Source organism: Callithrix jacchus, chromosome 5 (assembly GCF_049354715.1).
Source record: "Callithrix jacchus isolate 240 chromosome 5, calJac240_pri, whole genome shotgun sequence".
NCBI lineage: Eukaryota > Metazoa > Chordata > Mammalia > Primates > Cebidae > Callithrix > Callithrix jacchus.
This window is the reverse complement of record NC_133506.1, coordinates 11,622,437-11,765,338: the sequence shown is the minus strand read 5'-3', so window position 1 is coordinate 11,765,338 and position 142,902 is coordinate 11,622,437. Positions and strand designations below refer to the sequence as shown.

General features: G+C 49.6%; 2 protein-coding genes and 1 long non-coding RNA gene across 6 annotated transcripts; 2 read left to right on the top strand and 1 right to left on the bottom strand.

Moving 5' to 3' along the window:
- The first annotated feature begins 5,960 nt into the window (after positions 1 to 5,960).
- ADRA1D (adrenoceptor alpha 1D) lies at positions 5,961 to 34,284 on the top strand. The gene is made up of 2 exons (XM_002747323.6): positions 5,961 to 7,407; positions 32,780 to 34,284. The coding sequence occupies exons 1-2, from the start codon at positions 6,294 to 6,296 to the stop codon at positions 33,379 to 33,381; spliced, it is 1,716 nt and encodes a 571-aa protein (XP_002747369.1). The 5' UTR covers positions 5,961 to 6,293; the 3' UTR covers positions 33,382 to 34,284.
- Positions 34,285 to 52,506: 18,222 nt separating this feature from the next.
- On the top strand, positions 52,507 to 63,844 carry LOC144582847 (uncharacterized). The gene is made up of 2 exons (XR_013536310.1): positions 52,507 to 52,643; positions 63,802 to 63,844. It is a non-coding gene; the product is annotated as an uncharacterized LOC144582847 (long non-coding RNA).
- On the bottom strand, positions 60,218 to 101,657 carry SMOX (spermine oxidase). Of its 4 annotated transcripts, XM_035298296.3 has the most exons (9): positions 101,508 to 101,657; positions 81,585 to 81,745; positions 74,592 to 74,825; positions 70,383 to 70,609; positions 65,592 to 65,765; positions 64,720 to 65,479; positions 63,931 to 64,091; positions 61,088 to 61,177; positions 60,218 to 60,669 (listed from the first exon to the last, which is right to left on the bottom strand). In XM_035298296.3, exons 3-9 carry the CDS (start codon positions 74,797 to 74,799, stop codon positions 60,532 to 60,534), a joined length of 1,758 nt encoding a protein of 585 aa, XP_035154187.1. In that variant the 5' UTR covers positions 74,800 to 74,825; positions 81,585 to 81,745; positions 101,508 to 101,657; the 3' UTR covers positions 60,218 to 60,531. The 4 variants fall into 4 exon arrangements, with proteins under 4 accessions (XP_035154187.1, XP_078231593.1, XP_035154186.1 ...); XM_078375467.1 differs by lacking the exon at positions 61,088 to 61,177; XM_035298295.3 differs by lacking the exon at positions 81,585 to 81,745.
- Between the last annotated feature and the right edge of the window lie 41,245 nt (positions 101,658 to 142,902).

Here is a 142,902-nt window from a genome sequence, read left to right as displayed (position 1 = left end):
GGTCAGTCAGTATTATGGGTTAGAATGTAGCCAGGGTTAGGATCAGGCATGGTAAGGTAAATGGTCAGGCCAGGGCTAGAGATCAATTTGCAGCTGAAGAATGGAATGGATGTCTATATTCTTCACAGGCGCTGATCCCAGGAATTGGAAGCTTTAATGTGGTCTTCCAATGACACGCATGAATTTGTACTCTTTGGTCTGGCAATCAGCTCCCACTGCTATTCCAGGATGGGAAGGAAGGTCCTGGAAAAGAGTTCTTTTAGATTTGGATTTTCTTTGGCGATTTCATTGCAAAGAGTCTTCAAGACCCAGATATCAAACCCAGAGAAAACTTTTGTCCATGGCAATAGGAAACTCTCCTCCTAACTCTTCTGGGTAGCACTCTCTGCCATTTGAATGCAAGGCCCAGGATGGCAGGGACATTGCTTATTTAACATTATGAGCTGGGCTCAGTGGCTCATGCCTGTAATCCCAGCACCTTGGGAGGCAAAGGCAGGAGGACAGCTTGAGCCCAGGAGTTTGAGACCATCCTGGGCAACATAGCAAGGCCCTGTCTCTACAAGAAACATTTTTTTTAATTAGCTGAGCATGGTGGAACATGCCTGTGGTTCCAGCTACTCAGGAGGCTGAGGCAAGAGGATGGCTTGGGCCTAGGAGGTTGAGTTTGCAGTGAGTTGTGACTATGCCACTGTACACCAGCCTGGATAAACAGAGCGGGGCCCTCTCTCTCTCAAAAAGAAATGTATGTATATATGTGTATGTGTGTGTATATATATATATATCCCTGTGCCCAGAACAGTTCCTTGGCATATAGCTGGTGCTTAGTTAACTTGAGTTGAATGAGTGAATAAAGGCTGCCCAGGCTTGATGGGGTGGGAGGAAACTGGGGGTTGACCAGCTGGTTCTCACAAACAGTATACATCTGTCATGAATTTCTTCTCCACCACCACTGTCTCCCATTTGGCATCCTGACTCTGACAGTGCCAACCAATCTATGGCATCTTCACAAGCAAGGAGGCGGTCCTGAACTCCTTAATGCCTTCATGGCCTCTTGCAGGGTTCCTTCAAGTCTCCTCTTTAGGGGCTAGAGTCCAGAGTTTGTCCATATAGGAGTTAACTTCTCAGTTGTAAGAAAACTTTTTCTTTGCTGTCACTCTAAAGAAGTCTCATAAGGGAGAAGAGATAATGCAGGTGCTTCGTCTTCCATCTAAACTGGGCGCCATACCGCCAAATCACAAAGAACCCACAGACCAACAGGGTCTCCAGGGCTCACTGGTCTAGCAGCTTGCCCACAAGGCTCCTGGACCCACATGCCGAGAGAATGCCTCGGGAACAGGAGGCAGCATGAGAGGGAGCCTTGAGGGTCAGGGCTTTGCCTCTGATCCAACCAAAGTTTCTCCACAAATATCTCCTTGTTTATATCGGGTTTCTTGGGTTTCTTTTTTTTTTTTTTTTTTTTTTTTTGAGACAGGATCTCACTCTGTCATCCAGGCTGAGTACAGTGCCGCCGCCATAACAGCTCACTGCAGCCTCAATCTCCCGAGCACAAGCGATCCTCCCATGTCAGCCTCCAAAGAAGCTAGGACTTCAACCCAGCACCACCACAGTCAGCTTTCTGTTTTTCCTGGTAGGGACAAGGTCTCACTATTGCCCAACTGGTCTCAAACTCCTGGGCTCAAGACGTCCTCCTGCCTTACCTCCTTACTCCTTGGCTACCACACTCCAGCCTATTTTGGGCTTCTATGAAGGCTTCACTTAAAGAATTCCTTTGCTTTAATCTCTGTTCTAGTTCAATCCCATTTGCCCCATTTTATAAAGGAGACAACTGTATAGGTCCAAAAATTTGGCAAAGACCATATAGGGAGGAAGCACAGAGCCAGAATATCAACATTTGGCTTTTACATAAGAGTTCCTACCAAAACCACTGATGACTTCCCTGCTGCCCCAGGAAAGATTCTGCATTTAGAAAACATACTGCCTGCTAGGGACTTGACTCCAGCGGGGACAGCTGAGAGGATAACTGATGGGATAAGGGAGGGGGTTCCTATCATATCACAATTGATGCTACCAGCAGCCCCAACCACTCTTCCTCTACCACCTGTGGCAAATATGTTACCCAAAGGAATAACCCAGCAGTATCCTTCAGCCGAGAACATTGACAGGCCGTACACACGGCGGTTCAGAAAGCCCTCCAACATTTCTTTAGAGAAAGATGGCTCCACTTTCGCAGGCCAAACCAAAGTAAGGAATGATGAAGAATGGAAGATAATTCTTGACCCAAAGAACACTTAAGCTCTCCCTGAAATCCACTTCCTCCTGGAAGCCCTAGGATGATTGGAGGGGACAGACTCCAGATCAAAATGCTTTGGAGGCCAGGTGCCATGGTGGCTCAGGCCTATAATCCCAGCACTTTGGGAGGTCAAGATGGGAGAATTGCTTGAGCCCAGGAGTTTGAGACTAGCCTGGGCAACAGAGTGAAATCCTGTCTCTACAATCAATCAATAAATAAATACATAAATAAATGCTGCAGAGATGAGCCTAAGAGTCTTGGTTCCTGGACCTTGAGCTCCAATAGGAAAGGTTCTAGCCATTTTTGAAGAGGATGTCCCTCTGAACAAAGTTCTACTCATGTATGAGATGCTAGAACATAAATCTCATGTAAGAATCATTTCAGGAATGAAAGGCTTTGACTCACATTCATTCATTTATAATCCAAGTAAATCCCAGAGTCCCATGTGCCTCAGATTCATAGCAGCATTCTTTTTAAAGAAACAACCTCATCATGCTTCCTGCAAGTAGCCTTCCAAACAACTTACTTTGAGCATTCCCCAACCAAAAAAAAAGGTAAGAAACAGGAAAGAGTCCAGTCACACAAGACTAAGTGTGCTATGAACTTAAGGCACCGGTGAGTTGTCAAATAAATACTTTTAAAAGAGTAAAGTGCTCATATTTAGGAAGGTCCATATGGCAACAGACTGGGAGGCATTATTAGAGTATGAATGAAAATCGAAGTGAGGCGTGACCAGGGCCTGACCTTCAGCAGGGACCTTGGAGAGAAGGGGATGTATTCACAAAGTCAAGTAGACAAACACAATCAACGCCACTCTAGGACTGGCTAGATTTGGGGTGGAGAGTAAAACAGAAGGAGTTTAGATTTCTAACTGCAGCAATTGCATGGATGGTGGTTCCATTTTCATAAGTGAATATAGTAAGTTGATTTTAGTGTCAGAGATGGTGAGTAACTTAGGAACATGTTTAATCTGAGATGCTCATGAGGCATCCAAGCGAAGATCTGGCTGTGAATGGTGTGTCTGGGGTGATATTGAGCTTTATCCCAGCCCTCCACTTCTAAGACCTCCCTTCAGAGAGAGACGGCTCTTTCTCTTGTTGCCCCTGCCAGCAGCATGTGCTCTTGACCCCTTCCCAGATTTCAGCATCTGATAAACAGGTACAGGAACCTACGACAATCTCATAACCACTGTCCTTCCATATTCATTTCCCGAGAGCTCCAGAACCTCTGGAATCATCTTGCAGACCTTCTGAGGACCACCAAGACCTGAAATGGGGAAAGACTTCCCCATCTTCCTCCAGGCATTCTATTCCACAACTCTTCCTACCCTGCTGGCAAGGACACCTCCAGCCAGCCTTCCACACCAGAATCAGGCACAGGTGTCTATGTGACACCAGTCCAGTAGCCCCCTAGATCCCAGCCCCAGCCTTAGGTTTAACTGTCTCTTCTTCCCAGTCTTTTTTTTTTTTTTGAGACGGAGTTTCGCTCTTGTTACCCAGGCTGGAGTGCAATGGCGCGATCTCGGCTCACCGCAACCTCCGCCTCCTGGGTTCAGGCAATTCTCCTGCCTCAGCCTCCTGAGTAGCTGGGATTACAGGCACACGCCCCGCCTCCTGGGTTCAGGCAATTCTCCTGCCTCAGTCTCCTGAGTAGCTGGGATTACAGGCACGCGCCACTATGCCCAGCTAATTTTTTGTATTTTTAGTAGAGACGGAATTTCATCATGTTGACCTGGATGGTCTCGATCTTTTGACCTCGTGATCCACCCGCCTCGGCCTCCCAAAGTGCTGGGATTACAGGCTTGAGCCACCGCGCCCGGCCTTCTTCCCAGTCTTCTTTGAAAACTGGTCAATCCCAGAATCGAATGGATTCCACAGGATTGCACCTATCCCACACTATGTGATGGCAGCCAGCCACAGACACTGACCTGCCATGTAACACCCCCTAAAGAGAAGGGGAAACCTTTAGGTTTCCACTGTCCCTCCCCTCTCAGAGAAGAAGTCCAAACCCAAGATTTTGCTTTTGGTCAGCTGCTAGCTAATCCTGAGAAGCCACCTTGCTTTCATTTCAACTCACTATGATAAGTTTCCAAAAATCAAAATAAAAGAAGATGTAATGGGGAAGGCCTTGGAAGAGCTGCTTCCAAGCTGTGATTATAAAAGCCTTAGCTTCCTGGACTGGGTGCTGGGGAGGAGGGAGGCCACCCATCTCTTAACATTTCTCTGGTGTTTTACTTTTTCTCCAAAGCAGCTTCTCATCTAGGACTCAGACGTCCTGCACCTGTGTCATCCCCAGAGTGTGGACACCGAGGCTATGGGCGCTCTGGCCTCTCCTAAACACTTCTCCAAGCAGGCCCTCATCTCCCTGGTAGGGCTCAAGCCCTCCTCATTCTGCAACTATGAGATAGCATTATCCACCTTGCGGTTAGGGTATCCAGCTTGGTGCCTGACACGTGCCACTGCCGGTATTTTTATGTTGGCTACCTGAATGATTTCTGTGTGCCTCTCCCTACCCAGTTCTGCTACGGCTCAAGAGGCTTCTCATACCCTCTCCCACACCTGCATCTGGGGTCCATACCAGCCACATACCTCCTCTGCCTTCCATCCTCCCTATTAAAAGCCTGCCCCGAACAAGCCCTACTCCCTTGACATACCCAGGCACTGCTCTGAGGCCCTCACCCATATTTATTCAGTTACCCCTCAGGCCAGGAGGTAGACATCACTTCTTATTCTCATTTTACAGATGAGGAACTGAGGCACAAAGAGGTCCCACAGTTAATATGGGGCGGAGCCTGGATTCAGATTCGGAGCCAGACTGTCTCACACCCGCCCCACTTAACCATCCTGCCAAGTGCCCTTTCCCACCCTCTGCCACTTAAACCCTCCCTCTTAACAAGGCCAGAACAAGAACAAGTCCCCTTATTTAGGGTAGCTACAGAAAGATTTATTTCCGCATCTGATACAGAGAAAATTAACTGTGGGCAAGTTGGTGTATGTAGACCAGCGCGTCTTGGGCAGGGTCCGAGGTCTGAAGTCACAGCCTCCCGCTCCTGCGCCCATCGTACACAGACTGAGCCCAGCACGGGCTTCCGACCCTTCCTGGGCTTTCTTCACGCTAACGCACTGGGCAGAGGCGTTTGAAATCCTGCCCTGGCCAGTGGCCTGAGAAAAAGAAGGTGCGGCAGATCCATGCGGGCAGTCCCAGGAGGCGACACGCAGCGGCATTGCGCCGTCCGGTCCGCAGTCCGCAGATCCCAGGCGCTTGCTGCTCTCTGGCGGCGGAAGTCGGGATCCCGAAGACCCAGGACTCGCACCTTCTACGCACCGCGCGACCAAGGGCACCAGCGAGTGACCGAGAGACTCGGGGGAGAGGGCGGGAGGAAGAGGAACGCTGTTGAGGGCCAAGAAGGAGAGGGTCCGGGAGAGAAGCGAAAGAGAACGCGAAGGGCACCGCGAGGGGAGAGGGCGGGCTTGGGCACCTGCGGAGTAGCGTGGGTGGCTTCTGCAGGACCCGAGCGCGTGCCAGCGCCGCAGCCCCCCTGAACCCCAGCACACTCGCTTGCCCTGCGCGAAGTGTCCCTTCTCTCCTGGAGTGTGGCGCCCCTCTCTTGGCCCGGGTCGCCCCCTCCTCCTTCCTGGCCGTGCCCCTCCTCGGTCCCGCCCCCCGCGCCGAGTTGGGAGCGCCGCAGCGGCCGCTGCCTGCACCGCCCGGTCCCGGAGCCGCCGCTTTGCCCTCTCGCCGGGCACGCTCAGAGCGCCGCGCGCGTCGCCGGCCGCTGTTCGGTGCGACTCCACCGCTGGTCTCGGGGAGCCCCGGCCGCCGCCCGGGCCAGGCATCTCAGCTCTCGGACAGCCGCGCTACGCGTTACAGGAACTTGGGCAGGACCCGGACGGGACCCGCGCGCGGAGCTGCATCTGGAGCCCAACGGCTATGCCAGGCGCTCCCCTCCCTGCCGGTCGTTCGTACTGCGTCCTGGCCCGGCCCCCGACGGCCGCGCGTTGAGATGACTTTCCGCGATCTCCTGAGCGTCAGTTTCGAGGGACCCCGCCCAGACAGCAGCGCAGGGGGCTCCAGCGCTGGCGGCGGCGGGGGCAGTGCGGGCGGCGCGGCTCCCTCAGAGGGCCCGGCGGTGGGCGGCGTGCCGGGGGCCGCGGGCGGCGGCGGCGGCGGCGTGGTGGGTGCAGGCAGTGGCGAGGACAACCGGAGCTCCGCAGGGGAGCCGGGGAGCGCGGGTGCGGGCGGCGACGTGAATGGCACGGCGGCCGTCGGGGGGCTGGTGGTGAGCGCGCAGGGCGTGGGTGTGGGTGTCTTCCTAGCAGCCTTCATCCTTATGGCCGTGGCGGGTAACCTGCTTGTGATCCTCTCAGTGGCCTGCAACCGCCACCTGCAGACTGTCACCAACTATTTCATCGTGAACCTGGCAGTGGCCGACCTGCTGCTTAGCGCCACGGTGCTGCCCTTCTCGGCCACCATGGAGGTTCTGGGCTTCTGGGCCTTTGGCCGGGCCTTCTGCGACGTGTGGGCAGCCGTGGACGTGCTGTGCTGTACGGCCTCCATCCTCAGCCTGTGCACCATCTCCGTGGACCGGTACGTGGGCGTGCGCCACTCACTGAAGTACCCAGCCATCATGACCGAGCGCAAGGCGGCCGCCATCCTGGCGCTGCTCTGGGTCGTAGCCCTGGTGGTGTCTGTAGGGCCGCTGCTGGGCTGGAAGGAGCCTGTGCCCCCTGACGAGCGCTTCTGCGGCATCACGGAGGAGGCTGGCTACGCTGTCTTCTCCTCCGTGTGCTCCTTCTACCTGCCCATGGCGGTCATCGTGGTGATGTACTGCCGCGTGTACGTGGTCGCGCGCAGCACCACGCGCAGCCTCGAGGCGGGCGTCAAGCGAGAGCGGGGCAAAGCCTCCGAGGTGGTGCTGCGCATCCACTGTCGCGGAGCGGCCACGGGCGCGGACGGGGCGCACGGCACGCGCAGCGCCAAGGGCCACACCTTCCGCAGCTCGCTCTCGGTGCGCCTGCTCAAGTTCTCCCGTGAGAAGAAAGCGGCCAAAACGCTGGCCATCGTCGTGGGCGTCTTCGTGCTCTGCTGGTTCCCTTTCTTCTTTGTCCTGCCGCTCGGTGAGTGACCCCTCTCCCACCAGCCCCTCCTGTTCTCTCTGGGCCTGTGGCGGTGCCCTCCTGGCACCCAGACTTGGGCGACCCCCACCTGAACATGGAAGGTTGACTTAGCAAGTCCTGGGTCTCCTAAGAGGCAGGTGTGCATGTACCACTTTGTGGAGGGCCAAGGAGAGGCTCTTCGTGCTCGCCAGGTTTGTTTCACAGGCTTCCAACTTTTCTGTCCTTCCCTTCTTCTCTTCCGACTCCTGGACTTATGCTACTAGCCCCTCTAAAAATAAAACGTCTGTGAAAATCTGGGCGGGCAGCTGCCCATATGTGGTCGGCAGTGTATGTGTCCCCCTACAGATCCCCCTCCAGGAGGTGGGTGCATAGAGTGGATGGGCCTACATGCGTTCATTCATGGGCCGCAAGCTCTGACCAGTCAGCAGGTACATCAGCAGATGCCAGAAGCCAACAGCTTTTCCCCAGAGCTCATTGGTTTTGGAAGTTGGCCCCATTTTGAGGCTCTCCCCAGCTGGTGTTTCTGAGTGTTCTGGGCCCTCGTTTCTGAAATCTCCTCTTGGAAAGGAGGAGATTTTGCTTCTCTTTTGAGAAGCAAAGGGATAGGGATAAATTGTCAAACAATAAGTTCACATCGTTAATCGTTATTTCTTGAGCTTACCGAGTCCTTGAGCTCTTCTGGGGAGCTTTCCTGCTTCTTTCACAAGCTGCCCTGCAGTCCTGGGATTTGGGCAGCAGTTTTTAGAGGCTTCCTTCTATCTCTTGAGCCCTCTCTTGGAAGCCTTGGGCCTGGGACTGGGGGCTGGACCAGTGCAAGCAGTAGGCAGGGAACAGCATCTCTGGGGACTAATTTGCCTGGAGTCAGATCCACCCATGGCTGCAACCTCCACCGGCCCACGCCGGGCCTTCTCTGGCTTTCCCAGGCCTGGACCCTTCCACACTGCCAAGCTGAGTCAGGAGAGAGACAGTGGCCTCCTTCCTGTGCCCCTGAAAGCCCTCTCCACAATGCAGCCACAGTGACCTTTATACATTATAAATTAGGTGTGTCACTCTCCTATTAAAAGCCCTCAATGCTTTCCCACTGTCCTGAGAACAAAATCCAAACTCTCTATCATCACCTATGAGAAGGTGACCTTCAAATTTATTACTGTCCATACCAAAATAGGACATTATGAATATTTACATTGGGACCACAGGCTGGAACTGGGGCCATACAGACATGTGGTCCCCCTTCCTACAATGGAAAGCCCAAATGAGAGCCACCTCCGCCTCTGCCTTCACAACCTTCCCACTTTTCTCTGCTCATGCTCCATCCCTCTGACCCTCTCCGGGTTTCTTGCCAAATCCCAGGCCTGTCCTCAGGCCTTTGCTCTTGCTGTTTTCTCTGTCTTTACTGCCCTTCCCAATCCCCCCTGGCCAACTCTACCCTTTAGGTCTTGGCCTAAATGTTCCCTCTTCAGAGGGACCTTCTTGGACCGGTGACCCTCAGTCATGTCCTTGTTTTCTCCCTTGAAGCACAAGGTTCTCTTCCTTCACTAGATCACCAGTTGTAATTACATCTGTGTGCTGCTTGGTTTGTGTCCAGGACTCGCCCAGACAGTGTGTGAGGGCAGGGCTGTGTCACCTGTGTCATCACTGAGTCCACAGCACTCAGCATGGTGTCCTGGTATGTGGGGAGCAATAGAGACCACCGCAGTGAGGACCACAGGCTCTGCGCCACCGTGGGAAAATCCCTTAACCCCTCTGTGCTTGCTTTTTTATCTGTAAAACAGAGATGGGGTGATGGTAATAATGCCCATCTAGAGGGCCATCGTGGAGCTGTAGCTTTTGTAGCAGATACTCAATACAGGGTAAGGAATGAATACGTAACCCTTGAAAATCATCCAGCCAAAGGTCGTTGTAGAACTGGGGCAAGCAACAGACCCTAAACAACACACTAGGAGGAGGAGGCAAGTAAGCAGGGAGGATAAGGTTGGTGCCCGCCCCTTTAGACACGCAAGCCCATCCCCCAGGCCCCTCCCCCCAGCTCCTGCTCCAGCCTTGCCCAGCTCTGCTGGGCTCCTGGGTGCCCTCATTCAATCCCTGTCCCTTGGTTCACACTGGGCTCCTGTAGCGAACGCCCAACCTGTGTAGAATGCCAGCTCCCTCTTTTTTTTTCCTTGTAACTGCCTTTAAAATTTTAGTTTAATGCACAAATAAAGAGAAAACAATAAAACAAGCACCCACATACCTGTAATCACCTACATGGAATAGACATTAACATTTTGCCATATTTGCTTTAGATCCCTTCCTCTCCCTTTTCAAAGAAATAGAACAAGCCATACTAGATCCCCTCCTCCTGTCCCTTCCTCTTTCTCTCCCTCCCTCCCCCACCAGAGATAAATCTGGGGTTTATCACTCTCATACAGATGTTTATACTCTAACTACAAACATCTATATCCATAACAATATATTGTTTTGTGTCTTTAAGATTCACACGAATGGCACCATGCCACGCATATCACCATTTTTTAATTTGCCATTTCACCCAACATTATATAGCTGAGGTTTATCCATGCTGGGCCACTTTCACAGCCGTACATTTGAGAGTATTCCACAATGCGTTGATCCAGCCTCCTGCTGAATGTTAGGTTTTTCTAACTCTTCGTTGCTCCAAGCAACATTGCAAAAGGCTACTGCTTTCTTTGAGGTCCACACCACATGACTCCCTCTTCCAGGAAGTCATCCCTTAATTTCCATGACCCTTGCTCCTTTCTGGCACGCACAGCTCCTTCTCAGTCTTTACATTTCTGCTGCGCCTCACATGTGGTGTAGGGAACTGGGGGGTGAAGGAGGCCTTGCACCCTCCTTCCTAATGGTCTGTGATGCACCAGGCTTCTTGAGTGCCTCTCTGAGTGTCCCAGGGCAGAGCTCTGGAGTTGAATTGAGTTGAATCTGGCAAAGATGAGCAAACAGGACAGAGGCCAAACAAGGAAACAGGGAAACAAAATATTCTGATCCGCCCCAGTACAGCTTGGAGGGCAGAAGCAGCAGACAGGGAGGGCAAAGCCCATTTGGGAGCAGGAGGGGTCTGAAAGCTGTGCAGGAGGGACAGGGGGCCAGGAAGTCCTGACACTCCCAGCACAGGGCCCAGGGCTGGGAGGAGGGAGATGCCTTTGAAGGAACAGGGAACACTGAGCAGCACTTTTGGGGGGAATGTGTATCCCCAGGTGCTGGCATATGTTGGTATGGAGGTGCTAGGTATGTGGTAGGGGATAGAGGACATTGGGAAGTTGGATTCAGGGATCAAGGATGGGGATGGTTGCAGGAGCATGGGGTGCAGTCTCCCAGAAAGAGAATGGGGAGAAGAGAAGAGAGGACCTCAGAACAGAACTTTGGGAAGCACTGACATTGAAAGACCCAAAGGAAGCAGAAAAAAAGGCAGCCAGGAGGAGCAGGATGGCTGTTCAGGTGGCACCTGCCTCCTCCCAGGTCCTGGTCACCACACCAGCTGTGATAAGCACCAGAGATAGAGGGATTGAGAAAGAGTATGTATGCCAGCAAGAAATGGGCCCACATAGGCCCTGGAACTGAAGGCACCCAGTAGGGCCAGGGGAGACCTGGGGTGCCCTCAGTCACACGTCTGCACACAAAGCCAGGTAGAAGCAGCAGCAGCCTAGAGGGCATCAAGAACCTCAGGGAAGGACCCAGAGTCCCAGAGGAACATTGGCATGGTAAGCCATGGGCTATCACCTGTAAACCTGGAATGCTGTGGTCAGGCCGGAGAGGCAGCACCACAGGCCAGCTGCCCTGAACTGTGGGGGCTTCTAAGGACCCAAGTCACTGCCTGGAAGAGACTGGGACACAGATGAGGGTACCTGAAATCCAGAGAGTCCCAAAGAGTGGCTGGGGATCATCCCCCACACCTCCAGTTGCCCCACTTTCCCTGCAAGGAGCAACTGCAGTGCATGTGCCTGAGGCAGGCAGAGGGTCAATGAGCAGCTTAGACCTTAAATGCCCCAATGCTGCAATTTCAGGCAGCAAGGCCAGGGAGGGCAGCACCAGCTCCTCTGGGACCCCCAGGAAGCTGCTGGTGCTGGAGGTGTGGAGATGCAAGTAGAATGCCCCTCATTCAGAGAGAGGGCACCCTCCTGCCCACGTTCAATGTGACACCCATCTGAGCCATCTGCTCTGTGCATAGTGACCCAGGACAGTCCTGTTCCCTGCCTGTGACCAGTGGGATAGCTAGTAGTACTCCCCTTTCAGTCAGAGGTGCTCCACTTTGGAGAGAGAATGTAGGGACACCAATCCTTGGGGCCTATGGAGGAGAGGCTCTTGGCAGCCCTGCCCATGCCAGGTACAATCCCCTGTCCTCACCGCAGCAAGCTGGTGCAGGGCTGGGTGCCATGGAAAATCACAGGGAATTGTCTAAATCTGCCCTCCTCATAGAGATCTTTCAGCCAGATGCCCAGAGGAGCCCAGACTTGTGTGGGAGGGGCTGCAGTGAGAGCCTGCTGCCTGCGGGACTTTCAGGGAAGACCCGGAGAGAGCAGATGTGGCCAGGGCAGGACTGTGTCATTGGGACAGGTGGGCCGGCTGGAAAAGTTCCTGATAAAAGCCTCTGCACCGAGACGCTTTGTGCAAGAATCCCCTGACCCTAGAGGTCTGGGCCAGTTGTTTGGTGTAGAATGCTATTCACCCTCCCCTTGGGTGTGAGGGGACAGGAGGGGCTGGGGAAACCCCCGCAACCCAAGCAAGCACCCATCAGCAGAAAAGCTTCTTCCTCTCCCAGGGGCCTCCAGAGGCCTTCGTGTTTTTACGGCGGCGGCACCTCCCTGGGTTTGGCTTTGGGCTGCCTGGCAAGTTTTCCAGCCATGCCCAGAGGGGGACAGTCTGCCGAGACCTACATACACACACAAACAGACACACATACACAACAGCACCACCCCTGTCATTCCTAGTGACCACTCAGACCCCAGGCTTTCACTCCCAGCTCTCTCTTTTTGGGCAGATCACCGAGCATCACTGGCCTTGGGCCTCCAAATGTCATCCACTCTAAGCAGCCCAGACACTCAGAGCCCAGGGCCTCTCTCAAATGCACCTCAAGGCATACAAGCTGGACAGAAGCTCTGATATTAGAAGTCCCAGGACCATCCAGCCAGTGTCCCCGCCAGCCATCCATGAGCCACCCCTGAGCATCTCTCCTACCTTGTCAGTCTGTGCTCTGTGATAGTGCCTGCGTCCCAGACCACCCCCAGACTTAGATGTCCCATGTGCTCCTGAAACACTCTGCATGTACTTTTGTCACAAGGCACTGTCACTTTGCATCTGAAGATATATTCAGATATATCTTATGAAGTGTGAGGGCAGAAGGCCCTACACAAATTGACACAGAGAAGTAGCAGTATTGGCGGGTTGCTCTGTGGTTTGGGACACCTAAAATGTGTAGCCTATGAGAAGAGGGGTCAAGAGAGGAGGCCAGATGCCATCTGCAGGAGAATGGAGAAATAAACCATGAATCCATAGACTGTACCGCTGTACAACAGTACAAGCAAAAACAGCAAGCTACTGATTGCACAAGGGTAAATTTCATGGACATTGCACTGGGCAAAATAAGCCAGGTTGAAACTAAAAGTGTATATAGTTTATGATTCTGTGTAGATGAAGTTCAGAAACAGGGGAACTAATCAATGGTGATAAAATCCAGGATAGCGATAACCCATCTGTGTGTGTGCAGTGAGTGGTATTAACTGGCAGAGCATGCTAGAAAACTTTCTGAAGGCCTGGGACAGTTCCACACCTTGACCTGGCCAGTGATGACATTGGTGCATGCATATGCAAAGCCATCGGGCTGTGTGCTTCAGATACACACGTGACTGTCTACATGTTATGCCTTCATTATAGCAAGAGAGAAGGCAGGAGGAGGCAGGAGGGAGGGAGGCTGTGAGCCGTGCTGAGTAATTGGTGTCCAGGCTGGAAGGCATACTTTGGTGGCCCCATGTGGAGAGTAGATTAGGTATATGTGTCTGAGAGTCGGCCAGGTGCTAAAGGACCCACCTTCACAGGCTGCCTGAGGTTGTGCAGGGGTCTGTGGATGAAGGGGAGAGGTGAGGGGTGCTTTGTGGTAGGTTCTCAGTAATAGCATCATTGTCTCCTGGCCCCAAAGCCGAAAGAAAGAGCTGGCTTTACACCTCCTATCTGTGATTTTGTGGCACCTGGCACATAATAGGTGCTCAGTAAATGTGTGCAGAGGAAGGAAACGGCAGAACCCATGTTCTCTTCCCATCCTACCATGCCAAGGGTCTGGGTGGCAAAGCACAGTCCTCCACTTATTTATTATTTTCATTTTATTTTATTGTGGCAAGAGCATGTAGCTGAGATCTACCTTCTTAACACATTTTGAAGTGTAGATATCACATCATTAACCACAGCACACTGTTGTACAGCAGATCCCTAGAACTAGAACTTACGTATCTTGCCAAACCGAAACTTTACACCCATTGACTAGCAATTCCAAATTTTCTGATCTGCTTTCTCCCTGGAAACCACCATCCCAAAAGTCCTGCAGATTCTCTGTGAGCTCTGACTCTTTCTCTCAATCCTTTTTCCTTTCCAAGGAGCCTTACTCTTTCAGTTACTGCTCAACTCTCCTTGTCTCCGACCTCTCCTCTGCCCACACACACAGCACATTGACATGTCCAGAACTTTCTTAAAGAGTATTCTCCCTCAATCCCATGGGGCCCTTTGTCCTCAGCCTTTCCCCACTTAGCACTGAAATCTTTCCTCCCTTTCACCTATTTGTAAGCTTATTCTTTGCTACTTACCATCTTAACTCTTTTTTTAAAAGATTAGTAGCTAGTTTTTTATTTTATTTTTTGAGATGGAGTCTCACTCTGTCTCCCAGGTTGGAGTTCAGTGGCATGATCTTGGCTCACTGCAATCTCCCCCTCCCGGGTTCAGGTGATTCTCCTGCCTCAGCCTCCCGAGTAGCTGGGACTACAGGCCCCCGCCACCACGGCTGGTTAATTTTTGCCTTTTAAGTAGAGGCAGGACTTTACCATGTTGGCCAGGCTAGTCTAGAACTCCTGACCTCAGATGATCCTCCCACCTCAGCCTCTCAAAGTGCTGGGATTACAGGCATGAGCCACCTCACCTGGCCAGGATATTCTTTTTTTTTTTTTTTTTTTTTTTTTTTGAGACAGAGTTTCGCTCTTGTTACCAGGCTGGAGTGCAATGGCGCGATCTCGGCTCACCGCAACCTCTGCCTCCTGGGTTCAGGCAATTCTCCTGCCTCAGCCTCCTGAGTAGCTGGGATTACAGGCACGCGCCACCGTGCCCAGCTAATTTTTTGTAATTTTAGTAGAGACGGGGTTTCATCATGTTGACCAGGATGGTCTCGATCTGTTGACCTCGTGATCCACCTGTCTTGGCCTCCCAAAGTGCTGGGATTACAGGCATGAGCCACTGCGTCCGGCCCAGGATATTCTTTTAAAAGTTAAGAGGGCGGTGGCTCAAGCCTGTAATCCCAGCACTTTGGGAGGCCGAGGCAGGTGGATCACGAGATCAAGAGATCAAGACCATCCTGGTCAACATGGGGAAACCACTAAAAATACAAAAATTAGCTGGGCACAGCGGCGCGTGCCTGTAGTCCCAGCTACTCAGGAGGCTGAGGCAGGAGAATTGCCTGAACCCAGGAGGCAGAGGTTGCGGTGAGCCGAGATTGCACCATTGCACTCCAGCCGGGGTAACGAGAGCGAAACTCCATCTAAAAAAAAAAAAAAAAAAAAAAAGTTAAGAGGGTCGGCCGGGTGCAGTGGCTCACACCTGTAATCCCAGCACTTCGGGAGGCGGAGGTGGGCAGATCACCTGAGGTCAGGAGTGTGAGACCAGCCTGGCCAACATGGAAAAACCCTGTCTCTAAAACAAAAAAAAAAAAAAGAAGAAGAAGAAAATTGAGTATCCTAACCGGCACAGTGGCTCACACCTGTAATCCTAGCACTTTGGGAGGCCAAGGCGGGTGGATTACCTGAGGTCAGGAGTTTAACACTAGCCTGGCCAACGTGGTAAAACCCTGTCTCTACTAAAAATGCAAAAATTAAAATGAGCTGGGTGTGGTGGCAGGTTCCTGTAATCCCAACTACTCAGGAGGCTGAGGCAGGAGACATCGCTTGAACCCAGGAGGCGGAGGTTGCCGTGAGCCAAGATTGCGCCATTGCACTCCAGCCTGAGTGACAGAGTGAAACTCCGTCTAAAAAAAAAAAAGAAGAAGAATATCCTGACAGGCTGGTCCTGGTGGCTCAAGCCTGTAATCCCAGCACTTTGGGAGGCTAAGGAGAGTGGATCGCCTGAGGTCAGGATTTTGAGACCACCCTGGCCAACATGGCAAAACCCCATCTCTACTAAAAAATAATAATACAAAAATTAGCCAGGCATGGTGATACACACCTATAGGTCCAGCTACTTGGGAGGCCGAGGTGGGAGAATTGCTTGAACCCAGGAGGTAGAGGTTGCAGTGACCGAGATCATGCCATTGCCCTCCAGCCTGGGTGACAGAGCAGGACTCTGTCAAAAAAAAAAAAAAAAGAATATCCTGACATTAGCCTTGATTAGAAGGCCTTTTTCCACCTGCCACATGCATCAGCCCCACTCAGGGTAGCTCCTCCCATTCTCACACCCGCACCCAGAGCTAAGGGCACACACTTCTCTAGGTCTGCCTTTGACACTGTCACCTATGGCTGTCAAATCCTCACATTCAGAGGGCTCTTTTTTCTTTTCTTTTTTTTTTTTTCCAAGAGACAGGGTCTCTCAGAGCAGAATAATGGAATGAAATTTTTGTTTAAATTGTTTTTTTTGTTGCTGTTTTTTTTGAGACGGAGTTTCGCTCTTGTTGCCCAGGCTGGAGTGCAATGGCACGATCTCCGCTCACCGTAACCTCTGCCTCCTGGGTTCAGGCAATTCTCCTGCCTCACCCTCCTGAGTAGCTGGGATTACAGGCACGCGCCACCGTGCCCAGCTAATTTTTTGTATTTTTAGTAGAGACGGGGTTTCACCATGTTGACCAAGATGGTCTCGATCTCTTCACCTCATGATCCACCTGCCTCGGCCTCCCAAAGTTGCCCAGAGTCTATTGCAGTCGTGTGATCACAGCTTACTGCAGCCTCAAATTCCTGGATTCAAACAACCCCCGACATTTCAGCCTCCCCAGTAGCTGGGACCACACCTGGCTAGGGATCTTTTTTCCATCCTTTCATTCACTCCTGTATGTCAGTTTGTTCCTCTCCTCTTTCTTCTTATGATCCTTCAATCTCTCTCCCATCCCCCTACTAGTCCTCTGGCTGCTCCTTCTCAGTCATCCTCAGAGACCCCTCTCCCCTTCAGATTCACATTTCCAGACAAGCCCTCTTCAGCTCCAGCCCCAAGTCCAGCTCCAAGGTCCCAGCAGCCCCTCAGATGGCCTGTATTCATTTCCGGTTGCTGCTGTTACAAATTACCATCACTGAGTGGCCTCAAAGAATGTATTACCTCCCAGTCCTGAAGCAAGGAGTCCCAACATCCAGACCTCAGCAGGGCTGCATTTCCTCTGGAGGCTCAAGGAGAATTCTCTGCCTGGCCTCTTCCACCTTCTAGAGGCCACCAGATGCCTCGGCTCGTGGCCCTGCTGCTTTTGTTGCCTCATCTCCCTCTCTGGCTCTGAGCCTCCTGCCTTCCTCCTTCCTATCTGAGGACCCTTGTCATTACTTTGTCCCCATCTGGATTCTCCAGGATAGTCTCCCCATCTCAGGACCCCTGTGCCATGGAAGGTAACACTCACAGGTATGGATGTCTCGAGGGCATTATTCCATCTACCACATTCCCACGCCCCAACCATGCTGTCCTCCTCTCCCAGGCCCACCTTTCTGCTTCACCCCTCAAGCCTGCCACTCCCCACAGCTTCTTCATCTTGGCAAATGGCATGTCTGTGTGTCCTCTGGAGTCCAAGCCAGGAACCTGAGCATCAGCCTCAGTTTCTCCTCATGCCCCACTCAGACACTCTGACCTCCCAAACACCCCTTCAGTCTCATTTTTCCCATTCCCACTCTCCCACCTTAATTAACTAATTAATCACAAGAACAGATATCCTGCGTGCCAGGTGCTATTCAAATCCTTTTATCCCACTGACAGTCCTATGAGGTAGATGCTATTAGCAGCCCCATTTATAGATGAGAAAACTGAGGCACCAGAGAGGTTGAGTAATATGACCAAAGTCCCCCTGCTTATAAGTGGCAGGTGCGGCACTGGAACCCAACCACTTTGGCCCCAGAGTCCATGTTCTTTCTTGCCTGGGACGGAGGTCGGGCTGGGGCCAGGATTGAGTGTTAGTTGGAAGCCATGTTTTCAGCTTCCCATCTCACCGAAGCCCTCAGCCCCTACACACATCCCCCAGGCTCACTTCCATGCCTTGGATGCTGGCCACGAGGGGATTTTGAAGACTTCCATGGGGCACGGCCCCTTCCTGCATGGCTTGATCCTCTCCCAGACCCTGGCAGACCCCCAGAGTCCCTGAGGAAGTCTCTGAATTCCTAAGCCCATCTCTGGCCCCACCATGCACCCTGTGTGCACTCAAGGCTACGACTTCCCTCACTTTGCAAGTGGTCACCTAGGAGAACAGGGTCTTAAGTCCCTGAGAACCAGTGTGGAGCACAGTGGGCAAAGCCCAGGCAGCTGGGTGCTGGGACTCCCGGACAGCACAGTCACTGCCTGGGAACCTTCTCTTCCCTGGTATTAGTGCTGCTCGGCTCACCCCCAGGAGCCATTTGTCAGTGTGGCCCCAGAGCTGAGAGGCTCATGCTTGGATCAGGGTCCAGCCTGGCCATGGGGCAGAACTGCAGCCTTGCTCACTTAGAGCTTGGGGTGTGGTCATTCCAAGACCACAGATCAGGAAATAAGTGAGTTAAGAAGTGACAACAAAGAGGAGAAAGAAGGGGGAGAAAGAGGGAAAGTGGGAAGAGAGAATGGAGAAGAGAAGAGAAAGAGTCAAAGAGAAATGGGTAGGGCCCGGTGTAAGCCTAGAGGAGGCAAGAGGATGTGGGACAGGCCTGTGGCTCATCTCCCCACCTTGAGCTCCACCAGGCGCCTCCATGGCCCTAGGAGTTACCCTCCCTTCACCTGCTCCTCAGCTACAGAAGGGAGTCCGGGGCCAGCCCCAGGTAGCTCAAGGATCCCGAGGATCCTTGGAGCTCAAGGTAAATGTGGGGTCACAGAAGGACTTCTGACCTATACCTGGTGCATCTCAAGTGAGATGCAATTACCTGTCAGTTACTCTCACCACAGAAGACTGGTGATGCAAGGAATGTGAGAGACTTGGCTTGGCACAGCAAGCCCCACAGTGCCTTCAACTCACTCCCTCAGGTCCTCACAATCTATCCAAGATCTGGACAGTATCCAGATCACCCCTTCCTGACAGCCTTCCATGATTGTGTCCCCTTAAAAATGTCCTTATCTCTTACCACTCTCCTCCTCCCCCTCTCCACTTTGGCAGTCCTAACTTCCCAGGTTTCTCTCCAACTTGTCGGGCACCCTGCTGCCTCAGGGCCTTTGCACATGCCCTTCCCTCTGCCTGGAATTTTCTTTCCTCAAATAGATGCATGGCTCACTCCCTCACAGGGTCTTCAGGTCTCGGTTCAAGTGTACTGTATTAGAGAGGCTTGCTGACCCTTTATAATGTAGCAAAGAGGCCTGCGTACGGCAGAGGTCCCAGCCTATCCTGGGGAAGGCTGCTACTGAGCTCCAGGGTCAGGGCCATTGCGTGAGCAGCTCAGAGAACTGGGGGAGAGGAAGGGAGTCCAGGGCTGGGAATTCCTTCTCTCCTAGCCTGCTGGCAGGGCGGGAAGAAACCTGAATGTCTAGAAGGATGGGGTATTTTTACTCCTCTGTATCTCTGTGGCCAGGGGAATGGCTTCCTGTGGACAGAAAAGTCCCAGTGGAGGAGAGGGTAGGAAGATGGGGGAGGCTGGGGTGCAGCATCTGATATTTCATGGTCATCTACAAGTTATGAGCAAGGCTGGCTGTGAATTCTGACAATCTGCCAAGAACAAGTTCCTTCTGGTGATGCCAAAAGGGCGCTATTAATCACACAGTCCGCCCCTTGACTTCAGCGCCGTCTGTCCTCAGCGAGGCTTGGCCAGTTGCTCAGCTCTAGCCATGTCCCTCCCTGCCTTAGTAGCGTCTCAGCAGCTCCTGCAGGCCTGGACAGTCCTGTTCCTTAGGAAAACGGACTGGCTGATGATAATCTGGGCTGTAAACAACCCCCTGCTTCAATTTCCCCAACAATATGTGGGCCAGGCTGAATGTTTGCAGAACGATGGCGAGGTTGGTGTGGACAGAATGCAGTGATTGAGAGCAGAGAGGAAGGAGATGAGGTTAGAACTCAAATATCCACCCCCAGGGACCCCCCTACCCTACTGAGACACCATCGTCACTTGCCTTGCCGAATCCAGCAGCCCCTTCACAGGTATCTTGCTCGTGCCCCTGCCCCCAGAATATTTTCTCAACCTGGCAGCTAGAAAGACTTCAAAGACTGGTCGCATCACTCCTCTGCTCAGTTTCACCAACAATATGTGGGCCAGGCTGGCCCAGCCAACATGCCAGAGAGTGGCTTTTCTTGCTGACACAGGAGAGGCCCCACGTCTTCTGACCAGAGGATGCCCAGCCCCCCAGACGTTAGGTTAGACTCCTGACACAGGCACCCCAATAGAGGGAATGGGGAAGGCAGACAGGAGCAGCATGGCCACCTGGATGGCATCTCGCCACATGGGAGGACAAGAACAAGGAGCAAAAAGGAGCAGGCAGGAGTCTTGTTTTGGGCCTTCTCCTCCATGCGTCCTTACTGCCCCTCTTCAGAGGCAGGTTTATGCGACCACCTCCCACCCCCCACCCCACTATAAGTTGCCTGTTGAATGGGGAGAAATGAACGCAAATGTGCACACTCAGGCCCTGCCTTTCCCAGGAGAGGGCAGAAGAGTTATGATGGGCCCTGAGGACCAATTCCTGGTCCCAAGGTTTTGGGGATCAAGCAAAAACATTTGAAGACATGTCCATGCACTGACAAAGAATGTCTTGGTTCAGGTTCCCTAGAAGCAGAATTTGAGATGGGGGTTCTTCTTGAAGGACTTTTTTTCTAACAGATATCATGGTGCTAGGTGATCTTTTTTCTTTTTGAGACAGGGTCTCAAAAAAAAAAGGCAGTTGCCCAGCCTGGAGTGCAGTGGTGCAATCATGGCTCATTGCAGCCTCAACCTCCCGGGTTCAAGTGATCCTCCCACCTCAATCTCTGTTGCCCAGCCTGGAGTGCAGTGGTGCAATCATGGCTCATTGCAGCCTCAACCTCCCGGGTTCAAGTGATCCTCCCACCTCAATCTCTGTTGCCCAGCCTGGAGTGCAGGGATGCAATCATGGCTCATTGCAGCCTCAACCTCCCGGGTTCAAGTGATCCTCCCACCTCAGTCTCTGTTGCCCAGCCTGGAGTGCAGGGGCACAATCATGGCTCATTGCAGCCTCAACTTCCTGGGTTCAAGTGATCCTCCCACCTCAGTCTCTGTTGCCCAGCCTGGAGTGCAGGGGCATAATCATGGCTCATTGCAGCCTCAACCTCCAGGGTTCAAGTGATCCTGCCACATCAGTCTCTGTTGCCCAGCCTGGAGTGCAGGGGCACAATCATGGCTCATTGCAGCCTCAACCTCCAGGGTTCAAGTGATCCTCCCACCTCAGTCTCCCAAGTAGTTGGGGCTACAGGCATGCACCACCACACCTGTCTAATTTTTATATTTTTTATAGAGATGGGGTTTTACCATGTTTCCCAGGCTAGTCTCAAACTCCTGGGCTCGAAAGATTCACCCACCTCGTCCTCCCAAAGTGCTAGGATTTATATGTGTGAGCCACTGTTAGAAATAGCTGCTCCGTCCCGCAAAGCAAAATTAGCACTGAGAAAAAGGACCTTTTAGCAACACAGTTTTTACTTCCTAGACTGCAGGAAGGGTACCCTCGCTAGCTATTGTGCCACAAGAATACAATGAACAAAGGAAAACACACAAATTTACCCCTTACACATTTGGGGCCATCCTTACTGCTGTGTCTGATCTCCGTTGGCTGGAGCCAGAACTTACAATCTAAACTGAAACCCGATTGAAATTGAAACCGTAACAACTTAAAACTTTTCTAAACAGGTAAAAGCAATGGAGAATTGGCACATGCCTGTGAGCACATCCAGCACAGATATCTTGGTTAAAGTACAAGGACATGGAATGTACTGCATGCCTGTAAGCACAGCATGTCTAACAGCTGCATAGGATAGGGCTTAACAAAGTTATCAGCACACTTATTCTTTAACAAGAAAGAAAACTTTAAAAAGGAACTTTTCTACTTCCCACAGCCACCATACCCAGCCTGTATGATTTTTTAAATAAATATTTTATTTTATTTTTTAGAGTCAGGGTTTCCCTAAATTGCCCAGCCTGGGTTTCAACTCCTGGGCTTAAGCAGTCCTCTTGCCTCAGCCTCCTAAGTAGCTGGGACTACAGACATGCACCACTGTGCCCTGCTAGGAATTTTTTGAAGGAGGGATTTCAGGAGACACCTGTGAGGGAGGTCAGGAAGCCAGAAGGGAAGAGCTAAACCCAGGGTGTGGTTGAGGCAAAGCCTGTCCTTAGCCCGACCCCACAGGGATCCCTGGGGCAAGAAAGGCAAGACTGGGCCACGTTGAGGTAAGGGGGCCAGCCTTCCCTATCACCACATCAGTCTGTCATTGGCTACAGCTGTCCCGTGAGAAGCAGGTGTCATGGCCCCAGTTGAAGCAGCTCCCATTGGCCAAGGGAAGTTGTCCAGAGAAGGGGCAATGGCCACCCTCTGGTAGCCAACACAGCACCTGGGGGGCCCCTAGGCAGGACACCAACAGCATCTGACTTCAAGCCTGAAAGGGACTAAATGATCAAAGACTTTTAGTTGGTGAGAGAGATGGCCAAGCAGCTCTCTGGGGTTCCCCCCAAGAATTTGGGGTCATTCTGACACTCCAGCTAGCAAGCCCCAGCCCAGCCCCTCTGAGCAGTCTGGACAGATGGACATGGAGCTGAACCTGATGTGGCAGGCCCTGCAAAGCGCCCTTGAGGACACGTGGGCCAACAAATGGCACACAGCCTGGTGAAAGCAGAATGAAGTGCACTCTGGGCACGCACACTCCAGAAGCTGCTGTCTCCCCCTTAAACTCCAGCAGAGCAGGCAGCACAGGAACACCCTTGGAGAAGGTTCTAGGCTGAGTCCAGGCTGAGCTCCAGGGGAAATGCCCCCTATGCAGAAAGGAGGAGGACTAGCCTCCTCACCAGACCAGCCTGTGAAAACCCAGAGGCTGCCGGGCACGGTGGCTCATGACTGTAATCCCAGCATTTTAGGAGGCCGAGGTGGGTAGATCACCTGAGGTCAGGAGTTCGAGACCAACCTGGCCAACATGGCGAAACCCTGTCTCTACTAAAAATACAAAAATTACAGGCATGGACCCCTGTAATCCCAGCTACTTGGGAGGCTGAGGCAGGAGAATTGCTTAAACCCAGGAGGCGGAGGGTGCAGTGAGCTGGGATCACGCCATTGCACTCCAGCCGAGGTGAGAGAGATACTCTGTCTCAAAAAGAAAAAGAAAAAAAAAAACCCAGAAGTGAGACGGGCTCACTGCTGGTGGGACAGCTGCCAGGAAGAACTAGGGGAGTGGCTGTGGCTCCTGACCGTAGGGCCCCCAGAAGCCTGGGGGAAGTTCTGTTTCTATGTTTAGGTGATGTCAGGAGAGGACCAGGAGCTTAGATGTTAGTACTAGACCAACTCAGATGCAGGTCCCGACCCTAAGGGCTACTTGCTCTCTGGGTAACTAGAATTATTCTGCAAAGCGGGATGCCATGAGGATTCATTGAGAGCCACATAAAAGGCCCAGCACGGCACCTAGAAAGTACTGAACACTCAGAAAGCATCAGCTCCCTTTTCCTTCCTCTGCACATTAGAGGCCACCTATTCAAGTGCCATTTACTTGTTCGTTCAACAGATATTTCACAGTCCTTGCTTTGAGTCAGGCACTTGTGCTAGAAGCTGGGATAAAAAGAAAAACATATTTATGGACAGTGCAAAAACATACCTTTTAGAAAATTCCTCAGTCCAGACGTGGGGTCTTATGCCTGGAATCCCAGCACTTTCGGAGGCCAAGGCAGGAGGATCACTTGAGGCCAGGAGTTCAAGACCAACCTAGGAAACATAGCAAGACCCTGTCTTTATTAAGTAGCCAAGTGTAGTGGCACCTGCATAGTCCTAGCTAATTGGAATGCTGAGGCAAGAGGATTACTTGAGCCCAGGAGTTCGGTGAGGCATGACTGCACCACTGTACCCCAACCTGGGTAACAGGGAGACCCAGTCTATAAAAACTCTAAAAAAGAAAAAAAAATTAATCCCATCCCTGCCTTCAAGAAACCAAGAGTTGCATAGAGTACATGGAGCAATCACAAATTGTATGAACCTGTAGTTAAATGGGAAAGAAAAGCTAAGCCATGCTGGGTGGGGAGATGCCTGACCTGCGGCTGCAGGGACTGGGGAGGAGGCTCTTGGGAGCAGCAAGATCAGGCAGAAAGGCAGATGGACTGCAGCCTGTGTGGGAGGACCTGCTTGGGGCTTAACATGGCTGAATTTGGAGGAAGGCAAGACCAAGACTGATCTAGAAACCTTGCGTTTCCCTGTGGGCAGCACCATGTTTAAATTGATTCCTCCGAGCCACGGGAAGCCACTGACAGTTTTCAGAAGGGAAAGGAGAGAAACCAGCTTTTAAGGAAAAGTCTCCAAACAGCTGTGTGCAGAGTGGAGAGGACATGGGTGGAGGCCAGAGGCTGTGTGGCCAGGGGCTCTCAGGAGCTGGTGCCATCTAAGCAAAATGAGAGCCTGAGCAAGCCAAGGCTTAGGGAACACAGTGAAGTACGGAGACCTGATAGAAAGGACATGTACTGCACAGGACGTGGTGACCAGTTGGATGTGTAGGATACTGAAGAGGGATTCATTCAGCAAACTCAGCAAGTGTTATGCGCCTGCTGTGTGCTTGGTTTGCCTATGAGGTCTTGTTGGCAATGGGAGTGCAGCACCAATCAAAACAGACCCCAGCACTGCCCCAGGGATGTTCACTGCAGGGAGAAAGACAGTGGACAAATGAATTGTGATTCAAATGGAAGAGTAGAAGGTGACAAGCACCACGGGGCACAACAGAGCCAGCTGAGCCAGGCAGGAAGCACAGGGTTAGGGGATGTTGTGATTGTAAATACGAAGTCAGCGTGATCTCATAAAAAGGTGGGGGTCTGAGCCACATGGATATCAGCGGAAGAAGATTCTGGGGGAAAAGTGCAGAGGCCCAAGGCAGCTGTACATCTGGTATGTCCAAAAAGCAATGGGGAGGGTAGTGTGGCTGGAACAGAGTAGGCAGGGGAAGGAGAGGAGAGGAGAAATTTGGGGGGACATGTTGAGCTGTATAGGTCATAGGCTTTTGCTAGGAGGGGAAAGAGGAGCTGTTGGAGGTTTCAGAGCAGAGGAGTGATGTGACCAGCCTTTGAAGTCTTTCTAGCTGCCAGGTTGAGAAAAGATTCTGGGGCAGGAGCACAAGCAAGAGACCGGTGAGGGGGCTGCTGGATTCATCAAGGCAACTGATGATGATGTCTGACAGGGTGCGAGGGCATATTGGGGTGGGTGGTTGAGTTCTAACCTCATCTCCTTCCTCTCTGCCCTCAATCACTGCATTCTGTCCACACCAGCCTCGTCATCGTTCTGCAAGCATTCCAGGGCCACCTCAGGGCCTTTGCACTTGCTGTTCCCTCTGCTGGAATGTTCCTTCCCAGATGTCCACACACCTCATTCACTCACTTCATTCAATTCTTTACTTAAATGTTACATTCTCATCAGGAATTTCCTGTCCACCTTATCCAGAATTTATACCGCCACCCCAGTCACATATCATATGTGACTCATCCTCCATCTTCCTTCCCGCTTCATTTTTTTTCTCCTTGGTATACTTTTACTCTTTGGTACCTTTATATTTTCCTTATTTGTTCTGTTTATTTCCTGTCTTCCCCAATGAAATGTAAGCTTCATGAGGAGAGGGTAAGTGTGAGATCCACCAGACACCCAAGTGGAGATGTCTAAGAGGCAGCTGGATCTATGAGTCTGGAATTAAGGAGCGAGGTCTGAGCTGTAAAGTCAATATTTAACAAGAGGAGCCTGCATGACACTGGCAGGAGAATCCAAAGACAGAAAACTGCAAGACTAAATGAGGTACTCCTACATTTTAGCAGTGAGGACGTGAAGGAGGAGTAGCAAGGAATTTGACAGGGAGTAGGAAAAACCAAGAGACTGTCATCCTGGAAGCCACAGATGAAATAAGCAGCATCCAGGAGGATGAGGGCAGTGTCCGTGGGTTGGGGGCCTGGGAGGGGTGGGACATGAGAGGCAAAGCAGTGGAGCAAAGAGTGAGGTCAGGTGTGGGAGGGAGAGGTGGAGAGAACAAGATGGTAGCCAGGGAGCCAGCAGAGAGGCAGCAGCTATAACCAAGGCAGGCTAGCGTTGGCTTAAGGATCAAGGGCTCCACTATACAAGTGGGGACACTAACCTTGAGTGAGAGGAGAGACCCCTTCTTTACCAAGGAAGAAGAGAAGTGAGGAAGGCTGGGCGAATGCCTGGCTTCTGTGGCTCTGCTTTCCATGTGAAATAGGGGGTGAGATCAACTGCTCTGGAGAAGAAGGGCCAGACTGCAAGGCTTGGAGAGAGGGGTAAAGGTTTAGTACAGGAAAGGGTAATTATAGGTAACTATCCGTTTCCTCTCTATTTCACCTTTTAAAGCTAAGCTCCCCACACCGTGCTTGGCACATAGTAGGTGCCTCACACATTCTTGGACTCCTCTTTGTATCACACCCTGCACCTCATCCATTACCAACTCCTTTTGGCTGCCAAACCCCCCAACTTTGCACCACTTCCTTGATGCCACCTGGATCAACACTTCTATCACTGTCTACCTGCAATGCAGTAAAGATTGATACAGGAAAAGGGAGATAGCTGGCAGAGGACAGGAGCCTAGATCGCTGGAAACATGGGACATAGAGCTGAGGTCAGAGACCCCAACCATGTTCAGGGAGCAGTTAAATTGCTCCAGAGTCAGGATCTGGCTGGATGAGTCCCCACACATCCAGAAGGATGAGGAGGTGGAGTGGTGGAAAAGAGAACAGTTGAGGAGCTGGTGAGTAGGAGTCTCAGCTAAGCAGAGAAAGAGATGACAGGAGGAATCCAAGTAGCTGGCAGGAGGTCAAAGTACAGATAAGGAAAAGAGAGCGAAGACAGGAAGGTACACTCAGTGGCTAATGGGTTTTAAGTGAAGAAATGAAATGCTCAGGCTTGTATTTTAAAAGGATCCCCAGCTGTGTATAGAGAACAAGCTTGGAGAGGGGAGGGGGAGGATGCAAAGCAGGAGCAGGAAGGCGGCTTAGAAAGGCATTGCAGGGGTCCAGGTGCAGAGACTCATGCCTGTAACCCCAACACTTGGGGAGGATGAGGCAGGCAGATCACTTGAGGTCAGGAGTTCAAGACCAGCCTGGCCAACATGGTGAAACCCCCATCTCTGAAAAAAAAAGAAAGAAAGGCACTGCAGGTAGACACTGATGGTAGCCTGGACCAAGGTAATAACAAGAAGGTGATAGAAAGTTGAGGGGACTTAGGGGCCAACAGGAGTTGGTGATGGATGAGGTGCAATGTGCAATACTCAGAAAAGAGTCCAGGAATGTATCAGGTATTTACTAGATGCCAAGCATGGTATGGGGAGCTTAGCCTTTCAAGGTAAAACAGACAGGAAATTGTTGTCTACAGTGCTCTAGGCACTTAAAAGGGAGTGTGATATGCTGGGGGTGGGAGGGGAGTAAAATAGCTCTGCTGGGTCAGGAGAGGGTGGTGTAAGAGAGGCTTCCAAGAGGAGGTGCCACTGGAGCTGGCACTACCAGATATAGAGGAAGGGCATTCCAGGATAATCATGTGCAAGAACCCAGAGGCAAGACCGGGGAGCCCCTTGTGGCCAGAGTGCAACGTGAGTCAGCATGGCCACTTGGCTGTTGCATGTGAAGACAGAGGACTGCAGAGAGACACTGGAGCCACAAGAGGACAAGGCCTGTGGGCCAAGTGCCCATGCTCAGGGCTCTTGGGGCAGTTCCCCATTTCACACTCATGGTATTCGATGGCAAAGGAAATGCCCAGCTGTCCTTCTGACTCCCAGAGATCCCTGCATGAGGCTCTGGGCTATGAGAGAATGCTGAGGGTTGCAGCCAGGAGAGTGGGCAGGTGCAGGGAGGTGTAGACAGTGGAATGGAGCAATGTGGGCAGAGGCGGGTGTGAAGTGGTAGACCTGCCATCTGTGAGCGGAACAGGAGAAGTCTCTTGAGAGCTGCTGCCTGTGAGCGGAACAGGAGAAGTCTCTTGAGAGCTGCTGCCTGTGGAATCTGGAGCCCAATGCACAGATGTTAGTATTTCCAGGCAACATGTCTGCATGCGGTGGGCAGAGGGCACATAAAACAAAGTTGTGGCAGATGCCACTGGTTCCCCATCCATCTCCCCCAGAGCTTTAGTGCATGAAGGTCAAATTCTGTTGAAGCACCTGCCTGCATTTCTTTGCCCAGGGACTTTCTCTGCACACTCATGTGGCAGGCAGAAAGTTTGGAAAGTTAGCACCTGGAGGGAGCAGCCCAAACAATGACTGATGGGGAGTGGGTGTATAAATACCCCACCTCTCTCACCCTACTGATGTGAGAACACTGAGATTTGTGCTCTTCACAGCCACCCAGAGCTCCCCCATTGCCCACAGTGATCAATAAATTGATAACACGTGATTTATTGGCTTCCTTCTCTTCCCTGTGTCTTTTTCCCACTCCACTCAAGCTGTTTCATTTACCTCCCAAATTAACAACTTATATTTCTATTCTTGTCAATCTGCTCTGGGAGAGCTCAAAGTAAGACAAACCCTCACCAAATGGAAAACCCTCAGCCTCAAGTGGGAAAACCTTAGGGCTGAAAGGCTGAGTTTGCATTCCAGCTTCTTCTTGTGTAAGGGCTTCCCAGCTCACAGCAGACTTCAGGTTGGTTGAGCATAAATTACCACAGTAATGTTTACAGCATACTACAGTACACCATGTTGCCCACCAGTCTGAGTAAAAACCAGGGTAATAACAATGCCCTTTGGCCAACTTCAGGCTCACCACTGAAAAGCATAGTCCACTGATTTGTCATCCTGGGCTAAATATAAAAGAATCGTAGCCTGAGTCAGAAGGCTATTTTCAGCACTCTGTCTTACTTCGAAGCCACTGAGCGATGCTGTTCTTGAGCGCCACCTTCCTGGAGGCTGAGGTCAACACCGGTAGCCCCCACATTCCAGGAATGGCCCACCCCTCTCCCAGGGAAAATAATCTCCTTCACATATCCTGACTGATGCGCCAGTGGCCCCTAAACCCACTAGGTCTCAGCTGCTATTTCTGGCTATTCTCCAGAGCTAGGAACTGGGTCCTTTCCCAGATCTGAGGTCTCTTCACTCAAAAGCCACAGAAATGGGGGTAAGTAATAGACACCAATAGGCCAGGCACAGTGGCTCACATTTGTAATCTCAGCACTTTGGGAGGCTGAGGCAGGCAGATCACTTGAGATCAGGAGTTCAAGACCAGCCTGGCCAACATGGCAAAATACTACTAAAAATACAAAAATTAGCCAAGTGTGGTGCTACATGCCTGTAGTCTCAGCTACTCAGGAGGCCGAAGCAGGAGGGTTGCTTGAGCCCAGGAGGTGGAGTTTAGAGTGAGCCAAGAGCATGCCACTGCAGTCCATCCTGGGCAGCAGGAGAGAAACCCTGTCTCAAAAAAAAAAAAAAAAAAGCACCAACACTTATTAAGAGCCTGCTGAGAGCTGGGACCTGAAATATATGAATCTTCACAAAATTCCTTCTAGAAAAATCATGTTAAAAGGAAAGTAAGACTTAGAAGACCACATAACTTGCTCAGAGCTACATGACCAAGTTTTGAGAAGCCTGTGCCACGTGATGCTATGGGACCTTCCTCCTCCCCTGTGGTGTCTGTCTTAGCACCAGGAACTGTCTCTGTATGGTGGGGCGGGGGGTAATAAGCAAAGTTGGTATTCCCCAGGTCAAAGAGAGGGGAATGGTGCCTCTGCCTCCTCAGTAGGGATTCCTGCTCTTTTTTCTCTGATGGCAAGAGGAACAGAGAGGAGGTCCCATAATTTGTCAAGGACCCCCCACCCCTGGCCTGCTTGGTCTCATAGGCACCTGTAACCTCTATCCAGGACGGAACACCCCTACCCCCACTGCTCTCTTGCCCCTACTGCTGCTGAGGGTAAGTGAGGATGAAGAGTGGCCTCTGCTGCCTAGATTGTGTCTTTGCATTGGGTCATGTGCCTTGCTGGAAAAATGGCCTTTTCTGGGCCCATGGTAGGGATGTCAGGGGAGATGTCTGTGGAAAGGAGGGTCTTCCTGGCACAGCTCAGATCCCAGTGCTCCTGCCCCATCCTGCCTGGCACCCTCCTTTTTCAAAGCCATCCCAGAAGTCTTTCCTGACCACTTCTACTGGAACAGCCACATTGCCTTGTATTTCAACAGCCAATGGGCATTGTATTTATGGAGCTTAATTCCAGGCCCTGTCTCTCACCTGCTTAAAGATACTCATGGCTCCTGAGCATCCACAAAATAAAAACTAAACTTCACAGCATGTAAGCCCCTCCACTATTTGTCTCAAATGAGATTTTTCTGAGTTTATCTTATAGGATATTCCCAGGATCCGAACTTGGCATTTTCTTCCCCACCTGTAATACCCTCTGCCCTGCCTCATCCTGGCTGACTCGTGTACATCACATCCTCTAAGACCCCTAAGCTGTCTCTGAGCCTACGGCACCCACCTTACATGAACACACAGCTGTCAATGGGAAGCTACAATGGAGGTTATGTTCTGTTAAACCTGTTGTAAACTGAAAATATCAGAGGCCAGGTGCGGTGGCTCACGCCTGTAATCGCAGCACTTTGGGAGGCCTAGGAGGGTAGATCACAAGGTCAGGAGATGGAGACCATCTTTGCCAACATGGTGAAACTCCATCTCTACTAAAAATACAAAAATTAGCTGGGTGTGGTGGCTGGGCACCTGTAATCCCAGCTACTCAGGAGGCTGAGGCAGGGGAATCACTTGAACCCTGGAGGCAGAGGTTGCAGTGAGCCAAGATCATGCTACTGCACTCCAGCCTGGTTACAGAGTGAGACTCTGTCTCAAAAAAAAGGTAAGAAAAGAAAATATCATAGGTCAAAATCCATTTAATACACATAACCTACCAAACATCATAGCTGAGCCTAGTCTACCTTAAACATCCTCAGAACACTTATATTCACCTACAGATGGGCAAAATCATCTAGCCCAAAACTTATTTTATAATAAAGTGTTGCATGTCTCACAATTTATATTGAAAGTGAAAAACAGGATGGTTGTTTGGGTACTTAAAGTATGGATTCTACTGAACGCATATCACTTTTGCAGCACTGTAAAGTCAAAAAATTAAGTCGAACCACTGTAAGTCAGGGACCATCTACACTGAGCACCACCATCATCACCCCACCTGCAGCTCAATGATACTCACTCACATTCTAGCTAGGAAATAAGGGCCATGTGTAATGCCTCCTCGTGTGTGTTAGCCCAGCACAGCGCCTGGCACACAGCAAACCTTGGCCAACATTTAATTCCAGGGTTCTTATCCCTTTTTGTTACAGACTACTCAGGCATCTGGGGAAACCTACCTGTCCCTTCTCAAAGTCATGCTTTCAAAAGCATGAAACAAAATACAAAAGATTACAAATGAAACAGATTTTATTGAAAAAGCCATCAAAATATTTTTACAGGAAATGTGTGACTTAGTAATGAATGTGCTTCTGCATTAAGGTGTCACATACCAAGATCGTTCAATTGTTCTGGACCATTTGTTGAAAAGACTCCCTTATCTCTATTGAATTATCTTTGTACCTTTATCAAAAATAAATTGACTCTGTGGGTCTAAAAACAAATAACAAGATCTAGTGGTGCATCCTAATGACTGTCGTTTCCCAAAAATGAAGAGCATGGAGACTATTTCAAAACATCTGCAACAACGGAAAGTCACAGGAAAATATCTATGGGGACTGCTAACATTAGTTTGAATTACATGATCAATTAAAGAAAAAAAAACTTTAAAAAAATATACATTACTTTTATTTAGAAGTCTTAATGAGGACTACAGACTAAGCCCTGTAGGCCAGCCCTTCAGAGAGCTTGTCTCAGACTGCTCCTGCACAGTATTTTAATCTGCCGTTTATAAGTAGTGGGGGTTCCATTTATATTAAACTTGCTAGAAGTTCTATTAAAGCAGAATTATATTGAGTTTTGGGTGTAAGAGTATATTTGTTCATAGCAGCATAATTACTAACCTGTTCAGATGTTATCTTATGTGCAGGAAGAGGCAAGGACTAGTGTCATTTATCATTTCAGGAATATAGTGACTCAGACAAGAGATGTGGCAGGGAGGTCGGGGCATAAGTTCTATCCATTTTATCTTGAAAGCATCTTTCCAGAGAGCTGTACTTTGTCACAGAGTCAGGGACTTTGGGAAATTATGCTGGCGCACAGAAATGAGCAAACAGACCGGGCACAGTGGCTCACAGCTATAATCCCAGCGCTTTGGGAGGCCGAGGTGGGCAGATCACAAGGTCGGCAGTTCGAGACCAGCCTGGCCAACAGGGAGAAACTTCGTCTCTACTGAAAATACAAAAATTAGCCAAGCGTAATGGCAGGAGCCTGTAGTCCCAGCTACTCGGGAGGCTTACGCAGGAGTATTGCTTGAACCCGGGAGGCAGGAGTTGCAATGAGCCGAGATTGCCCCACCGCTCTCCAGCCTTGGCAGCCGTGTGAAACAAAAAAAAAAAAAAAAGAAGAAAGAAAAGAAAAGAATTGAGCAAACATGACTTATGTTTGCTACTTTGTGTCATAATAGGAAACCGCCAATATTGCACCAGTTTTGCGCTGCAAAAACAGCAATTGCACGCGGTTTTGTCTAACTCTACTCTGGTTTGTTGCCTATACTCATTGAAGGAAATCCTCAATATGAGGTAGAGGTGAGCGAAAACAATTATTATTTTTCCCTATCCAAGTTCATAGACCTCCTGATTTACAGCACGGATCCCTTGAGAACTCCCAGTCAGTGACTTAGCCAAGGATACTCAGCCAAAGTATCTCCCCTTTGTGCCCAGGGCCTGCCTGGCCTCCCCCTACCCAAGCAGCTAACCAGTGTCGGCCTCTGCCTCCTACAGGCTCCCTGTTCCCGCAGCTGAAGCCATCGGAGGGCGTCTTTAAGGTCATCTTCTGGCTCGGTTACTTCAACAGCTGTGTGAACCCGCTCATCTACCCCTGTTCCAGCCGCGAGTTCAAGCGCGCCTTCCTCCGCCTCCTGCGCTGCCAATGCCGTCGTCGCCGGCGCCGCCGCCCCCTCTGGCGAGTCTACGGCCACCACTGGCGGGCCTCCACCAGCGGCCTGCGCCAGGATTGCGCCCCGAGCTCGGGCGCCGCGCCCCCCGGAGCGCCGCTGGCCCTCACCGCGCTCCCCGACCCCGACCTCCCAGGCATGCCCGAGATGCAGGCTCCGGTCGCCAGCCGTCGAAAGCCACCCAGCGCCTTCCGCGAGTGGAGGCTGCTGGGGCCGCTCCGGAAACCCACCACCCAGCTGCGCGCCAAAGTCTCCAGCCTGTCGCACAGGATCCGCATCGGGGGCGCGCAGCGCGCAGAGGCAGCGTGCGCCCAACGCTCAGAGGTGGAGGCCGTGTCCCTAGGCGTCCCCCACGATGTGACCGAGGGCGCCACCTGCCAGGCCTACGAATTGGCCGACTACAGCAACCTACGGGAGACTGATATTTAAGGACCCCAGAACTAGGCCGCAGTGTGCTGGGCTTGGGAGTAAGGGGGACTAGAGAGGGAGGCTGGCTTTGTTCAAGAGGCGTCATGCAAATCAGAGACCCGACACCTGATCGGGGTAGCGCTCTGCGGCCTCCCTGAGGAACTGGGCGGAGCTTGAGGCTGGAACCCTTGAAAGGTGAAGAGTAATGGGGCCCCCTGGTGGACTCAGGTGCCCAGAGCTCTTCTCTTAAAAGGGAGGGGCTGCGGGCTCCGTGAGGCCATTTGCTCCCAATCCGTATTTGAGAAGCACTGCCCCATCCCCCATGCCCTGAACCCTGAGTAAACAGCCCCAAGCATGGCCAGGAAGGCCTGCCTCTCCTCTTCTGGGGAACTGGCACAGAAGCTTTGTGGCCAGTTGCCCCAGTGCCTCCCTTAGGGAAAAAGTCAGTGGGGCCAAGGCTCCTCAATGGACAGATTTCTCATTCTTACTGCCGACTGGAGGAACCCAGTAGACCTACCACCGCCGCCCACAAGCTTTGGTGGCAGATTGTATGGCCGTCATGCAAGTCTGTTGTATTTATCCATGGGCCCTCTGTCCACCACCCAGGCTCCTCCGTGCACCCCCATCATCTGGCCCTGCCCCTCATTACTTCCCCTCAAGGGCCTTACTGTTTACACTCTGTACATAGCTCATTGTGCCTGTGCCCATCACTTCTTGCTGGGATTCCGAGCCACCAATTGGAGAGCTTTATTTGTCGTTTTGAAACATATTTATTGGTAAGAGTACTTCTATTTTGTCCACACTGTGTAAACTGTCCCTCTTTAGCCCATAACCCGTAAAATCTACTTTTTTCCCCTAAAGTCTTTCAAGAACTAAAGGCCCACAACAGAATAGATTGGATCTACATTTGCCTTTCTGGTTAACTTAACTGATTCTTTAACTGATGGCTGCTGGGACTTTTAGCATAACCAAAGGACTTGGGGGTTTGTTGGGTTTTAAAACTCAGATGATCAGTCTTGTGAACCAAACAGTAATCCTAAGCACAAATACTCCCTTTGTCAGTCTCCCCAGATGCTTATGTGATGTTCTGAGGGCCTCAGTGAGGAAGGCAGCCATCAGGTAAATGGGTAAAACATAACTTTACATGAGAAAAGATATACAAGGCCGAGTAAGTAGGCGTACATGGCTAGTAAAAGAACCCATACCTAGGAACCATATTTATTAGCTTTGAGTATGTCATATTCCCATTTGTTGTATTCCCATGAGATTGCAGGCATTTTAGCTGGATAGTATCAACCACATATATCCAACCAGCATGGGGGTGACGGCGTGGCCCCATGGACCCTTGGTAGGAAAGTGGGTTAGACAATACACTGGGGTGTCTGGGGGTGCTCTGAACTGGATGACCCAGCTGCTGGGGCCACATAGACCAGTATTTTGAGCCCAAAATTTCCATTCTGTACTAGGTAGGTAGTCTCTCTGAAAGGTCACCAACAATTTCAGGCATCTCACCCAAATTTTACAGAGTTAAAAAGGCAGCCAATATCAGGGCTTGGAAGCAGACATTTCACACCATGAATCTGCAGTAGGTTCTCAGCTTCTCAGCTTTCAGGCCTGCCCCCCCGCCCCCCACCCCCGACTATAGGTGCAGGAAGGGAAGTTTATGGCTAGGAGCATGTTGGGTGCTGACAGAATGTTGCATACTCCAAAGAGGCTCCACTTGGCAGCCCATTGGCTGCCCTAAAGCTGGGGACACCAGGGGACAGCCCTCACTGTCTTCTGGCAGAGGTAGGGGACATCTGTCAAATCAGGGGTCAGTAAGGAGGCAGACCCCAAGTGTCAAAGAATTGAACATTGACCTCCAGGACAGGGGTGAGCCACACCTGTTTCAACAGCAGCCTTGGGTTTGTGGGGGGTCTCTAAGCAGAGCAAAAGTTGGTTCTGTTGCCAGAAAGGGGTCCCTATCGAGACCCCAAGAGAGAGTTCTTGAGTCTTGCACAAGAAAGAATTCAAGACAAGTCCATAAAGTGAAGGCAAGTTTATTAAGAAAGTAAAGGAATAGGCCAGGCATGGTGGCTCACACCTGCAATCCCAGCACTTTGGGAGGCCAAAGTGGGTGGATCACCTGAGGTCAGGAGATTGAGACCAGCCTAGCCAACATGGTGAAACACTGCCTCTACTAAAAATACTAAAAATTAGCCGGGCATGGTGGCAGGCACCTGTAATCCCAGCTACTTGGGAGGCTGAGGCAGAAGAATCACTTGAACCCAGGAGGCAGAGATTGCAGTGAGCCAAGATCACGCCATTGCATTCCATCCTGGGCAACTCCATCTCAAAAACAGAAAAAGTAAAGGAATAAAGATGGCTACTCCATAGGCAGAACAGCAGCGTGTGCTGCTCAGCTGCTTGTACTTATTGTTACTTCTTGATTATAGGCTAAACAAGTGGTGGACTATTCCTGAGTTTTCCAAATAGTCCAGGAAAGGGGTGGGTAATTCCCAGAACTGATGGTTTCTCCCCTTTACAGACCACATAGGGTAACTTCCTGGCATTGCAATAGCATTTATAAGCTGTCATGGTGCTGGTGGGAGTGTATTTAAACATGCTAATGCATTATAATTAGCACGTAAGAAGTGGTGAGGACAATCCGAGGTCACTTTCTTGGCCATCTTGGTTTTGGTGAGTTTTGATCAGATTCTCTCCTGCAGTCTGTTTTATCAGCAAGGTCTTTATGACTTGTATTTTTGTGGACCTCCTGTCTCATGCTGTGACTAAGAACGCCTAATCTCCTGGGAATGCAGCCCAGCAGGTCTCAGCCTCATTTTACCAGCCCCTATTTAAGATGGAGTCACTCTGGTTCCAGTGCCCCGACAGTCCCACAGGGCATGCCAGGGCAGCTGATCCCACAGAAAGTCAACAATGGGGGCAAGAGGGGAGGGTGGGAAGAGAGCCTTCATCAGGAGGATTTGTGGGCCTCCCTGCCCCAGTTAACAGAGTGGGAGTGGAAGCAGGAAGGCCAGCAGCTTGCCCTGTACTTGCTCTAGGCATGGTAATCAATCTGCAAAATACATATGATATTGGAGCCTCGGTTCCCTGTCTCTGGGTGCAGGAGCCCCCTTAATACAGCTACATCCTCTTGTATCCCTGCACCAAGTAGTGAGCCTACAGGAGGGGCAGGAGGGCTTCAGAGCCCCCAGCAAGAGCATGCCATATCAAGGGCATCCAGTTCTAAGCATCAGTAAAGCACTGTGCTGCTAACACTGGTTCTGGAACGTGGCAAAGGGTCATAGTGGTCAAGAGGAAGGGAGAAAATAGCAACAGCCCTTCTGGAGGAGACAGCCTCTTGGAAATGATTTGGGGACCATCTGAAAGAAGTGCACTCACTGTGCCATTTCCTGGGTCCTTAGGTGCTCAGAACCCCAGCCCAGCCCACATATCTGATTACAGAGACTGTCTCTGAGATGCAGGTAAAAAAAAAAAAAAAAATGGGGCCATTGTCTCCAGCTAGTAGGAATTTCTTTACATGATCCTCAGGGGATGGGATGAGGCCTGAGGGAGTTTGTGAATGGGAGAGGGATGGTTCTGTGAGATGTGACCAGGACAGAAGCAAGCCTCTGAGGACACTAGCATTCACCCAAGTGCCCACCCTCCATCCTTAAGGAGCCTCGTTCCCACTTCCCACCCAAGGACCCCAGCTCCAGTCTGCCCTTCCCCTCCAGCTGGGCTCTCACTGCCCACCTTGCTTTCTTCCCACACTCTTCCCGGGACCTCTGTCCCCAGCATCCCCAGGGCTGCTTTTGCAAGTCACCTGGGACCTTCCATTTCCTTGGTCTCCTCCCCGCCTTCTCGGCTGCAGTCCACACTGGTGGCCGCCCCTGCTTCCTGGAATGTTCCCGCCCTGCCTCTGAGCAAGCCCGCTGGGATCTCTTCTGACCTGCTGACCCTCCTCTCTCTCTGCCTCCTCCACAGGCTTCTGGCTCCATTCTTAAATGCTCCCCAGTGTTTTATTCCTCTTTTTCTCAACTCTTCACACAATTTCATCCACTCCATGTCATCTCAATGACCACTTGTACAGAAATGACTCCCAAGAGGTTGTCTCTAGTTCCAGATGTTCAAGTTCACCGTTCCCCTGGGTGACGCCGTACACACCGCAAATACCCAAGGCCACTCGCCTCCTGCAGTATCCCCTATCTCCTCTACTCTCTCGGGCATAATGGCGCCCCTGACCCTGTGGCCCTCTCCACTCGCCATCTTTCAGAGTCCTCACCTTCCCCCTAGATCCCTGCTAAGCCCTGCACTTCTTGCAGCCTCCCTCGTAGCTCACACCTAGTCATCCTGGGTTCCGACAGAATCTGCACCTGCGTCCCTGCAGGGGGGGGGCTCTGTCCCCAGGGCTGCTTGGGGCTGCCCTTAAGTGTTTACTAAATGTTGGATCTGGGGAGTTGGCCCACTGACCCTTCTCTGGGAACTGCCCCATTGCTTGTCTGGCGGCTGACTCGCCATCACCATCCTTGCAAGGCCCTCATCCCCGCTGGTCCCACAAGTCCTCTGAGGGCTAGAGGCTGCAAAGAACCAGCTGTGTCCTGGACTTTGGCAGGAATATGGGCTCCACACGCCCTCCAAGTCACCTGACCCTCCCATCTGGAGCCCTACCCTGCCCCCAAAGGCTCCTCACTGCTATGCTACAAGCCAGCCCCTTAGTTCCTCCTCCTCCAGGTGTTGACAGGTCCTGGAGAAAGTTTTGGGACCTCAGTCACCCTCCCCTCAGTGACCTGTCAGAGCTTTAGCTCCTCAGAGCCCTCCTGACCCTTTTCTATTCCCATCCCACCACACCCCCAGGGGTTACATGTTCACTGTCCACTTGGAAAAAAATCCTTTTTTTTTTCCTTCTTGTGGCTTCAGGGAAGCATAAAACCAGATGCTTGTAAAGGCTAAACTGCTCCTGCAGCCTCTCTGCTCAGAATGGCCCTCTGAGGAGCCCAGTGGTGCTGGGGCCTTTGGGCAGGGGGACATTGCACGGCTGTCAAGGGTCTAGGCAGGACTTTCTTCCGTTCCCCAATCCCCAGCAGTGAAACAAAGGGAATGCGGAAGAGGACGCTGGCTACATTCTAAAATTGCTTTGGGCTGGGGAGGAACTAAGTGGGACTTGCAGGATATGCTTGGAATAAAGAAGAAATCCAGGAGCTAGGGCCACAACAGGCTGAGCTTTCAGGGCTGGGAGTCAGAGGTAAGAGTGCATTAGAAGCATCTGCAGACACCTCAGCCATGACATTCGCAGATGTTTCTTCCAGGATTCACGGGACTCAGCCATATGGTTTTGGTCCACCTCCTTCTGTCCTGCCAGAACCAGAAAAAGGAATCTCAGTTCCTTTTCCTGAGAGAAGGAATCAGCTTGATCCCTCCCATTCATCCACTAAGCCAAGCCACAAAAGTCATTGGTCCCTGGCCAACCTATAGATTGGCTAATTTTGGGTCAGGTCTGAACAGTGAGGGTGGGCACATGGGAGCCAGATGGATCATGTGAGGTAAAACACAGCTGTCTGGGCACCAGCATCTGAGGGTGGGGGCGGGGCAGATAATGATGGCATCTCTAGCACACCTGATCAGCTAAGGGCACAGCTGCAGGCAATAAGGAAGTAGCTCAATAGCTGCTTAAACCTGGGGCATTATTTTTCTCACTTGTTAAGTTATACAGCAGATGGTTGTTGGTATTGCCAGTCAAGGACCCAGGCTCTTTTGTTTTGTTTTGTTTTGTTTTGTTTTTTGAGCCAGAGTCTCACTCTGCTGCCCAGGCTGGAGTGCAGTGGCACTATCTCAGCTCACTGCAACCTCGGCCTCCTGGGTTCAAGCAATTCTCTTGCCTCAGCCTCCCAAATAGCTGGGATTACAGGCACGCACCACCACATCTGGCTAACTTTGTATTTTTAGTAGAGACAAGTTTCACCATGTAGGCCAGACTGGTCTGGAACTCTTGGCCTCAAGGGATCCACCCACCTCCACCTACTAAAGTGCTGGAATTACAGGCATGAGCCACCGTGCCCGGCCAGACCCAAGGTCTTTCTAACTGCTTCTTATTCTGTGGTGTGTTGGCTTCTGACCTCTTTATTGTCCCATCATGACCATCATGTTCTTGTTCAAGGCAGAGAAAGAAGAAGGATCTGGGCTGTCACATCCACCTCTTTTTATCAGCTTGCCCGGAACCGCCTCTCCCCCTGCACACCCTGGGTCTTCTGGGCCAGAACTGGGTGGCATGACCACTCTGCCCAGGAGACTGGTAAAATGAGAAACAGGATGGTGGTTGGCTTAGAGCAGAGGTGCAAAAATTCTACAGGCCAAATTCAGCCCACCACCAACGAAGAATGGGTTTTACATGTTTTATTTTGTTTTGTGACGGAGTCTCACTCTGTCACCCAGGCTGGAGTGCAGTGGCATGATCTCAGCTCACTGCAACCTCTGCCTCCTGGGTTCAAGCAATTCCCCTGTCTCAGCCTCCCAAGTAGCTGGGATTACAGGCGCATACCACCACACCTGGCTAATTTTTGCATTTTTGGTAGAGACAGGGTTTCACGGTGTTGGGTCAGGCTGATCTCGAACTCCTGACCTCAAGTGATCCACCCACCTCAGCCTCCCAAAGTGCTGGGATTACAGGCATGAGCCACCCTACCCAGCCAAAAAAAAAAACAATTTTTTGTTACCCTGAGGAATGGCAGAGTTATACAGATGCTGGTGCTGCCATATCCTAGTGGTGGGCATGTCAATTGGTAAACCTCTTCCCAGGGTGATTTGAGAGTGTCACCACGTGGCTCACACTGATGGCAGGTTGCATTTTATATCTCTGAAGAGTTCATATCTATAATAGGGGTGCAAAAACTGTTTATTAAATGAAAGACAACAGTATAATTGCTGGAAAATACAAGTTTTTTTTTAAAGTAGTATTTAGTGGCACAAATACTCGTAAAAACATTGCTTGGGAGAAAGAAAAAAGCTTTAAGGCTGGAAACTTTAAGGCGGTGGCTCAGGCCTGTAATCCCAGCACTTTGAGAGGACAAGGCAGGCAGATCACTTGAAGTCAGCAGTTCAAGACCAGCCTGGCCAACATGGTGAAACCCTATCTCTACCAAAAATACAAAAATTAGCTGGGCTTGGAGGCACACACCTGTAATCACAGCTACTTAGGAGGCTGAAGCAGGAGAATCGCTTGAACCCAGGAGGTAGCGGTTCATTGTATGACCATACTTTATATAAGTATCCACTGAGTATAATATGGAAAGGAAGGAAAAATAGTAAGTTTACAGGGAAAAACCTGATAAACACTATTTTAGCCAAGTTCAACATCAATAGTCATAAATCACATCAATAGTATGTACCCTTGATATAAGATGAAAATGTCACTTTACCTCTGTGACCTTTCTTCCAAAAACCCTCATTACCCAAGTCTATGAGAAAAACATCAGAAAAGGCCAGCTGTAGTGGCTTATGCCTGTAATCCCAGCGCTTTGGGAGGCCAAGGTGGGTGGACTACCTAAGGTCAGGAGTTTGAGATCAGCCTGGCCAACATGGTGAAACCCCATCTCTACTAAAATACAAGATTGGCCGGGAGTGGTGGTGCATGTCTGTAATCCCAGCTACTCAGGAGGCAGGAGAATCTCATGAACCTGGGAGGTGGAGGCTGCAGTGAGCCGAGATCGCTCCATTGCACTCCAGCCTGGGCAATAAAAGCAAAACTTTGTCTAAAAAAAAAAAAAAAAAATCAGAAAAAAAATCCAGTAGAGGGAGATTCTATAGTATACCTGACTACTAGTCCTCAAAAATTTCCAGGTCATCAAAAACAAGGAAAGCCTAAGGAAATGTCATAGTCAAGAGGAACAAAAACAGTTGGTTCCCCGGGTGCAGGGGCTCACAGTTTGTTTTCTCTCTACTCTCACATCAACACAGAACACTTCTGTGATCAGATGTGGTGGGCTTCCCTCCACACCAAGCAATTCTTCAGCAGACACCAAGTGGTGTGTGTAATTCAGCTCCACTCTGGCACTACCTACCTGAGATGGTGTCAGATCCCACAGGTCCAGGGTTCAGTCCTGCAAGATGCCACCATTTCAGATGCCAAAGGCAAGTCCCAGGCTGAGACCGGTGTTTCTGACTGACCGGCTATAATCAGGGTTCCCACGACCTCCTGCCTCAGGTTCAATGATTTCTCTTTTTATTTTATCTTTTTTAATCATTTATTTATTTATTTATTTTTGAGACAGAGTCTTGCCCTGTTTTGCCAGGCTGGAGTGCATTGGCGAAACCCTGGCTCACTGCAGCCTCCACCACCCGGGTTCAGGCGATTTCCCTGCCTCAGACTCCCGAGTAGCTGGGACTATATGCGCATGCCACCACACCCAGTTAATTTTTGTATTTTTAGTAGAGACGGGGGTTTCACCATTTTGGCCAGGATGGTCTTTATCTCTTGACCTCATAATCCGCCCACCTTAGCCTCCCACAGTGCTGGAACTACAGGCGTGAGCCGCCGTGCCCAAACATCTTTTTTTTTTTTTTTTTTTTTTTGAGATGGACTCTCATTCTGTCTCCCAGGCTGAAATGCAGTGGCATGATCTTAGCTCACTGAAACCTCTGCCTTCCAGGTTCAAGGGATTCTCCTGCCTCAGCCTCCAAAGTAGTTGAGACTACAGGCATGCACCACCACACCCGGCTAATTTTTGTATTTTTAGTAGAGATGGAGTTTCACCAAGTTGATCAAACTGGTCTTGAACTCCTGACCTCAGGTGACCTGCCCACCTTGGCCTCCCATAGTGCTGTGATTACAGGCATGAGCCACCGCGCCTGGCCTCAATAATTTCTTAAAATGGCACACAGGACTCAGGGAAACACTGTACTTAAGTTTATCAGTTTATTATAAAGGATACAGATGAACAGCCAGGTGAAGAGATGGACAGGGCAAAGTGTGGGTGGACTCGGAGCTTCCATGCCTCATCTGGGTGTGCCACCCTCCCAGCATCTCCAGGTGTTCAGCAACCCAGAAGCTCATCAGAGCCTATTGTTCAAGAGGGGTTTTTTGTTTTTGTTTTGTTTTGTTTTGTTTTGTATTGTTTTGTTTTGTTTTGTTTTGAGACAGGGTTTAACTCTATCATCCAGGCTGGAGGGTAATGGCACGAACATGGCTCACTGCATCCTCGACCACCCAGGCTCAGGTGATCTTCCCACCTCAGCTTCAGCCTCCTGGGTAGCCAGGACGACAGGTGCATGCCACCATGCCCAGCTCATTTTTTCTATTTTTGTAGACATGGGGGTCTTGCTATGTTGCCCAGGCTGGTCTTAAACTCCTGGACTCAAGCAATCCTGTAACCTGGGCCTGCCAAAGTACTGGGATGACAGATGCGAGCCATCATGCTCCACCCGGGAGTTGTAATAGAGCTTAATCTCTCGCCACCCTGCCTCCCAGGAATTGGTGGGTGCGGATAAAAATTCCAACTCTCTATTCCTCTAATTACTTGGTCTTTCTGGCGACTGTCCCCATTCTGAGGTTATCTAGGAGCCCAGCCCTAAGTCACCTCGTTAGCATTAACTCAGGTAGGATCAAAAGGGGCTCATTATGAATAACACAGGACACTGAAGTCACTCAAGACATTCCGAGGGTTTAAGGAGCTCTGGGAGAGGAATCAGGGACAAAGACAAAATACTGTGTTTATTTCCTATTATACCACAGAACCCAAGGAGACATGACAACTAAATATAATGTGGTATTCTAGGAGAGAAAAGGGACATTAGGGAAAATATAAGGAAATCTGCATGAACGATGGAGTTTAGTTAACAATGAGGTATCAGTATTGATTCATTCATTTTAACAAATATACTAATGTAAAATGTTCATAATAAGGGAAATTGGGGGTGATGAGAGATGCTATCTTCTCACTTCTTTAAGTCTAAAACTGTTCTAAAAATAAAGTTTATTAATATAAAAACCAGAACTGAAAGACAAAATAAACAAATACACAATTATAGCTGGAGACTTCCACACTATTCTCTCAACAATTGATAGAAGGAAACAGATAACAGGTAAAATATCTCCAAAAGTAGCTATTCCGTGTTCCCCTTATCTTACTGATCTACTGAGCATGAGATGAATACATAATTGATCTTCCCCTACTTGGCTCCTTTCCTCTTGCGACACATGAATGACTGTCACAAGAGGAAAATCAGCAAGGATATAGTAGAATTCAACATCACCTTCAGTCAACGGAATCTAATCAACAACTATAAAACACTCCACCCAACAAAAACGGAAGACATATTCTTCTTTTCAAGCGCCAATGGCTCCTGTACCAAGATAATGTAAAACAAAAAGTATCTCAGACAGGCCTCAATCAATTTAGAAGTTTATTTTGCCAAGGTTAAGGACACGCCCAGAAGTAAACTCCAAATCACAGAAACAGCCTGTGGTCTGTGCCTTTCTCTAAAGAGAATTTGAGGCTGCCCGTATTTAAAGGGCAAAGTGGGCTGGAGGGGAACAGTCATCCACATGCAGCAAGAGGAAAGGAGCCAAGTAGGGGAAGAATCAATTATGTATTTGTCTCATGCTCAGTAAATGGTTAAGATAAGGGGAACAGGGAGTAGCTGCTTTTAGAGATATTTTACCTGTTACCTGTAGCTGCCTGCTTAGAAACAAAACGAAAGGTAACTTCTTGCATGATTCAGCTTTCAGCTTAATTTTTTTTTCTTTGGCCTTGTGAATTGGGGTCCCAAGTTTTTATTTTTCTTTCACAGTCACATGCCATATCCTGGGCTATAAAACAAACCTGAACAAATTTAAAGGAATGGAAATCATACCCAGTGTGTTCCCCAACCCCTGTGGAATCAAACTAGAAATCAATCAGAAAGATTACAAGAAAATCTCTAAAACCTAGGAAACTAAAAAACGCACTTCTAAATAATCCCTGAGTCACATAGAAGTCTCAAGAGAAATCAAAACATAGATTGAACAGAATGAAAATGAAAACACATCAGAATTTGTGAGATGCAACCTAAGCAGTGATGAGAGGGAAATTTACGACACTAAATGCCTACATTAGAAAAGAGGAAACAGCCCAAATCAATAATCCGATCGCGCATCTATGAAACTGATATAGAAGTTAAAAAGGAATCGGCCGGGCGCGGTGGCTCACGCTTGTAATCCCAGCACTTTGGGAGGCCGAGGTGGGTGGATCACGAGGTCAAGAGATCGAGACCATCCTGGTCAACATGGTGAAACCCCGTCTCTACTAAAAATACAAAAAAAGTTAGCTGGGCATGGTGGTGCGTGCCTGTAATCCCAGCTACTCAGGAGGCTGAGGCAGGAGAATTGCCTGAACCCAGGAGGCGGAGGTTTCGGTGAGTGGAGATCGCGCCATTGCACTCCAGCCTGGGTAACAAGAGCGAAACTCCATCTCAAAAAAAAAAAAAAAAAAAAAGAAGTTAAAAAGGAATTATTTAGCAGATAGTGACCATAAGGAAATCCTCCATAAGGTTTCCCTTTTAATACAAAGTAGCCCACAAATCTTTTTTTTTTTTTTTTTTTTTTTTTGAGGCAGAGTTTTGCTCTTGTTGCCCAGGCTGGAGTGCAATGGTGCAAACTCGACTCACTGCAACCTCTGCCTCCTGGGTTTAAGCGATTCTCCTGCTTCAGCCTCCCAAGTAGCTGGAATTACAGGCACCTGCCACCACACCGGGCTGATTTTATATTTTTAGTAGAGGCAGAGTTTCATCGTGTTAGTCAGACTGGTCTCAAATTCCTGACCTCAGGTTATCGTGATCCACCCGCCTGAGCCTCCCAAAGTGCTGGGATTATAGGTGTAAGGCTGAGGCAGCAGGATCAGGAAGTCAGGAGCTTGAGACCATCCTGGCCAACATGGTGAAACCCCATCTCTACTAAAACTACAAAAATTAGCTGGGCATGGTGGCAGGTGCCTGTAATCCCAACTACTCAGGAGGCTGAGGCAGGAGAATTGTTTGAATCCAGGAGGCGGAACTTGCAGTAAGCCAGGATCATGCCACTGCACTCCATCCTGGGCGACAGGGTGAGACTCCATCTCAAAAAAATAAAGAAAGAAAATAAAATAAAAATTGGAAAAAAAAAAAGAAAAGAAGAATGGGTTATATTTTAAAATGTAAAGATTTGGCACTCAGCTTGGAGAAAGGAAGTTAAAGACATAATGGTTTTAAAGCATCTGTTGACATGAAGACCTAAAGAAGACTGAACAAATAATATGAATTAAGATGCATCTGGTGGGGCTCAGTGGCTCACACCTGTAATCCCAGCACTTTGGGAGGCCATCTCTACTAAAAAGATAAAAATTAGCTGGGCATGGTGGTGGGCACCTCTAATCCCAGCTACTCAGGAGGCTGAGGCAGGAGAATTGCTTGAATCCAGGAGACAGAGGTTGCAGCGAGCCAACGCTGTGCCTGGACAAGAGTGAGACTCCATCTCGAAAAAAAAAATGCATCACAGACTTTTTGATTTACATGAAATAACATAATTTGGAGAAGTGCTTATGATGGAAGAAAATAAAAGGATTTTACTATGAATTGAACTTTAAATTTTTAAGTGATTAATCAAATCATGTTTACAATGAATGATTTATATGATATTTTGTTTGACTTAAATCTGTGGCTGAGACAAACACAGTTTATTATAAAAAATAGAAGACAGCAGAAACAATTTCACTGAATCGACTAGATATGGCTAGCTCACATTCTGCAGATACAGAGTAAACTGCATAATTATTCTAATTTTTAGGTACTGAAAGGCAGAGGGATGATTAATTAGGTTGGGGATTTGTCTCTGTAAAAGATTGTCTTGACAATAGACAGAAATAATGGAGTTCCTATTCTAAGAAATATTCTCCCTAAAGCAATCTTACCCTTACTGGAACTAGATAAGAAAATTTTGATGGTATTCCCTTTGGATTCCCAAAGAATAGTGAACTCATATGAAAACCAAGAAATTCCAGTTTTAAACTATTAAATAAGGAAGAGATGATACTAAAGAGCTATAAAGATAAAATCCAAACCCATGAATTGTACCTTAGGTTTTTATTTTACTAAAGTGAGCAGAAAGATGTATTACCTATGTCTTAATAAGAGAATTAAGCAAGTTGAGTCACTTGTTTAAGTCATGCTTATTTATAAGCCCATTTTTAGGCCACAACTTAGCCTCAGCCTCCCAAAATGCTAGGATTACAGGCGTAAGCCACCGCACCCAGCCTGCATTCCCAGCACATTCTACAGTTATTTTGAGAACTATAAGCAAGAAAGGGGGAAGAGCTGGGTTGGTCCAAGGCCAACAGGAGAACCGTCCTGTATTCTGTATGCTGTTTCAGTATAAAAAGTTGAAGAAAGGCCAGGTGCAGTGGCCCGTGCCTATATTCCTAACACTTTGTGAGGCTGAGTCAGGAGGATTGCTTGATCCCAGGAGTTTGATACTAGCCTGGGCAACATAGTGAGACCTTGACTCTACAAATCATTTTTTAAATTAGCTAGATGTGATGGTACATGCCTGTGGTCCCAGCTACTCAGGAGGCTGAGGTGGGAGGATGGCTTGAGCCCAGAAGATTGAGGCTGCAGTGAGCCACGATCACGCCACTGCACTCCAGACTGAGTGACAGAGCTAGATAGAGCCTGTCTAAAAAAAAAAAAAAAAAAGCTGAAGTAAAAAAGGAGGAAGAATCATAGAGCAAAGAGACTTAGAAAGGCTCCTAATCAATCTCTCTTTGGTGACTCAGGCTGGGAGTGGGTGGCACACGCCTCTAATTCCATCACTTCCGGAGGCTGAGGTGGGCCGACCACTTGAGGTCAGGAGTTTGAGACCAGCCTGGCCAACATGGTGAAAGCCCATCCCTACTAAAAATACACACACACACACACACACACACAGCTAGAGGTAGTGCCATGTGCCTGTAATCCCACCTGCTCTTAAGGCTGAGGCAGGAGAATCACTTGAACTCAGGAGATGGAGGTTGTAGTGAACTGAGATCCTGCCACTGCACTCCAGCCTGGGTGACAGAGTGAGACTCCATCTCAAAAAAAAAAAAAAAAATCTCTTTGATGATTCAGAAGGCAATCTTCATGCCTCACAGGCATTGCTAAGCTTTTTTATTGAATCTTGGCAGTGTGAAAATTTGATGGTGGAGAATATATTGTAACATAACTGTCTAAGGATATAAAATGGCAACTTTAAGGAAATAGACATAAGGACAATTTGTCCAAAAAGTTATTTCTGAAATATAGCATACCCAGTGAAATTGATTAATCTGTGGAAGTTCACTGTCCCAGAACCTCTTGAATAAAAGGAAGGCTGGATACACTTGACCCACACGCTTTGTTCTGTAAACATCATCCTTCTACAAACGTATCTGTGTGATTGTTCACTAGGGGGAGAAAAAAATCTTTCAGAGATTAAAAAACATGATCATAGTGGGGGCCATGTAGGTAGTAAGTTAATGGAGCTTTCACCAAAGTCTGTCTTGCAGTAGCCCAAGAAATCTGAACCCCTACAGGGTGAGTTCCCCAGTTCCTGCATGAAGAGCAAACACACAGGTATCCTTGGCAACAGTCAAGCTCATCTCTTTGGCCCCCTGACTTGTGAAATGAAAGCCACAAGATGACCCCTGGTGGACTTAGAGGCAAGTGTTGCTGCCTACACTGAAGAACACAGGGGAAAGGCCAATTCAAACCAAAGTTCTAGGGGTGGCCCTGGGCATCCATGGCTGGTTTTTCTGTGTTTTTTGAAATGGAGTTTGGCTCTTGTCACCCAAGCCAAGTGCAATAGCACGATCTTGGCTCACTGCAACCTCTGCCTCCTGGATTCAAGTGATTCTCCTGCCTCAGCCTCCCAAGTAGCTAAGATTACAGGTGCCTGCCACCACACCCAGCTAATTTTTGTATTTTTAGCAGAGAAGGGGTTTCACTATGTTGGCCAGGCTTGTCTCGAGCTCCTGACCTCAGATGGCCTGCCTTGGCCTCCCAAAGTGCTAGGATTACAGGTGTGAGTCATCACACCCAGCCACCCATGGCTTTTAAAGCTCCCAGGTGATTCAGTGTACAGCCAAGGGCAAGAACCATAACTCTAAGTTAAGCCAGGAACACTGAGTTGTTGGTTGTTTAAATCTCCCCAAATGATCCTAATGCCAAGGTGAGGAATCAGTAATGTAAACGGCACATCTCAGAGTTTACTGTGCAGTCAAATCACCTGGAGCTCGTGTTGAAAAACGTAGGTTCTGATTGAGGTAGGAGATGGGACTTGACAGAGGTGGGGCTAGGACTCCACACCAAATTGAGAAGTAGCTGAAACTGGGAAGAGACAAAAGCATCCCTCCATAAGACATGCCCATCAGTGTGCCATGTCAGTTTACCATTGCCATGGCAACACCTGAAAGTTACCACCCCTTTCCATGGCAACCATGTGACGATCCAGAAGTTACCACCCTTTTCCTAAAAATGTCTGAAAAATCCACCCCTTAATTTGCATGTAATTAAAAGTCAGTATAACCATGACTGCAGAACCACTTCAGAGTTGCTCCTCTAGGCACACTGCCTATGGGTGGCACACTGCCTATGGGTGGCACACTGCCTATGGGTGGCACACTGCCTATGGGGTAGCCCTGCCCCACAGGGAGCAGTGCCTCTGCTGCCGCTGTGCACTGCCGCTTCAGTGAAAGTCACCATCTGACACCACCAGCTCACCCTTGAATTCTTTCCTGGGCAAAGCCAAAACCCATAATGCAGAGAAGCTAAGCCCCTATTTGGGGGCTTAGCTGCCCTGCATTATGACGTAGCAGGTCTGAGGATGGAGCCTGGGATTCTGATGCTTTAACAAGCTCCCAGGTGAGGCCAATGCTGCTGATCCACTGAAGCACTTAGAAGAGCAAGGCTCTACATAGGGAAAAGAAACGGAAGGCCACCCCAGCACTGGAACACTCACAGGCTGTGGGGAAGCCCTAACACCTGCCTGCAAAATAATTTAAAGATGGGCAAACTCTCCCTGGGAGGTGAGCTCTAGAAATGTATGACAAGAGGGATGAGGGAGGGAGGGAGGGATGTAAGGAGATTATTAACCCCTGTGTCTGAAAAGCATGAGGCACAGCTGAGCCTCACTATTAGTGAGGTATTATAGTTAGCACGGATTGACCCAATGTGCACACAAATCACCTGGAGATCTTGTTAAAATGCAGATTCTGATTCAGGTCAGAAGAGAAGCCTGATATTCTACATTTCTACTGAGTTCCCAGGATGATGCTGATGCCGCTGGTCAGGAGACCACTCACAACAGTGTAGACCGAAAGCAGGGAGGACCAGAGTGGAGATGGAAAGTCAATGCAATCCGACTGGGAATAGACAGGGCCTGGCAGCCAGCCCAGGAATGGCTCAGGGCCTCTGCTCACGAGCCTTGGCAACTGAAGCTTGGTCCTGGCGGTCCTGGTGTCTGTGGTGGGCACAAGAACCTTCCAAGGATACTTTGATAGAAATGAGGGCTGCAGAACCCACAGCCACCAGCTGTCATAAGATTAACTAGAAGGAGGCTCAGCTGAATTTTCTCAGGGAGAAGAGAACTAAGATGCATAATGACTCAGAGTCAGTACCCCTGGAGAAGAACCAGGGAATAGTTGATACTTCCTGCTAGGGTGGAATGTGGGAAGATGGAGCGATTATACCTTGAACTTCCAAAGCCTAACCACCCCTACTCTGTGACCCATCCATTCTTCTCCTAGGCATAGTTCCAGTAGAAATATATGCATATTTTTATGTATAAAAAATTACAGGTGGCTCACACCTGTAATCCCAGCACTTTGGGAGGCTGAGGCAGCCGGATCACTTGAGGTCAGGAGTTCTAGACCAGCCTGGCCATCGTGGTGAAACTTGGGCTCTACTAAAACTATAAAAATTAGCTGGACCTGGAGGCAGGCACCTGTAATCCCAGCTACTCAGGAGGCCGAGGCAAGAGAATCACTTGAACCCAGGAAGTGGAGTTTGCAGTGAGCCAAGATCATGCCACTGTACTCCAGCCTGGGTGACAGAGCGAGACTCCATCTCAAAAAAGAAAAGAAAGAAAAGAAAAAGAAATGCTCATATATATATACACATATATATATATACATATATATACACATATATATATATACATATATATATACACATATATACACACATATATGTGCATTCACCAGAAGACTAATACTAGAATGTTGGTAATTACACTGTTTTTTGTTTCATTTTGTTTTTGAGATGGAGTCTCACTCTCACCCAGGCTGGAGTGCAGTGGCTCGATCTCACCTCACTGCAACCTCTCCCTCCTGGGTTCAAGCAATTCTTCTGCCTCAGCCTCCTGAGTAGCTGGGATTACAGGCACATGCCACCATGCCTGGTTAACTTTTGTATTTTTAGTAGAGACAGGCTTTCACCATATTGGCCAGGCTGGTCTCAAACTCCTGACCTCGTGATCCACCCACCTTGGCCTCCCAAAGTGCTGGGATTACAGGCACGAGCCTCTGCGCCCAGCCAGCTGCACTGTTTTTAATAGCCAAAAATTTGAAACAATTCCATCACCAGGCGAAAGGATACACAAATCATGGCACATCACGCGAGGGCATATGATCCAGCAGTAAAGATGAACAAATGCTTGAACAAAACAACATGGATGAACCTCACAGACACAAGCCAAAGAAACCAAATGGGGCGTGTTTACATGAAGTACAAAAATGGGCACAAGTTAAACTAAAGCATTAGAAGTCAAGATAATGGTAACCCTTGGGAGGAGAGGGCTTATGATTGGAAGGGCAAAGGGACACTTCTGCGTCCTGCTCTGGGTGCCAGTTACATAGGTAGGTTCAAAATTTATAAAGCTATACACCTGTGATCCATGTGTATAAAGCATAATGAAGCTTTCCCAGCATATAGCCTGGCATACAAAAGGAATCATTAATTATTTGTGTGTGTTTTAGTAGAGACGGAGTTTCACCATGTTGGCCAGGAAGGTCTCAAACTCCTGACCTCAGGTGATCCACCCGTCTCCACCTCCCAAAGTTCTGGGATTACAGGTGCGAGCCACCACACCTGGCCTCATGATCTGTGTATTATACGTGATTATGCTTCCAATAAACATGTTTATTAACTTTTTTAATGAGACCTTATTTTGTCCCCATGAGGAAGCCAGATTTAACAGGACACTTAAGCTATATCCACACCTAAGACTTACTCCTCACACCCAGATCACTTAATCCACACACACAACTATTCCAAGTACAACCGGAAGTCCAGCTTCCCTTGGGGAACAAACTAAGGACACATTTCTTATTTATTTAGTAAACTTACTTCTTTTCTTTTCTTTCTTTCTTTCTTTTTTAGATGGAGTCTTGCTCTGTTGCCAGGCTGGAGTGCAGTGGCATGATCTCAGCTCACTGCAACCTCCACCTTCTGGGTTCAAGTGATTCCCCTGGCTCAGCCTCCCGAGTAGCTGGGACTACAGGCATGTGCCACCATGCCCTGCTAATTTTTTTTTTTTTTTTTGTATTTTAGTAGAGACAGGATTTCACCATGTTGACCAGGATGGTCTTGATCTCCTGACCTTGTGATTGCATGCCTCAGCCTCCTGAAGTGCTGGGATTCCAGGTGTGAGCCACCAAGCCCAGCCAGTAAACGTATTTCTTAAAGCTTTATTAGCATTTAGCCTGGCATACAATAGGAAACCATTAAAAGTCTGATAGATGAACAAAAAAATGAGTGACATCCTGGCCAACATGATGAAACCCCATCTCTACTAAAAATACAAAAATAAACTGGGTGCGGTGGCACACACCTGTAGTCCCAGCTACTCGGGAGGCTGAAGCAGGAGAATTGCTTGAACCTGGGAGGTGGAGGTTGCGTGAGCCAAGATCGTGCCACTGCACTCCTGCCTGGCTACAGAGTGAGACTCCATCTCAAAAAAAAAAAGAATGAGTGAACGATTGAACAAAAGTAAATGGCTCATCTTGAGGGCCAATAAGCCCTCAACTGTTAAGAATAAACTGTTAAGAATGAAAAATAAATGATACTGTAGAATATTATAATCTTACTTCATTCACTGATTCAACATTAATTAAAGGCACTCCCATGATTTCACGTTGTTTTAATTCAGAAAAGCTCACGGAGAATCCAGAACACACATGTTCTCGGTGCAGCAAGAGGGCTGTGTTTCCGTCTGGGCAGCAGATGGCGCCAGAGGATGTGGATCAGCCCTAGCAGTTGTCCTTCAAGTGATCCTGGAAGCCGAGGTACTCCCTACCCCGTCCAGCCACAGTGAGAAGGGAAGCCAGTCCAGCCCTTCCTGTGCCTCCGTCTGCAGCCTGAAGGGCCTCACCAACAACTGCTAGCGCAGGATAGTGAGGATGCAGCCAGAGCAAGTGTAGAAAATGCTGCTGTGCAGCTTGACTGAAGGAGAGGCCCAGGAAGGTGGTACCAGAGGAAGGTGGGTGATGGGACAGACGTGAGCATATTAAAATGAGGGTAGAAAGGGTGACATAGAGAGACGGCGGACGGAAAAAAGGCGACGTCCCTGCACTTCAGGTATCATAGGAAGCACAGGTGGGGGATCAGCCTAGGAGAGGCTCACCTCCCACTGTCTGCAGGGAGGCCTCAAAGGACAGGCATGAAGGCTGGGGAGCCTGTCGATGGGTGAGGAAGTTGCCACCAGGTGGCTTCTATTTTGACTATGAAGCAAGAGACCAAGTTGTCTGTTGACAAATGATGGTGGAGAGGGGTGTCCTCCGGATTTGCTGATTGGCATCATTTATCTTGGCTTCTTCAATCCCTTGCTCATTCTGCAAATATTTATTGATAACCTATTGTGCTAGGCACTATTTTGGACTCATTGGACATGCAGAAGTGAAATAGAACTTACATTCAGGGGTTGAGGGAAAATAGACAAACACATAAACAAACATCCAAAACAAAAACATGGATGAAAGAGGATTATGAAGAAACAGGGTGAAGGAGCAGAGAGAATGGGAGGCCGTGAAAATTGGGTGCTCAAGGAAGTCTTCCCAAAGAAGTGACATCCGGGTAGAGATCTGAAGGCAGCAGCAAAGAGCCTCCAGGGTGGGGAGCATTTCAGTTAAAGAGGACAGCCAAGGCAAAGGGAAGGGGAGGGTGGAGAGGAGGTGCAACCCAGGGACACCGATCACATAGGATGCTGGGAATCACCTTATGATCTTTAGCACCATGGTTGTTACAAAGAACCAGGGAAATGGTGTGGCTAGATTCATATTGTGAAAGGATTGCGCTGCTGCTGTGTAGAGGACAGGCTAGAAGGGGCAGGCGTGGAAGAAGGGACCCCACTTAGGAGGCTGTTGCAGCCATACACAGCAGAGATGTGAGCAGCAGTGAAGGAGGCTCAAAGGCATCAGATTTAGGATGTGTTTTGTGAGGACAGCCAACAAGATTTGCTGATGGCAAAGCCAATGATCAAATCTGGAATGTGAAAGAAGAGGAGTTGATGATGACCCAGGCTTTTGCCCTGGGCCAAACGGTGGTGCCATTTACCAAGGCTAGGTTAGATTTGGCAAGACGCAGAACTTCTGCTTTAAATATCTTAAGCCCCTGGAAAGATGCTGCAGGCAGTGCTGTTATTTGCTTTGCTTTGCTTTACTTTGGCCAGGAGGTGTGGCTCTGTTTTTTTCCAGCAGCACCTGTTGGTGGCCCAGCCATAGCTGTGGACTGATCCCTGACTGGAATTATGTCAACTGGCTTTAACAAAACAGGAAGTGACACGAGAGTTGAGGGTATTAGAAAGAGGCCCAGTGAAATGATAGACCAAACATAAACTCCAGTCCCTGGGGCCAATTTTAATTAGTCTAAACTGATCACAAGTGACAGAAGTCTAACCCCAACTAATCTAAGCAAAAGAAGGGGAAACAATGGCTCAAGTAGTGGAAAGCACACCCAAGGAGGCTCACAAACGAGAAGAAGGAGCTTCAAGGCATAACAAAGCGGCCACATGACCTTGAACTGGGGATGAAAGACGACTGTGCAATCCCATGTGCCCCACTACATATGGGAATGGGATGGTAGCAGATCTAAGACAAAAGGGAGTGTCTGGGTCTGCAGGGAAACGGAGAGGGAAGGCCCAATCCAACAGATCAAAATTGCACAAACACTGAGTTTGCAGAATAAAACATGTCTAACACTTTGCATTCCCTGAGAGAGATCCAGGCTTTGAACTTTCTGGCAAAATCAGCGTTAAGCAACTACTGCTAGAATCACGGGAAGTAAGAAGACTTTTGTATCTATTGGTCTCAAGCTGAACAGTATGAAACAGGGCAGTGAACAACCCCTTTTTTATGTGAAATAATAAGATCAGATGTCCTGGATGCCACCTTAGTAGAGAACAACTTCCTGCGTGTTGATGGCTTGATTGCCCTACACAAATAAGGAGACTCAACAAACAGCCCAGCCAGTCATTATAAAGAATACAGACTTCTGTAACTACCATTAAGTGTGGCAGACCAGTAATTAGACAGGCAATTCTCAAGAACTGAGCCAGCAGCCCACCTCCCTCTGCACCTTGGGATTACCCTTGAGCTCACCCCGACAGGACCTGGTAAGTGCAGGTGACTCCAACCAGAGGTGCTTCACCCCTACATTTGTTTGCAGGAGGAGCAGACACTCCAGACAGCTCCCAAGAAATAGGAGAAAACATATTACTCACCTGTCACACAGCAGCAAAGGCAGCAAGAGACAGTGTCTGCCAAATACCCCAGGCCCTTGGAGGAAACAGTTCTGAGGTTTGCACAAAGCCACAACTAGATACCTTGACCCTGAAGTCCCTGATGTTCATACCACAGGAAACCATGCAACCAAACCTCCACAGAACCTAGCTCAGGAAAGAACTTTCCTCTCCCATGAAATTCTACCAGGCAATGGGAATTTTATAGGAACCATTGGCATGGGTGTTGGCCTGAGCATGTCACATTTGTCACCCTGATAGATCCCTGTGGGTTTCAATCAATGCCAAGTCTATTTTGAAACTTCATCACAGCATGGAACATATCCTGTGTTCCCTGTATGTCATATCTCCTTGCTTCTGAATGGCTCTTGCTCTTCATCACTCATCTGTCTTGAGTGAGTTTGGTTTTTGAAACTGTCAATAAATGGTACCCACATTATGCAATTATTTGATGTGGAGGCATCGCAGTGGAGGAGGTGCCCCCTCTGGTGCCTGTTCCTGCCTGTGTATCCAAAGGCTCCCCCTAGGCTTCCTCCCAGGGTTACTCCCTTCCCCATGAGGTCACGTCCTCTCCAAGCTGAGTGGCCTTTCGTGGCTTCCCCAAGGTCCCTCCGAGAACCTGGATTTCCTCTGCTGTGGAACAATCCCAACCTCCCTTTCATGGCTGCAGATGCAGAGAGGATAAGGGGGTACAGGCAATGGAGCTGGTAAACAGTGACATCCTATATGAATTTGAGGTCACTCCTTATCACCAGGCAGCCAGTGGGGCCTAAGTGGGCCTCTCCTCCCTTTATCTACTCTCAATGTGTCATCTCTGCAGCTACAAGGAGGAAATTAGCTGGCCCAACACGACCATGCTTTGGAATGGGAGAATGGAGAGAGGGCATTCTCAGACTCTTGAAACTTTCTTCTACGTATAACTTGATGCATTTTTACCAATGTGTATGCCCATGCAACCACCAGCCAGAGCAAGATGTGGAATACTTCTGTAACCCCAGGAAGTGCCCCCATCCCGCTCCTGCCCAGCCACCACCCCAGCCCCTCATTTCTAACACAGTAGATTAGTTTTTCAAGTTCTTGAACTTCATGTAAAAGAAATCATACAGTACATAGCCTTTTCTCTGGTTTCTTTAATTCAACATAATGGTTTTGGGGGGCAGTTGTTGTTGCTGTTGTTTTGAGATGACGCCTTGCTCTGTTGCTCAGGCTGGAGTGTAGTGGCATGATCACAGCTCACTGCAGCCTCAACCTCCTGTGCTCAAGCAATCCTCCCACCTCAGCCTCCCCAGTAGCTGAGACTATAGGCATGCACCACCATGCCCAGCTAATTTCTGTATTTTTTGTGGCAATGGGGTTTTGCCACGTTGCCCAGGCTGGTCTTGAACTCCTGGGCTCAAGCAATCCCCCTGCTTTGGCCTCCCAAAGTGCTGGGAGTACAAAAGCCATCATACCCTGCCAACATGACGTTTCTGAGATTAATCCATGTTGTTGCAAAGTATCCGTTCCTTTTATTTACTGCTATATAGTATTTTACTGTTTGAGTGCACTGCAATTTATCCATTCTACTGTTGATGGACATCTGGGCAGTTTCCAGTTTTTAGCTATTAGGAACTATGTTGCTGTGGATATGCTGGTATATATGTTTGGTGAGTATCTGCATGCCTTTCTCTTGGGTGTATACGTGGGGGTGGGAATGCTGACAAGCACATGGCCAGTTTTAGCTGACTCTGCCACAGTCTCCCAGTGTGGTCATACCACACCCACTCTCTCCAGCAATGACCTTAAGCTTTTTTGGTGGCACCAGCCTCTTCTTTTTATCATACAATAAAAAGAAAGAGCCTACACCACACAGACAGACTTCAGCTCATGTCTCAGCACCACTGAGCAACCTTGGGTAAGTTACTTAACTTCTCTGAGGTTTCATTTGCCCACAGAAATAAACTGCCCTCCCAAGACTGAGCTGGCATCAATGTCAAATCAGTATCACATCCACATGGCTTCATGCCAGGCAATCAGTACTAAGTGAATATTCCCTCCCTCCCTCTTACCCACCCGTGAAATTCCCAGAGTTGCCGTCACCAAGTAAACATTTCCAGCCCTTTCACCCCCATGAGGTCCTTTAAAATTCCTCTGCCTATACACTGAGAATCTATTTATCACTTTCTTCCCTGACACTTATGTGATGGGGCTGCTTGTCTCCATCTCACTGCAGTGGGCGGGGAAGTCCATCAGCTGAGGACTGAGAAGCAGACTGTGAGTCACGGAAGGTTAACAGGTGACAGAAGTCACCTGGGCCAGGAAAGAGATAGACATGCTTTGACCAAAGTGAGGTCCAAATTTACATTGTCTGTTTATGTACTGTTATGGGAAGATGTCCAAATACATATATATAAAGATGTCATATATATATATTTGAGACAAAGTTTTGCTCTTGTTGCCCAGGCTGAAGTGCGATGGTACAATCTTGGCTCACTGGAACCTCTACCTCCTGGGTTCAAGAGATTCTCCTAGCCTCCCAAATAGCTGGGATTACAGGCATACACCACCACACCCAGCTAGTTTTTTATACTTTCAGTAGAGACAGAGTTTCACCATGTTGGCCAGGCTGGTCTTAAACTCCTGACCTCAGATGATCCACCTGCCTCAGCCTCCTGAAGTGCTAGGATTACAGATGTGAGCCACTGCACCTGGCTTACAAGATATATTGTTAACTAAACCAAGCAAAATGCAGGACAGGATGAATACTTTGGCACTTTTGTGTAAAAAGGAGGGAGAAGTGTTTTTATATTGACTTACTTCTAGGAATGGATACTCATAGGGCTGTGGGAGAGGCAACAGTGACTGGGGACAGTGTGAGGGAGAACATTTCAGTGTATCCGTATGTACAGCTTTTGGGCTTAAACCACATGAACAGATCCTCTATTCACAAAATTTTTCATATATAGGCTGGGCGTGGTGGCTCACGCCTGTAATCCCAGCACATTGGGAGTCCAAGGTAGGGGGATCACCTGAGGTCAGGAGTTTGAGACCAGCCTGGCCAATATAGTGAAACCCCATCTCTACTAAAAATAGAAAAATTAGCCAGGCATGGGTGCATGCCTATAATCCCAGCTACTTGGGAGGCTGAGGCAGGAGAATCGCATGAACCTGGGAGGTGGAGGTTGCAGTGAGCTGGGATTGTACCACTGCACTTCAGCCTGGGCAACTGAGACTCCATCTCAAAAAAAAAAAATTGTATATATACTTAGGAATTTTTTAGCTATGCCAGCAGGTGCGTATGAATCCCTTGATTTAAGCTTCATGAAGATTTCTGGCGGATCAACCCTGGCAGAGCAAAATGGCTGTGAGGTATCTGCACATAGGTGTGTGCGTGTAAGTGGATGCAGATAAGCATGTGTGTAGGTGTGTCTGTGTGTTAGACATCTCCATCACAACCTACCAGCCTTAGCAAAATAACAAGACCCTGTCTCTACAGAAAAATAAAAATTAGCCAGGCATGGTGGTACATGCCTGTAGTCCCAGCTACTCCTGAGGAAGGAGGATCATTTAAGCCCAGGAGTCTGAGGCTACAGTGAGCCATGATTGCACCATTGTACTCCAGCCTGGGCAACAGAGTGACAGGCTATGAATCACTTACCTGGGAGGAGGAAGGGGATGTCGTGTCCTATCAAGGACAGGGCCCTAAATGTCCATGGCGGGGACCTGATAGAGTTAGACCAGAGGGACCCACGTGGCTTCTCATAACTTCTCCCCATCATCCCACCCCTTTAACTCTATAGAATTCAAATTTTACCACTAGAATTTTACCAGGATAACAAAATGACTAACTGTTCTTTAAGGTGACTGGGGACAGTTCTTTAAGGTGAATGGGGACATTTCAGTGGATCCTTATGGAGCTTTTAGACTTAAACCACATGGACAGATCCATGGATCTGAATTCAAATTTTGTCACTAGAAATCTGGAGTAACAAGATGCTGTGTGTTTGTGTGTGTGTGTGTCTATGTAGGTGGGCATATGTGTATAGAGATGAGTGTATGTAGGTGTGTGTTCCTGCATATGCTATGTGGGTTATGTGTAAGGTGTAGTGGTGAGTATATGTAGGTATGTGTACCTGTATATTCGGGTGAGTGTACATAAGGGGGTAGGTGTGTCTTTTAACTCAGCAAAAAGAGAAGAAAAATAAAAGTTTATTATTATTATTTTTAAAGATACCTACAGAGATGGGGTCTCACTGTATTGCCCAGGCTGGTCTCAAGCTCCTGGGCTCAAACAATCCTCCTGGCTCAACCTTCCAAAGTGCTGGAGTTACAGACATGAGCCACCATGCCCAGCCCAGGACCTTTTCCTAGATGCCTAGTATGTAAAGTATTGATCACTTTATATTTGGGGTGTGAAATATTCCTGAATACTGAGATGCTTGGCAGCTTACATGTAAAGGATAACAAATACCACCTTCTTTACTTTTTCTGAGACAGGGTCTCATTCTGTCACCCAAGCTGGAGTACAGTGGTGTAGTCATGGCTCACTGCAGCCTCAAACTCCTGGGCTCAAGCGATCCTCCCACGTTGGCCTCCCAAAGTGTTGGCATTACAGGCATGGGGCACTGAACCCAGCTGAAGAGAAGAAAAATCTATCCCCCAATAAACAGCAGGCCTTAGGATATTCCCCCTGCCAAAAAAGTAAAAAATTTTTAAAAAGGCCCAGAATGACCACCTTCCCAGAGGTTCAAAGGGAGCCACCCCAGGGGCCAGACCCACAGCCCAGTGGCCAGGACACTGATTAACAATGAACATACCTAGGCTTGGCATGGAGCCACAGCTGGGGTCCCCTCCCACAGAACTCCCTCACTCCAGGCTTCAACTCAGAGAAGTCCAGCAAAGAAAGGGCCAGCGGGCAGACCCAGGCCAGACCTGAAGGAGCAGGTGGATGGTGAGAGAGGCCCTTATTCCTGAGGGGCCTTACTGGCAGGAAAGTAAATACCCCAACAGATGGGGGGAGGGGACACCCCTTCCAGGAAACACAGCCAGGCCAGGGCTCCCCCGCCTTCTCCCTCTTACTCAAAGGGGATATGATAGAAATAAACACACCCACATACACAGAGGCTGAGAAAACCAGAAAGAAGCTGAGGGGCAGGGGAGGGAGCCTCTTTTATTATCCCAAAATGCAAAGTATTGAAGGCACTTACAATAACAAGGTGGGACAGAGGACAGGAAGAGGGGGCGTGGGATTCAGCACAGAGGTAACTCAACGGCCCACCTGCTCACAGCCCGGAGAAAAGGAAAAGCTACAGGGCCGGGTCTGAAGGCAGTCAGGGCAGCGAGCTCTACAGAAGAGAAAAATCCGTTCTACAGAGGATCAGGAAGGCAGGAACACACGGCAGCAAGGAGCCGGCTGGAGGTCACGAGTTAGTGGCTCTTGTCAGCAGCGAGGACAGCCCTCAGGTCCCCTGCTGGAAGAGGTCTCGGTACATCTCGATGAGGCGGGCGGCCTCCCTCTGGCCAGAGAGCAGAGCACCATGGGTGGTGGAATAGTACTTGCGGTGGGTGGCCTCACCGGAAAATAGCACCTGCATGGGCTGGGGGGCGGGGATGGGGAGGTCAGGGTGGAAGAGCAACAGAGGCCACAAAGCCACCAGTCTTCCCCATCCCGACAACAAATTAGAGAGGCTCTGAGACACGGGTGCTGCTGCTTCCACAGGACGTAGAGCTGCCCGTCCCATCTGCCCACCTTCCCCTGCTTCTAACCTCAGCTCTTTCTGTCCCGAGACCATTAGGAGTCCTGGCTCTGCAGTCTCAAATGCTCTCTGTGCCTCTTACTTGTGAACTTGGGGCAAGTGGTTTAACCTCCCTAAGCTCACTTTTCTCATCTGCCAAATGGGTTTACACCACCTACTTCTGAGGGCATTTATAAGGATTAAGGGAACTCATGTATCTAAAGCACTTAGAACCTGGAAGAACAAAGCACTCAATAAAGTTGGTGGTAATTTAACAAACCTTTACGGAGCCCCTGTTAGCATCCAGGGGCTGTTCTGGGCACTTGGAAGAGAAAAGGTGACCAGGCTGCTGCTTTGTGGAGCTTCCATGCTGGTGAGGAAGCCAGACACGAAACCCAATTACTAAGCTGCGTCATACGTGATGGAATGGATGTTTGTGTAAGGCGCCACAAGCCCAGAAAAGAGGCCCAGTGTCAGGGGATCCCACAAAGCTTCCCAGAGGACAGCATCTTTGGACTGGTTCTCGGAAGATGTTGAGTGAAAGGACAGGCAAAGGGCATTTCAGATGGAGGGAAGCTGGGGGCAAAAATGTACCAAAGCAGGCCGTGCTTGGGGGACAGTGAGAATTTCAGTACAGCCAGGGCTCGGCCTTGAGAAAACAGGCTGTCTAGGTGAGGTCTAGGCAAGGTACAAGTTTTTGGCACCCCAAGTTTGTGTTTGGACTTTATCCTAGTGCCTCTCAAATTCAATATGCAAAGGCACCAGCTGTGGATACTGATAAAATGCCGTTTTTATTTACTATTATTATTATTTGAGACAGCATCTTAGTCTATTGCCCTGGCTACAACACGATCACAGCTCACTGCAGCCTCGACCTCCTGAGCTCAAGCAATCCTCCCACCTAAGCCTCCTAAGTAGCTGGGACTACTACAGGCACACACCACCACACCTGGCTAATTTTTTCTTTTTAATTTTTTTGTAGAGATGGGGGTCTTGCTTTGTTGCCCAAGCTGTTCTTGAATGCCTGAGCTCAAGCCATCCTCCCACTTGGGCCTCCCAAAGTGCTGGGATTACAGGGAGGAGCAAGCATCTCTGGCCAGAATGCAGTTTTTAATCCAGCAGGTCTGAAGTGGGCTGAGAGTCTGCATTTATTTTTATTTATTTATTTGTGTGTGTGTGTCTGTGCATTTGCCAGTGGGGGTGGGGTGGTTGTTGTTTTTTGTTTTGAGACAGGGTCTCACTTTGTCGCCCAGGCTGGTGTGCAGTGGCGTGATCGCAGCTCACTGCAATCTCCGCCTCCCAGGTTCAAGCAATTCTCATGCCTCAGCCTCCAGAGTAGCTGGGACTACAGGTGTGCGCCACCACACCCAGATGATTTTGTATTTTTAGTAGATACAGGGTTTGCCATGTTGGCCAGGCTGAGGGTCTGCACTTCTAACTAGCTGCCAGGTGAGGCTGGTACTTTTTGGTCTACCTACCCTGAGTAGTGAGGCTGTATTCCACCAAGGAGCCCACAGAGGCTGTTACACCCAGAGGGGTGCTGTATACTGTGTCAGGGTGCAAGCTGCCTACTCCCACATCCACCCATTCTCCTCTTTCTCCTCAATAACAAAGTCCTGATTTTTAACTGGGTCCATTGCCATCCAGAATAAAAATTCCATTGCCCAGCCTCTCTAGCGGCTGGGTGCAGTCATGTGACTATGTTCTGGCCAATGAGCTTTAGAGTCCACTGTTGCTTAGAGACACTGCTGACTCAACTCAAAGGGTTTCCCTCTTGCCATTTGCCTTTCCTCCTCCTTCTAGCCTAAGATGCAGATGTGAGAGCAGAGCTTCTGCAGCCCTCTTGGACCACAGGTGGCCTTGAAGATGGGAGCCAGGTGCTGATGATATAGGATCCTGGCCTCCAGATTTCCTTTTGATTTTCCTTGTTTAAGCCACAGTTGTGTTGGCTTGGCTTTGCTTTTTGTTACATGCACTAGTCCTACCTGATGCAGGTGAAAAGAGAAGATGTGCTTTTTAGGAGGATGGCTGTGGTAGCAGAAAGGACCTTTCCTCAGGACTTTGTCTCTTTAAACACCAGCCCTTTCCTCTCTCCCCCTGAGCACAGCTGGGCAGGCACAGTAGACTCTGGTTGACTGAACTCTTCTTTACCAATCATACCAAATAATTGTTTCAAATATAATTCTGTTGAGTTTTAACATTTATTGGGTGTGTCTACTTGGTGGAGGAAACTCAAAATTCACTTTATGGCCGCAAAAGTATATATTTCAGATTTACTATTCTTTTTAGTGGACATTTGCCATAATGGCTGCCAGTATTCTAAACTTTATTTTCTAAAATATATTGGGAAAACATTTCCATTGAATTGGTGCTGTCCAGTAAGACATTCCATGATGCTGGAAACATTCTATCACTATATAATCTGCTATGGTAGCCTCTAGCTACATGTGGCTACTCAACTTGAAATGTGACTAGTGCAACCAAGGAACAAAAACTTCACTACATTGCCCAGGGGTGGTGGCTCATTCCTACAATCCCAGCACTTTAGGAAGTTGAGATGGGAGGATAACTTGAGCCCAGGAGTTCAAGACCAGCCTAGCAATATGATGAAACCCCATCTCTACCCCCAAAAATACAAAAATTAGCTGAGCGTGATGGCGTGCCTGTGGTCCCAGCTACTTGGGAGGCTGAGCTGGGAGGATCACTTGAACCCGGGAGGTGAAGACTGCAGTGAGTGTGATTGCACCACCACACCCCAGCCTGAAGTGTAAACAGAGCAGGACCCTGTCTCAAAAAAAGAAGAAAATACTATATTCATTTAAATTTGTAATTAATTAATTTAAACTGAAAGTGGCTGACAGCTACCATATTGGCCAACACAGCACAGAAAGGCTCAGTTTTCCTAACATCGAGAAAACATTTTAAGCTTCAATTTGATTCCATTTCTTCTTCCAGATATTAAGTGCGCTTTCTCCTTGTGTTCTCTCATTACAGAAGCTACTCCATCCCAGCCTCACCTGAGCACCCTTTAGTGAACAGTGCCCTGGCCCTCCTCACCCTGGACCAGACACACATACAAAATACACCCACAACACCCCTCCTTACGCACACACCCCCGCTTACCGCCGTCTTTGAGCTCTCCGTATACGGCAGGGGCTTAGCCAGCTTCTCCACGTCCGCCCCGCTGGAGCCCACCTGCGTGTATGAATAGGAGCCGCGGAAGTAGGGGTTGCTGCCCCAGGCCGAGCGCAGAATTCGCCGCGGTTTGGGGATGTTGGGGTTTCCTGATGGAGAGTCAGAAAAGCCAAGGGGAGGGAGGATAAGAAATGGCTGTGTACAGAAGATGACCCCAAATGGACAACCCCACCCCACCTCCAGGGCTCCGGGAGGACCAGATTGCCAGGGGTAGACAGAGAGGATAGAGGAGGAAAGAGAGAGGCTGGGATCCGAGCTGTGTACCCACTCAGCACCTCCTGTGACCTCCGGCAAAACACTCCACCTCACTTTTCCTATCTATCTGAAAACACATGACAGATAATCATGCTTCCCCGGCTAATTTCAGGGGTTCTTGTGAGGCCCTCCCGGAAGAGTGGGTGAAAAATGTTCAGCTGAGAGACTCAAAGTAAAATGCAAATCCAGCTCTTAGCAACATAGCACAATGGGCGGTGATGTCTGAGTGTTTTACCATCAGCCCTTAGAAAGAGGGAAGAAACACAGTGCCCAGCATTCTGAGTGTTTCAAGCTCCAAACTGTCAGCAATTGAGGAGTCTTAGGCCGGGTGTGGCGCCCCTCTCCCAGCAGGCACAGCATCTGAGCTTCACAGTCTGGGGAGGAGAAAGCTGCCACAGGTCCAGCAGAGGAGGGCGGGTGAGGAAGGCGGGGCGGGGGGAGTGGGCCACGGGGCACGCACACCTGTGAACTGACGCAGCATCTCTGTGCAGATCTCGGCCACTGCCTCGTCATCACACTTCTCCATGACGAGGGCCTCCTCCCCGCAGATCCAGCCACTCAGCACGTGGCCGTAGCGCTCAGGCGGGTAGAGGACATCGAAACCGCAGATCTTGCGGTACCAGAGCTCGGGTGGGTAGGTGAGGGTGCGGCTCTCTGCCTCATCCTCCCACACAAACTGTAAGCTATTGCACTCGGGGCCCCAGAAGGGCTCCTCGAATTCCAGAAAGATCTTGTCAGTGGTGCCAATGCCCAGGCGGTGGATGGCAGCCACCTTCTCTGTGGGCAGGCCTGGCCGGAAGAAGCTGGTGTACTGCCTCTTCAGCACGCCCAGCGACACAGTCACAATCACGTGGTCCGCTGGGATCAGCTCGCAGTCCTCGCACTCCACCACCACCGGCCACTGCTCTTCCTCATCCCACCTGCTCCCCGGGGGCTCCTCTCCGGCCTGGCCACCCTCCCCGGTGTCCTGATTGTGGTCACCCTCACCCCGGGGCTCAATCTCAGGGCCCCTGGGGCGGGCCGAGGCCTGGTCCCAGTGAACACAGCGGACTGGTTTCCCTAGCTGGATGACGTGGGCGGGGATGCCCTCCGCCAGCAGCTCCACAATCCGCATGAAGCCAGAGGGGATGATGTGGTGAGCACCGGGGATCTCGGTCCACTCCCCGAAGGCGCTCAGGGACACCTCGTCCATGCTGTGTGAGCTGCTCTCACAGCTCTCCACCTGCGGGAAGACCCAGGGAGAAGCCAGGTGACCGCCAGAGTTGGGCAGGGGTAGGAGCAGCGCAGCCCTCCTCAGACCCAGACGCCCCCAAAATCCGTCTTCCTCAAGATACCTTCAGGTACTGCTGGATCATGGCGAGCTTCAGGCGCTTGGTGGCCTCTGGGTCATCAGGGTCATCCCTGATGCGGTTGCGCACCTCCTCTCGGGTGAACACTCCCACACTATTTTGACTTTCAGCATTGACTGGTTTATCATGCCGGAAGAACTCCTGGGTCAAGTTATAGACCTGCCAGAGAGACCCCATGAGACTGAAAACACCTCATCACACCTCCATCTCAAACAGAAGAGCCCCAACTCAAAAGCCTCCAGTTCCCAGGTGTCCCCTGGATGCACTGAGCCCCTGGTCTCTGTCCCTTAGGGAACCAATGTTGCACTCAATGCTGCACCAGGACTGCACCAACAGCCAAGGCCCTGGGCGGCCACCTCCTTGCCTCCGGCCTGTTGGGGAGGTGGGATGGGCCCCAGAGGCTCTCTTGCTGGGCCCTCGCTTAGGGCAGAGTGAAACATTTGGTGCCCATACAGTCTGTGGGAAAGAAGCCACCCCTCATGGACTCTGCATGGGACTCCATGGGCTCTGCCTCCCACTGGAAGATGGGCATTTGCACACATTTACCTGTTCCAAGAACCGTAGGTGTACTTTCCCTACCACCCCTGCCCAAGCAGGTCTGCTTTGCCTGCTCCCAAGAGGGCAGTCTGGAGCTCTGGCCTGGCCAGAAGGGGACCTTCTGCTGAAGACAACCCGCTGGGCCTGTCAGGTCTGTACAAAGCATCCCCTTTGCTTCAGGCCTCAGCCACGAGTTAGGAAGTCGGGAAGCAGAGGGAAGACAGGAACACAAAACCCATGGTCTCAGGAGGCCCCAGTGTGCCAAGGAATGGAGCTGCATTTCACAGGGACGTTTCAGCAAGAACTCCAGCCCACACCTCATCAACAGATAATGATGACCAGTCCCTTGAAACGGGGTCTGACTACCCCCCCACCCCCCAATGTCTGCGTCATATACAGACACTAAGCATCAGGCAGGGCTCCCTGAAGGAAGTAAGCCAGTCCAGGGCAGTCCTGGGACCCCCCAGAAGCAACATTTACTCAACATTTACCAGGCTCTGTGCAGGACACAGCTTGTAATGTGGGCAAAACAGTCCCTGTCCCTGCCATCACTCCAGCTAGGGAGACAGTCTACGATTGGGCTGCCGTGATAGGAAAGTACCCAAGGGCTGTGAGGTCAACGCAGATAACCCTGGGCAGCTGGGAGACAGCCAGGCTGGAGGGAGGAGGGGGAAGAAAAGTATTTCAGGCAGAGGGAACAGCAACCTCAAAGATGGAGATGCAGCCAGGAATCCTGACGGGGTTTGGTTTTGCTGGAGGGGGCAACAAGGAGAGAGGAAGATCTGAGAGCCGACTTTGGAAAGGCAGGCAGGGGCCAGGGCATAAAGGACTGAGAGTTATTCCAAGGACTCTGGACTTGATCCATGGCCCTGGCACCACTGAGGGGCTGTGAGCAGGAAGGCAGCAGAATCACATGCCCACAGCTGTCATGCCCAGGACACTGGCTTATGGAGGCTCCTTGGCTGGGCCTCTGTGGCTGAGCTGATGAATGCTTTGTTTCCCTTCCTAAAGTGAGCATGGTCAGCACACATGCCTGGGAATGGTGTCTGTCCTGTCCCCCCACCCTGGGCTAGGCCCTGGGACCAAAGGGCAAAGGAAGATGGCAAAGCTCAGTGATGTCCGCCACCCGCCACCACCACCACCTCACTCAAGGGGAAGGCCTCCACCTGAGACACAAACATGAATTAAACTTCTCTCTGGAGACTAAATTATAAAGAAGAGTGAAGGAAATTGTTTTGTCTTGCCTCCCTGCAATCACAAGATGCCCAGTGGTTAGCCTTAGCTAGAGTCCTCAGCAAATTCTTTACCCAGGAATTCTTCACTGCCAAGAGTCAGCTTTCAATTTGCCTCCGCCTCCCTGGGTTTTTCCCTTGGGCGATAAGCAACATGGTAGCCAATCCTCAGTTTATGTTAACTACAGGCCAAAATGCCCAGCTGAGGAGTAACACATTTAGTCCATCTATGTGACTCTTTGTATCAGCCACCCACTAGGGCAGCCTTCACTGAACATGGCTGTGTCATATGGCACAGTCTCCTCTCCTGGGTTATCTGACACCTTCCCGGTGTGCCCGAGGAAAATGGGACCTGTCTGTGACAGCTAATCATACCCCAATTCTCATTAAGCACTTACCATTGGGATCTCATTCAATCCTCATAATACTATGAGGTAGGTACCACCATGCCCATTTTACAGAAGAGGAAAGTAGGGCTCAGAGAGGCTCGATAACCTGCTCAAGATTGCACAGCTAATACATGGTAGAACTGGCATTTAATCAAGGCAGTCTTACTCCAGAAACTAAGCTCTAGATGATACCACTGCACAAACTCATTTATTTGTTAATAAATAAAATATATTCAAATGAATGGCTCTTCAAAGTCATCATCTTTGGGGGCTGCATATTTATTACAAAGCCTTGCTGAGGCTTCACATGCTTAGAGTGCACCTCTTCAGAATGGCCTCCAGAATTGGTTAAAAGCCACGCAAAGAAATCTTGACATCATGGTTACACCTTATCCTTTTTTTTTTTTTGAGACGGAGTTTCACTCTTGTTACCCAGGCTGGAGTGCAATGGCGTGATCTCGGCTCACTGCAACCTCCACCTCCTGGGTTCAGGCAATTCTCCTTCCTCAGCCTCCTGAGTAGCTGGGATTACAGGCACGCACCACCATGCCCAGCTAATTTTTGTATTTTTAGTAGAGACGGGGTTTCACCATGTTGACCAGGATGGTCTCAATCTCTTGACCTCGTGATCCAACCACCTCGGCCTCCCAAAGTGCTGGGATTACAGGCGTGAGCCACCACTCCCGGCCACACCTTATCCTTTTAACTCAAAACACCACAATCCAGATGGATAATCCACCATATCCACCCCATTATTAACAATGCACACTCTTGATTTTCAAAAATAAAACCCACCAGCTGAATTTGATGATGATCTACTTTTAAAAACATTTAAAAGAACAAACCATGGGCCCTGAAAGTCATTTTCAAAAGGCATCATGTTTGAATCACTCACAATAACCTGGGAATCAGGCTGGGGCTGATTTCCAGCAGACCAGAAAGGTCTACTTTGAAGAATACTAGTTCTTATCTGACCATTAACAATTCAGTCTCTTTGCTCATGATAACACACAATACAGTGGACTGCACACAACGTACCTTGTTGGTGCACACACACAAGACACTGAGTGTTCCTGTCCTCCATAGAGCAGGGACTACCCAAAGCAAGGGTCATTTCTCCTTTCTTATGCCCAAGAGATTAGAAAATGCACAATAGGTGCTTGTTGGCCAAATTACTGACCGGGAGTGAAGGATCATTACACCATAAATAACAAGCTACCAGATGACAGGGCCTACACATTACCTTGCTTCTTCAGTGCAGTTCACACAGCTAAAGAATATTAATGATATTAATAATTTTTTTAATCTGAATAAAACAAGGATATGTGCCACTGCCACTTCTATCCAATGCTGCACTGAGATACTAACCAGTGAAATAAGGCAAGAAAAAAAACCTGTCTACAGCTGTGCTATCCAATGCAGTAGCTACTAGACACCTGTAGCAATTTAAAATTATTAAATTAGGCCAGGTGCAGTGGCTCACACCTGTAATCCCAGCACTTTTGGAGAGTGAGGCAGGCAGATCACAAGGTCAGGAGTTCGACACCAGCCTAAGATGCTGAAACCCCGTTTCTACTACAAATACAAAAATTAGCTGGGCGTGCTGGTTCTCGCCTGTAAGTAATCCCAGCTACTCAGGAGGCTGAGGCAGGAGAATCACTTGGACCTGGGAGATGCAGGTTGCGGGGAGAATGAACCGAGATCGTGCCACTGCACTCCAGCCTAAGCGACAGAGCAAGACTCCATCTCAATAAAAAAATTAAATATTCAGTTCCTCAGTTTTACTTGCATCACTTCAAGTGCTCAAGAGCCAGACGTGGCCAGTGACAACCCTGCTGCGTAGTGCAGGTCTAACACATCATCAGCACTGTGGAAAGTCCTACTGGGCAAAGGCTGGTCTAAGGATTAGAGAGAAAAAGCCAAAATTCTCATTTTTTGTGTAGAGTTATATATATAAATTCCAAAATATTATTAGAATATAAATTAATATAATTAACAAAATATATATATTATTAGAATTAAAAATAATTAGGTCAGGCTCAGTAGCTCAGGCCTGTAATCCTAGCACTTTGGGAGGCTGAGGTGGGTAGATGATGGGGTCAGGAGTTTGAGACCCGCCTGACCAACGTGGCGAAACCCCGTCTCTACTAAAAATATAAAAATTAGCCAGGCGTGGTGGCACGTGCCTGTAATCCTAGCTACTCAGGAGGCTGAGGCAGGAGAATCACTTGAACCTGGAAGGTGGAGGTTGCAGTGAGCCAAGATCATGCCACTGCACTCCAGCTGGGTGACAGAGCAAGACTCCGTCTCAAATAAAAAACAAAACAAACTACCACTTATAAGAGTATCTAAAAGTAACAACCATCACCACCACCCCCACATACCTAGTAATAAATCTCACAAAAGATGTTTAAGGCCTTTTTAAAGATATATTTAATCACACGTATCAATAATCGCTTGCCTAGTACTTTCCCACTCAACATCTTCATTTTATCCTCACATCATTCTGGTTTTCCAAATGCAGGGTCCAGGGAGTGTGCAGAGACATGACAAGGATCACAGAAGACCTCCCAGGGCTCCCCACGCCCTCAGGACCAGCTGCTCTGCTCACACCTCACCTCGTTGTATAAATCGCTGAATTCCTCAACCACGTCCTTGGGGATCCTGTGGCCGTGGTTGGTAAGGTAGCAGGCCACGCCATTCTTGGAGTAGAGGCTGATGCGGCCCACACTGCGCTCCCCATCAGTTGTCTCTTCCAGGAGGCCATTGGCTTCTGCTAGATGATAGATAGGGTTCCCATGGGAGCCATGGATCCAGGTGGCTCCCAGCTCAAAGGTGGCGTGTCCTGAGGGTAACAACAACAGGCCCTTAGAGGCTTAGGGACTTCTCCAGAGAGGGCCAGCACTGCTTCCCCCTCCTTCCTCCAAGAGGCTCTTTCCACTGCTACAACAGGGCAGGAAGGAGCTTGAACCCCCACTGCTGGCAACCAACGAACGTCCTCAGTGAAAAGTTTCCATTGAAAATCACCTTACAGCTAAGATAACTGCCACCTTGGATGACTCTGTGATTTGTCCCAGAGTCACCTTACTGGACCAGTTAGAAGGCTCTTCTTTTTCAGCCCCACCATTTTCTAAGATAACACCAGATACCACACCCCACTTCTTCACTAGTACCTCCCGAGAGCCGGGAGAAGCACTGTGGACCCCTGAGGGTCTCCACCTGGCCTTTTTTCAATTCTTCAACATCCCCAGTGGCTCCACGGTCTAAAGCATTTCCCAGAAAGAAAATGGTCCCCTCCCAACTCAGCATAGGGCAGAAGAGAAGGCCAAACATACCAGTTTGCAAGATTCCTCCATAAAGCAACCTAAAGCACACTTCCAGGGAAAGTGAAGCAGCCAGGTGCGGTGGCTCATGCCTGTAATCCCAGCACTTTGGGAGGCCAAGGTGGGCAGATCACCCGAGGTGAGGAGTTCGAGACCAGCCTCTACCAGAGGAGAGAAACCCCGCCTCTACCAAAATACAAAAATTAGCCAGGCATGGTGGAATTTGAAACCAGCCTGACCAACATGAAGAAACCCCGTCTCTACTAGAATATAAAAATTAGCCGGGCATGGTAACGCATGCCTGTAATCCCAGCTACTTGGAAGGCTGAGGAAGGAGAATCGCTTGAACCTGGGAGGTGGAGGTTGCAGTGAGCCAAGACGATGCCATTGCACTCCAGCCTGGGCAACAAAAGCAAACTCCATCTCAAAAAAGAAAAAAAAAGTGAAGCCCTCTACATCCTTTGGCACACTACAAAAAACCCTGAGAGCCTGACTGGAGCAGGGAACATCTCCTGGGTCCCAGTTGGGATGGCCGTGGAACTAGGTCTACTACCTCGTCCACAGCCAAGGTCCCAGGTACCCTGAGCCAAGTCGCCTCCCTGCCTGGGCCTCAGTTTCCTCTTCCGATGCTGCAGAAGCTGTCTCCTTCTCCCATTCGTCTCCATCCCTACCTAGCTCCCAGGGAAGTTGAAACAGTGAAAGGAAAAGAGATAGAAACTTTTTGGAGGGTGTTTTGCTGTTTTTGCAGGCCTGCTTCAATACATGTGGTACATTTTTTGCCAAGATAGTCACAGTGATTCCTCCTACCTTTGTACACACACCCCTTTGCAACGTGACTGTCATTCCTCCCATGAGAAGGTGGAGTCCGTTTCCCCAGTTTTTGGATCTGAGCTGGACTTGTGACTTGCTTTGGTTAACAGAATGTAGTGAGAGTGAGGTTTGTGGATTCAGAGCCTCAGCCTCAAGGGGCCTCATGGCTTCCATCCTCGCCCTCCAAGGATGTGACAACCATGGAAAGAAACCGAGGCTTCTCCTGCTGAGGCATGAGGCCGAGACAGAAGCCTGTGCCCACCACCAGACACATAGGTAGGGCTATCATGGGCAAACTGGAGGACACCAAAAGCGGAAAAGCCATTGTCCTATTGGCAGTGGATCTCTGGTGGACATCAAGGGCATTTAATTGCTACCCCTCTGTTACAACCTCAGGATTGGAGCTCCCTGAAGTGTCTTGCCTGGTTTGAGCTCCCAAGAGGAGCAGAAGGGACCAGTACTCTGGGAAGGAATCTGAACCTTTCCCAGGACACAGCAGGGAGCTCCAGGTCATAGAACCATGGGGCAGCCCAGACATGGGGCACCTTTTCTGCCTCCAGATATTCAGCAAAAGCAGGATTTAGGTGAGTGTTCAAGATCAGGAGCAAGGTCAATGCCCACTCTCTCCCCGGGCTCTGTAAGGAGGTAGAGGCCCAGAGCAGACCCCCGCCTGAGAAAGCTTCCTGCCCTCTCCCACATGCACCTCCATCTCTATCATCCTTGCCATACCCCTTGCCATCCCTGCCACACCTTGCTACATCCAAAGGGCACCAGACACTGTCTGCATGCCTACCCATACCGTCCCAGGAGCCCCTGGCCTCGACCCCTGCTCTCACCTTGACAAAGTCATAGCTACCATTTCCCTATGCTGCAGGTCCAGCTATAGCTGGGCTTCCAGTCCTGTGTGACTGCACACACATGACACACTCATGCACACCCTTTCCCTGATGTGTTCTCCCTTCTCCTGGCAGGGTGCTGCCTCGGTTGCCCCCATATACATCCTTCCATGCACATTACTCCTTCTTCCTTCTCACTACATGCCCAACTCCTACCACCACTGAGGCCCACGCTCCCTGCCTCTAGGAAGCCTTCCCACCAAATCGACTAATCGATCAGTTGATCAATCATGGCTCCTCTCCACCTCCTGCAGCACCGTCTCTCCCACCTCGCCACCTTGTACCAACATTCTCCAGCATGGCACGTCCCGGCCATCAGCTACTACTGATACTGGGCCATTTGTCTTCCTGTCTTCCGTTTCTGTGCCAGACCCTGACTGTCTCATCAAGACTGGAGAATCACAAACAGAGCCCACCCTTCCCTAAGGCTTCTAGCCAGCGAATCAGGAGATGAGCAATAGAGTCCCTGGGCTTTCCCGCCGGCTGTCCCAGGTTTACAAGGGCAGCTTTGGATGGCACTTTCACCCTCGTTGCCAGCAGACACTCTTGTGTGTGCCAAGGGAAAAGGGACAACTTTAGTTATGCCTTGCGGGAAATGCTGTAGGGGAGGACACTTAATGTGATCAAGGTTTCTGCAAGAGAGAAGGCCCCCACATGTCCCCAACCTCTGAGATTCTAAGCCTGTGACCTACTTCTCTAAGCAAGCAGCTGCACCATCTCTGCCTGGCCTTGGGAATATACTAGACACAAAAAAAACACAGACACAAAATCCTCTAGAGGAGCTGGGCGCAGTGGCTCACGTCTGTAATCCCAGCACTTTGGGAGGCTGAGGCAGGTGGATCACCTGAGGTAAGAAGTTCGAGACCAGCCTGGCCAACATGGTGAAACCCTGCCTCAACTAAAAATACAAAAACTGGGCATGGTGGTACACACCTGTAGTCCCAGCCACTCGGGAGGCTGAGGCAGGAGAATCACTTGAACCCAGGAAGCGGAGGTTGCAGTGAGCCAAGATAGCACCACTGCACTCCAGCCTGAGCAAGTGTGAGAATCTGTCTCAAAAAAAAAATAAAAATACTCTAGAGGATCAATGTAGCCACACACTGCAGGACAGGTGTGGTCTCACTGGGTCATTTTCATGGTTTCTACCCACTCAACCCCTCATTGGTCAGACTCCCCTCCCCTGATGGGAAGCCCTGACAGGGGAATTTCAGGCAGTTTCCCCATTCTCTGAGACCCCTGGTAAAATGTGCCCACCCCTAGGACAAGTTTCTTACCTGGCTGCTTTCTCTAGGGTCCTCATTGCTCTGCAACCTGGACATATCCACTTCCCAGATAATCCCAAGACCTGCTCATCAGCCATAAGGAGGCCTCAAATCCCCTTTCACCTCTGCTAACCCAGGATCCTACTTCTCCAGGGCTAGCTCTCAGTCACGATATACTAATTCACAATCAAAAGTTAATGACTATGAGGACCTTGCAGGAGAATTTCACTTCTTGTGAAACAGAAACTGGCCCACTCAGTACCAAGGCGGCTTGGGTGTCCACTCCCTCCCAAACACTGTGAACCCTAGGTCAGAGGCAAGCCAGCTTTCTCCAAAAATGGAAGTCAGGGCCCCACCATGCCCGCCTCAGAGGGCTGCCTGGAGGAGCAAAGGAAGCGTCTGGAAAACACCCAGGCAGGATGCATGATGGAACATTTATCCCAGGAGCTAAAATAATGAGATTTCAGGAAGAGCTGGGAGTTAGGGGACTACAGGTGACCTGGGGAGGTGGCTGGGCTGGACTAGGTGGCACTTACCAAGTTTCACACTCTGCACGCGGCCTCCGATGTGGCTGGAAGCCTCGAGCACAGTGACATCCGTGAAGCCCTGCTCAAGAAGTGCTTTGGCTGCAGCCAGGCCAGCCAAGCCGGCGCCGATCACCACCACACGAGGCTGTCCCCTTCTCCGCAGGCCACGACTGAGAGGGTCATCCGCACTGTCGCCACTGGATTCACAACTTTGCATACCGTCCGCACTCACCTTCTAGGAACCTGCAGGGGGCGGGCGAGTCACAGCTTACAGGCTCTGCCTTCACTTCCCATCTGCCCCAAGGGACACTCAGGGCTCCTATCACACTCTGCCCTCTGTTGCAGAGGGAACTGGAGTCTCTCCCTCTCTCTCTGAGGACCTGAACAAGAAAAGCTACCTCCAAAGGGGCAGGGAGGGAGAGAAGAAGAAATAAGGGAAGGTGAGAGGAAGGGAGGAAAAAAGGAAGAAAGGGAGAGAAGGAGAAAGTAAGGGAGGGATGCATTTTGGGTCCCCAGCAGTAGGCAGGAGACCTGGGAGCCCATCTTATGCCCCTGAAATTCTCAATTCCACCCCTAAACTTGTTAGGCACTGCCTCTTCCCTTGACAGGCCCCAAAGTGGAGATGAGAGGCGGCAAGTGAGGAGATAGGCATACTCAGGAGAGACTGAGGCTTGGAGCTGCTGATTCTGGACCAGCTCAGCATGGCACGGCTGCTGTGGTCCACCTGGTGCCAATGCCAGGATGCTCACACAGACCCTGAGATACTTGCCTGGACCCCAAGATACTCACACAGACTCCCCAGGATACTCACACAGAACCCAGGATACTTGCCTGGGCCCCAAAGATACTTGCCTGGACCCCCAAGATACTTGCATGGATCCCAAGATATTCATACAGACCCCAGGATACTCACACAGGCGCCAGGATACTTGCACACTCAGGTCTGGATCCTCTGCTCTCCCTCCTTTGCCTGGCTCTTCCCTGGTGCGCTCTCTCTCTTTCCCTTGCCCCTTCTATTGTCTCTGGCTTTCTGTTGGTCTTTCACAGCCTCAATGAAGTGGCAATTTGGTGGGCAGGACATAGTCCCGCCCTCCCCCGAGAAAGTGCCACGAGGCCTGCATCCAACAAGCCTACTATTCCGGGTAGGTTGTTTTCCCAGCCACCCAGTCCCTCAGCCACCACAAAGCAGCAAGGAGCCCAGGAAACAGTGGACCAAGAGGACCCATGGCACCAGAGGCCAGACATGAAATTGACAGTTACACTAAGCCAGTTTGCTCAGAGATGCCAGACTAGGGGAGCTGATGGCTGGGAGACCAAAGGGGTCCCTGAATCTGGCCCCAGGGATAGGAAAGACTGCGTTTCTTTTCCCAGAATGACCAGGAGTGTTTGGAGGTATCTGGGGGCCACCCTGAGGAACCACTCAGCTCAAATGCTGTCCCTGTTCCTTCCCTGATTCAAGCAATTTAGATTCCAGTTGTCTTTGCTGAGGTTTAAGTGGCACAATTTGCAGAATCTAATAGTATCCAGGACCTAACAAGGAATAAATGTGAGTGGAAGGTGGCTACTGGACATCAGACAAGGGGCACTGTCGCCCATACCTAATAAAGCTGCACATAACTGTTCTCTTGACATAGCAATCCCATTCTTAAGAATACACCGGCCGGGTGCAGTGGCTCACACCTGTAATCTCAGCACTTTGGGAGACCGAGGAAGGCGGATCACGAGGTCAGGAGTTCGAGATCAGCCTGACCAACATAGTGAAAACCCGTCTCTGTTAAAAATGCAAAAAATTAGCTGAGGGTGGTGGCATGTGCCTGTAGTCCTAGCTACTCAGGAGATTGAGGCAGGAGAATTGCTTGAACCCGGGACATGGAGGTTGCAGTGAGCCAAGATCGCACCACTGCACTCCGGCCCGGGCGACAGAGCATGACTCCATCTCAAAAACAAAAAAAATACACCCAACAGAAAGAGGGCATATTCCACCAAAGACACATGCTTCAGAGTGTGTACAGCAGTTATATTTCTAACATCCTGAAAATTAAAACACCCCACACAGGTCCATCAGCAGGAGAACAGACACATATATGGTGCTGTAGGTAGATATTCATACCATGGACTATTCTTCAGCAATAAATAGAACCCCACTACTGATATTCCCAACAACACAGAGGCACCTCAGTCATACACTGAGCAAAAGAAGCCAGAGAGAAAAGGGCACAGACCATATGACTCCATTTACATGAAGGTCAAGAAGTAGCAAACCCAAGCTGTGAACCCAGAGGTCAGAAGAAAGGTTATGAGGCAGGGAGATGACAGAAGGGGGAAGGAGGGGCCTTTCTGAAGTGGAGGGAATAAATATGTTAATCCAAAGGGAAGGTACCCAGTGCACATATGAAGATTCACTGAATTGCACATTTAAAATATGTGTAATATACTCTATGTATCTACATAGATCTTACTAACAAGACAGTCATTCCTGCCTTCCAATCAATCCATCAAAGGCTGCCACACTAACTTTCTTCTCCATGCATTTCAGGGTCTGACCATTGAGGTTTTCGTCCCTCTTGGAACAGCAGTGTCCTTAACATCCTTTTTTTTTTTTTGAGATGGAGTCTCACTCTGTCACCCAGGCTGTAGGGCAGTGGTGCGATCTCGGCTCACTGCAACCTCTGCCTCCTGGGTTCAAGCGATTCTCCTGCCTCAGCCTCCTGAGTAGCTGGCATTACAGGCGCCTGCCACCAGGCCCAGCTAATTTTTGTATTTTTAGTAGAGACAGGGTTTCAACATCTTGGCCAGGCTGGTCTTGAACTCCTGACCTCAAGTTCCACCCGCCTTGGCCTCCCAAAGTGCTGGGATTGCAGGCGTCTGGCACCGCGCCTGGCCAACATCACTTAAATGACATAGGTAAGCAAAGGAAGCTTTTTTTTGAAATACGCTTAGGCTGAGAAGCTGCTCTTTGTGCCTCCCTCGCCCGTTCCACCTGCCCCACGATGCCTGGGCCTAGACGGGAATCCTCCCTCCCTCTCCCGCCCCTAAATGCCCTCCAAGCCCCCTGAGACCCAGGCCCCTCCACTCCACCCAGAACCGGTTCCCAAAAGGGCCAGGAGGTGGCGCCCGAGGCCCAGAGCCCCTTGCCGGGCAGCCTCCACTTCGTAGGCAGGGGCTCCCGCTCCCCTTCCCAGACAGCTCGTGTCGCGCTTCGCTGGGGATGAGGCCACGCCTGGCGCAGGGCAGCGCCGGCCCTTTCCTCCTCCCTGTCTCTGTCCTCTGACTCCCGTCCCTCTCCTCCCTCGCCCCTGCCCCAGGTTCTCCTTCCTGCGGATCTAATTTAGAGGTGAGGATGTGGCCGCCTGCATGGGGCGGGCAGGGAGGTCAGCGGTGATGCCGCCGGATGTCTGCCAGCCGGGCCGGGCCGGGACGCTGCGTCAGGTCGGTAAACACGCGGCGTGCTCCGGAGGAGCCGCGCCAGCTGTGACGGGACGCCGCCGCCCCGGGCACCCCGGACTGACGTGGCGCCGCGCCCCTGCCCCAGGCCACCCCACACACAGTCTCCACTACGGGGAAGGATGGCTGCAGCGGCTCTCACACCTTACTGGTGGAACCCCTCCTTGAAAAGCTGCTATAGCAGGTCCCCCTCACCCCAGTCTCCCTGGACCACCACCTCTGAAAACCAAGGGACCAGATAAGCTCTAGCCTTGGGAAGCCAGGAAAGGGAACGGCACTTGGTGCCAGCAAGCCTCGTGCATGAAAATAATTGGTCAAGCGCCTCAGCTACATCATGAGCAGACTGTCTTTAGAATGCAGGCAGCCATTCTGCCTCCAAGATCAGCACAGAAAGAACCCCCGGCTCTCCGCACGGGGTCTCAGAGACTTTGAACTCAAACAGACGTGGCATATGGAATGTCACACAGGTAAGCAGGGGCCATGTGAGTCCCCTGCACCCCTGACCCTCACAGCTAATCCACAGTCCTGTTTCTCCTCAGGCCCTGTCTCAGATAAGCCCCTCAACGCCCCCGTGCCTCCAGGAAGCCAGAGAAGCACCCTACACAGCCCACAGACGGCAGAGAAATCAGTCTGTCCTGTGGCCCCCATATCATCTCTTGGGGCCAGCACACCCTGGGGTCCAACTGAAAGGGAGAAGAGAGAACATCGCCAGGGCACCTACCGTGTGCTGAATACCCGATGGGGAGTGGGGGAGAGAACTTTGCCAGGACACCTACTGTGTGCTGAAGGCCTGGTGGGGAGTGGGGGCAGTAAGGGGCAACATGTTTACTGTTGGTTCGTGTCATTTCCTTTCCCTTTTGGATTTGCTGATGTTGTTGTTGTTGTTGTTGTTTTAATGTATAAGAAACTGCCTTACTGAGGAAGGAGAATCGCTTAAATGATCCTCAGTGCCTGCCCGTCCTTCCCTCCTTGGGGAAAGAAAGAAAGAAATAACATCCGCTCCTTGATCTGTATGCACAGGAGAAACAGAACACCCTGTACTTTTTGAGCAGATAAAGGAGAGAAGAAAAAAGTGCTGGCTCAGCCAGGCAGGGAAGAGGAGGAGGGCGGGAAACAGACACTTGCCTTCTTGCTCCTGCTTCCATGGCAAAGTGGGGGTGTGAGCCTCTTGCCCAGTGCCTGCACCCGCGCGGGCCTGGTTTATTCTCCCATGTCCCCAAGCAGGCAATGCCTGGGAGCATCAAAAAATCAGGCCAGCCAGGGCATGAGTGCACCCCTCAGTCCCCTGGCAACTTCATCCAAGATGAAGCCAATTTTCCAGCCTGCAGGCCACCACCTCCCCCAGCTGCCCAGAGCCGCCACCACCCTGACTGAAGTGTCCCAAGAAGCCACACTGGACATAGGAAGGCAGCAGGGGACAGAGAAAGAAAAAGAGGGAAGAAAAACCCTGTTCTGTGGCAGGGTCGCAAAAGATGGATGAATAAAGACTCAGAATTCAGGTGACCAGAGTAGGCAAAGCCACCAAGCTTTGTGTGAACTGCCACTTCTTCGTCCCATCCCCAGAACATCCTCCCCAATTTCATTTTGACACCCTCAGAAATTTACACTCTAGTTACAGTGAGCTGAGATCAGACCGCTGTGCTCCAGCCTGGTCACAGGGTGAGACCCTGTCTCAAAAAAAAAAAAGAGTAAAGAAATTTACACTCCAGTAAGCACCTCCTAATGGCCAAATACTAGAGACACGTGTTAGTCCTGGTCTTCAACGTTTGACCCTGCCAATCCCCAACTGGAAATGCCCAGAACTAAACTGGGGGCACTGCCTAACTCCTGGCACTTTCCCCATTGAGGTCAAATCACAGGAGCATCAAGCAGCCCCAAGGCTCAAACTTCGAGGCACCCTTAGTGGGAGACCCTCCTCACTCATCGGGTCAAGCCATGGCAACCCCACAGCCTGAATCACTGTCACCTCCACCCCCAGCTGCCCCAGGAGCACCCCGCACCCTGTGTCCTCTATCTGAGCCTCACCTGTGTGGGTCTCAATCTCCCAGCCCCACTCTCCAAAGACAAGAACAGCTGAGCATCTCACTGACCAGGGAATATAATTTAGCAATTCACTGAGCACCTACCATGTAGCAGGCCTGGGGAAGATCTCTGCATGTCAGCCTTGCCCTCTGGACCCAGCTGCCCTTTCTAGCTTCAGTTCTCACTCACAACTCCCACCAAAACATACAGATAGACCACCAGCTGCACCAAAGTCTGGAACCTCCCCAGCCCCACCCACCTGAAGGCCCACAGGAAACAGCCTTTCTCATACACATCAGAGAAGGTGGTTCTGCCAGACGAGGTGGCTCACACCTATAATCCCAGCACTTTGGGAGGCAGACGCAGGCAGATCACAAGGTCAGGAGTTCCAGACCAGCCTGGCCAGCATGGTGAAACCCTGTCTCTACTGAAAATCCAAAAATTAGCCAGGTGTAGCGGCAGGTGCCTGTAATCCCAGCACTCGGGAGGCTAAGCCAGGAGAATCTCTTGAATCTGGGAGGTAGAGGCTGCAGTGAGCCAAGATAGCACCACTGCACTCCAGCCTGGGTGACAGAGCGAGACTCCATCTCAAAAAAAGAGAGAGAGAGAGAAAACTCCTACTTATCTCTGGCTCCCTCTGAACACAGCCTATTCCCAAGTGTGCCTGAGCCTTGTCTTTTTCTCAAGGTCACCCTAGGATGAATTTCCTAATCTGTTTCCCAGAGAAAAGTGAGGCCCCCAGGAAATTGGCTCACCTGGCTCACTCCCTGGCTCCCTTGGGGCCCAGGACTCCACCAGCTGAAGTGCCTGAAAATAGACCCAGCCCTTCTACCAGCAGTCTCCCCCCTCCTCCAAGCCCCACATCTGCTCATGAGACCAGCCCAGGGCTGTGGTGCCCTGGGCAGCAGGAGACAGCTTACTTGCACCCTCCCCGACCAACCTTGGGGACTTTAAACCTCTCTTCCCAATGGATACTTCTATTTCCTGGGGGCAGCAGCCCCACCTCAGTTTCCCCAGAGGCCTCCTCCCCTTCCCCACCACCACCACCCCCATCCTCTTTCTCAGGCTTCTTACAGGAGAAGGAGTGGGAGGGAGGCTGGGGAGCTGCTCCAGGGGCACATAATTTGGACTGCGTGGAAGTGTGAGGAGGGATTTGGATTCTTGAGGCCCCCAGACAATGCAATTATTCTTCAAATGTAAAAACGCCCAGAAATCCCAGACCAGCTGCTTTGCACAACGGCCCAGACAAAGGGGCTCTGTGTCTGTGGTGAGGCCCCTCCCACCTCTCAACCAGGGAGGGGCTGGGCCCCAACTCCTCCCAGCCAGACCCTCCCCAGCCTCCTCACTCAGGCCAGCCAGGAAGTAAAAGGACTGCGCTGAGCCAGGCTGGGCCTCGACAAGGAGAGAGAAGGGGGAGCAGGTGTGGGGAACAGAGCAGGGGCAGCCCATGAGCCCAGGAGACAGAAGGGGAGGGAGAAAACACAGGCCCTGGAGCCCAGAGACCTGGGTTCAGGTCCAGCTCAATTTCTACCTTACCAGGTGACCACTGGGCCAGTGTCTTCCCTTCTCCAGGCCCCACTTAGCCAAGACTTCTGAACTCACTCCAAGGATGCAGCCTCTGTACCCCACCACCGGGCACGCTTGTCTCGGCCCTATCTGACATTTAAAGGCTTCCTTTGGTCTTCAAGCTTTCCCATCTGCAAAAGGGATAGGTACAGCTGCCTTGTAGGAAGATTAAATTAGCACAGATAAAAGATGTGGCCACTACAAAGGCAAGAGAGGGAAGAAGATCCCCAAAAAGATGAGGACAGAAGTCACCTTTCCTAGGGCCCAGAGCTCTGTCTCACTTATAGAAGAAGCCCAATCTTCATCTGAGCTCAGAACCCAGCCTTCACCTTGGCCCCAACCCTAATAGCAGACTGGACCTTAACCTTGGCATCATGCAGGCACACCACATCTGTATCTGACTGACCCCAACCCAATACTGACTCGGCCTGAGCCCCCCAACCCTGACTCAGCCTGGCCATCCTCCCCAGTGTTGAGGGGAAGTGGGCACCAGGGGGGTGGCCATTAGCCAGCTCCAAGCTCATGAAAGGGAAAAGCTGTGGGGGCCTGTTTCAGCAGGGCCCCCACCCCCAGTAATGTCCTCTGGCCCTCACAGGCCAAAAACAGGGAAGGGCCCCATCACCCTGCCTGGCACCCACACTTCTCTCCAAGCACACTGTCAATGCTACCCACATTTCTTCCCCAAAATCATAAAGTCCCTAAAAGCACAACTTTAAAAAGGCTTTGTAAGCCAATTTCATGTGAGAAGAAGGGGCCCTTGGCAGGCATGTGTTGAAAGGAGAGGCAGCCACTGACTCAGTGCATGGAGGGACACAGCCAAAGACCCGGCCCCCAAAGACACTGGAGCCCGGAGTGGGAGGCCCATCCCCGGGAGAGGTGAGCACTCTGGGCCCGTCTCTGTTTCCCTTGGTGCCCTGCGAGGTGGGATATACCTGCACACCACCCACATTCATTGTTTCGAGACCCTTTTGTCTGGGAGGCATAAGGTGATTTTATAGTACCCTGTAGGGGCAGACCCAGGAGACTACTCAACTAGAAGCCTAATTGGGGGTGGAGGAGGGGAAGAAAGCTCAGAAAGAAGCCAGAGAGGCTAGGCAGACATAGTGACTCACACCTGTAATCCCAGCACTTTGGGAGGCCAAGGTGGGAGGATCACTTGAGTCTAGGAAGTCAAGGCTACAGTGAGCCATGATCACACCACTGCACTCTAGCCTGGGAGACCAAGCAAGACCTTGTCTCAAAAAAGGAAGCCGGAGAAAGGGCAGGGTCTTTCTGATGGGCGGAAAGCTCACTGGGGGCCTTGATGACACTGTCAGTCAGCAAGAGAAACAGGTAAAGATGGGCCAGAACAGAGCCTAATACTACAGTCCCTCCCTCATGCCACACCCCTGCAGCTTTATCCCAAGCCCCACCCTATAGGTCCCACCTTCAGCAAAAATTAGCGAATGGATCACACTGTGACAATAGATTAGATCAGGTGCTGGGCACAATTGCTCTGAACACCTATGAACCTTCCAAGCTCTGGGCCAGCCCCACCAGCCCAGCTTCCACCTCCAGGCTTCTCACACCCACGCCCTGCTTCCCATCCTTGTGTATGTCTATCTGCAGATGTCCCTGGCTTCTGGGTAGACAATCATCTCTCAGCAGGCAGAACCTCCGTTCTTCCCCTCAGGTCCCAGACCTTCCAGAGGTAGGCAAGCTCCATTCCCTCTCAGCAATCAGAGATCTGCGCCAGGAGGACTATGCCACGCCAGGACGCTCCTAGAGAAGATGAAAGTGCCCAGGCAGCAGCCTCTGCCACTACCAGTGTGGCCTTGGGAGAGTCTCTTAGCACTTGAACCTCATTTTCCCCATTTGTCAAATGGGGACAATCACCAGTACCCTGAAAGAGGCCAGCCCTGACTTCCGAACCTATTCACCAGCCTTCTGTGTCCCCAGCGAAGTCTACTGCAGCTCCATTTAATGGCTCTCAGGAGAGCCATTAAATAGTGTGAATTCCCTCCCCCTAACCCTAACCCTAACCCTAACCCTAACCCTAACCCGGACCTGACACCCCACCTCTGAATTCCCCTTCGGGAAGTCCTCAAGGACAAAGGTGTAAGAAAAACCAGGCCTAGCATGGTGGTTCATGCCTGTAATTCCAGTGCTTTAGGAAGCTGAGGCGGGAGAATCGCTTGCGGGTCAGGAGGTTGAGACCAGCCTGGGCAACATAGCAAGACCCTGCCTCTACAAAATAAAAATTTTAAAGTTAGCCAGGGTATGGTGGTGCACACCTGTGGTCCCAGCTACTCCAGGACTGCGGTTGAAGGATCACCTGAGCCCAGCTGTTTAAGGCTGCAATGAGCTATGATCGTGCCACTGTGCTACGGAAGGATGACCTTGTCTAAAAAAAAAAAGACCACAGAGCCAGTCACTGCCCTGGTGATGACGCTGGTGCAAGACTGCTGACAGCAGACCAGGTAACTGGCAGGGGAGGGCCAATAGGAGATGGTGCTCACAGCTGCTCGCTTCCTTAGAAAAAAATCTCCTAGGCCAGGCACGGTAGCTCACACCTGTAATGCCAGCACTTTGGGAGGCTGAGGCAGGCGGATCACCTGAGGTTGGGAGTTCAAGACCAGCCTGACCAACGTGGAGAAACTCCGTCGTACTAAAAATTCAAAATTAGCTGGGCCTGTTGGTGCATGCCTGTAATCCCAGCTACTCAGGAGACTGAAGCAGGAGAATCGCTTGAACCCGGGAGGCAGAGCTTGTGGTGAGCTGAGATGGTGCCATTGCTCTCTGGTCTGGGCAACAAGAGGAAAACTCCATCTCAAAAAAGAAAAAAAAGTCTCCTGACACAGCTGAAACCAAGAGAGAGGGAATACTATCCTCAAGACCAAGGGATCAGCCCTGTTTTTGTTTTTGTTTTGAAATGGAGTCTTGCACTGTCTCCAAGGCTGAAGTGCAGTGGCGTGATCTTGGCTCACTGCAACCTCCCCCTCCTGGGTTCGAGCTATTCTCCTGCCTCAGCCTCCTGAGTGGCCAGGATTACAGGCGCCCGCCACAACACCCAGATAATTTTTTGTATTTTTCAGAGACAAGGTTTCACTATGATGGCCGGCTGGTCTCGAACTCCTGAGCTCAGGAAATCCACCTGCCTCAGCCTCCCAAAGTGCTGGGATTATAGGCATGAGCCACTCCGCCCGGCCTCAGCCCTGTTTTGAGACACCCAAGTCACCACAGCCCTTGAGAAACCCCAGGAGGAGACACTTCTCTTACACACACACACATCATGAGAGCGTATTTCCTTATGTTTCATTTGATGATCCAACTTAGTCCTATCCTTTGGGAACACCTTATAGTACCAGTTTTCACACAGGTCCTGGGGGCTAAATACCAGTCATTTGAATCCCCACAACTTATTAGAGAGTGATCTAAGCCTCAGTTTTCTCATCAGTAAAATGGGGATAAAGTGTGCTGCCACACAGGGGTGTGTGACAATGCATGCAGAGGGCTTAACCCAGAGGCAGCTGTGTGGCAGCAACAGTGCTTATGTTTCCCTACAGTCCCCACACTGCATACCAGTGGGAGTCACTGCAGGGAAGGCTGAGCCAAGTGACAGGCAGGGGTGGGGATGAAGGAAGCCCAGCCAGTAGAGAGGTCACAGAGCCCCCTGCAGAATGATTCCACAGCAGGGCCACCAGGCCTCAGACAGCCACCCTACCCCACGGAGACACTTGTGGACTGACAAAGGGAAGGACAGGGGATCGGGATAGAAGGGTTACGCCACTATCCTACTTGGTAGGGGTGCTTGGAGCTCCCAGGCTAGGATTGTGAGGCTGCAGGTGCAACACCAGGACAATCTGTGTGGCCACCAGCCTCTAAGATGCCCCTCAGTGATCCCTGCCTCCTGGGATTCATGCCTTGCTGCAGTTCTCTCCCAAGCTGACCACTGCAGCTAACAGGCTATTGCAGAAATGTTGGAATGTTACTTCTGAAACTATACATAAAAGACACTGTGGCTTCCACCTGGATCCCTTGGGCAGTTTACTCTGGGAAAAGCCAGTCACCATGTGGGAGGACACTCAAGCCACCCTGGGGAAGCCCACAGGGCAAGGAATGGAGCCCTCCCGTCAGCAGCCAAACCGTCCTGCCAAGCATGTGAGCACGCCATCTCGGAAGCAGATCCTCCTGACCCATTCAGATGACTGCAGCACTGGCTGACACTGTGACTGCACCTCATGACAGACCCCGAGCCAGAACCACCCAACAAAACTGCTCCCAAATTCCCAACCTACAGAAACTGTGAGCATAATAAATGTTTACTGCCATTTTAAGCTACCAGTTTTGGGGTCTAAGAGTCAGCATCTCTCTCTCCCCAGAGACTCCCCAAAGTGGAGGCTGCCAGGTAAATACTCCCTACCCAATCCCACTCAGGGCCTCAGATCCCTCTGTTCTGAAATGCAGAGCTAAGGTGAAGTGGGCAGGGAGCCCAGTCCAGGCCCTACAGCTTACAAGGCCCAAGAGTCAGGAACTTCTCCCCAACCAGTATATTAGACTCATCTGGAGATTTTTACAAATGACCCCTCCTACACCAGGTCATCTAAATTAGACTATCTGGAGTGGGGCCCAAGCATAGACTTTTTTTTTTTTTAGGGGCCTACATGATGCTAATGTATAGCCAAGACTCAACTGCAGCCTCCCGGCCAGCCCAGAGCCACTGGGGTCTGACAGTGCAGGGGAGGAGGAGGCAGAGAGAGCCTCAAGGCCAGGCAGTGCCCAAGGTCCCTCCACTCTGAGCTTAGGCTTGGGTCTCCCTCCACACCACTGCTGCACAGCTTCCAAAGCCCTCTGCACTCCAGGAATATAAAGCACCTCAGGCAGCCAGACACGGTGGCTCATGCCTGTAATAATCCCAGCACATTGGGAGGCCGAGGCAGGTGGATCGCCTGAGGTCAGGAGTTCGAGACCAGCCTGACCAACATGGAGAAACCCCCGTCTCTACTAAAAATACAAAATTAGCCAGGCATGGTGGTGCACACCTGTAATCTCAGCTACTCGGGAGGCTGAGGCAGGAGAATTGCTTGAACCCAGAAGGCAGAGGTTGCAGGGAGCTGAGATCACACCATTGCACTCCAGCCTGGGCAACAAGACTGAAACTCTGTCTCAAAAATAAAATAAAATAAAATAAAGCACCTCAGGCCACACAGATGTCCTTGCCCAGCCTTGCTCACATACTGCCACACACAGCTGCACCCTCCTCGTCTTTCTCTCTGCATCTCCAACACCCTCAGGTCCAACCTCTGCACTGGGGCTCCTCCCTTAGAGGACAGGAGCCAGGAAGCTGGGATGGGGTCTAGCTGTGGGTGATCTTGGAGGGACTCTATTCCCTCATCTGCAAAATGGGAATGACCATCACATCTGTTCTGCTGTCTGCTGGGTCCAGGCTCCTCATCATAAGTCCTTAGAGAGACCTATATTTGCACGCTTTGTCTCCCCCAGGACGCAGCCTTGCCTGGCCCTGCATCAGCCCCTGGGGATTCCGCAGCAATGGATTAAAGAGACAGGGCCCTGCCCTGAGGCTCACACCCAGGGAACTCAAAGATACAGAAATAAGGATCATGGTGAATTCAAGAGGATGGGAAGGAACACCTAAGGGAGGATGGAAGAGGAGGCAGAAATTTCCAGGAGAGAGATGTGAGCTCCACGCAGGGGAACTGCACATGCAAAGGCTCAGAGGTGCTGCTAACAGGATCATCTCCCAACCCAAGATTCCATCGCTTCCCCTTTTCCTTCGCTCCCGAACTCAATGGACAGACTTGGAATCCCCTGGTCCCATGCCATGCAGTCTCCTGAGCTTCCTTCGGGCTCAGGAGAGTGGCAGCCGCTTCACCAGGCCCGGGGATTTGAGCTCGGGAAAGCCTCCAAGCATCAGGTGGAGAGAACACACCTCCCACCTCCACTCAGGGCCTGCCCCAGCCCCACCCGTGCCGCCCTGCGCTTCCTGGGCGAGTCAGCCATGCATGTTGGCTCCCCGAGGCACCCTGGGGAAGGGCAGCAGGCCCAGCTGTCAGGAGGCACACAACCCAAGGCCTAAGGCACCAGGAAGGGGGTAGGGCAGGCACAGACGCTGGAGACACACAGGCCCCGCCACCCGGTGGCTGCTGCTGTGAATGGGAGTCTGGATGGGTACTGGGCAGGCAAGGGGCATGTTCCAGGCAAGGGGCATGTTCCGGGCCCAGGGTGGGGCCAGTGCTAAGGAAACTGGTGAAAAGCATAGACAGGGTTACTGGGTGAGGCCTAACACAGGGAGGGGAGTAGCAGGGGACAGATTTTTCATTCATTCAAAAAGGTTTCTTGAGGGCTACCTGTGCCAGGCACTGTCCGAGGCACTGGAGATACTGCAACACCCAGATGCCTCCCCTCAAGGATCTGTCAGGTCAGGGAAAAGCAAGGCGGGGAGACAGGAAACTAAGTGCTTGCACAGGGGAGTCAGGGAAGGCCTCCTCCAAGGCGACTCTGCAGCAGAGGAGGTACAGCGCTGCGTCAACCTCCTGGGGACTTGCTGAATGGCAGGATGTGGGGTGAGGGCAAGGGCCACGTCAGCATGACCTGGGTGACCAGGCATGACACTGCTGGGACAAACCCAAACCAGTTTTAACTGTGTCCACTGGTCATCATCTTTGCCCTTCACAACAAGCCGGTGGGGTCAGGAAAATGACAGAAGCCAAATACCTCGGTGCAGGACTGCAGGGGAAAGGTCAGTCCAGGTTTCTGATTCCTAAGCCCAGTTCTCTCCTCCAGGCTATCAGCAAGGTTGGGAGAGCTTCTCCAAGCCCCCTGCTATCACAGGGCCACACACAGCCCTAAACACAGCCCCCTGCATCAGGCATCACCTGCAGGCACAGCCAACGGGAGTCAGTGTCCCCAGCGCCACCCAGCACAGAGATCTGCCCATTCTGCAGCCTGGGCACTTGCCGCCTGGGAGGTTTGACCTGGCAGCTGAGGGGGTGGCTTCCCGATGGGGTTTCTCCCCTATCCCTGCCAGGAGCCTCAGCCTCACAATTCTAGGGTGAAGGAGAACAGCCCAGTCAGCACTTTCCACTGACTCTTTCAAAACCACTTACAAGAACTGAGGCCTGTGAGCAGCTCAGCCCGGGCGCAGTTCCCCCTCGGCGGCCCCTCGTGACTCTGCACAAAGCCCAACTGTGCTTCAGCTCCAGCCCCTGGGAGGGGGTGGGTCTCCCACAAGCCCATCCTTTCTCCTGAGCCACAGGGTCCCACTCCGCCCAGCCTGGGACCTGTGCTTTCTGCCCACAAAGAGACACAGAGCTGTCTGAGCTGTGTAGGATCCGGGCAGCCTTCCTCCCAGAAGGTGTGGACGGGCCTTCCTCCACTGCAAACCCTTTTCCAGCACAACTACCTCTCTTATGGTGTCCACACAACATAATTTATCACAGAGCAAAGGTGGCATGTATAATCACAAAATGAGAAAAGGAAAACGTCCAAAGAAAAATCTAGTCACCGGATGAACCTCACAGCAAATGTCTGTTTGCCTCTCCTGTGCCAGGCCCTTTGCTGGGCACTTTCCATTCATTGCATCCTTGAATACTCATCAACTCCCTGCTGCCCATTTTATAGATGAGGAAACAGGTCCCGAGGGGTTCAGAGTCATGACAGAGGCCACCTGGGTGGAGAGAGGGGCAGGGCAACACTGCTCAACCCTTGCTTGACCTCAGGCCCCCTACTCAGCCTCCCCGGGGGTGCGGCAGCCCTGAGGACTTCCCTCACTCAGCAATTCCCCCACCTTGCTCCTCCCCACATCCTGACACTGCACACATTGTGCCAGCCACTTGGAGCTGGCAGGAGTCATCTCAAAGCCCAGAGGCTCACTCCAGCTTCACTGCCAAAGCCTGGGCTGCCACCAGGAAGCTACCTGCTTTCCAGCCTGGGCGCTTAGTGAGGTCCCTGCAGGCCACCCTGGTCTCACTGCCCCATGCAGCTGGATTAGGCTTGCCAGGCACTAAACTAGCCAGGCCCCAGCCCTTCACCCTCAGTCTCCTCCATAAATAGGGCCAGGGATGAGTTCTAATTGCTTTGGCCAGCACAAAGGAAAATTCGAAGAGCAGGTAACTCCTAACCGCCTCTAGACAGTCACTGGCCCGAGACTTTCCCCTCCTAGTGACTTTAGAGTACATTAACTGTGCTCTCCTAACAAGTCCACAGGACTAACCAATAAAGCACTTTCCACAGAGTTCAACCACGAAGCACAGTCCCCAATCCAAGCAAGAGCTGGAACCAGGTCTCAAAAGCCACCAGGGTTTGTTTCAGAACGAACACATGGGCCATGGGCCATGATGTAATCCATCAAACACCTACGCAGTCGAGACGCTGAGTTTGGACAAGAAACGTACTCTTTAGGCCCTTATGTGGAGTTCAAAGAGAGAATAGCTCACTAGCTTTTGAAGCATCAAGAAAAGTCCGTTCTTAAAATCCTGTCATTGCTACCACTCGATTTTTCGCTGAATGCATCTGAGAGACAGAGTGCAGTGCCAAGCATTTTGTGTGGAATATCTCAATCCTCACATCAATATCCCATACTACAGAGGAGCCAACTGAGGTTCAGAGAGGTTGACCAGCCTGCTATTAGCCTGCCTCTAAATTTTATTTAGTAACATATTAAGATCAAGGCCTTGCTCTTTTTAAAGTCTAATAAAGAAACCGAGTGCAGTGGCTCACACCTGTAATCCCAGGACTTTGGGAGGCTGAGACAAGCAGACCACTTGAGGTCAGGAGTTTGAGACCAGCCTGGCCAACATGGTGAAACCCCATCTCAACTGAAAATATAAAAATTAGCTGGGCATGGTGGCAGATGACTGTAATCCCAGCTACTCAGGAGGCTGAGGCAGAATCACTTGAACCCGGGAGGTGGAGGTTGCAGTGAGCTGAGATCACGCCATTGCATACCAGCCTGCTCAACAAGAGTGAAACTCTGTCTCAAAAAAAATAAAAAAAAAAATCTAATGAGGAAGTCAAGTTCATTGTCTTTCCTTGAATTACTTTTAAAACTCTAAACCTGGCCAGGTCCAGTGGCTCATGCCTGTAACCCCAGCACTTTGGGAGGCTGAGGCGGGCAGATCATGAAGTCAAGAGAGCGAGACCATCCTGGCCAACGTGGTGAAACCCCCGTCTGTACTAAAAATACAAAAACATTAGCTGGGCGTGGTGGCGTGAACCTGTAGTCCCAGCTACTCAGGAGGCTGAAGCAGAAAAATCATTTGAACCGGGGAAGTGGAGGTTGCAGTAAGCTGAGATCACACCACTGCACTCCAGCCTGGTGACAGTGCAAGACTCAGTCTCAAAAACAAAACCTCCAAACCTTTTCAGATTAACTCTCAAAGTTTTGCATTGTGTATGATCTTTTTAATTTTCCAAAATAAGACAGTAAAAGGTCCCTGCGTGTTTAACATTTAAAGGCATCATTTAAAAATATTTCCTAAGAATGTGTTTCCCTTGGTGGTCCTGGGTGTCTCCTGCTTGAGTCATCCTAAAATCTAGCCGACTCAGCCTGCAAGGAGTATCACCACCACCCGCCAGGATCAGAGGTATGGTGGCTGAGCTGGGCTGGCCCGGAGGTCTGGTTATGGGTGGGGAGCATAGCTGAAGGTTTGAGGACAGGCTCTGAGAGAGCCATGGGGTGAGGAAAGGGCATCAAGCCAGATGTCCCAGAACCTGAGTGAGACCCAGCATGCCTCACTCAGGCCCCATGGGGAAGACAGGACCACGTATCTGCCAGGACCTGGCACAGAGTTGGCAGGGGTGGCTAGGTTCTTTGTTCTGTTTTCTAATAAATTGCAACTCATTTCCAAGTGCTTGTTCTTCTGACTTTAAGTCACATCTTAATGCCATCCCTCAAGAAGCAGGTGGAGAAGAAGGGAATCTGGACTAAGGGGTGCTGCACTGTCCCCCAGTTAGGCCACTACGCTCCGCCTGAACCCAGATGCTTTTCCTCATCCTCCAACCTCCCAGCCCCGGATTTAGAGAGCACTGGGCTCCTGCATGTTTGAGGAAGGAAGACAATGGGGCAAAGGAGGACAAGGGAGTGGAGCTGGGGCTGGGTAGCAAAATCCACTGAGCATGCCCCACCAGGGCCTCCGGGTCAGGTCGAAGGGCCAGCGTCACCCCATGCTGCACCGAAGCTCCTCCTCCTGGGTACTGCTTAAAATACCATACACTAGCTGGGCTGTGGCTCATGCCCGTAATCCCAGCACTTTGGGAGGCCAAGGCAGGCGGATCACAGGGTCAGAAGTTCGAGACAAGCCTTACCAACATGGAGAAACTCCTTCTCTACTAAAACATACAAAAAATTAGCCGGGTGTGGTGGTACGTGCCTGTAAACTCAGCTACTCAGGAGGCTAAGGCAAGAGAATTGCTTGAACCTAGGAGGCAGAGGTTGCAGTGAGCTGAGATCACACCATTGCACTCCAGTCTGGGCAACAAGAGTGAAACTCCATCTCAAAAAAATAAAATACCATACCCCATCTCCCCTACCTCAGCTGCTAAACAAAGAGCCTCACACCACAGAGGAAAGGAGGTGTGGCAGAGGCAAGGCACAGTAGCCTCACTGACTGCCCTGAGAGTCTGAGAATGAGGGTCATGTCTGCAGCCTGCCCCTTCCCCAAGCTTCGAGTCCATGAAGGGGCACAGCCACTCTGTGGGAGGTCCTGCAGCACTGCCCCCTCCCACAGCCCAGCATCACTCACATCCTGCCTCATTTCTCACTAACAGAGTGCTCTGATCACATCACTGCCCTGCTCAAAAGCCTTCTGTGGCTCCCCACGGCCCAATGAACAAAGGCAGTCCCTGATGCCTCCTTCCTGCCCACAGGCCTACCAGGATCCTCTGACTCTCAGACCCAAATCTGTGACTTTTCTTTCTGTCCAGATCTCCCCCCGACACTGGCCATTCCTCCAGGAAGCCAGTCCTGCTAGCTACCCGCATCCTCACTCTTCTCCTCTACAGACTGCTCTGCGCTGGTCTAACTAGCACCTACCCCAAGCCTCATGCTGCTGGCTTTTGCTTTCTTCCCTCATGTCCACGACAAGTGCCCTCCCCAGGGTCCCTCCTTCAGCTGTGTCTATCACAGTATTAAAAGCAGCCACCAGTATTAGAGTATCACGACAACTCAGCCACCGTCTAGGAGGGAGGTAATATTACCCTCATGGTACAAATGAGGGAACAGAGGCACAGAGAGGCTTTGCTTCTTATCCAGAGTTCACAACCCTGCTGTGTTAACCTCTGAGATGAAAGGCTGGGGAGAACTTGCAGAGCAAGGAGATGGCCAGGAGGTATAAGGAAAAGGCCCTCTCAGAATCCAGAAGATGGGCTGGGCATGGTGGCTCACTTCTGTAATCCTAGCACTTTGGGAAGCCAAGGCAGGCAGATCGCCTGAGGTCAGTAGTTCAAGACCGGCTTGGCCAACATGGTAAAACCCAGCCTCTACTAAAAATACAAAAATTAGCCAGGCATGGTGGTGAGCACCTGTAATACCAGCTACTCGGGATGCTAAGACATGAGAATCGCTTGAACCCAGGAGATAGAAGTTGCAGTGAGCCAAGATTGCACCACTGCACGCCAGCCTGGGTGACAGAGCAAGACTCCACAAGAGAAAAAAAAACAATCCAGAAGACCCAGGCCCAGCTACCCAGAAATCCCAGGCACCAGACAGGTTCTTCCAGATCCTTCCTCATTTATCCAGTGAGGCAGAGCCATTGCCACAAGAACCCAGGGCTGGCTCTCAGCCCAGAAATACCAGGTAGAAAAGGAAGGATGGCGGAGAGCTTCCTGGTAGAGGAAGACTTGGTGGGACGGGCACATCTGAGGGCCCTGGTCAGGAGAGGTCCCCCCAGGCACTGGCAGGGGGGTGGCAGTCACTACACCCAAAAGAAGATAGGGAGGCAAATATGGAGGGCAAAGATTTATAGATGAAGAAACTGAGGCCTCAGAGGGGAGCCTGGCGTCTCTCTCTCTCTGTAGTGCCCTTTTCTTCTACTGATTGTCCAAATGTGCCCATCCCAGCAAGTCCACCTCTACCAGGAAGTCCACCTATACTACCATGTTTGTGGCCTTCCAGTGAGCAGCATCTTTCTACATTAGCTCTTCCCAGCAGGTGTTTTCCTGGTCGGTGGGACATTGGCAGTTAAAAAAAAGATTTCCATGGTCAGATCAGTCTGGGAAGAAACACTTAACAGTTTCTTTTCTACAGGACTTGTCAGGGCCTTTAATTCTCTTAAATGTATTCTGAATATCCCACAAGGTGGTGGAGTGAATTTGCTAGTTTCTACCCTTATTTGTCCCCTGAATACCTGAGATTGCTCAGAACAGCCTTTGAGAAATGTTATCCCCTTCCATCCCGCAGGACGGCCTGGCCCGGGGACAGGGATCAAAGTATGGTGTGACGAGCTCGGCCTTGCTCTCCTCTGAGGAGGTGTGTGGGACATCTGGGGAGCTCAGACTGAGAGTCAGTCAACCCCCACCCTGCCAGCCCCTATTGGCGCTGCCCAGGGCAGCAGAACCTTTGCCCTTAGCGTCTACCGTCTGCACCTTCCTTTGGGTGTGGTAACTGCTATCCCCCTGCCAGCATCTGGGGGGACCTCAACTGACCATTGTCCTCAGATATGAACCCCAGGCCATGTAGGTGCAAGGCAACTTGGGAGACCCCCAAAGAAACCTGGATGGTTTTTCCAAGCAAATTGCTAATTTGACTCCATCATTAACATGTAAGTTTTAATATTGTTTAAATTTAATATTAAACTAAAATATGTTAATCTGCCATTCTGGGAAGGTACAATGTCCCACCCAACACACCCTGTGATAAACCCCCATCAGGGACCTGAACTCCTCAATCCACAGATGAGGAGACAGACATCTCAGAGGGGAGCAGACACTTGCCTGTAGCGGCCCAGCCAGGGCAGAGCAGAGAGAAGCATCCAGGTGCCCCGCCCCCCACTCCCACGTATACCGGGGAGGTGGACAGACTGGGATAAGTCCCCGATGGCAGCTCACGTAACCATCAGTAGCAGCAACAAGGACTTGGGCCAGGGTGAGGGGCACCGCACACACTGGGGTGATGGCCGGGCAGCTGGGGAGACTGCAGCCTTTTATGAGGACACGTCACAGCTGGAGCTAGAGGGCTGGATCAGCTGTTTCCCCAATCTTTCAGCCCCGCCCTGGCTGGAGGAAGGGTGCTCACCCCAGATTGGTTACCCACAGTGCTGGCCTCAGCTGTGGGCAGAGATAAGGTGCCCTCCATGCAGTCTGCATGTCACCCTGCCCCCGGATACAGTCACCCAAGATACCCCGTCATGGTCTTGGGAGCTCCTTACAGTCAGAGGTTCTGGAAATCAGACCTATGTTCCTGGCCTATGACCTAAGCACCCAAAGGCCCTCACACAGCCCCACCTCCCAGCAGAGTGGCCCCTGCAGCTCACACTTCTATAGTCCCCTCTGTCCCCGCTCTGTCCTGCCCCCAGCCCACCTACACCACTCCCTGACCCCTCCATCGGCAGCTCCCTACACATCCCGCAACACTGGAGCCACAGGAGCCAAGGTGGTTCCCTTTACCTGCTCCAGGTCCCACCTGAAATCTACTGATCTCTCAAGACCCCAGTCTAAATCCTTGCTATACAAAGTATGGTTCATGGAGCAGCAGCATTGCACTGCCAAGGAGCTACTAGAAATGCAGTCTCAGACTGGGCACAGTGGCTCACACCTGCAATCCCAGCACTTCGGGAGGCTGAGGCAGGGGTATCACTTGAAGCCAGGAGTTCAATACCAGTCTGACCAATATGGTGAAACCTTGTCTCTACTAAAGATGGTGGCAGGCACCTGTAATCCCAGCTACTCAAAAGGCTAAGGCAGGAGAATTGCTTTAACCAGGGAGGTAAAGACTGCAGTGAGCTGAGATCACGCCACTACACTCTAGCTTGGACAATAGAGCGAGACGCCATCTCAAAAAAAAAAAAGAAAGAAAGAAAGAAATGCAAAGTCACAGGCCTCACCCCAGACCTGCTGATCAGGCAGGACAGACCTGCATTTTAACAAGCTGCCCGGGTGATCTATGTGCGTTAGAGTTTGAAAAGCACTTTTATAGACGACTGCTCTAATCAAGTCATTGTCCCCATGCCCTATAACCTTCCAAGGCTCCCCAGGGCCTACTGAATCAAGGCCAGACTCAGAAGCTTAGCAGCCAGGACCTTTCCCAACCTGGCTTCAACCCACTTCTCCCCCTCCACCTTAGGAATGCCATCCCCTCCTCTGTTGGCCAAAGCCACCCAAGACTTCAGAACCCTCCCAAAGCACCATCTCCTCTGAAAGGAGGACTTCATTATATCACACCAGGCATGGAGAGCAGGAACCATGTCCTGTGTTCGCAAAGGCTCTGAACACCAGGCTGGGGCACAGGAGATGCCAGGTGCTGACCACAGCCAACAAGGCCCAGTGTCTACTTGTCAGGAAGTCCACCCCAGCTCTAGCCTGCCCGCTTCGGGCTCAGCCAAAGCCTTCACTTCAGCTCGGCAGCCAAGGACTTGGGCACCGTGGGCAGGCCTCCTCCATGCTCCCCTGCCAGAGAAGGGAGTCCTTCCTGACAACCCTGAAGGCTGGGGAGCTTCCAACAGCAATGTTTTCCTTGTGCCTCACCTTCCACTAACCCTGCCTCCTTCTCTTCCTAGGAGGCTGGCAGGATCTGTCCAGATAGATGGGCAGATCCCCTCAACTCTGGGGCTCAGAATTTGGAGGAAACAGGCCCCATCCCTGTGTGGTCAGCAAACCCTTCCTCAGCCAGCCCGCCAGGTCCCTAGGAGGACAGGTCACCTGCTTGGAGTCATCCTTATGCCAAACAGGAAAGCCTAGCAGGGCAGAGCTGTCATACCCTCCTCCCTCCTTCCTGGCCCAGTTCCTCAGCCTGGCATCCCCCGGGAAGTCTTTCCTCCTTTCACAGAGTCTACACGGAGAAGGCACTCAAGCATGTGACCTTCAGGGAGCAAAGAAAAAAAGTCCTTCTAATCCCATTTTACAGGCAGATGACAAGAGCAATACTAAATCCAGAAGGGTGACATTCTAATGATGGCGTCTCAGACAGAGAACAATAGCTGAGCCAGAAGCAGTAGACCTTCCCAGCACCCCAAAATCACAGTGTACATGATGCCCAACCCATTGGCCTGGGTCCGGAGCCCCTCCTGGAAGAAAAAGTGGGGCATGAAGCAGAAAAACTCGCTTACCCACTCCAAGCAAGGACCCCTGCTACCTTAAAGGATGCAACTTTTTTTTTTTAGATGGAGTCTTGCTCTGTTACCCAGGCTGGAATGCAGTGGTGTAATCTCAGTTTACTGCAACCTCCGCCTCCAGAGTTCAAGCGATTCTCCTACCTCAACCTCCTGAATAGCTGGGATTACAGGCATGTGCCACTACGCCCAGCTAATTTTTGTATTTTTAGTAGAGACGGGGTTTCACCATGTTGGTCAGGATGGTCTTGAACTCCTGACCTCGTGATCCACCCACCTCGGCCTCCCAAAGTGCTGGGATTACAGGCATGAGCCACTGTGCCCGGCCAAGGGTGTAACGTCTTTCCCATCTCCGCAGCCTCCAGGCCAGGCAACTCTGGGAAGCAGGAAAAGCCTCTTGTTAGGAATCCCTCAGCTGACACATAACTGAGAAGCAGCTGGGCACGGTGGCTCACGCCTATAATCCCAGCACTTTGGGAAGCTGAGGCGGGTGGATCACGAGGTCAAGAGATCGAGACCATCCTGGTCAACAAGGTGAAACCCCGTTCTACTAAAAATACAAAAATTAGCTGGGCATGGTGGTGCGCGCCTGTAGTCCCAGCTACTCGGGAGGCTGAGGCAGGAGAATTGCTTGAACCCAGGAGGTGGAGGTTGCGGTGAGCCGAGATCGTGCCATTGCACTCCAGTCTGGGTAACAACAGCGAAACTCCGTCTCAAAAAAAAAAAACAGAAGCATGAGAGAAGTGACAGAGTGGAGTGGTTTCAAGCATGGATTCCAGAGCCAAGCTGCTGAATTGAATCCTCACTCTGTCATTATTTAGTTGTATGACTGTGCCTTAGTCTTCCCATCTGTAAAATGGGAATAAGACCTACTTTATAGAGCCGTTAAGAGGATTAAAGGAGTTAACATTTGCTGAGTCCTTACAACAATGTGGGGCATCCAGTGAGTATGCCGGGGCCCTGCCCTGCCACTTGGCCTCTGCTTGATTCCTCCCACCCAGGATGCCCTCCTCATCCCCTCCTTTCCCAGCTCAAGGCCTTTCCTAGTCATGCCAGCCTGATCCCAGATCTGAACCACCGCCTCTAGCTCTAACATCCACCCCATGGTGTTACCTCGGTCCGCCCCTGTCCCCCTGTCCGGGGCCCAGCTCCCCTTCCTCCCAGATCTCTGGTCCCCTGGCTCTTGGTCTTTCATCCAGTCACACAATTCAATGCTCAACTGGCTCCTCTGGGCAAACTGAAGAGCTGTGGGTAGAAAGGCAGGGGTCTAAAGAGAGACTGCACCCAGCAGTCACCCAAGAGAGTGGGCTGAAATCAATCCCTGGTTGCCCAGACTGCCCACATCTCCTGAGCTAGAGGATCTGATCTCCCTCCCACCCAACATGCACACATATCCCTCTGCTGACCCAGCCTGGATTTCTACCAAAGAAAGCAAAGGAAATCATTTCTCCCAACCACAGTGACAAACACAGGCTCACAGCCCACCGGCTGCCCTCAGCATACAGGCCTGCCCTCCAACCGCCTGTACCTTCTCCCCTTCCCTTTTTCACATCCCATTACCGCCCTTAGATTCTTGCAGCAATCTGCACAATTGCTTTTGTGGAAAGAAAATAAAGATCCTCAAGGTCACTTGAGGTTTAAAGGGGGCTCCTGTGCTCACTGCAATACCCACCTTTCTGCACAACCCAGCCCCAACCTGCCCACCTGGCTAAAGATTTCCTGGGCATCCACTCTGTGCTAGGCACTGTGCTCGATGCTCCAGATACAGCACTGGTCCATTCAGTCAGGGTTCCAGCCCTTAAGAAGCTAGATACATCAAGCACACAAACAACGGTAACAAATGGTTGCAAACTGTGATAAACATAATAAGGAAAGTAAGTCAGGTGCTGTGATGAATTATGGGGGACTTCCCAAGACTGGGAAGGCATTGAGGAATGGATAATTAAGTGAAGACCTTAAAAATAAGAAAGAGCAAAGCCAGGCCAGTAAAGGGCACTGGAAAAGCACTCCTGGCAGACAAGACAACACAAGCAAAGGTCCTGGGGCAGGAAAAAGCTTAGTGTGTCCAGAGGGCAGAAATGACTCAGATATGTCTGTCAGGGAGAATGCAAAGTGGACAGTGGTCAAGATAAGGCTGGGGAGGTCAGCAGTGGCCAGAATGTGAAGGGTCTGATAGGCTAGGGGAAAGCTTTAAGATTGTATTCAAGTGTGATAGGGAACTATCAAGAATTTTAGAGAAATAAGGTGGTCGCATCAAAAGTTTCTATATCATTCTTGCTGTTCTGCTAAAATAGATCAGAGGAGGGCAAGTGCAGACCTGGGGAGAGGGTTAGGTGGCTTGGCTTGGCTTAGGGCAGGTAGCCTGGGGCATAACAGTGGAGTCAGAGCACAGAGAGCAGGCCTGAGATCAATGTTGTGAAAAGAACCAAAAGGACTTGCTCTTGGTGGAGTTGTGCCCCCTTGTTTCCCATCTTAAAAAGTGAGTAGATGGGCTAGGTGCAGTTGCTCACGCCTGTAATCTCAATACTTTGAGAGGCCTCAGGTGGATTACCTGAGATCAAGAGTTCGAGACGAGTCTGGGCAACATGGTGAAACCTCATCTCTACTAAAAATACAAAAATTAGCCAGGCATAGTAGTGGTTACCTGTAATCCCAGCTACTCAGAAGGCTGAGGCAAGAGAACTTGAACTCAGGAGGCGGAGGTTATAGTGAGCGGAAATCGTGCCATTGCACTCCAGCCTGGGTGACAAGAGTGAAACTGCATCTCAAAAAAAAAAAAAAAAGGTGAGTAGATGATGGGCCATTCACTGAGAAGGGAAGGCCTGGGGAGTGGCGGCAGGGTTCTGTTTCGTCCGCATTAAGTTTTTTGTCATCCAGAACATCATAAACCATCAGATGGAGGGTTAGGTAGAGAGGCTGGGGGTGGAGATAAAATTTGCTCTTTAAAATCATGAGAACGACGAACATTTAAGATTTGTGTGTTTGCAAATTGATGCTTGATTTTTAAAATCATAAGAAAGAATGAAACGGGAGGGGGTTATAAATAGGGAAGAGAAAGGTGCCACAGACAGAGCCCTGGGGTCCTCCAACATTTGGAGCTGAGTGAAGGAGTTGTCTGAAAAGAAATCTAAGAAAAAAGGCAGCCAAGGAGGGAAGAAAACCAGAAGAAGCCAAGGGAGGACACTGGTTCTTGAAGGAGAGTATTGAAGGAGACCAGGAGAGATGGAAGAAGACCTGCTTGTGGGGGCGTGGAGCTCACTGGAGAGCTGGGCTGAGGCCGTTTCAGTGAAGGGGTGGGACCGAAGCAGTCAGGGCAAGCCCGCTAAAGAACCGAAGAGCTGTGCTCTGAACGAGCGAGTGCAGAAGGCTTGCCAGAGAAGTTCTGCGGTGAAGGGAAGAAGGTCCGAAGCTGGAGGGAATGAGGGATTAAGGCAAAAAGGGGGCTCTAAAATTGGGGAGACAGTGTGCCAAAGCATATTTCTTATAGTGCTGTGGACGATTCGGTGGAAAGGAGCTGCTTCTAACACTGGAAAGAGGGGAGGTAACTGCAGAAAGGGGGACGGGGGAGGACCTTGGAGCCCCAGCGGAGGCAGAGCCAGCGGCAAGAATTGGGATGCTTCCTCATCCTAACAAGAGGGAAGGGGGCAGGGGTGGCCGAAAGCAAATGTGGGGCCTTCCCTAAACACACTTTCGGATGCTTGGCACCTCGGCCTGCGCTGCTCCCTGTAACCCTGAAGCACCTGCTGCTGGCTCCAATCACGGCCAAGTTGCCCCTACAGACTGGTATGTGATGTGCCACCAACAGCAGGCTCTGCAAACAACCTGTGGCTACCTCTCACTATGCGTGCCAGCCACCTCGCGTATCTCATCAGGCCAAGCCCCCCTGGCTCAAGCTCCACGGGCCCCTCATCTGCAGTAATGGAGCTCTCGCCCCCACCCCAGGGCAGTGGCTTTCCTCAGCCCCTCCCCCACTGTGAGCCCTCGAACACACCGATCTCTTTGCGAGCCCGGCTCCCGCTAAGCCCGGGGCAACCCATGAGCCCCTAGTTGGCCCTTAGGAGAACGCTGCTCCTCTCCCTGCCCGGGGCTCCCAAGGGGACTACCCGGACGCCCGGAGCCCAGAGGGAGAAATCAGCCCAGCCTCTATCGGCGCTCGGGTCATCACCCGGGAGCCACCTCTCCTCTCCCCGGTGCCCACTCGTCTGGCAGCCCGAGTCGTCGCGGGGCGTCCGCGCCCGGCTTTGTCTGCGCCCACGGAGCGCGCCTGCTGGCGCCCTGGACGCTCCCCTCCCGCACACAGCCTGGGGGTCCGGCCGGCCCTCTACCCACAGCGCCCAGCCCGGGCCGCGCAGCTCTGGCGCCGGGATCGCCACCACCCCGGCCCAAACCACTGCTTTCCCCCGCAGGAGTCAGGGGGGCGCGGCGCCCACCGCTCCTGCGAGCCAACCGGAACGCCCCGCACCCCCGCCCGAGCGCCTGAGCGCCGCGCTGGCCGCCCCAACCCCGGGCCGACCGAGCCCTCGGGGACCGCTCCGGGCCCCTCACCCTCTCGCGGCAGCCGCAGCCCCTGCCTGCGCTGGGGGGGAGGCTGAGAACCCGGGCCCGCGGCCGGAGAGCCGGCGCCCCGTACCTTTCCCTGCTGAGCCGGGGAAGTAAGTCTGCGGCGAGCGGCGCTCCGGCCTCGGCCTCCTCCGTCTCTCCTCCTCCGCCAGCCGCCTGGCTTCCTCCTCCAGCCGCCGCCGGGACCGTAGGGGCCCGAGCCAGCCGCCGCGGCCTGTGTGGGGCCCCGCTCCGCCTCGCGTCCCCTACCCACCCCGCTCGGGCCCGGCCCTCCGCTCCGCCTCTGGGCGGGGACGCGCCGAGCTCCTCCCCCGACCCGACCCGCCGGGAGCCGGGAAGCTGGAGTCCACTGAAGCCCGAGACTGCTCGATCCCTGCCTCGGAAACCCGGGCCCCGCGCCCCCATCTGAGCCCGCATCAAGTCCCTCGCTAGCACGGTCCTCCTCCCGCAGGGGACCCACCGCGGGACAGGCCCCGGCGCGGAGCATGGGGCGGCAGAGGTTCAGAAGCCTGGAGGGTAGAGGTCGCCCTGGAGAAATGAGGTTTGATGCTCCCCCTCCAAGAGAGAACCGTTTGGGGACAGGCTTCAGGACTGGGCAAGTGAATTTCAGGTGAGGTTTTCTCTCAGCAGAAAAGGCCTTGTCATTGACCAGGCTGTTCCATCCCCTGGAAGCCTCTTCTCCGTACTTTTCCCCACAAATCCCTGTGCCCTCTTAGGGTTAAATGTCAGTCTATAGGTGACACCCACTTCTGTGAATCTTCCTGGGTCACCAAGGAGAGCGGAATATTTGTTCGTTAGCCCTCAGAATTTGAATTCTGCCCCTACGTAGCCTTAGGTAAACGACTTAAATCTCTTAGCTTCAGTTTCTTCATTTGTAAAATAGGGTTAATAAATAGTACCTACTCCAAAGAGTTTATTAAATAAAGCTGGGCTCGGTGGCTCATGCCTGTAATCCCAGCACTTTGGGAGGCCAATACAGGCGGATCACCCTGCCTCTACTAAAAATACAAAAAAAAAATTTTTTTTTTTTTTAGATGGGGTTTCACCATGTTGGTCAGGCTGGTCTTGAACTCCCGACCTCAGGTGATCCACCCGCCTTGGCCTCCAAAGTGCTGGGATTACAGGCATGAGCCACTATGCCCCGCCAAATACAAAAATTAACCGAGCATGGTTACATTCGCCTGTAACCCCAGCTTCTGAAGAGGCTGAGACAGGAGAATCGCTTAATCTGGGAGGTGGAGATTGCAGTGAGCCTAGATCGTACCACTGCACTCTAGCCTGGGCGACAGAGCAAGACACTGCCTCAAAAAATAAAAATAAAAATAATTTAAAAGAGTTTATTAAATAAAAATATTAATATGGACTTGATGAATTAGAAATAATGGGAAACTATGCAAATTGGCTTGGTGTAAGCAGACAGGTAATTTATATGCTCACATAAAAGCTGGTGATTCAGGTGCAAAGAAGCACAAAATACATCAGAACTTGGTCTTCCTTCCCCCATCTTTCATCTCTGTTCTTTACAGTAGGAAGTTGGCTTCCAGCAGCTCTAGGCTCCACCCTCACAACCCAAGTCCTCATTTATTTCAGCAAAAAGCCAACGTGACACCTAGTTGGCATGGAATGGTTCACATATCATCCCAAACTAATCACTGAGGTTCTGATGTTCCAATTAGTTGAGTCTGAGTCACACACCCTCCCTGGAGTCAATCCATCCTAACTCATGCGGATGGAGAGTGACGAAAGGTGATTTCAGGGCTCTCTTTACCTTTAGAAGGCGAACAGACCCAGAGCTGTGTGCCAAGAACACATTAAGTTCCCAAAAAGTACTGGCCATGGTTGAAGACCTTCATTTGATTTCAGGGGTGCCAGCACCTTTTGAACATCCTTCTCTTTTTTTTTTTTTTTTTTGAGATGGAGTCTCACTCTTTCACCAGGCTGAAGGGCAGTGGCACAATCTTGGCTCACTGCAACCTCCGCTCACTGCAACCTCCACCTCCCAGGTCCAAGCAATTCTCCTCCCTCAGCCTCCTGAGTAGCTTGGACTACATGTGCATACCACCACGCCCAGCTAATTTTCTTGTATTTTTAGTAGAGACGAGGTTTCACCATGTTGGCCAGGATATCCTGACCTCAGGTGATCTGCTCCCCTCAGCCTTCCAAAGCGCTGGGATTACAGGCATGATCCACCGCACCCGGCCTTGAACATCCTTCTATGTTAGGGGACCTTTCCATGTCATGAATCCCCAACCCCTCACCACATACCAAAGCCAGAAAACATTCTTTCCCAGTCTCCTTTGCAGCTGAAATACTGGCAGCACCCAGGCCCTACCAACAAGATATACCACTGAAAATTAGTGTATAGAAGGAGCAATGCTGGGAACATCAAATAGAATGTACTTAGTTTTTGTTGGTGTTGTTGTTGTCATTTCGTTTTGCTTTGTTTTGTTTTTTTGACAGAGTTTCACTCCTGTTGCCCAGGCTGGAGTGCAATGATATGATCTCGGCTCGCTGCAACCTCCACCTCCCAGGTTCAAGCGATTCTCCTGCCTCAGCCTCCCGAGTAGCTGGGATTACAGGTACCCACTACCATGCCCAGCTAACTTTTTGTATTTTTTAGTAGAGACGGGGTTTCGCTATGTTGGCCAGGCTGATCTTGTACTCCTGACCTCAGGTGATCTACCCACCTCAGCCTCCCAAAGTGCTGGGATTACAGGCATGAGCCACTGCACCAGCCAGAACATATTCTTAAAAAATAAAAAAGAAGAGAAGCAAGCAATGTGAGGAGGCAGGAGTCACCCAGAATCCATCGGGAGGGTGGCAAGGATGGTGCTAGAGGCTTTAAGGGCAACAGTGGCAGAGATGTTGGAGTACTTGCCCCCCAGAAAATGAAGACGTACATCTCAGTTACCCATTGCTATGTAACAAGCTGCCCCCAAAACATAGTGGTTTAAAACAACAATGATTTTTTATTTCTCACAAGCTTGGGGGTTTGCTAGACTCAGCTGGGCAGTTCTGCTGTATGTGACATTGACCGCGGACGTTAGCTGGAAGCTTAGCTGAAGCTGGAACAATCAAAATGACCCCTCTCCATGGGACCGCCCCAGCAGAAGAGCCTAGACTTTCTTAGCACATGGTGGCTTGGCTTCCCAGAGGGTGAATATGGAAACAACCAAACATCTTAAGACCCAGACTCAGAACTGCCAAGCCGTGATTTCTACCACATTCTATGGCTGAAGAAAGTCATAAGGCCAGCCCATATTCAAGGGAAGGATAAATCAACTCCACCTCTTGATGGAAAGAGTGGGGTATTGTACTCATTTGCTAGGGCTTCCATTACAAAATGCCACAGACTAGGGACTTAAACAACTGAAATTTAGTTTCTCACAGTTCTAGAGGGCATTAATCCAAAATCAAAGTGTAGATGGGTTCCCTCTAGAAGGGAGAATCTGTTCCAGGCTCTTTCCCATCTTCTGGTAGTTTTCTGGCACTCCACTGTTCATTGGCTTCACCGCCATGTCTGCCATCATCTTCCATTGAGTTCTTGATCCCTCAAATCTCCTTTTTTTTTTCTTCTTTTTTTTTTTAAGATGGAGTCTCGCTCTGTCACCCAGGCTGGAGTACAGTGGCACAATCTCAGCTTACTGCAACCTCTGCCTCCCAGGTTCAAGCAATTCTTCTGCCTCAGCCTTCTGAGTAGCTGGGACTACAGGTGCCTACCACCATGTCCAGCCAATTTTGTATTTTCAGTAGAGATGAGGTTTCACCATATTGGCCAGGCTGGTCTCAAACTCCTGACCTTGTGATCCCCCCACCTTGGCCTCCTTAGAGGCACGAGCTCCATGCCCGGCTCAAATCTCCTCTTCTTATAAGGACACCACTCACATTGGATTAGGGCCGACCCTAATGACTTCATTTAACTGGATTACCTCTGTAAAAACCTGAGGGGCTGAAAAACAAACTCTTTATCCTCGGCTCTCACACCCCAACAATCAACACAGAACACTTCTGTGACCAAATATGGGAGACTGCTCCCCAACAGGTAAGCAAGCAATTCACCTGCTGAGCATCTTCTAATGCAACTCAATTCCTATGCTATCTATCTAGAGATAGTGTCAGATCCCACAGGTTGAGGGCTCAGTCCCACAAGACTTCCCCTGCTTCACATACCTGTTACAGGTCAAGGCCTCTGGAACTTCTGACCAACCAGCTTCAAGTTAGGGTTTCCATGGTCCCTTCTTTGGGCTTGATTAATTTGCTAGAGTGGCTCACAAAGCTCAGGGAAACATGTTTACCAGTTTATTAAAAAGGATATTTTAGACCAGGCATGGCGGCTTACACCTGTAATCCCATCACTTTGGGAGGACAAGGAGGGTAGATCACCTGACATCTGGAGTTCAAGATCAGCCTGGCCAACATGGCAAAACCCAGTCTCTACTACTAATAAAAAACTGGGCCAAGTGTGGTGGCGGGCACCTGTAATCCCAGCTACTCGGGAGGCTGAAGCATGAGAATCGCTTTAACCCAGATGTGGAAGTTGCAGTGAACCAAGATCAGACGACTGCACTCCAGCCTGGGTAACAGAGTGACGGTTTGTCTCAAAAAAAAAAAAAGGCCAGGCATGGTGGTGAGTGCCTGTATTCCCAGATACTCGGGAGGCTGAGGCAAGAGAATCACTGGAACCTGGGAGGCAGAGGTTGTAATGAGCCAAGATGGTGCCACTGCAGTCCAGCCCGGGCAAGAGAGTGATCATCTCAAAAAAAAAAAAAAAGACTGGGGAGGGTGGCTCACACCTGTAATCCCAGCACTTTGGGAGGCGAAGGTGGGCAGATCATGAGGTCAAGAGATCGAGACTATCCTGGCCAATATGGTGAAACCCCGTCTGTATTAAAATTACAAAACTTAGCTGAACATGGTGGCACAAGCCTGTAGTCCCAGCTACTTGGGAGGCTGAGGCAGGAGAATCACTTGAACCTGGGAGACAGAGGTTGCAGTGAGCCGAGCTCGCGCTACTGCACTGCACTCCAGACTGGTGACAGGGAGACTCTTGTCTCAAAAAAAAAAAAAAAAAGAATATTTATTTTAAAGGATACAAATATTTCTGACAGTGAAAGAAAGAAAACACATTATTTAATTAATTAAATACCTTTATTTAAATAATACAAATAAATAGCCAGATGAAGGGATTATATAGGGTGAGGTCTGGAAAAATCCTGAGAACAGGGGCTTCCATTCTCGTGGAGTTGGGGTGGGCACCTGGATGAGTTCTTGTTTACCTTCTTATGAGTTCAGCTGTCCAGAAACTCCCTGAGCCCCTCTTCTTGGGCCATCTATGGAGACTTCATTGCATAGACATGATTGGTATAAGGACAACTGTGTAGAAATGTGATTAGACAAAAATTGTATGATCTAATACTAATAGACTGAGTAGGGAAACCCAGCAAGGCCTGTCTGTTCAGATTCCTCTTAGCCTCTCCATTGAAGCATTCCTTCCTCCAGGATATGGGGCAAGACCCCTCTGAAATGAGGATTTTATGACCTGCAATTAGATAAATCAGAATTTATTTATGACTGGCTCCAAGCTGGAAAAATGGGGGCAAATTAGAATGTGTCTTTAATTTCTACGGCCTGCCTTAGGGAGAAAAAGAAGCAGGTGAAAGGAGGATGAAGAAGGTCAGATAGAGCAATTCTGTCTTCTGAGGCCTGAAGTCCCCCAGCATTATGACAAAAGACTGCCTTTCACCTTCATGGCTCTGAGGCTGTTCTGAAGATACTTCAGGAACCAAAGACAAAAGGACAAATACTTTTAATAAAAGATATGTTGTGGTCACTTAGGAAATAATAAGGGCTATGGGAGTTATGAACTAAGAACCATGGACAAAAACATACATATGTGTGTGTATATACATACACAATATATATCATGTATGTGTGTGTATATATGTGATATATGTTGTGTGTATACACACACACATACAATATATGGTGTATATATACACACACAATATATCATGCCTTTTTTTTTTTTGAGACGGAGTCTTGCTCTGGTATCCCAGGCTGGAATGCAGTGGCGTGATCTTGGCTCACTGCAATCTCTGCCTCCCGGGTCCCAGTTCAATCAATTTTTCTGCCTCAGCCTCCCAAGTAGCTGAGATTACAGGCACGCGCCACCATGCCCAGCTAATTTTTGTGTTTTTAGTCGAGACAGGGTTTCGCCATGTTTGCCAGACTGGTCTTGAACTCTTGACCTTGTGATCTGCCTGCCTCAGCCTCCCAAAGTGCTGGGATTACAGGCATGAGCCACCACGACCAGCCACTATATCGTGCCTTATCTTCAACTAAGGTCATATCCTATGATACTCAGGGTTATAACCCCAGCATATTTGGGGAACACAATTCAACCTATAACCAATGTGCATCAGTAATTGAAGGACTCCTCGGCAGCCATCTTTGCAAGTAATCTACCACCAAGCAGAAGCCCCCAGGAAGACCTCGCTGTTGTCTTATAGAACAGATTCCCAGGGCAGGCAGGTTCAACTAAAACCTGGGAACTTCAAACTTTCCTTACAAGTCACACCAGTAGCATCAGCAGCCTTGGGTATAATCTGTTTTTCTACCTCACCAAGGAGGCCTTTGGATCCTGATTGGGGTAAAATGGAGTGGAGCTGAGAAGTTTCCTCATTGTTTCCTCCCAGAACAACAAGAGAAAGGAGGTCGGATGCGGGTATCTAATGACAAGCTATGAGGCCTTCAGCAAGTTTGGAAAACTCCATTTTGTCATCTGTAAAATGGGCGTAATGGTAAAAGTCTGTCTTTCAGGGAGGTAGTGGGTATTAAAATGAATAAAGGGTGTGAAAAGGGTGTCTAAGCCGTCAGGTCCTCTCCAAATGTCAGTCATTATTAGCATCAGTCTCTGCCACATTAGTACTTAGATTCCATTTTGTGTTGAAACATTAGATTGATCACAATCAGATTTCTCATGTGTGGTACACTTCACACCCACCATCACAGAGCATTGGGTTACCATGTATGATGAAAGCAGAGTAACAAAGAAGGGCTTTAAGAAATATGTTAGTTATAATAATGTTGGCTAGTGTAACAGAGACCCAAGAATATAATGGCTAAAACATAACAGAAGTTTAGATCATACCGACACCATAAAGGAATATTCCTGTTCATAATAGCCTTCCTCCACACAGTGATTCAGGGATCTAGGCTCATTCTATCTTGTGCCTCCAGCAACCATTAGGGTCTTGTAGTAATCTGCATAAAACCAGCAGCAGAGGAAAGTCTTAGCTTAAAAAATGGCATTACTTCCATTCACATCCCATTGACCAAAACCAGTCACATAGTCACATCTAAGTACAAAGGAGGCTGGGAAATGTGTCCTAGCTGTGTACCCAGGAAGGGTAGGAAAGTGATATTTGGTGAACAGCCAGCAGTCTTTGCCATGAGGGATTTTATAAAGGGATAGGTCATGTATCTCTGAGAAAATGTAGTTTCCAGTTGGAGGATATAGTGGATTGATGTATTGGCCACAGTTCCTCACTTCCCTACATAGTATTTTGCATCCACATTCTTGCCATGGACTCAGAAAGGAGGATTATATTTTCCTACCTACTGATATTAGGTTTGACAATGTGGCTTTCCCTGGCCAATGAAATGGGGAAGAAGTGGTAGTGTGTCCCTATTGAGCTTCAGCTTTAAGAGTTCCTGCATGTTTCCACTTCCTTCTTGTGCTTTTATCATCTCTCCTAAAAGTCTTTTCCTAGACAGCCACTGCCGTTCAGCCTAGGGCCACAGAATGAACACATGACCAGACGAGAACTCAATCCAGCACCCAGAGTCAAACTCACCCAAATAGTAGCTTGAGGCAGAGCCTCTTATGTATCCAAGCTTAGCTCAGCTTGTAACACCCAGTCAACTTATAGATACATGAGATCAGTAGAGTCTCCAGATACCCTGCACACATGAGAAATAAATATGAATTGTCATGTGCCAATTTCACGGGTTTCACAGCACTGTCATGATAATTGGCTGATACAGAGGACAAACAAAGAACCCCGCTCATTTGCCCAGTCTTTTCATAACTCGTGTCAGTGTCATATAATTGAAAAAAGAGTTAGAAAACAAGAAGGTGCATGGCTTAAAACCAGGCCTTTATAGTCATGCAGTAAATGAATATTGCATTTGAAGCCAGGCCAAACTGTATACTTTATCATCTCCTCTACGTATATTCTGACTGGTAATCCTTAGGTTTCTCCTTTAAGACAGAAGTCCCTGACCTTCAGCCAACACCTTTGGTTACTGTATGGTTGTCCCAATGGAACAATGATGCATTGATGAAGACACTTGTAGACCTAGGCAAAGAATGTATCCAGGTTCCACTCCTGTGAATAAAATCTCCAATTTTGTACTCCCACGGGTGGTATATACTGCAGCAGGCTCTGATGGAAAGGCCAGCCTCCATGGCCTTCAGGTCCCCATTGAAGGAGGCCAACTACTGCTGAGACCACCCATCAAGATGAAACTCCTGACAGGTCACTAAGGCAGACTGCATACAATCACCTGGAGACCTTGTTAAAATGCAGGTTCAGATTCAGCAGATATGGGGTGGGGCCTGAGGTTCTGTATTTTGAACCGGATCTCAGGTGAGGCCAAGGCCACTGGCCTGAGGTTCTGTATTTTGAACCGGATCTCAGGTGAGGCCGAGGCCACTGGTCTGCAGGCCACACTTGGAGCAGCAAAGCTCTAAAGCAATAGTGTCAACCTCACTTGTAAGTTGGAAGCTTTAAAAACCGCCAAGGCCTGGGTCCCATCCCCAAAGGTTCTGATGCAATGATTCTGGGGTGCAGCCTGGGTATCCTCATTTTGTAAATCTCTAGGTGGGTTCATGGTGTGGTCACTGCTCTAAAAGCACCTTTTGCTGTTTTCAGGGGGTTTGTACCCCTTTGCCTCCTCCCCACTTTTTTGAAGACTCTAGCTCTCTATTGCCCACCATTTATTTTGCCAAGTATGGGAAATTTAATGTGTTTAACTAAAATTATTCCCATTGCATGAAAGAAGAGATAATTAACACACAACCAAAAGGCAAAAATGGAGTCCTTTGAATTGACCAAATCCAAAATGTGACTTTTTGGCCAGGCGCAGCAGCTCACGCCTGTAATTCTAACACTTTGGGAGGCCGAGGCGGGTAGATCACCTGAGGTCAGGAGTTCAAGACCAGCCTGGCCAACATGGTGAAACCCCATCTCCACAAAAGTACAAAAATTAGCCGGGCATGATGGTATGTGCCTGTAATTCCAGCTTCTCAGGAGGCTGAGGCAGGAGAATCATTTGAATTGGGGAGGCGGAGGTTGCAGTGAGCTGAGATCACATCACGCCATTGCACTTCAGCCTGGGCGACAGAGCAAGACCATTGCTCTCAAAAAAAAAGTGACCTATTTTATTATATTTTATTTTAGCATCTGACCAACAAACCTGGAAAAAATGTAACCTTTTGAAAATCACACTCTCCTTCCCTTCTTTTTCTTGTTTCCTGGTGCCTGGTGTAAAGAGCCCCAGGATTGCACCAGTGGCTCAGGTCTTCCTGGGTCCCTCTGGAAGATGGGCACAGGCAGCAGCCCATAGCCTGGTGTAAATAGGTGAAAAACACTTGCTTTTGTTTTTTTTTTTTTTGAGATGGATTTTCCCTCTTGTCACCCAGGCTGGAGTTCAATGGCACAATCTTGGCTCACTGCAACCTCTGCCTCCCAGATTCAAGAGATTCTCCTGCCTCAGACTCCTAAATAGCTGAGATTACAAGTACCTGCCACCAAGCCCAGCTAATTTTTGTATTTTTAATAGAGATGGGGTTTCACCATGTTGGCCAAGGTGGTCTTGAACTCCTGACTTCAGGTGATCCACCAGCCTCAGCCTCCCAAAGGGCTGGGATTATAGGCATGAGACACAGTGTCTGGCTGAAACACTTGCTTTTTAACCAGGATGATTTAATATCGGTTTTATATCAAAACAAGGACAGAAACATGGAGATGAGCTTCAAATTTATGTGAATTTTTAAGGTGAAATCCCCCAGGCTTCAAAGTAATTCCAGATTTGCTGCTGGTGGCCTCAAATAGGGGCTAGGATCTTCCCTTTGGAGGTTCAGAGAGGTTGTCAGATTGGCAAGTGTGAAAATGCAGGCTACCCGGTTACATCTGAATTTCAGGCAGACAATGAATATTTTTTAGTAGGAGCACTGACCCAATCACATAGCAGTGAGTGGCAGATTTGGGCCCCCGAACCGAGGGCTATTTGGATTTTCACTGTCATTCTTGGTGTGTAATCAGCCCAAGAGGCCAGATTTCTGGAGTTTCAGGTGACCTCAGTAATCCCACAGATCCCTTTGGAACAGCCCAGGTCACTCCTCCAAAGTCTGCTTACATGAGTTTTCTTTATTCCTTGGTTATTTCTTCTTTGCTTAGGCCCTTATCTCAGAGTTTAGGAGTCAGGTCATAGGAAGTATCTTGAAATCAGAGCACCTGTCTTTTTTTCCCTTTCTTTCTCCCTTTCTTCCTTTCTTCCTTCCTTCCTTCCTTTCTTTCTTTTTTGAGATAGTTTCGCTCTTGTTGCCCAGCCTGGAGTGCAATGGCATGATCTCAGTTCACTGCAGCCTCCACCTCCCAGGTTTAAACGATTCTCCTGCCTCTGTCTCCCAAGTAGCTGAGATTACAGACATGCGCCACCATGCCCAGCTAACTTTGTATTTTTAGTAGAGACAGGTTTCTCCATGCTGGCCAGGCTGGTCTCGAAATCCTGACCTCAGGTGATCTGCCCACCTTGGCCTCCCAAAGTGCTGGGATTATAGGCATGAGCCACAGTGCCTGGCCCCCTTTCTCTTTTATTATTGTTTTATTTTATTTATTTATTTAGATGGAGTTTTGCTCTTGAAACCCAGACTGGAGTGCAATGAAGCAATCTTGGCTCACTGCAACTTCCACCTCTTGGGTTCAAGGGATTCTCCTGCCTCAACCTCTCGAGTAGCTGAGATTAGAGACTCCCACCACTGTACCCGGCTAATTTTTGTATTTTTGGTAGAGATGGGGTTTCACCACCCAGGCTGGTCTCAAACCCCTGATCTCAAGTGATCTGCCTGCCTCAGCTTCCCAAAGTGCTGGGATTACAGGCATAAGCCACTGCTCCTGGCCTGTTATTATTTTTTTAATCAGCTTCTTCAGCTTGATTTTTTTCAAGTTTTTTTTAATTTTTATAGAGACAGAGTCTTGCTGTGTTGCTCAGGCTGATCTTGAACTCCTGGCCTCAAGCTATCTTCCCACCTGGGCCTCCCAAAATGCTGGGGTTACAGGTGTGAGGCACCATGCCCAGCCTTCCAAGCACTATCTTTTTTGCCTCAGGTTTCTCCATGTTTCTGCTTAAATTCCGTGTCGTCCACCATCTGTCCTCTCACAGGCCTGCCCAATTTCTCCACCCACACCACCAGCCCCTGGAAACATTTGTCTCCAGGCCCATCTTGAATGGTAGCCACTGCACAGCATTTAGGGAAACCAAGAAAAACAAAGGAGTGCATCTTAAATCACAAAAATTAAGAGGCCGGGTGCAGTGGCTCACACCTGTAATCCCAGCACTTTGGGAGGCCAAGGTGGGCAGATCGTGAAGTCAGGGGTTTGAGCCCAGCCTCCCCTGTCTCTACTAAAAATGCAAAAATTAGCTGGGCATGGTGGCGGGCCCCTGTAATCCCAGCTAATCAGGAGGCTGAGGCAGGAGAATCACTTGAACCCGGGAGGCGGAGGTTGCAGTAATCCCAGATAGCACCTTTACACTTCAGCCTGGCAACAGGGCAAGACTACGTCTCAAAAAAAAAAAAAAAAAGGAATTAAGGAAGGGCCTGGTCAGGGAAGGTGGAACAGAGAAGGGGTGTGGTGAAGGGCACCCATCCCCCAAGCCCCTTGTTACCAGACAAGGTGCCTACTAATAATTGTCCCTCCAGCATCACCCTTTCTGCTTCTGACTCCTCCCCCAACCCTACGAGCAGCTGCAGACTACACACTCAGCCTCAGTCAGATCTTTTCCAAGTCCTGAGCCATGTCAGGCAGGCTGGGGCATCCGTTTCAACAGCACAGGAGATGACCTCAGCCCAGCTGCCAATCCCACAGCATCCCAAACATTGGCTCCAGTGGAGCAGCCTGACCTGGTCATGACTGTGTGTGTGCCTGTGTGTGTCTGCGTCCTGGTCCCCACCCTACCCTGTGGGGGTCCTGGTGGACGTCCTCGCTGGCCAAAACCCACTGGATCAGCAACAAGTAAACAGGATGGACCGATGGCTGCCTCCAAAAGCAGATGCCACTCACTATCTAAACAGGAAGGAAAATGCTCAAGCCATGGGAGGGCTGCCTCCATGCTCTCAGTGATGCAAGAGAGAGGGAAGGAGGAGAGAAAAGCGAAGAGGGGCTGGGTGCAATGACTCACACCTGTAATCCCAACACTTCGGGAGGCGGAGGTCGGGGGATCACCTGAGGTTAGGAGTTTGAGACCAACCTGACCAACATGGAGAAACCCCATCTCTACTAAAAATACAAAATGAGCCGGGCGTGGTGGCGGGTGCCTGTAATCCCAACTACTCGGGAGGCTGAGGCAGCAGAATCACTTGAACCCAGGAGGCAGAGGTTGTGGTGAGCCAAGATCGTGCCATTGCATTCCAGCCTGGGCAACAAGAGCAAAACTCCATCTCAAAAAAAAAAAGAAAAGAAAAGAAAAGGGGGAGGAATAGAATGGAGAACAAAGAGAAATAGTGAAGGAGTCAGGGAGAAGAAAGAAGGGCAAAATTGAGGGCCTCGCACAACCAAGGTCTTGGGCTGCTGTTTCCACCAGGTGCCCTGCGCCCTCCTCGCCAGGCTTCCCAGCCTCTCACTTATCACTCCAGCCCTGCCCCTGGCCACCCCGCCCCACATCTGACCCCTGCCCCTCACCCCACCTTCCTCCACCATCCTGCTAGGCTCTGCCCCTGCTACAGCTTGGCCTAGAAATCCTCCAGGATAAACCCCCCTCCAGGACTCCCTTCCTTTTGCACAGAAAGTTCCAGATGACTGGTCTTATCTTCTCTCCCTTGGGGCGGCTACCAAGTCTGCTGATATCACAGGACACATGATTTCCCCATTTTCAAATAGGGACACTGAGCCCTCCATTGGTCTACCCAAGCCACCAGCAAATGAGGAACAAATCCAGCCTTTCCGCTTCCACCCTCTTTCCTGATGCACTTATCGCTGATTTTTCTTGGCTTGCCTCCCCTGGTCTCGGAGATAACTGTGCCTCGACAGGAGCATCCCGGGACTGGTGACTCAGGTAGGGGGAGGCTGGGGCTGCCAACATCCTGGGAGGAGCTGTTAGTTGCCCATTAAACAGACCATCCTCTGAGTCACTGGAAGGACTGGGAAATCCTGGAGGTTGGGAGAGGCTGAGTCATCTTTGTCATTATTTCAGCAGAGAAGAAAAAGGCCTCCCACAGAGAATGGTCTAGCCAGTTCACTGCTATTTCCCAAGAGAAAAGAAAACTGGAATTGAGCCATGTGGAGAGATGGACCAGGCCCCAAGAAGGTCTTTGTGACAACGCTGAAAGAGGTGACCTAGGAAGAGAGAGTCCAGGGTCCTTTCAAAGCACGGTGGGCAGGAGCAAAGATCAAGATACCAGAAACCTGATACTCAAATTCGGGTGTGGAAAAAGAATAGGTACCTTTGAAGTGTGTTGTTTGCCTTGAAAAATCATCTTTCATTAGAAAGATTTAGAGTTCCTGTAAATGGCATTCCATGCTTGGAAGTTTCCAGGGTTTATAGTTGTGTTCCTGCTGAAGAGAGACGACACCCCTGGAGCTCAAACCACCAGGAACTTCTGCCTCCTCGAAGAACTGAAGCCATTCTCACCTAGACGTTTCGGGTCACCTGCATGCCCTGGGCTCCTTCGCCCTCCTTCAGCACTTCTCAAACTTTCGGAATCACCTGGAGAGCTTGTAAACAGCAGCTGGCTGAGCCCCACCCTCGGAGTTGCAGATCCGGAGGTTTGGTGTGCTGCCCCACGGTTTGCATTTCTTAGTTTCCTGGTGCTGCCGATGCTGCTGGCCCATCAAGCTCACTTTGAGAATCACTGATGGAGTTAGACCCACCTACTGTGCTGTCTGCACACACCCCAGGGAGCTCTGAGAGACAGGGAGCACCGCTGCAGAAATCACTCAACCCTGTCCTACAGGTGATCTGTCCCACTCTGTTGTCCCTTCTGAGACAGAGGAGGCATCCTGCTCCCAGCAAAAGCCCTCCTTCAGCACTTCTCAAACTTTCAGAATCACCTGGAGAGCTTGTAAAAAGCAGCTGGCTGAGCCCCACCCTTGGAGTTTCAGATCCGGAAGTTTGGTGTCCCTTCTGTGTCCCTTCTCCTTCAGTTCTCCCTCCTCTCCTGTTTCTTCCATCTCTCCCTCTCTCATGGACCGTTCCCATAAACATGCACATATTTTCCAGCTAAACAAAACAAGATTACCCTAACCTCCTTATCTGCCTCTAGCGACCACACCCCTCCTCAGTGATATTCACAGCAAAACTTCTGCAAGGGTTGTGGGTCCTTCCCATTCCCAGCTCCTTCATTCTCTTCCCAGCCCACTGCAAGGAGCTTCCTTTTCCAGCACCTCCCATGTGGCCAAATCTGATGGTCCCCAGCTCACTCAGTCTCTCAAAAACACTGATCGCTTCCTCCCTCCGGGAAGGCTTTCTGCTCTAGCCATCTAAGACCCTACACACTCCGGGTTTTCCTCCTGCCTCTCTGGACAATGCTCCTCTGAATGCGGGAGGGCTCATCTTATTCCTGACCACCTCTCCTTTCCCACACATTCCCCAGCCCCATGGTGTCTGCCGAATCTACATCTAGATCCCTGGTCACTCAGTTGAGATTGGATTTTAATCCAACTACCTCCTGAGCACCTCAAACTTAACGTGGCCACAATGAAATTCTTGATTTCTTCTGCCCAACATGTGTGTGTGTGTGCATGTAGTAAAATATACAAAGCACATTTATCATTTTCATCTTTTCCTTTTTTTGAGACAGGGTCTCGTTGCCCAAACTGGGGTGCACTAGCGCGATCACAGCCATCCTCCTGCCTGGGCTCAAGCCATCCGCCTGCCTCCCAAATAGGACTACAGATGTGTGCCACCATACTTGGCTTTATTTGTTTATTTATTTCTGTAGAGATGGGGTCTCCCTATGTTGCCCAGACTGGTCTCAAACTCTTGGTCTCAAGCTCCTTCCCAAAACATTGGGATTACAGGCATGAGCCACTGCACCCAGCTCATTTTAACCATTTTTAAGTGTACAATTCAGTGACATTTAGTATATTCACAATTTGGCCGGGCGTGGTGGCTCACACCTGTAATCCCAGCACTCTGGGAGGCCGATGCGGGTGGATCACCTGAGGTCAGGAGTTCAAGACCAGCCTGGCCAACATGGTGAAACCCCATCTCTACTAAAACATACAAAATATTAGCTGGGCGTGGTGGCATATGCCTATAATCCCCAATAGGGGACCCAATAGGGGATTACAGGCAGAGGCAGGAGAATTGCTTGAACCCGGGAAGCAGAGGTTGCAGTGAGCCAAGATCATGGCATTGCACTCCAGCCTGGGCAACAGAGCGAGACTTTGTCTCAAAAAAAAGTATATTCAAAATTTGTGTGACCATTACCACTACCCATTTCCAAAACTACTTGGGAGGCTGAGGCAGAAGAATCACTTGAACCTGGGAGGCAGAGGTTGTGGTGAACCAAGATCGCACCATTGCACTCCAGCCTGGGTAAAAAGAGTGAAATTCCATCTCCAAAAATAAATAAATAGGCTGGGCACAGTGGCTCACCTCTGTAATCCCAGAACTTTGGGAGGCTGAGGCGGGTGGATCACAAGGTCAGGAGTTCGAGACGAGTCTGGCCAACATAGTGAAACCTCATCTCTACTAAATTAGCCAGGTGTGGTGGTGTTCACCTGTAATCCCAGCTACTTGGAAGGCTGAAGCAGGAGAATCGCACGAACCCGGCAGGCGGAGGTTGCAGTGAGCCAAGATTGTGCCATTGCACTCCAGCCCAGGCAACAGTGCAAGACTCCATTTCAAAAAAATAAAATAAAATAAAAATAAATAAATAAAAAATAAAAATAACCAAGAAAGACATAACACCATGCTCCTGCTTCTCAGCTATGATAATTGTGAATGTTATATGTCATTTGCTTTGTCATTCTTTTTTTGTAGACAGGCACAGTGGTTCACATATGTAATCTCAGAGCTTTGGGAGGCTGAGGCAGGAGGATCATTCGAGATCAAGATTTCAAGGCTACAGTGAGCTATGATTGCACCACTGCACTACAGCCTGGGTAACATATTTATCTTTTTAAAAAATCAATAAAATTTTAAAAGTCAGTAAATGAATACAAGAAATGAAACACTACAAGTCAAATTGTAATCTCCTTTGCATCCCTACTGCCAGAGGCAACAACAGATAAAATTAAATATGTATCCATTTAATCAGCTTCTTTGGTTTAAACTTATATCATATTTCATCTAATCTGATCAATTTCATCAATTGTGAGAGGCACTATTATTTTAACCCCCACTTAAAAGGAAAAATATTGCCAATTAAATTCTGATGTAAATACTTTATCATTTTGACACAATACTATATAATCTTAGATTTTTTATTTTAAACTTATTGAAAGAAATCTTAGACATATATATTTTATCATACCATTTTTTGTCATACCATATTTTATCAAATTTAAAATTACATCTATTTTAACTGGCAATCTGATTTTAGAAAGATTTTTGGCCAGATGCAGTGGCTCACACTGTAGGAAACTGACACAGGTTGAGCAGGGAGTTCCAGAGCTTGGGCAACATTACAAAACCCCGTCTCTACAAAAAATAGAAAAATTAGCTGGGCATGGTGGCCCATGCCTGTAATCCCAATTACTCAAGAGGCTGAGGTGGGAGGATGGCCTGAGCCCAGAGAGGTTGATGCTACAGTGAGCTGTGATTGTGCCACTGTACTCCAGCTTGGGAAACAGAGTGAGACCCTGTCTCAGAAGAAAAGGAAGAAAGAATTTTTTTTTTTGAGATGGAGTCTCCTTCTGTTGCCCAGGGTGGAGTGCAGTGGCACCATCTCGGCTCACTGCGACCTCTGCCTCCTGGGTTCAAGCGATTCTCCTGCCCCAGCCTACTGAGTAGCTGTAATTACAGATGGGTGCCACCACGCCAGGGTAATTTTTGTATTTTTAGTAGAGACAGAGTTTCACCATGTTGGTCAGGCTGGTCTCAAACTACTGACCTCATGATTCACCTGCCTTGGCCTCCCAAAGTGCTGGGATTACAGGCGTGAGCCACCATGCCTGGCCAAAATAATTTTTTTAATGTGTCTTAGAATCAGTGAATTATGGCTTACCACTTTTGTGCATACATAAGGAAATTTTAAGCAAAATAAAATGGGTTAAGTCCTAACATCTAAAGTTCAACTCTTCTACACCACTTTTTTTTAATTAGTAAATTTTTGTTTTAGCAGTTTTAGGTTTACAGAAAAAACTGAGTAAAAAGTACGGAGAGATGTCATATGCTCCCTCACCTTCCTCCCAATCTTCCCTATTTTTAACATCCTGCATTAGTGTGGTGCATTTGTTACAACTAATGAACCCATATTGATGCATTATTATTAACAAGTTTCTATTGACCTTGTATGAGTTTTGACAAATGTATAATGATATGTATCCAACATTATAGTATCATACATATCATACAATTACATATCATTTCATAGTGACATATCATAAATTCACTGCCCTAAAAACCTCCTATGCTCTACCTATTCATCCCTCCCTCTTCCAGAGCCCCTGGCAATCACTGATCTTTTTACTGTCTTCATAAACTATCCTAGAGTTGCAGTCATACAATAGGTAGCCTTTCAGACTGGCTTCTTCCACTTAACTGTAAATAGTTACAGAGTCCTCAGATTGGTCCTAAAACGTCAAGGTATGCCAGTGTCTGGTCATACTACTGAGTCACTATACTTTTTGATGAGCTTATAGTACTTTTTAATTATTTTATAGTTATTTGCCATACTAGAATGCAAACGTTTGGAGGTGCTGAGAGGTCATCTTGTATTTTCATATGAATAAGGAGAGGAAATTTGAGAGGGAGGAGAGAAAGGTCAGATGTGTTCATCTGATCCAGTTCTTGGTAAAGTCTGTTAAAAAGTCAGAGAGGGCTAGAGGAAGTGGTTCTGGAAATCTGACTCAACAGCAGTGTTTTTGGTGTGGGGAGGGGGGTGCGGGTATGTGTGTGTGGGAGTGTATAATAAACAACATTTACTTCCATGTTGAAGAGAGTAAGATTATAAAATTATCTGAGCACGCCTTGACGTTTTTCTTTTTTTAAAGGTATAATTTACATAGGGTAATGTTCACTCCTACTGTATACTTTTGAAAGTTTTGACACACTCATACAGTTATGTTATCACCACCACAATCAATATATAAAACAGTTCCATCACCCCCAAAATATTCCTCCATGCCCCTGTGTGATCACCTCTTCCCCTCCCCCACCCTCTGAAAACAACTGATCTGTTTTCTCTATATATAGTTTTGCTTCTTCCAAAATATACAGTATGTATAGCCCTTTGAGCCTGGCTTCTTTCACTTAGCTTAATGCATTTGAGAGTCACTGGTGCCAATGTATATATTAGTTGTTTGCATTTTATTGCTGAGTAGTATTCCATTTTATGGTTATGCCATAGTTTATCCATTTGCTAATTGAAGGACATTTGAGTTGATCCTCTTTGGGGAGATTATGACTAAAACTGCCATAAACATTTACATACAGATTTATGTGCCAGCGTAAGTTTTGCTGTTGTTTGTTTGTTTTTAGATATAGGGTCTCGCTGTTGCCCAGATTAGAGTGCAGTGGCTATTCACGCACTACAGCTTTGCCCTCCTGGGCTCAAGCGACCCTCCTGCCTCAGCCTCCCAAGTAACTAGAACTACATGCGTGCACCACTGCACCTGGCTCAGAACTTAAATTTTTTTTTTTTTTTTTTTGAGATGGAGTTTCGCTCGTTACCCAGGCTGGAGTGCAACGGCGCGATCTCGACTCACCGCAACCTCCGCCTCCTGGGTTTAGGCAATTCTCTTGCCTCAGCCTCCTGAGTAGCCAGGATTACAGGCACGCACCACCATGGCCAGCTAATTTTTTTTTTTTTTTTTTTTTTTTTTGAGACGGAGTTTCACTTTTGTTACCCAGGCTGGAGTGCAATGGCGCGATCTCGGCTCACCGCAACCTCCGCCTCCTGGGTTCAGGCAATTCTCCTGCCTCAGCCGCCCGAGTAGCTGAGATTACAGGCACGTGCCACCGTGCCCGGCTAATTTTTTTTGTATTTTTAGCAGAGACGGGGTTTCACCATGTTGACCAGGATGGTCTCGATCTCTTGACATTGAGATCCACCCGCCTCGGCCTCCCAAAGTGCTGGGATTACAGGCTTGAGCCACCGCACCCAGCCTTAAATTTTTATTTCACTTGGATAAGCACCAGAATTTGGATTGCTGGGTCATATAGTAGGTGTATAGTGATATTTCATTGCAGCTTTAATTTACATTTCCATAAAGACCAATGATGTTGGGCATTCTTTCTCTTTTTTTTTTTTTTTTTTTTTTTTGTGACAGAGTCTTGCTCTGTTGCCCAGGCTGGAGTGCAGTGGTACTATCTCAGCTCACTGCAACCTCCACCTCCCAGGGTCAAGCGATTCTCCCACCTCAGTCTCCCGAGTACCTGGGATTATAGGTGCGAACCACCTTGCCAGGCTAATTTTTGTTTTTTTTTGTTTTTTGTTTTTTAGTAGAGACAGGGTTTCACCATGTTGGCCAGACTAGTCTTGAACTCTTGATCTTCAGTGATCCACTGGCCTAGGCCTTCCAAAGTGCTGGGATTACAGGCAGGAGTCACCATGCCTAGCCCAACATCTTTTCTTGTGCTTTACTTTGTCATCTGTATCTTTTTTGGTGAAGTGTCTGTTAAATCCTTTGCCCATTTTTATAGGGTTACTGTCTTATCAGTAAATTTTGAGGGTTGTTCTTATATTCCAGAGTTTTTTAAATAGAAGAACCTCAAAATGATTCTATGATGTGTTTCCTTTAAACCATATCTCTCTCTTAGGTTTTCATCACATATTTCAGAATAAAGGTAGTCATAGTCTTTCTGGTGGTAGCAAAAGTTCTAGCCTTGAAATTACTGTTTTCTCAGCCCCCCAAGGCATTTGGTGGCAGTGGTTTTGTTTCCACTTCAGATTGTCCTGAAAGTTGAGCAAGAGGCAGAGCCATTAGAAGAGGCCACGTCTGGTGCTGGGAGGTAAATATGATGGAAACACATATTTGCCTCTGTTTTTCCCTTTATCTCTTCTTTGCATCTCAGCCTTTCCATCTGAGTTCATTTTACTTCTATCTAAAGCACTTGCTGAACAATCTTTTGTAACATTCTGCTGGGGGTAAACCCATATTTTAGATATTTTATGAAAATGCCTTTATTTCACCACCTCTCTCTTCAAAGATGTTTTACCTAGGCATAAAATTCTATGAATTCTTTCCCAACACACTGAAAATATTATTCCTCATTTCTCCTCATTTCCATTGCCGTCTAACTAAAAGTAATCTGGCATTTATTTTTCCTAGCTTAAGAACTGATTAAATATAGGTAAAACAAAATTTGATAACATTTTAAGAAGAAACTGACAAATCCATGATCTTGATATAAATTTTTAGCAAACTTCTTTCAATAACTGAGAACTAAGTAGATTAAACGTTTTTAAGGGATACAGGTAATTTGAACAATTGTTAGTAAGCTTGATCTAAACGCCATATATAGAACCTTGAACCCAGCAAAACAAGAAATCATTATTCTTCTCAAGTACATACACAATATTTCCAAAAATTGACCACATAATAGACCATAGAGCAATCAATAGCAAAGAATGAGCATCATAAATGTTCTCTTGATGCCAAAAGTATTCCCAAGCTGTCTTCAGTAATGTGTTCAAAGCAATAATACATTATGTCCTAGTTAGATTTACCTCCAGATGTCAGGAATGGTTTAACATTTAAATGTATTAACTAGTCACCTAATTATTAAAATTTAAAACTATACAACATTATCTCAAACAAAGAAAAATTATTTTTTTAAATTCACACCGATTAAGGATAAACATTTTTAGGTATCTAATACAACAGAATGAAACTCCCCTAACCTGATGAAAGATATCCACCAAAATCCTTTGTAAAAAAAGCCATACTTCGGCTGGACGCTGTGGCTCGTGCCCAAAATCCCAACACTTTGGGAGGCCGAGGTGAGTGGATCACAAGGTCAGGAGATCAAGACCATCCTGGCTAACACAGTGAAACCTCGTCTCTACTAAAAATACAAAAAATTAGCCAGGCGTGGTGGCACATGCTATAGTCCCAGGTACTTAGGAGGCTGAGGCAGGCGAATCCCTTGAACTCAGGGGGTGGAGGTTGCAGTGAGCCAAGATCGAGCCATTGCACTCCAGCCTGGCGACAGAGCAAGACTTCATCTCAAAAAAAAAAAAAAAGGCCATACTTAATGGATAAACACTACACTTTGACCCTCCAAATTCTGGAGTCAGACAAAGATACCCAATGTCACTTCTTATCTCCATCTTTACTAGAAGTCCTGGTCAGGACTTTACATAGAAATAAACAACAGAGGCTGGGCGTGGTGGCTCATGCCTGTAGACCTCGCACTTTGGGAGGCCCAGGTGGGTAAATCACCTGCGGTCAGGAGTTCAAATCCAGCCTGGCTAACATGGTGAAACCCTGTCTCTACTAAAAGATACAAAATTTAGCCTAGCATGATGACAGGTGCCATCACTTGAACCTGGGAGACAGTGGTTGAAGTGAGCCGAGATCACAAATTGCACTCCAGCCTGGGTGGCAGAGCAAGACTCTGTCAAAAAAAAGAAAGAGAAAGAGATAGAAAAAAGAAAGAAAGAGAGGAAGGAAGGAAGGAAGGAAGGAAAAGTGAAAGAGAGAAGAAAGAGAAAAGGAAAAAAGAAAAAAAGAAAAAGGAAGAAAGGAAGGAAGGAAGGAGAGGGAAGGAGGGAGGGAAGGAGGGAGGGAGGGAGGAAAAAGAAAAGAATAGAGCCAGGAACAGGGGCTCACACCTGTAATCCCCACACGCTGGGAGGCCAAGGAAGGAGGACTTAAGCTCAGTTGTTCAATACTAGTCTGGGCAACATAGTGAGACCCCATCTTTACAAAAAAATCAAAAAATTAGCTGGATGTGGTGGCACACACCTGTGGTTCTGGCTGTACAAGTGACTGAGGCAGGAGGATCGCTTGAGCCTGGAAGGTCAAGGCTGCAGTGAGCCCTCATTACATCACTGTACTCCAGCGTTGGTGAGAGAATGAGACCCTGTCTAAAAAAAAAAAAGAAAGAAAGGAATAAGCAATAGAAAATCATCAAGGCAAAAACCCACATAGGCTGGGCATGGTGGCTCATGCCTATAATCCCAACACTTTGGGAGGCCGATGTGGGTCACTTGAGTTCAGGAGTTTGAGACCAGCCTGACCAACATGGTGAAACCTCTTCTCTACTAAAAATACAAAAAAAAAATAGCTGGGTGTGGTGGTACAAGCCTGTATTCTCCCCTATTGGGAGTCTGAGGCAGGAGAATTGCTTGATCCCAGGAGCGGGAGGTGGAGGTTGCATCGTGCCACTGCACTCCAGCCTGAGCAACAGAGCAAGACTTCATCTTAGAAAACAAAACAAAACCCACCCATACAATGTTATTATAAGAAACAAGAGGGAGAAAAAAAGGCTAGGCACAGTGGCTCACACCTTCAATTCCAGCACTTTGGGAGTCCAAATCAGGAGGATCACTTGAGGCCAGGAGCTGGAGATCAGCCTTGGCAACAAAGTGAGATCCCTTTTTTGCAGAAAAATAAAGAAAAGAAAAGGAAAAAGAAAATAAGTAGCAAAAGAGCATTCCTACAATGAACACACCAGAAAGATATGCCCACAAAACAGATTTTTAAGAAGTAATCTACTATATCAAAATAAGCTGAATGATATTAAGAAATTATGTTAAGATATAAAATAGCAAGCATATCAGAATAGAAAAATTTAGAAATAAGGTGATAGCACTCAAGAAAATTTGAAATAAAATAAAAATTTACTGCAGAAATGAAGGCTAAACTAGAACAACACAAATTAACTTCCTTTTAATGATACAACCAGGGAATTGTACATATCACTTCCACTCACAGCCCACTGACCTGGCTACAAGGCCACATCTAGCCGCCCGGGAAGCCAGGAAACAGGATTATAGCTGAACACACACCTAGTAAAACCTTCTATTTATTACTGTAGAATAAGAGACAAATGAAGAAGACAGGGTACGATTTAGTAATCTTTCTACCAGTCCACCACTTTGACCAGGCAAACACTTCTGTTCATCCATAGAAAAACTTATGCTCCCTCTTTAAGGTAGATGATCCTAAAGTTTTTAGTATATGTGCTGCCGAAGCGAGCACAATGATCCTAAAGTTTTATTCAATTAATGATTCCAGCTCAAAGTTGAGGACTTTTTTTTCATTGAGACAGGGTCTTGCTCTGTTGCCCAGGCTAGAGTGCAGTGGCGCAATCACAGCTCACTACAGTCTCGATCTCCCCAGGCTCAGACAATCGTCCCACCTCATTCTTCTAAGTAGCTGAGACCACAAGCACATGCCACCACACCTGGCTAATTTTTGGCATGTTTTTGTTCTTTGTTTTTTTAGAGTCTGGGTTTTTGCCACTATGCCCAGGCTGGTCTTAAACTCCTGGGCTCAAACAGTCAACCCACCTTGGTCTCCCAAAGTGCTGGGATTATAGGCACGAGCCAAGTCCAGGATTTATGGGAGATGTGAAGCTCTCTTCACTGGGCTGGATAAAGTTCTCTGTGTTCAGTGGTCTATAAAATAAAGGACAAGCTATCTGGTCACCACCACACGTGGGGATGTGTATATAGTGCTGGAGTGAAAACAGATAACTACAACAGAAAAGTTCTAATTTGAAACATGGGGGAAGGGAAATCTGGGCAGCAGCAGCCAGTGGTGCACAACTTTACTTTCTTTTTTTTTGAAACAGAGTTTTGCTCTGGTTGCCCAGGCAGGAGTGCAGTGGCACGATCTCGGCTCACCACAACCTCCGCCTCCTGGGTTCAAGCAATTCTTCTGCCTCAACCTCCTGAGTAGCTGGGATTACAGGCATGCACTACTACACCTGGCTAATTTTGTAGTTTTAGTAGAGACTGGGTTTCTCCACGTTGGTCAGGCTGGTCTCGAATTCCTGACCTCAAGTGATCCACCTGCCTCGGCCTCCCAAAGTGCTGGGATTATAGGAGCGAGTCACCGCACCCAGCCATAACTACTGTTAAGTTCCACTAGATGGGCAGGAATCATGAAACTCCCTCCCTGACCATGGCGTGCATTCTCGGCTGGTCCATTTACTCTGCTCATTTCCTCTTTGACCTTGGCATTGTCTACTTGGAGATTAATTATTCTTGATTTCAAGCAGGCTTTGAAATGTATGCACTTCCTACATTCTGCAGAGCCTTCACAGCTGGCTTCCTATAGTGCAGATCTGGGGGACCAGTGGTTACTTTCAGGGTTGCAGACCAGGCTTGGAGTTACTATAGCAACCCAGAGTTCTCAAATGCTTAGAAGGTATTTATTTGTTTATGCTCAATTTGATGTTTAAGTAACTCCACCCAAATAATGTCTTTTTTTTGTTTTTAACATTTAAAACTCTTGACTTTTCATCAATTGGCCTGTATACTGTGACATCTTTTTTTTTTTTTTTTTTTTAGATGGAGTTTCGCTCTTGTTACCCAGGCTGGAGTGCAATGGTGCGATCTCGGCTCACCGTAACCTCCGCCTCCTGGGTTCAAGCAATTCTCCTGCCTCAGCCTCCTGAGTAGCTGAGATTACAGGCACACATCACCATGCCCAGCTAATTTTTTTATTTTTAATAGAGACAGGGTTTCACCATGTTGACCAGGATGGTCTCAATCTCTTGACCTCGTGATCCACCCACCTCGGCCTCCCAAAGTGCTGGGATTACAGGCTTGAGCCACCGCGCCCAGCCCTGACATCTTTCTTCATTCTGCTTAATGATAACTCCCTTGAGAGCATATAAAATAATAGGAGTAGAGATGAAGCCAACAGATGTATTCTGATCATTGTGTAGCCAAGAACCCTTCCTATAAATCTTGAGAAAATCTTGGAGTCCCAGTCTACCTCTTGCTTAGAATGTCTTTTTTTTTTTTTTTGAGACAGTGTCTTGCTCTGTCCCCCAGGCTAGAGTGCAGTGGCGCAATCTTTCTCTCTCTCTCTCTGTGTGTCTCTTTTTTTTAAGGACAATGTTGCCCAGGCTGGTCTCAAACTCCTGGCCTATCTTCCTACCTCAGTCTCCCAAAGTGCTGAGATTAGAGGTGTGAACCACTGCACCTGGCTGGCTTTTTATTTTTAATTTTTTTTATTTTCAGAGACAGGGTCTCTCTCCATTGCTCAGTCTGGAATGCAGTGAAGTGATCACAGCTCACTGCAGCCTTGAACTCCTGGGCTCAAGGGATCCTCCTGCTTCAACCTCCCAAGTAGCTGGGGTTACAGGTGCTTGCCAAGTCCAGCCTCAAAGCCATCTCTTATCTGGAATAAGCCACCTCTTCTCAGATATTGAGGATGGTTCACCTCAAGGCTCCCTGTGCTGGGATCATCACCTTACGCCAGGTAGCCCTTTGGGGAGGGATCTAAACCATCCTCCTTACCCCTTGTGTATGGCCACATCTGCTACGAGATTAGCCCCTTTGACCCACCGCCCCAGAAGATGCAGTTACTTCCCAAACACAGTGATATTTCTTTTTAGGCCCCTGGCAATCAGTTCTATTCATAGTCTATCACTTATCAAATTTCTTGAGTGAATCAGATACCAGTCTGCTATGTCCTGCAGGCTGCAAAGGCTCATGTCAAGCTTTCTGAGTGGTGCTACAGATGCCCCCCTCATTTGTCCCCAGATGTCGGGGAAGCACCCTCTCTATATCATCCCGAGGGAGACAGACCCATAGTGCAAGTGCCTGGGAAATTCTCTAAAGAAATTATCTCTGATTTTCAACTCGCTCTCTCTGCCTTAAGGGCCAGGGTGGGGGTTCTCCAAGGCTCCCAAAGCTGGCTTTTGACGCCTCTTTCCATATCCGCCACCAGTGGTCCAAGAGGACTTCATCTTGGACTGAGGTTGGGATGGTGCCCCCTATTTCCCTAGCTCCTTGGCTGAAATCAAGACGCAGAGTCTGATTTTCACATCCTGCCATGTTCGAGGATGACAAACAACACAGCAGAAGCCTTCAAACCTCAGGGATATTTTGTAACGGGGAATGTAAGGCTAAATTAAGCACTTCCTCTGTGGGAGGGAATGTTTGGGGGGAGGGGGGTCACTTCATTCCAACTCTCTCTTCATGAATGAAAAAATAAATAAATAAAAAAGCATTCACCACGAACATCCTCCAAGCTCGGAAATTCCATGGTCAACTCAGCTCCCAACTCCACTTCCTGCTGCAAAAGGAAGATGGGTTCCATTCCAGACATTCTGGGCCCAGCCTTGGCCGTCTTCCCTAGCTGGTGTGTTTATTTGGCAGTTGCCACGTTCCTCCTCCACTCCTACATCCCATCACAGCTTTCCTCCTCACTAGCTGGACACTGAGGGACAATGGAGAATAGGAGACTCCGTTTCAAAGGGTGCTTCCGGCCGAGCGCAGTGGCTCACGCCTGTAATCCAGCACTTTGGGAGGCCCGAGGTGTGAGAATCATCTGAAGTTAGGAGTTTGAGACTAGCCTGGTCAACACGGGAAACCCTGTCTCTACTAAAAATACAAAAATTATCTGGGCATGGTGGCGGGCGCCTGTAATCCCAGCCACTCAGGAGGCCGAGGCAGGAGAATCGCTGGAACCTGGGAGGCAGAGATTGCAGTGAGCCAAGATTGCACCACTGCACTCCAGCCTGTGTGACACAGAGATCCCATCTCAAAAAAATATTTTAAATTTAGAAATCAAATTTTAAAATTTGATTTCCTCCATCCATCCATCTCCCATTCTCAACTCCTTCTATGGCTTAAACAGCAAACCCTTCTCAGTGTCTCTCTGCCTCCTGCCCTAATCACCTATTCCCCTGGAATCTGGCTCCTGCTGTCCTCACTCCACGGAAAGTGTTCATTCTTTTGTTTTCTTGGTCTTTTTTTTTTTTTTTTTGAGACTGTGTCTTACCCTGTTGCCCAGGCTGGAGTGCAGTGGTGCAATCTCAGCTCACTGCAACCTCCACTTCCTGGGTTCAAGCAATTCACTTGTGTCAGCCTTCTGAGTAGCTGGGATTACAGGCTCCCAGCCACCACACCCAGCTCATTTTTTTTTTTCCTGGAGTTGGAGTTTCGCTCTTGTTGCCCAGGCTGGAGTGCAATGGCGCTATCTCGGCTCACCATAACCTCCGCCTCCCAGGTTCAAGTAACTCTCCTGCCTCAGCCTCCCACCACCATGCCCAGTTAATATTTTCTATTTTTAGTAGAGACGGGGTTTCTCCATGTTGGTCAGACTTGTCTCAAACTCCTGACCTCAGGTGATCTCCTCACCTAAGCCTCCCAAAGTGCTGGAATTACAGGCCTGAGCCATCATGCCCAGCCAGAAATTGTTCTTTTTTTTAGATGGAGTTTCACTCTGTTGCCCAGGCTGGAGGGCAGTGGCACAACCTCAGCTCACTGCAACCTCTGCCTTTCGGGTTCAAGTGATTCTTCTGCCTCAGCCTCCTGAGTAGCTGGGACTACAGGTGAGCATCACCATGCCCGGCTTATTTTTGTACTTTTAGTAGAGACGCGGTTTCACAATATTGGCCAGGCTGGTCTCAAACTCCTGACCTCGTGTTCCGCCCATCTCAACCTCCCAAAGTGCTGGGATTACAGGCGTGAGCCACCATGCCCGGCTGGAAACTGTTCTTTAATGTGGACCTTTGCATGGCTTCATCTCACCCTCCTGAGAATATTTTGACTCACTGACCATTTCCTCCGGGACATTTCAACTCCGTCTCTTTTCCTGAAGGGTCAGGGTGGGGGTCCTCCAAGCCTCCAAGGCTTAGAAGTGTACTCTGTTTCTTTGGCACCTGCTCTTGGCTTTCACCTCTCTGGACACTCCTTCTCTGTCTTTCTTCCAGTTAACTCATAAATGTGGCCTTTCCTCCAGGTTTGGAGCTCAGACCACTACTCTCAAGCCACACTCTCTTCCTAGGTGTGATTTCATTTGCCATCTGTATGTTAATCACCCATAAATTACTATCTTCAGACTTGATGAGTGCCCTGACCTTTCATAAAAACTCCCGACTACTATGTGTCTCTGCTTGGGGTGAACCTCGGACACTTCAAACAAAAACGTGTGTAAAAGGAAGTTCATTTCCCCAATCGTAAAATCCTGTATTTCTTTTTTAAAACTATCTGACTCACGAAGGCACCCACGTCAATCCAGTTGCTCAAGCCAGAAGTTGGATGTTTTACCCGGTTTTATCTCCCTGCTCACTCTCCCATATCTAGTCAAGAGCTGAACCCTCAGATCCATCTACTCAAATTTTAGCTGCAGTGGCCAAGGCGCGGCAGCTCATGCCTGTAATCCCAATACTTTGGGAGGCTGAGTCGGGTGGATCCCCTGAGGTCAGGACTTCAAGACCAGCCTGACCAACGTGGTGAAAACCTGTCTCTACTAGTAATATGAAAACTAGACAGGCGTGGTGGCACATGCCTGTAATCCCAGCTACTTGGCAGGCTGAGGCAGTAGAATCCCTTGAACCCAGGAGGTGGAGGTTGCAGTAAGCCAAGATCACGCCATTGCATTCCAGCCTGGGCAACAAGAGCAAAACTCTGTCTCCAAAAAATAAAAAAAAAAATTTAAGCTGCAGAGATCTCCTAGGTGACCACAATAGCATCTACATAGTCCTTGGGCCTTCCGTTCTGCCATTCTCCAACCCATTCTCCATTCAGTGCTTCATTCATTTAAACAATATTTATGAGCACAAGGGCAGAGAAATTTATCTAATATGAAGAAATCTAATTCTGGCCAGGCACGATGGCTCACGCACATAATCCCAGCACTTTGGGAGGCCGAGGTGGGTGGATCACCTGAGGTCAGGAGTTCGATACCAGCCTGGCCAACATGGTGAAACCCTGTCTCTACTAAAAATACAAAAATTAGCCGAGCGTGGTGGTGTATGACTGTAATCCCAGCCACTTGTGACAACGAGGCAAGAGAATCGCCTGAACTCAGGAGGCAGAGGTTGCAGTGAGCCGAGATCGAACCATTGCACCACTCCAGCCTGGGTGACAAGAGCGAGACTCCATCTAAAAAAGAAAATCTAATTTTAAGGCATCTTCCACCCACCCTGATCTGCCGTTGGCTCCACACCCTCCCATGTAGGCTTCAGGTCTCAGCTCACACGTTATCTGCCTCTCTGAAATGCCTCTTGTGCCACCCACAGCCTTGGGAAGGGCTTCTCCTCTTCTTCCATGAGCACCACGTCCTGGTGCCTCCTGCAGTGCTCATCACAGTATGGGCTCCTGGAGAGAAGCACTGGGTTGTGGTCTCTGAGTTGTTCTACTCGGGAAATATTGAATGAAACATTAAATAACAAAACAGAATATTATTTGATAATTTCAAGGGAGGCTCCATGGAGGAGAGGCTTGCAGTTGACTCAGAATCTGGATGATCTGGATGGGTGAAGCAATCCAGAGAAACATCGCATGGAGGGAACTAGCTTTGTCAGACAGGGTTGACTGTGCATATTTGCTCAGTGAAGAACACTGCTTGGAGCCACGGTCAAAGTCAGGCAGGATGGGAGTCTGAGGTCACAGCCCTGGCCACAGGAAGTCACCATCACAGGATCAGATCAAGATTTTAAAAAGAGCTTTCCTAAGAAGTTGCAAATGCTTTTGTCTCAGCAATCCCATTTCGTGGAATCTACCCTGAAATTACACCTCCACAAATACAAAACAATAAGATATTTCGTTGTAAAATTACTTGTAATAACAAATTATCAGAAACAACCCACATGTCTGTCTATAGGGGCGATAGGTTTAGATATTTGTCCCCTTCAAATCTCATGTTGAAATGTAAGTCCGAGTATTGGAGGTGAGGCCTCGTGACAGGTGTTTGGGTTACAGGGCAGATCCTTCAGGAGTGGCCTGGTGCCCTCCCCATGGTGACGACTGAGTTTTCACTCTGAGTTTACCCAAGCACTGATTGTTTATAAGATGTGGTGCCTCCCTGCTTGCTGTATTGCTCATTCTCTCACCTGTGATACCCTGCTCCCTCCCCTTGCCCTTCTGCCATGATCACAAGCTCCCAAGGCCCCCACCAGAAGCAGATGCCGGCACCATGCTTCCTGTACAGCCTTCAGAACTATGAGCCAAAATAAATATCTTTTCTTTATAAATTACCCAGCCTCAGATTTTTTTTAAGATGAAGTTTGACTCTGTCGCCCAGGCTGGTGTGCAGTGGCACGATCTCAGCTCACTGCAACCTCCACCTCCTGGGTGGCACCTGTAATCCCAGCTACCCAGAAGGCTGAGGCAGGAGAATCGCTTGAACCGGGGAGGCGGAGGTGGCAGTGAGCCAAGAGTGCGCCATTGGTCTCCAGCCAGCCCAGGCAACAAGAGCGAAACTGTCTTAAAAAAAAAAAAAAAAAGGAAATTTTAACCTTCATTCAGGAGGTTTACTGCTAAGCTGTTTTATGTATAAGATATATAATGTTGCTATTAACAAGTATTTCCAGTGAGAGAAATGAGACAAATGTTTAAATATCAAAGAAGTTTCAAAAAACTCCTATAATATTGTCTGAATGAAAAATATTCGTAGAAACTCATAATTCAAAAAAATTCTAACACTGTCCCAAGGAAGGACCTAGAAGCAATGACAGCTACCCCTCCTCCCCACACGCATAGCAATCAGCAGACCTAGCACTCAGCTCTTGCTTTCCAATTACTATTTTGCACTAAAAAGAACCAGAGCTCTTTGAAGAAATGGCTGATTCCAGGAAAATACAAGGTGAGCCTAGACCGTCATGTTCCAGAAAGCAAGGAAACACTCAAAGATTTAATTGGGTCATGACAACAGGACATACGACCAAGCATGAAGGGACTGCCATCGGCCAAATTCAAATTTGGGATACTTTGAACATCAGAAAGAATCATGATTGCAATATACTGAATTATAATAATTTATAGGTTCATAATGATATTCCAAAAATCACTCTTTTCAAATCCCCAGTGTAATGATTGATTCGGGCCAGTACCATATGGTTGACATAAATGAGATATTTACTTTTTCTTTTTTGAAACAGAGTTTCACTGTTGTTGCTCAGGCTGGAGTGCAATGGCGCAATCTTGGCTCACCGTAACCTCTGCCTCCTGGGTTCAAGTGATTCTCCTGCCTCAGCCTCCCGAGTGGCTGGGATTACAGGCATGCGCCACCACACCCAGCTAATTTTGTATTTTTAGTAGAGGCGGGGTTTCTCCATGTTGATCAGCCTGGTCTGTAACTCCCAACCTCAGGTGTTCCACCCACCTTGGCCTCTGAAAGTACTGGGATTAGAGGCGTGAGCCACGCCCGATAAATCTCACTTCTTAGTTGCAAAGGGGGAAACACACCTTTCAAATGATATGCTAATGAAATTCACCAAGCCATCAACAGCAATAGAAAAATCCAATGCCATGAGCCTTCTATTTGTGCCAGAGTATTTGTGCCAAAGATGTTCAATCTAATTAATATAGTAATATGTAGAATATGTAGGGCTTGAATGTAATCAGACCCTTAAAGATTACTCCAGTTTACAGAAAAGTCAGAGGATACAGAGACAAGTGAAACAACCTCACAAGGAAAGAGACTAATCCAGTAGTGGGATATTCCACAGGAAACTGGCCCAGATTCTTCAAAAAGTTAAAGTTATTAGAGAAAAAAGGTGTTGAGGGGGTGGATGTTTTAGATTGAAAGAGATTAAAGAGGCATAAGAACCAAATACAATGTGTGAACCTTAATCAGATCCTGGTTCAAAACATAGCAAAAGCCATTCTTTTTTTTCTTTTTTTTTTTCAACAATCCCAAATGTGATGGTAACTACAAAAGCCATTCAGGATGGGACGATTGGGGAAATTGAATAGGGACTAGATATTAGATGACATAAGGCAATCATTATTAATTTCTTAGGTGTGAAATGTTATTGAGGTTACAAAGGAGGCTGCCCTTGGCAGCCAAGTGTGGTGGCTCTCGCCTGTAATCCCAGCACTTTGGGAGGCTGAGACGGGTGGATCACCTGAGGTCAGGAGTTCGAGAACAGTCTAGCCAACATAGTGAAACTCCATATCTACTAAAAATACAAAAATTAGCTAAGCATGGTGGTGCATGCCTGTAGTCCCAGCTACTTGGGAGCCTGAGGCAGGAGAATTTCTCCAACCCGGGAGACAGAGCTTGCAGTGAGCTGAGATTGAACCACTGTATTCCAGTCTGGGCAATAGAGCAAGACTCTATCACAGGGGAAAAAAAAAAAAAAAAAAAATGGAGACTGCCCTTACTCTTAAGTGATGTATTCAAAAGTGTTTTAGAGGTGAAATAGCATGATGTCTGCAATTTACTTTTAAATATTTCAGGAAAAAAGTATATACGTATATGTATATACATATAAAGCAAATATTAAAAATAATTACCCATTTTGAATATACTTGTGGTGGGTATATTGTATATAGTTACACAGGTGTTGATTGTACTGTCTTTCTATTTTTCCCATGCTGGAAAGTTGTAACAACACAAAGTTGAGGAAGTTAAAGATTTCCTGTGGTGTTGGGGGTGGGAGGGAAAGCTGGCACTCACAGAGTAGGTGTGGGATGTTTATAATTATTCTTCTGGTTTCATTTTTAATTATTGTCCACATAATTCATGTTCATTGTAGAAGATTTCAAAATGCAAATAAACACAAAGACATAAATAGAAATCACCCATAGTCACAGCCCCCAGGAAAAAAGTTAATGCTGTAAATGTTTTCCTATATTCCCAGCTGGTCTTTTTATATTTTTACTTAACTAGTTTCCCTTCTCCCTCCCCCCAGACTTCTGAGTATGATTAGGGCCATAATCACCCAGATAATTGTTTTTGCAGAATCTCAGAGCCCTGAAGTGCCCAAGCAGGGGAGTGGCTGGAGCTCAGACAGTCTTTCACCCTGTCCTCTTCAGTGCCACCATCTGTGACCCCAGTGGGCTCCAAGAGAGAGGAGGTGAATGCTGTGTCAGCTGTGAGGCCTGGCACTAAGGGAGGGGCTGACACCTTCTAGGGAGGGATGGGGCTCTGGACCCATTCCTATGGCTGTCACAGAACCCAAGCCCCAAGTTGTCACATGCAAACACACTGCTACATCCATCTGCACACACACAGACACACAAACACGTACAAACATGCAAATACACCCCAACACCCAACATACACCCCACACACACACAGTCACACCAACACACTTGCCAAACTCTCTGCTACCCCTCAGAAATGAACTGGGAAGGTAACCAGCATCTTGCCTTTCTCTTTGATAGAGAACAAAAAGTAAAGATTTTCCCCTTCTCCCCTCTCGAGAAGGGTAATCAGGGGAGGAAAGCAATTGACAAGTTTTCTGTGTTTCTTAGGCTACCTTTGAAACCTGTCCCTGTGTGGTCTGGGCCAAGGGTGTAAGGGCTGATTCTTTGATACAAGGAGGAGAATGACCCAGTCACAGCTGATGGCCACCGGGACCTGCAACCCAGAAGCCTGTCAGAGGCTCTCGCAGCTGACTAAAACCAGCCTGCAGAGGAGGATAACCAAGCAGGCTTATTTTAATTTTGCAAAGCCAAGCGACTTTTTTTTTAACCAGGGTGTTGTGCAGTAACTCGCATGTTTTGTCCCAACAACAGCTAGGCATTTGGAAGAAGCAGCAACTTGCTGCATTTAAAATCTGGCTTTGGTCTAGTTCACAGAAGGGCTAGAAAGTCATTCACACTGGAGTGTCACACTCTGGTCCACTGGACAATGAGACCAGCCTGGTATACCCCATGTCCATCAGGCACTGGCCGTGGCCCATGGAAGGCAGGTGTGTGCATTATCCTCAGGCATTTCTGGGCATGCTGATTCAGTGCAGGGAGAAGGAACAGCTGGAAGCCATTAGCAGCCAATACTCATTCACTGCTGCTGGGGAACAGCCTATCTGCAGCTAAAGGGGATCCAGCCAGTGCCAGATCGTCCTCTCTGTGCACCTTTTGTACCAGCAAAAGCTCCAAGTGGGTGGTTCACACACTTGAGTGGAATCAGAATCGCCTGGCGGTCTTCTTAAATCACACATTGCAGGGCCCAAAGGATGCGGCCTGAGAATTTGCATTTCTAACCTGTTCCCAAGTAATTGCTGATTCTGTTGGTCTGGAGCTCACACTTTGAAAACCACAGCTCTAAGCGTTTGGGACTGGCAATTTCCAGTAATTAAAGGCTGGGTTATGAGCACAGATGGGAATTTCCTGATAAAATCATTGTTAAAATGATGTGCTGAAGCCTGCAGCACACTGATTTCAGGAAGAGATAGGGGAAATAGCCCAATGAAAGAAAGAACTGGCTTAAGCAAAAAGAGAATTCATTGGTTCATAAAACTTAAAGGCTCCAAGGCAGCAGCTTCAGGAATGGTTTGATCAAGGCTCAACCGATGTCTCTCCAGCTCCCAGCCCTGCCTCTTTCAGATTGGTCCTGTCCTAGATTTTAGAAGGTGGCACAGCTCCAGACCTCACTTCCTCTCTGCAGGTCCAGCAAGAAACAGCCTCCTCTAGATTAGTTAAGTTCCAGAATCAGCTTTGGGTAAGACTGACTGGCTGATTGGCTTAGGCGGAGGTCATGGGTGCCTCCCCTGAGCAGTCCAGGAATGGAAAAGAAGGCTTAGCTGCCACAGCATTGGGCTCTCACCCTGGCTGGGAGCCAGAGACCTCCCCAAATGAAGAAGAAGGCAGCAGGAGAGCCCCGGCTCCTCTGCCTAGAGCAGTAAGTTATTAGACTCTGAAAGCCAGATTTGAGTCAGCCATGTTCTTGCCCTCCACACCACACTAGTGGCTCCCAGGAAATGGTACTAACAGCCCCATTCACAGGAAAGTGGGGCAGAAAGGTCTCCCCGTAGCTATTTGTGAGAAGCCCAAGGCCCTGAGAGCTGAAGGGACGTGTCCATTGACACAACTCATTAAAAGCAGTCCCAGATTTGAGCCCAGGCTTCCTGATCAATGCTCTGGGTGGTGTTCCAGGAAGACTATCACAAGCAGGGAGGGGCCTCACTCCTAGCAGCAGGCCGGTGGAGGGAAGTTTCGGGACTCTCATCCCAGCCAGGTTCTTCCTTTTGCAAAGGAAGGAACACTGCACAAACCGGCTTCAGCAAAAAGGGAATCCATTGGTTCATAAAACTTAAAGGCTCCAAGGTAGCAGCTTCAGGAATGGCTTGATAGAGGCTCAAATGATGTCTCTCCATCTCCCAGCCCTGCCTCTTCCAGGCTGGCTCCTGTCCTGGATTTAAAAGGGTGGCACAGCTCCAGACCTCACTTCCTCTCTGCAGGTCCAGCAAGGAACAGCCTCTCCTACGTTAGTCAAGTTCCAGAATCAGCTGGCTAATTGGCTTAGGCAGAGGTCACGGGTGCCTCCCCTGAGTAGGGAGGGAAGAGAAGCTCCCTAAGGGAAAATGTGCTGCCAGGAAGGGAAAGAGTGAAGGTCGACCAGCAGAGCCAGCGGGCATCCCCCCTCAGAGAGTGCTGCCGACTTGTCAGCTCACCTGGTTACCTGGTTGTCTAGTGGTTTGGTTGCCTGTTGTCTGGATATCTGGTTGCCTAGTTGTCTGATTGGATACTTGTCTGGTTACCTAGTTACCTGGCCACTGGGGGCCTGTGTGGGGATAAGACTCTCTGGCTGCGAGGACCATCTCACCTCCATCAGGCCCTGAAGCTAAAGGAGAAAAAGACACAATGTTTAGGCCCCTGGTGCCCAATTCACTGAGGATGGACAACCTGGTGGGTGTGTCTAGGGGAAGCGGGACAGGGTCAGCACTTCTGTGATGCTCTCCGAGGAGATGAGGCGTAGGCTCTGGCCTGAGTTCCTGGACATCTGGCCCCTGACCCAGCTGTCCCGAGGGATTGTTTGTTTGTTTTTGTTTTTGTTTTCTGAGACGGAGTTTAGCTCTTGTCCCCCAGGCTGGAGTGCAGTGGTGTGATCTCAGCTCGCTGCAACCTCTGCCTCCCAGGTTCAAGTGATTCTCCTGCCTCAGCCTCCCATGTAGCTGGGATTACAGGTGCATGGCACCACACCCAGCTAATTGTTTTTTGTTTTTTGTTTTTTTTAGTAGAGACGGGGTTTCACCATGTTGTCCAGGATGGTCTCCATTTCTTGACCTTGTGATCTGCCCACCTCGGCCTCCCAGAGTGCTGGGATTATAGGAGTGAGCCACTGCCCGGGTCCGGCTGTCTTGAGGGATTGAGGGCTACAAAGATAGATCTGGGTACAACAGAGAGCAAACATCCTTATACCAGTCAGGAACAAGGAAGGAAATAAATACAGATTCAAATTAGGATAATTCTGGGAGAGTTTAATAAAGGAACCATTCACAAAGGTTGGTCAGGAAATTGGGAGATCTCAAGGTGGGGGGAACAGTAGTGACAGCTGGAATCTGTGACTACCCCAGGCCTGGCAGGCCAGGGGGAGGGAACTGCTAGTGGGGAGGGTTAGAACACAGAGGCAGAGAGGGCTGTGTGGGGATAGCTGCCTGACAAGCAGCTGGCACCTGGGGCAGGAACACAGCCAGGCTGCAGAGCCCGGGAAGGAGCTGGGGGTAAATGTCCACCTCTCTCACTCCTCCCTCTCCTCCACTGGTCATACCCAACCAGAAGCAAAAGCACAGGAGCCCACAGAGGCAGCCACCCAGCTCGGCCTTGCAGGGCACAGGGCAATGGAGAAGACAGTGGATCTGGAGAGAGCCTAGATCAGCCCCATGCACAGAGGGTATGTCTTGTGGTGCTCCAGGGGCTGCTAGGAGCTAAATCCAAAGATCTGGTCAGTAGTTGTTCAGAAAACAGAAAAGGACCCCTCAGGACCAGGCCCACATGCCAGAGTGGGCACCTGAGCAGGCAGGCCAAACACTGCAATAGAGTAAGGACCAGCCCAGGGCCAGCCAGGCCATAAGCAGAAAACCCCCGTCAACTGCCGTGACTCAAGGGGTCTGGGGAGCCGAGAGGAATTTCAGGAGACCCTGAAGTTAGTCCAGCTGGACAGAGAGCTCTGAGCTTCACCTAGCTCCGAAACAATAATTGTCCTGAGCTGAGTAAAGAGGCTCATGTTGTCTTTGTGTCCTTGATCTGGGCAGCTCCGGGACTCCTCGTGGGTGCAAGGGAAGGAGCTGACCCTGTCTCCCTGAGAGCTCAGTCTGCAGGCAGAGCTGGCTTCAAGAGTGCGAAGCCTGTGCAAGAGTGCAGGGCCCCTGCTTAGTTGAATTCTCCTCTGTTGTTGCCTTGAAATTCGTCCTAACTTTTGGACAAGGAGCCCTGCATTTTCATTTTGCACAGGGCTCTTTGCCGGTCCTGACTGCAGCTTGCCACCTATTTTAATACAAGGAAATGGGAGAGGGCAATGCTGAACCCAGAGGTTTCATGCACAGACAGGAGGACAGTCTGGCAGGGAGATATTCAGGCTGGTTGAGCAGGGTGTATTTTTGGAGCCCCTTATATCAAGTCACATAGATGAATGCCTACTGCATCCAGGGTCAAGATAAGCCCCACACAGAACATGAAGATCAAGGGCAGAGAAACCCCCAGAAGCAACCACACGAAAGAGTGGGGTCCTGATGACAGTGCCCTCACCCACCCACCCAGGAAAGTACAGGTCCCTCTGGCCCTGCTGGCTGCAGACCGAGGCGCTGAGTCACCTCCAGGTCCCCAGCTTGAGATGGTCCAGGCTCTGAGAGGCTATGAAGAACCCGCTTCCCTGCCAAGGTGCCAGGGTTATCTGGCAGCCCCAGGCTCCTGGTGTCCTCTTACATCCTATGACATCAATTCAGGCATCTCAGGTGCCGGCCTTGGTGGCAGAGCAGAGAGTCACCATGTGAGCCAGGCCCATGTCCTTCATGTACTGCTCAATATTCCTGATACGGCTGCTCCTGTGGGTAGATGAGTCACAGAGACAACACCCCAACAGCACCCTAACATCTGAGGCCCTCTTCTTTTTCTTTTTTTTTCTGAGACAGAGTCTCATTCTGTCACCCAGGCTGGAGTGCAGTGGCATAGTCTCAGCTCACTGCAACCTCCACTTGCTGAGTTCAAGCGTTTCTCCTGCCTCAGCCTCCTGAGTAGCTGGGACTACAGGTGCTCACCACCACTCCCAGCTAATTTTTATATTTTTAGTAGGGATGGGGTATCACCATGTTGGCCAGGCTGGTCTCAAACTCCTGACCTTGTGATCCCCCTGTCTCAGCCTCCCAAAGTGCTGGGATTACAGGCGTGAGCCACCGTGCCCGGCCTGAGGCCCTCTACTATGCAGGGTACTAACAAGGCCTTCCCAACAGTGGATGAAGTAGGCACTATTATCCCCAATTTGCAGAGATTTACCACCCTGGCACCACAGTGGGTACCAGCAGCCAGAGAAAGCCCCAGGCAAAGAGACACAGGTTCTGGCAGCTGGAAGTCATGAACGGAGATGATGGGTGGGACTCAGACAGCACCTTCTACACCTGGCACGGAGGGGGGCCTGTGGCCTCGACGGCAGGCTGCGCTTGGCAGTGCAGATGGTGAAGCAGAGCTGCTGCATATCAGGCACCCACTGTTGGCATGACCCCAAGCTAAAATCTCTTTATAAAGGAGGTCTCCAACTCCCATAACAGCGCCATGAGAAAAGTCTTATTAACTGCTCCCATTTCTTGGAGGAGGGGCTCAAAATGATGTATCTTGCCCACATCACACCCAGACAGTAAATGGCAGAGCTGAAATTCGAACCCAGGTGGGTCTGACCCCAGGGAAGGTACAGAGATGGGGGTGGGGGGTGTGTAAGATATACCTGGCAGAAGATACTGCTCAGCGAATGAAGCACCTTTCATGTCCTAGGGAGCTGCTGAAGAGTTCTGAACCAGTGACACCATCTGGTTTGAGGTTTCCAGGGGTCATGCAGGGTATGTGGAGAGAACTGAAGGGGGCTTGGGGCAGGATGGGAGGCGGGAAGGGCAGTGAGAGGCTTTTGCAATGGCAGGTGCTTTTCATCAGCCCATGGTTACCTTGCAGTCCTGTGCTGCCCCCAAGCGGTAATTTAGCAGAATTTATGCCTTCACTGAGGACCTACTTGAGGACACTTGTTCGGCCTGGAGCATCCATTAGAATCAGCTGGAGGGTTTATTAACACAAAGAGGTCTGGGGTGGGCCCAAGAATGTGCATTTCTAACAAGTTCCCAGGTGGTGCTGATGGTCTGGAGACCACACTTTGAAAACCACAGGCTTGGCCGGGTGTGGTGGCTCACGCCTATAATTCCAGCACTTTGGGAATCCAAGGCGGGTGGATCACAAGGTCAGGAGTTTGAGACCAGCCTGACAAAGATGGTGAAACCCTGTCTCTACTAAAATACAAAAATTAGCCGGGTGTGGTGGCACGCACCTGTAATCCCAGCTACTCTGGAGGCTGAGGCAGAAGAATCGCTTGAACCCAAAAGGCACAGGTTGCAGGGAGCCGAGATCCCCCCGCTGCACTCCAGCCTGGCGGACAGAGGAAGACTCAGTCTCAAAAAAAAAAAAAGTAAAAAAACCACAGGCTTATTTGCTTTCAAGGGGCCACCTAGTCAGGCTGCCCTGTGAGGAGAAGGCAGCTGACATCAGAGCTGTGACTTCAGAAGGGAGGCACCTGAAGCAAGTAGGGAGGGCTTCTGAGGGCGAGGGGTCCAAGAACCATTAGGACTCAAAGGAGCCACATTTCAGGGGAGGCAGGAGCTTGGGGAAATTTGTAAAGAGGCTGCCCCACATTCATATGTCATTTCTGCATCTTTAACAATAGAAAGCAGGTTGGAGGCAGGGCACAGTGGCTCACGCCTATAATCCCAGCACTTTTGGACAGAGGCCGGTGGGTCGCTTGAGGTCAGGAGTTTGAGACCAGCCTGGCCAACGTGGTGAAACCCCGTCTTTACTAAAAATACAGAAATTAGCCGGGTGTGGTGGCACGTGCCTGTCATCCCTGCTACTCAGGAGGCTGTGGCAGGAGAATCACTTGAGGGAGGTGGAGTTTGCAATGAGCTGAGGTCATGCCGCTGCATTCCAGCCTGGGCAACAGAGCGAGACTCCACCTCCAAAAAAAGAGAAAGAGAGAGAGAGAGAGAGAAAAGAAAGGGGGACGGAGGGAGGGAGGGAGGGTATGGTGGTGTACTCCTGCACTCTTAGTGACTCAGGAGTCCAAGGCAGGAGGATCACTTGAGAACGTGAGTTCAAGGCTGTAGTGAGCTTTGGTCGGACCACTGCACTCTAGCCTGGGCAGCAGAGCGAGACACTGTCTCTGAAATAACGGTAATAATAATAGTAGTAAAAAGCATTTTCTACTGGGGTTCTAAGCAGTTTACATGTCTTAATTCAATCAACTCTACAAGTTTGTGAAGGAACAAATCCTGATATTATCCTCCAGTTAGGGGCTGATTCATATATTGAAGTCTTGATCCCAGTCCCTCAAAATGTGGCCATATTGGAAGATAGGGTCTTTGGAGACGTGATTAAGATGAGGCTGCTAGGATGGGCCCTAACATAATATGACTGGTGGGCTTCTAAGACGAGGAAATTGGACACAAACAGAGGGAAGATCCTGTGAGGACACAGGGAGAAGGCAGCCGCCCATCAGCCACGGAGAGAGGCCTCCACCAAACCAGCCCTGCAGACGCCTTGAGCTCACACTCCCAGCCTCCACAACTGTGAGAAGATACATTTCTACTGTTTAAGCCGTCCATTTTGTCGCACCGTGTTCTGGGAGCCCTAGCAAACTGATACACCCTCACCTTACAGGTAAGGAAACTGAGGCACACAGAGTCTGAATAATGTGCCCAGTTGCTAATTGAACTCAAGTAGTCTGAGTAGTAATTAGTTCCCTCCCAAGTGCTCTATAGATTTGGGGCTGACGTCTGCTGAGACTCAACCAAAGGTCACACGGTAAGAGTTGCTCCCCCAAGCCTGGCATCAGTGGAAGCTTATGCTACAATCAAGACACAAAATTCAGTGCGACACAATTTAGGTCCAAGTTATTTTTTGTTTGTTTTTTGTTTCTTTGTTTGTTTTTGAGACAGAGTCTCCTTCTGTCACCCAGGCT

What these genes read in the sequence shown, in the direction of transcription:
- SMOX (XM_035298296.3), bottom strand. Translation starts at nt 74,799, where the DNA reads ATGCAAAGTTGTGAATCCAGTGGCGACAGTGCGGATGACCCTCTCAGT. An exon ending in CGTGCAGAGTGTGAAACTTG is followed by an intron (nt 70,610 to 74,591) that starts GTAAGTGCCACC and finishes TGTTACCCTCAG; the next exon opens with GACACGCCACCTTTGAGCTG. An exon ending in TCAGCGATTTATACAACGAG is followed by an intron (nt 65,766 to 70,382) that starts GTGAGGTGTGAG and finishes TCTCTCTGGCAG; the next exon opens with GTCTATAACTTGACCCAGGA.
- ADRA1D (XM_002747323.6), top strand. Translation starts at nt 6,294, where the DNA reads ATGACTTTCCGCGATCTCCTGAGCGTCAGTTTCGAGGGACCCCGCCCA. An exon ending in CTTCTTTGTCCTGCCGCTCG is followed by an intron (nt 7,408 to 32,779) that starts GTGAGTGACCCC and finishes TGCCTCCTACAG; the next exon opens with GCTCCCTGTTCCCGCAGCTG.